We start from the raw sequence: 140,734 nt of genomic DNA on the forward strand, positions 1-140,734 counted from the left end.
TTGAGGGTAAGTAAATGATGACAGAATTTTCATTTTTGGGTGGAGTATCCATTTACTATTTAGAATTTTCAGTTTTAATTTTATTTAAATATTTTGAAAGTTTACGTTTTTAGAATGAGGTTTCCTTGGCAACTAGCTGAAATAAAAACGTTTTTAAATATAGATATTTTTTATTTCAGATAATGTTTATTTGAAGTAACAAACGTTTTGGTTTAGTTAAAAAATAACACTCTTCTGGTTTGCACATTTAATCAACATAAATAAAAAAATTAGGAGACTGTATTCATTTAATTTATTTTTCAAAAGGACCATACAATATAAAAGGAACATTTTTAATAAGGCAGTTGGTAAACTAGTTCATAATTTTCGCACGTAATCAAATGATTGAGTGGCGTGATGCAAACTCAACATTCACTTCGAGCCGCAAATGAACAAGTGGAGACTTCCTCAAGTTGTTAATGTATGGCTTGAAGTATGGAAAAGATAGACCACAGTGGAAGCAAAATTCTCCATTGCATCTTGAGTGCTTGCTGCTGTGTTTGGTGGAACTTGTGAGCGTACACAAACACTTGTGTGTCTCAGAGGTTAGCTATATCATCAGCACCTGACTAAGTCTTGAGTTCAAACTTGAGAAATTATGCTAATGATGTTCTAGATTGATAACAGTTCAACAAAATGATATGATCAAAATATACATAAGCTTAGACAATTTGAATAATACTCAGCGTTATAAAAAAATTTAATTCATTGTTTCTGTAAAGAGTACAAAAACGCACTACTAATAATCGACAATCATGACAATCAAAACCTTTTTGGCAACGTAAGAAAAGTTATTCCCTTTTTTCTGTTTCTTAAAATGTGATCCTGTTGTGATATGATGGAAACATGCATGAATTCATGAAGGGATTGTGGAGAAAAATAAGCACTCTGATCACATACAAAATGAGCTGGAAATCTCCCTCTTGAAAGCACCTGCATTCAAATAAGGCTAGATTTAACAACCGACTCTAGAACTAATACATTATGCGGTGCATGCAAGTAGGGAAAAAGCAAATACTGATGTTGGCATGTTCCATAGACCAGCTCTGATGAGGAAGAGTCTGTAAAGAGAACATCCTCTACAAACTAAAGCTTGATAAACTTCTTAACCCAACTATAAAAATGCTGTTAATTATTCACCCTCATTTTGGCTAAAACCTGTATGTGTTTCTCTCTTCTGTGGAACACAAAAGAAAACATCTTTGGAATGTTGTTTGGACTCAAAAATCATTTTTTTGTGTTCTACAGAAGACAGAAAGAACAGGTTTGGAGTGATATCAGAGTGGTGACAGAATTTTTATTTCTGGGTCAACATTTCCTTTAAGTGAAACAAAAAACAACTCACTCCAGAGTGCCATCATGCGTGATTGCAATAACATGACTGGGTAATGATTTAGTCATGTGCTTACATGTACTGTTTGTTCTTCTCTGTTGAGACTTTACATCGGGACAGGTATGAGAATGTGAAGAAGACGAGTAAAGAGACGTTTCCTTTGATGATAGCTAAAATGTCTGTGCTTAAGATCTACTGAGGTCAACAATAACATTTTCTCATCACCCTTCTGTTAACACAGATCCAAGGTGCTTATCTTCACTGCAACAAATCCAAATGGGACTGTAATGTTTGATCGTTTTTTTGTTTTGTTTTAAAAAAAGGTCAGAGGTGAGTGACTGGACATCCTCCACAGTTTGGCAGAAACCAGACCACGAGGGCTTGTGTTAGCCAGTCCCTCCGCCAACCCTGCCACGGCGCTGAGGTGCTGAACATTACACGGTCTTCCTGGCCGTGAGCACTCTGACGATAGAGCCCACTCCACCTGCTGAGAGAGCCTAAGCAGACAGACACGAGTCAATATATAGCCAGAACGATCATTTTTAGGTGAACTATTCCTTTAAAAAAAATGTGTTTACCTTTTCATGCCACTGAAGAAGGATTGCACTACTGTTGTCAGAGGGTTTTTCAAAGCCCTTGTAGATGTACTTCATGAGCAGATCGACTCCAGTCTTATCCAGAGACTGAACAGCCTTTTCTATATCGCTAGCCTTGAAAGAGCTGAGCACTTTAAGCACGAGGCCTTCAGCCCGGTCCTGCACGCACACATATATATAATGAACTACCCTTGACAATAGATGAGTCATTTGAGATGATTATACACCTCCAATCTTATTTGGCCATCCAAACAAGAGAATTTTAAGCGAATATATAGAAAAGCATGAAATGTGTATTTGACATACATAAAAAATATTATACAATACTTCATATTATGAGCTATATTTATTTATAAAACATAAAATATATAAAATAAATAGAATTCTTTGCTTTTATTATTATTTGTACTATCATTAATATACATTTACTAATGTTATTCATTATCATTATCTTTGCTTTTTTATTTATTGTTGTAAAGCACTGCACATTAGTCAAGGTCCAAAAGACAATTCATTAAACAATTCCAGACGATGAATAAGGGTCTTATTAAGCTTTAAGTTTAAGTTTTATAAGCTCAAATGCTTGCCTTGCTCTGTTCTCTGTAAGTGCATTATATGTCATTATATTAAATTTGTTTTGTTTTTTAAGTGAACTACTCCTTTAAGCTTTTGTCTGTGAAACCGGGCAAAATGATTTAAATAAGACAAAACAAGCATAAAGTAAAGAAATAAAATAAAAAAACAACAACTATTTCTTATACAGCTGTTTTTGTTGTTGTTGTTTGTGAAAAGCTTAATAAATGAGGTAACCTAAGTTTTGAAATATGATATTTTTCTAGACCTGGAAAACTGATCATGAATATATATTAGTGTGAATAACTCTTTGAGCATTTGTTGTAGATTTTTATAGTTAAACCCAGTTCTAAAATGGGAGTAAAAAAATATAGTTTAATCCTTATTCAGTAAATAATGAACAACTGGAAAAAATCACGGGAACTTTGAATAGTGTTGGGGAAACCATTGGTAGGGAATAATAATGTTAAAAGTTTAACAAAACCGACACTTTAAGTTACTTCAGAGTGATTTGACTTTTACTCACCTTTACATTCTGGTTCTTTGTATTGATGGGTGGATTCTTCAGTACTGCCTGCAAAGCCCCCATCAGGTTACCTGTATAAGGCACTAAGGAAAGCACAGCAGGATGCCTGAAATAACATCTTACTCACTAATAATAACATTCACTTTTAATCATCACTGATATGCATGCAACTATAATTGTCACTATGCTGCCATTATAAGCTGCAAGAAACTATATATTATAAAGTATAAAGAATTAAAAAGCCACTTCAGGATTCCAATCTTGCAACCGGAAGTCGATGGCATCCGGAAGTGTTTCTACAACAACACCATTCTAAGTAATTGCCACATCTATATAAGGCACAGCTTTATGTGTTACACTTTTTAAACATTATAGCCGCATTAAAAGACCTTAAAGACTTGAACCCACAATGCAAACTTGTGATGACAATGTGAAATATGTCTGTCTTAAATGAATGAAGCGACTGACAACCACACCCATGTCAGGACGACGAGTAAGTTACAGAAATAATTACATTTTAGAAACGTAAAACAACACATCAAGTGTATTAGAAAACGACAAGTCAAAACGCCATACTACAAGTAAGCAGGACATCTATGAAAAGTAACCATAAAAGTAAATGGACTGAAAGGATATGATCTGATGAGAGAATCCACCTCAGCCTCATCCGGACCTATTTGATTTTCTCCACCGTCCTCCTCATCGACGAACTTGTTTTCGTCGTACTCATCAATATCAACCTTTCTGAATCGATCAGACACTGTGTTCTTCGACATGGCTGGTTCGATCGATCAATCAATCAAAAAATGCCAGTTTACTCGGAATAGTCCCAGCACTGTCAGGAAGCAGCTTGGTGGTGCTTGTTGACTTCCGCATAGAAAGCCCTCTAGTGTCTGTGGGCGGAATCAACACCTACATGTCACTCAATCAATTCATGTAGTTTTTATTTTAATTAGTTATATTAGAACTTTTGCACCTTTAAAATAAAAATCTTTATAATTAACGGCTGAACTGAAACTATTATGTAGCCTAATTTAAAGCAATTGACTCCCAGTTTAGTAATATTTTACAATTTGGATGGGATGTTGAACCTCTCATTCTTTTTAGTTTCAATCAGTGAAATGGTGAATGTAGTTAACTTTTTTTTATTTAAATGTAGTCCAGCATTGCATATAGTGATGACATGTTACTACTGACCCCCAGTTTCACAGACAAGGCCTAAACTGGTTCCAGAGTAATGCATTATTGAGCTGTTTTAACTTAAAGCAACATGCACTAGATCTTAAAATATGTCGGTGTCATTGTTTTGTCTCAAGATGCACACACCACAGAAGTTTTTTGCTAAGGCACGTTTATAAAAGCTACTTTAAATGTCCTAATTGAACTACAAGGCCTAATCCTGGCTTAATTTAAGCTCTGTCTGTGTGTGAAACCGGGTCCTACTGTCCTTTAGTTATACACAAGCTAATACCAAGTCGTCTTTGGTAAATACTGAGTGGGCCTAAGTGGGATTTCTATTTTTCCAGCAGTCCAGCAGATGGCGATATAGGGGAGAGCTAGGCACAACGTAACGGCTTTTATTAACGGACTTTATTAGTTTGTGTAAATCTAGGGTTTAGAGTATTTATTTTCTCCCACATTAATTTCCCACATGTCTAGTACAATTAAGACCCTTATTCATCGTCTGGTATCCCCTTTGAAGCTGCACTGAAACTCTCATTTGGACCTTAAACCGTTTGGTTCCCAATGACGTCCATTATATGGAGAAATTCCTGGAATGGTTTCATTAAAAACCTTAATTACTTTTCAACTGAAGAAAGAAAGACGTGGACATCTTGGATGACATGGGGGTGAGTAAATTATTTTAATTTTAAAAAGTGAACTACTCCTTTAAGTTAAAAAAAAGTCTTTCCAACTTAACAGAGTAATATTTGACAAGTAGTAGTAGGCCTGTAGTTTGACTCAAGTAAGGAAGTTAGAAAGACATCTGACATTTTATTATTAACAACCATAAAAACCCATTATTTTATTTTCATTAACTTTGGCATAATATTTATCCATTTTTGAAATTCTTGCCTGGACATTGTGGGCAATAGCACTGTATCATTAAGCCAGGCCAGAGATTCTTATTTATAGGGAGATGAGAGGATCTCTTACCAATGGAAAAAAGCGCAATAGCTAAAAAAAAATAAAAAAAACCCTTGATTTTCACAGTAAAGTGTTTTGTTCTGTTTAAAGGACTGGCAAAAAAGTATTAACTATTAGTGAAAGCATAGTCCCCAGACCATTAATTGGTTTGAGATCCTTTAATTATGTTTATACACATTACACTACATGGGCTAGTAACATCACTTAAAGGTACATGGCACTCATAATTATGTTTTTTTTTTTTAATATACATGAACATACAAACATACAGTACATCTCCACTTTGAAAGGATCTGACAGTTGTGGTGTTCACAACATCATAAGTTGTTACAAATCCAACTGTACAGACCACAAACAGCAAGGAATGTGTTGATATTTATTTTAGAGTTAAAGTGCACTCTAACACCTAAGGTCTATTTTTTACCACACAACCAGTCTTTCAAGTATCTATACCTTCCACTTTTAGCCTACTGACCTCAGTTCAGTTTTATGAATGACCTTTACTACACCACTTTTCCCATTGACATTTATTTCAAATGTTTGATTTTGAGAAATTTAAAAACAACATAAAAAAACTACACAATAAGCATACAAATAAATAATCTTGTGTACACTTTCATCATAACGTATGTAAACCAGAGGAATGACTATGTGGAAAGTTGGATATTGTATGCGCCACAAATATCTGATACAAACAGGAAATGAGGACATTTTCACAACATGTTCCATCTTGTCCTTGTTCCAGACACCTCACAAAGAGGTGAAGTCCTGCGTGGGAAGTGTGAGATGACATTTCACCTTCTTCCTGTCACCCCTTGGGCAGGAGACAAGGAGACAGGAGACATTTGTAAGCAAAATAAATAAAAGCAGCTAAATCCAGTTCCTAAGTAATGAATCTGTCGCTAAAATATGAGATGAATCCTCCTGAAGGCAGGGCTTACCATCAACCATCTAGTGGTCATAGGTGCGTCACAGTAAATCCGAACAGAGAACAGAAATTGTTTTCTAATCACATCGGCAGAAACACATAAGGAACAGCGTGTCCTGAAGTTCAAGCCACCATTGAGACCATAAATTACTCTCAGAACATTATTAACTAAGTGAAAACAAAGCTGCCAGTATTTGACTCTTTAGAGAAGCACACAGCCAGAATCGAAAGCATGTTAACATTAAAGGTGTGGAGAATATGCCCACATAGTGACTTATAAATAATTTTGAAATAAAGTTGAAAATGGTCCACTGAATCACAGAATGGCTCTCATTTACAAAGTGTTTCATGTCCCCTGCCCATTGAGTGCTTGTTTATTAAATATTTTGGGTAATTTCAGTGACCGATAAGCGCAGTACTCTCAGCTCTCAGATCAGTTAACACATATTACCATATTTAAATCTATTCCACAGAATTTACCCCAAACTGAGTGCAGAACATTAAAAAAAAACAAATGTCTGTAGATTCGGTTTTCCTGATTCCACATTCCAGAGCTGGCATTACGTGAATTATAGTTCCTGTAAATATTTTGAATGAGATTTTATTTTTATTTTATTTTTTTGGTAATTTCTATTATTCTTAATTTAAAGTAAGAGGTGATATAATTCAAAGTCTTCTGGAATGCAACATAAAAACGACCCCGTAATAAGGCCAATCCAGTCTTTTCTGAGGAATCTGCTCACTGACTCCCATCAAGCACCAGTGGACCAATGGCATCTCACATGTCAAGGCTTTTGCGTATAGCTGTTTGCATAACTATCAGTTAGGTGTGTCATTTTGCAAAGCTGGTATCCCGTTTCAAGAACTTCTTGTTTTCAATTTCATTGAGGGAAAGGGAAACCGAATAGTTTGATGGGTTCTCTCGTCTCCGCAGAATGCTTTCTTTAATAGCCTCTTTTATGACCTACAAAACAAAACAGAGTCACATGGAATGAAGACCAAAGATGAACCGCAAAAAAAAACTGCTGTGAAGGTGTTTAAATCAGAGTTTCAAGGAGTAGAACTGACCTCAATGTTGTTGAGTGTGTTGAACTCCATTAGGTCATGAAGCCTTTTGAAGGCCTGGTTAGAGTATTTGAAGTTGAAAGTAGAGAAGGGAGAGGCTGGATCGTCAAATATGTCAAAGTCGCCAAACTCTATATCCTTGTCTGAATCTCTAGGAACTCCTTCATGAAAACAGAAAAGAGAACAATTAAATCTGACCTTTTCTACAAAGAATGTTCACATGATCTATAATACAAATTTTAATTAGTGAAATAGTATTGAAAAACAGTAATATTGTGAAATATTATTACAAATATTAAAAGAACTGTTATTATATATAATATATTCAGTGTTATTATAGTTAACTAAACCTCAATCCATAAAAAAACATTTACGTTGTTTGAAATAAAAAATAAACATTAACTGAAATAAAAAAGATTATTTGAGCTAGTTTTCACCATTTCTCTTTTTCATTTAGTTTAAATTGATGTGCTAAAAAAACTAAAACTAAAACTGAAAGACAAACTAAAATAAACACCCCAGCACAATCACACAAATTACAAAAACTTTAAATAAAATGAAAAAAAAAAAAAAAAACCAAAAAAAATCATTATAAATGTCTTTACTGTTATGACCAATTTAATGCAATCCTTGCTGAATTAAGGTATTAATTTCCTTAATAAGATTTACCAACCCCAAACTTCTAAACGGTTTTAGTCGAGTTATGTGCACTGACATTATATTGACACAACTTTCAACTGTGTTTTCCTTGTTGACCTCAAACAAAAACAAACAAACAACACAAATTCCAGCACAATTTGAAAACAAATCACTGTGGTTCTTGTTCAAGAATTAAGAGGACCAGATTGGTCAATCAGAGTAAATTTTAACTTCTGAGCCATAGTCAGAAAACTCGCTACTTGAATCAGCAGGAATGACTCGCTAACTCAGTTTATTACAGGTCGTGTCTGACTTGAAATGAGATGAGAACAGTTTCTGGTATTTAGACTTAAAATATGTTAAGAACATAAATTCTTTAAAAAAGTGCAATATGATAATGACACGCTCTCACCTGGGGCTTTAAAGTTCCGAAAGTCGATGTTGGCCAAGACGAAATGAATGACGGTGGGGCAGTTCTTTTCTCCCTTATTGGGTTTGAACACATAGCACTCTTTCAGACCCTCTCGGTCAAATACTTTCGAATCGATCTTAGGGAATGGCAGCTTATTCATACGGGCCCATTTTTCAGCCAGCAGTAATTCCTAACACAGACAAACAAGGACACGGTTAGATGACAGTCACAGCTCAGAGAAACATACACTACCTTTAAAAAGTTTGGAGTCACACTTAAAGCCCTGTTTTAAGATAGTTTCTGATGACATAGAACAGTTTTTGTGACAATAACTACAATAAAACCTGTTGGAAAGCATCTTTTGCAGCGATTTTTGTGTGAGCATATCAGTGAACACCCCAGACCACACTCGGTGAGTTTCACGTCTTTGTAAACTAAAGTTTAATGCGTTTTATGAATGATTGTTCCAGTGCACATAGACAACCATTCTTGTGTAGGTGCCAACACAAAAACCTAAAATTCTCGGGAGAGCAGCATTTGCCAAATTTCAATCTTAACCGTTCTATTTCATCAGAAACGATCTTAAAACAGGGATTTAAGTGTAAAATACCGAACTAACCCTTTAAAGGCAGAAACTGTTAAACCAATAAAAGTAGAGTTTCTCTGTCTACTTCCTATCTATCTACATTGTGTGACATTTCATACAAACTTGTCTGACGTAAATCCTCATTTGAATACATTCATATTATTCTTCATATGTACATGTAATGCAAGCCTCGGGCACACACTCACTTTAAATGGCGGGCTGGAGTCACTGGGCCTGGCTGAGAAGTCAAAGGAAATGATTAGGTCAACTCCTCTCTGAGGTCGCAGAATGAGAGGATAGGGAAGGTTAAAGGTCAACCCGCTGTCCACCACATGGATTTTTTTACTCTTCACATCTAGAGGCTCATAGATTCTCTCAAACTCATCAGGATCTGCAGGAAAGATTGATTGGAAAGTTAGTGTAGTGGTTTGGCAATGACCTGTAAATAAACCACAGGATGTCATCACTAACATTCACCTAGTTGTTTCAGAGTAAAGAATATTCTATGTTGAAAGTTTTGCAACAGTCATCATTTGTTCAGCATTACTGTACAAATTCTCACTCGAGCTTATCTTTTTTCTCACACCCAACTGTCAACAGGAAGTAGACTACTGCTGAGCCACAGACACATGCAGTGCTATTATTATCAGTAATTATCGGATGAGACCCTGCCTTCACTGATCAGCGAGCTAAACCGAATGACACATGAACTTGAGACTGCGCTCAAAATTTTCTCATTTTAACACAATCAGTGATCTTGTTCTGACGAGCCAAAGATGCTTCCTTTGTAATGTATTAAGGTATTTCTGTGTATTTGACCCGTGGGAAAAGGTTAATCTGCAGTGGGTGTGTTGGTATTTCTTAGATGTGAAGTTTTGAGCAGACTGACTTCCTCCCACTCAGGCACCAAATAATATTTGAAAGCCCATCATCAAGTCCTGTGGCACCTGACCAGATTTCAGCCTATTGTTCCACCTACAGTCCGTCACACCCATTTCTTTAAAACGCATACTTCAAATTCTGAACCAAAATGTTGAAGGTTTAAATCTTGCTTGAGTTTTCACTATTGTTACTGTTCATTGTGCTTTTAAAAAAAATCTAGATAAAATATATGAATGGTCAATGGGGGGATGGGGGTTAAATCAGTCTTTATAAAATAAGTATATAAATAAATTATGTTAGTACATCTAATATTATAAAAGATATAGTTTCCAGATTTTCTAGATAATATTTAACACCTTCTCTAAACAACTGTCTTTATAATATCACAGTTATAATTCATACAGTATAATGAGGTTTTTATGTATGAAAATAAGCGACTTTTCCTTTTGTAATAGTCTTTCTGTTTCAGGAAGGGGGTCCTCGCAAAGGAATATGTGGGCGTTCTTGGCTCAAATGTAAATTTGCATAAGCGCCAGATAAATGACTAATTAGTACCTGTAACAGCATCAACCTCCTCATCCACAGAGGACTGGCTCATCAGGTTGCTGAAGGGAGAGAAGGGCAGGGAAGAGTTCAGGTTGAGTCCCAGCATGAAATTGTGCACCTTGCCGGCACGGCCCTCGCGTGTGGTGAAAAGGGTGCTGTCCCCCATAATGGAGGTTAACATGCGCTGAACCCAGCTAGCCTGAGCATGACGCTGCCGCTCATCTTCTGCCTCTGCTGACTCCGTGCCTCCTGGAAGAAAGAGAGACAAACAATGATACTCTTGCTCCTTTTTAACAGATTTTTACCTACTATGCCAATATTTTCACTTAACCAAAAACAAAAAAATATTTGTGTAACATTTTATATCCATCAGAAAGATATACTTATATAGCTTTATATAACTGTATATATTTCTTTTTCAACTCTACAAATGTATTTGTTTTTTAGGGCAATAACAGCTGAAAATTATGCAACTAAAGTTATGAATACATACACACACTTTTACTGGAAATGATTGCATGATCGCATATAGTGCAAAACATTTGGACAGTTGGATAATGCTACCTTGGTAAGAAACAAACAAATAAATGAATAGACAAAACATTAAACAGTAAGATAAAGTTACCTTAATTAATGAATAATACCGTAGTAAAAAAATTTAATAAAAATAAATGAACAAATAGACAAACTGTTAAATAATATTACCTAGGTAACACAATAAATAAATAAATAAATAGACAACATTTCAGACTTAATGCTACCTTGATAGCAACAAATATATAAATAGATCGATAGATAGACAGATAGATAATGTTAGCATATCGAGACTGAATGAGTCTCCAGAGAGCAAACGGATCTGCGCGTTAAAGAGCGCAAGTAGACCATTTACAGGACAAGCCGGATTCCACCATATCTTTATATTTACAATAATAATCATTTACATTGTAATCCTTTTATTTTTAATATTTTGCTAGTTTGTATGCTGCTGCGCATCCCTGTATGTGTAATAAGCAGAGTGTACGAGCGCTGTAGACCCGCATATATTTAGGCAGACATTACTAACGCACTCTTAACAAAAAAAAATGTTGCATCATTGGCTTTAGACCAGGTTTCAACTGGTCAATGGCGCAATCTATTTCAGTTGCCTCAAAATAGCAACACGCCAACCATGCGCCTGAACACAGACTTTTTCAGACCAGCCGCCTATGGGTGCACAAATGGGCGCAAATGCATTTGCAATTTAAACAATGTGATGCAGGACGTGAAAATGATAATTGCGTCGGGCTGAAACAAGCAAAACGCACTTGCGTCGCGCCTGGCGCCGCATTGCACCGTATGTATGATAAGGCCCTAAATGACTGTCCTGTCAACTGGCCCAAAACTCTTACACACCCCGAACCAGCGAGTAATTATTGCTGTGCCTTGAATTGAACTAAGCATGTATGTGAGTTAAAAAAGTAAAAGAGAGTGAAAAGAGCTCTTTCTCACCTCTTTGAGTTTCCTCGTCATTATCTGCTGAATCATCACCCACAATATGCTCTGGCTTAATTTGCTCTGAAAAACAGAAGACACAAACAGAGTTGCAACCTATGGGTGGACCACACAAAAAGGCATTTCAATTTTGCATAGATGTATATATAAGGTTTTTGTTTTGCATTGTGATCTCCTGATTCTTAATAGCCAGCTACAAAAAAACCCCCCAAATTACACATTTGTAGACTAGTTGTTAATCTAAGGGTACGTTTACATGAAAACGATATGCTTAAAACAAAATTGTTTTCCGCATTCAGACGTCACCGTTGTCAAAACTATCTCACAGATCCGTGAAAAACAAATGAAACCCCTTGTATTCTGCTGCCAGGCCAATAGATGGCGATGAAACAGTATAGACTGAACACGTAATACACATGTGCATGATGTCATCATCTCCAGAGATGTGTTTCTGTTGTTTACACAGAGACTGTTTTCTAAAAACCCGTTTTCACAACCCAAAATGCCGTTGTCTTGTAAACGAATGGCAAAAAGTAGAAGTTTTTAGTTGAAAACGGTCCACGTAAACAGCCCCTTAGTGTACATCATGATAGTGTTTGTTGTGCTGAATTACTATCTTGACTGCAGTAATGGGAATGTGGTAGTGGTAAATAAAGTCTCAGAGAAGAAAATCTATAACAGTCCTAAAGTCTTAAAATGCTATTTTATCAAAGTTCAAAGCCTTTATGCAAAGTGCAACATAAACATGAACATGCCGAACAAACTCATCTGTTACTGTTATATGTTGCAGTACTTCAACTTTGAATATTTGCAGTGTGTTTGACTGAGGTCACACAGCCATAGCGAGTAGATCAGTGTGTTAATCTTATCTTTCTACACCAACACCGTGCACTCATGAGTGTCAACTGTACGTTTGCACTAGAAGAACTAGAAACGGCACATTTTAGTATATCACAAGGATAGAAACTCGATGATATGATATCAATCCAAATAGTCCTACATCCGTGTTCTCTTGAAAAAGGGTGCAATTTGTCCCTTTCATTGAGTTCTTTAGCTCTGATAGCTAGAAGAGTAAGAGAAACAATCTTACTCACCCAACTCCTCCTCCATTGTGCTACTGCTGGCTGTCTCCTTCACCCCCAGAACCCGGTTAAAGAGGATGGAGAAAGCACTCCCCCATACACCTGCAGCACACACACTTACATCAAACACTTTATACATACTACAGCAAACAATACCTGGAACCGGATTACAGGATTATGATGGATTATATATTCTGATGTAAAGCTCATATTCAAACTCAAAAGGGTGCAAGATGCTTGTGCAAGATGAGTGATTCAACATAAGATACATTTATATAAAGAGCTGTTCATACTAGTAAGAATAAAGCATGAAAAACATGATTATATCTCTAAATCTATTTTTCCATCCTGTTGATGACATATTTCAGTGCTCGCTTTGAATAGATTTTCTTTTTATTATCAGAGGAACCATCATTTCAACTAAACAGCTGCTGTTGCTAAGTAATTCAAAATCTTTCAAATACATTCAAAGATCGTACTTTGTCTTGTAAAAGATAAAATGTCATTCATCTTTGCGTTAATTTCCTGAAAGACATGAAATCTGAGAGCTTTCTGTCCCTCCATTGACAGCCACGCAACTGACACTTTAGCTCTTCAAAAAGAGATCCTAAACCTAATCCATATGAATTTGAATGTGAATTTTCCAAAGATGAACAAAACTCTTATTAGTTTGGAATGAAAGGAGGGTGAGTAATTTATGAAAGAAGTTTAATTTTTGGGTAAACTAACATATATCTGATGGGAAGTATGAGTAATTGTAAAGTACATGAGTGACTGTACTGTTGTCACTCCATGGGTTTTGAGGTAGTCTAAATGAGTAAACCCTTCTGTTGAAATTCAGAGCGATCCCAGTCTTACCCATGAGGAAATGTAAGGGGTTTTCCTCATATTTTTTCACAACACAGCCCATGAAGAACTTGCTCCCAAACAGTCCTGGAGACATGAAGGTGCCATATTTGGCCATGCCAATCTCATATGGGGTGAACTCCACCCAGTCTGATTGAAATAGGAAAAAATAGGGATGAAAATGACATGCAAAGACATTGTAAAATATTACATTGCACTACTAAAATAATACTAAATGACTCAAGTCCACTCAAAGAGTAATTTACAGTAAGTGACTCGCTTGACAAAAACTAACTTTCAATTACTTCTACTTCTGCCATCACCTGCTTAGTCACATGCGCTGATCCCATTCAACATAAAACAACCTACCCACACATTGACTGACTGGTACACTAGTCTCTAAAAATAGTGTCTGCACTAGTGCACTAGTGCGAGGAACTGTGTAATTTCAGACTGACTTCACGGTGGGTCAATCATTAGGCCCCATAACAAATATTTGCATGTTTTCCACAGTATTAAGCAAATATAAACAAATCGATAGTGTTCAGTCTTCTATGGAGGCTAGGAGGAGGTGCCATACAAATTCTGACTATTTTGTTTATCTTGACAAGTATTGACAGTCTTTTCTCATTCCATTTTGACAATAATTATACATTCATACAGCAATAAATAACGGGCAATGCAATAAAATGTACCATTCTAATGTTATTATTTGCAGCCTATTTAAAGTGAACTGTCTTCTTACCAGCAAACATGAGCTCAGAGACATCAGGTTTGACGTGCAGACAGGTGAAGAGAGGCATCGGGCACTGACCTTCATTAATTTTTCCCTGCAAGGCGCTCAGTTTAGTGTCCATTCTCTGTGCAAAACACACAAAAACACACAAAGTAAGCGTAATACTCAAACTTTTTTGCACAGCATTGGTCGAGGTTGAAGAAAATGGTAAATTATCAATGCTTTTTACATAGCGTTTTCTAAAAGGTTGGTACCAAGAAGTGTATTATAATACGTGTCTTGGTGTCTTGTATTATAATAAGTGTCACTTATAAGTGTCTTGGAATTTCATTTTACACTATCTGTCACACCTTGTAATAAAGACTTTTTAAAACCTTTCAAGAGCCAGAGAAACACTGATAATTTAAGGAACAGTGCATTTAGGTAAAATGCACATAAAAATAATTCAGATCTTTTGGAACATTATAAATGTCTTAACTGTCCCTTTTGATAAATTTTACATGTCCATGCTGAATGAAAGTATCAATTAATTTCTTTCTTTAATAAAAAAACACACCTTACTGATCCCAAACTTCTGAACGGTAATGTACAGGAGTGCTTTCTTTCATTGAGAAGTATCTTCCTGATTTACAGGGACCTTCCCCAAAAGAGAAGGGTCCATTTGCATTTGAATGCATAATAGAGAGACAACTGACAAAGGAGTCTTTGTACTTGACCAGTGTATAAATAGAGTACAGTGCAGCACAGTTCATGCCACTCTTGATGTCCTACTGCAGCACAAACTTTCAATAACCCAGTTTGTATTCTTGCACATGGTATCTCACCGCAGGAATGAGAGTCTCTCCTATCAACATCCCGAAGATGTCAGTGAAGGTGACAGGCTGTCCGGCCGATTTCTTCTTCCACAGTGCTTTGACGTACCGGTTGACATTTTGGGGCAGGAGCAGTTTGAGTGGGTTATTGCTGACCCTGGTCATCAGCTCCTTATTAATATCCGCTGGGCCTTTCGCAGGAAACTCAGGGTGCGAATACAGCATGGACATATACCTGTGGAAATATAGTCAAGATTTGTTCAAGTGTTGGTGGTTACAAATGTGTGTAAGCAAGTTTAAAGGAGTAGTTCACTTTTAAAAATACTTTTGCTGATAATTTACTCACCCCCATGTCATCCAAGATATCCATGTCATTCTTTTCTCAGTCGAAAAGAAATTAAGGTTTTTGATGAAAACATTCCAGGATTTTTCTCCATATAATGCACTTTACTGGTAACCAAACGGTTCAAGGTCCAAAAGACAGTTTCAGTGCAAACTGCAAACTGTTCAAAGGGCTTTAAAACGATTCCAGACGATGAATAAGGGTCTTATCAAGCGAAACGATCGCTCATTTTTTTTTAAATAACAAAGTTTAAGTTTTATAAGCTCAAATGGTTGCCTTGCTCTTTTCTGTGATGCGCGTTCGTGACTCTCCTGTTCGAACTCGTTTATCAAAATGAACGAATCTTTTTCGTGTCATTTGGTTCATTCAACAAACAAAATGAACGAATTGACTCCGAAAAAGATTTGTTCATTTTGACAAACGAGTTCGAACAGGAGAGTCACGAACACGCATCACAGAACAGAGCTAGGCGACCATTTGAGCTTATAAAACTTAAACTTTGTTATTTAAAAAAAAAAAATGAGCGATCGTTTCGCTTGATAAGACCCTTATTCATCGTCTGGAATCGTTTAAAGCCCTTTGAACAGTTTGCAGTTTGCACTGAAACTGTCTTTTGGACCTTGAACTGTTTGATTACCAGTAAAGGGCATTATATGGAGAAAATCCTGGAATGTTTTCATCAAAAACCTTAATTTCTTTTCGACTAAAAAAAAAGAAAGACATGGACATCTTGGATGACATGGGGGTGAGTAAATTATCAGCAAAAGTTTTTTCAAAAGTGAACTACTCCTTTAAATATCCGAATATTCTGCTTTTACTGACCACGTTGACCCAGAAAGTCCTGCCATATATGTTGCACAGTCAAGCACCCCCGATTCATACAGAGCCTTCATCACACCAGAGAAGCCCACCATCGCACGGAAACCCCCTCCAGAGCCCACAATGGCGATAGTAGGAACCTGAGCACACATAGAACTGAAATCAAACAGGATCTCTAACACTAGCCACACAATCCTTTTTTTAGTATAGCATGGTTCATAAGGCAGTTTGTGTGGTTTTTGACTTTACCTCTCTTGGTGAGGCTGGAAGGAAGCGTGGGTTCTCCATTTTGAGAAGCTTCTTGATGCTGAGCATAACTCTGTCTCTGCGTGTCTTCATGAAAAGCTTCTCCTGATCACACAGTGCCATGCTGAAGCGCAAGTCTGTGGACGAACTGTAAAAACATGACTCACTTTCAGTGCCTCATTCATTCTTATTTGATAAACCAACAAAACAAAATCAATATGAACCACCAAAAAGGGTCCACAAAAGGGAACTCAAATAGCCACTATGCGCAGAAGTAAAAATTTCTTTATACATACCACACTTCTAAGGACAAGTCAAGGAACACTTTGGTCGTCTAGCAAGAATCAGAGAATAATAGTAAACAACAAGACACTTAGAATTAGTAACCATGAAGCTCAAGTTAATTCACAACAGGCTCAAGGTGTAAACCAAAATGAGCTTTTACCTTGCCGATAGAGAGGGCCACTTGCTCTGTATGCCCCACTTTGAGCTTTGTGAGGGAATATTTAGCTGTGCCCAGAGTTTCATCCATTACATAATTAGCATCCATCAGTGTCATCTAAAAAAACAGCATTCAAACAGTATTATAACATAGTGCTGATGCATTTTCTAATACTTCTAAACTGCAATACAACACCTTTACAGTACTGTACATGCCAACAACAGCATGGGCAAACTTTTAAAGCAACACCTTTCACAAATATAACTCTGTTACGTTTTAAACTATAAAAAACAACAACTGACATGTGAGTGTAACAAACTCGTTATGAACCGATCTCAAAACTGAGGTACGTTCTGAAATTCTGTAAACCGTTACATCACTGTGTATATATTTTTATATATATATGAAGAGTTCAGATACAAAAGCCTCTAAATGCCATTTGAAATTTTCTTCTTTAATTATGTTTTTTTTTATTATCAAACTTGTATGTTTAAGTTCAGTAATTTCACTTAAATAACAATTAATAGGTAATTATCATTGCCATTTAAGTGAAATCACTGAAATTAAATATACAAGCTTGATAAAAATGATCATTCTAGAAGAAAATTTCAAATGGCACTTAGAGGCTTTTGCATCTGAACTCTTCATATATATATATAGGGATTGTCTGGGCTTGCTATGTATTTTAGTATTGAACTAGTTTTCAGTTAGTTGCTATTGTTTTTTATTGATCTGGTAATCCGTTACACCCATTGATAATTTAGGCTGCATTTACACTTGGCATTAACATGCAATGTGAAGCCAGTCAGGCGGGTTTACATCAAGTGGCTTCTGCATCTTGATAACAAGAAGCTTCTGCATCTTTCCGCCTAGAAACTCCAGGCCCGTAACTCCAGCTCGGTCTGTCGAGCAGTCCACCTCGGCTCCACCTGGGACCGTTGAATCCCTATGATTCCACTCAGCATCCTTGTCTCTCCAGCTCTGCCTTAATAATTCATAACTCTTCCTGTTTCATGGACTTCTGCTGCACTTCGTCTCTCCACCCCTTCGGCTTCTCCTTCCTTCCAGCTCAGCCTTGGTCCTCAGTCACTCTGCCTTGGTCTCAGTTCTCTGACATCCTGGCTCCACCTCGGTTGCGTCTCCACCCTTCCCTGAAGGACTTTTGTATCACCCGGTCCCTTCTGTTCATCATCTTCACCTAGGTCTCCACAGCCAGCAGCTCCATCTCAGTCAGTCGTCCCCTGGTCCCAGCTTCTAGGCCTCTACCATGGCTCGTCCCTCCCTCGACTCCGCCATGGGCCTGTGTTCTGGCCTACCTGCTGGGTATTCCACCCTGGCTCCTTCCACCTTCGTTTCAGCCCAGGCCCTGCCTGTCCTGTGTTCTTGCCCAACAACCACACCCTAAGACCCCTCCGGTCCTCCTCTAATGGACTTTGGTTTTGACATTGTTTATTGTTATAAGGCATGAATCTTAGTACTGATACTGCAGCAAATAGATCATTCTGACAACAGCCGGTATGCTCTACACATAAATCTGATCTCACCATCATCGAGTCAATCTGTGATTACATGAAGAAACGAAACGGAAAAAGTTTCTTAGAAATGTTGCCACAGTTCTTCTGGATTTAGTCTGTCTCATTTTTTTCTGTTTGTTAATTACCAGATGCCATTACAATGAATGGCAAAAATGAATGTTTGGAAATGTAAAGTGATATTTCCTGCTGACACACTACAGGAAAAGATATACAAAACTTTTTTAGAGAGAAAATACTAACGTGCCTAAGACTTTTGCGCAGTACTGTATACACATGAAGTAATTTAGAGTATGATTTTTTCACCTCCAAAACATTGGGTAGATTGGGATCCAATACAAAGTCAAAAGTTTCGTTCCACTTCGGGTTAATGTCATTATTTATGTGCCGTGTTCGTTTCCTTGACTCTGGTGTGGTTGGAATTGACAGTTCCACGTAAGGGTCCGGGGTGTCCACTGTGAACAAACACACAATCACTCAAGTATGAATGCTCCTTTGAGGGTTTCTTCAAATAGCAAGAAGACTGCACAAAAATATACTCACATAAATCACCAAATGCTCCTTTAGTCACATTTTCAGCTCTTACCACAATCACTTTCAATCTATGAGAATACTGATGCTCAACCTGCACATTTGAAAGATCCACAATTAGGGATTTAGAGTGGCAAAGGCATCTATGAAGGCTATAAAGGAAGCTCATTTAACTACTGAAGTAGGAAATAGACAACAGGTTATTCCCAAACAGAATTGTGGCTAAGCAGAAGATACAGTATGTCTCTAATGACATAATTTCAGCATGTTGTCACATGCAAATGAATCCAACCACTGAAGCTTTACTATAGTTTTCTAACTTTCTTAGAGTCTCAAAAAGGTAAAGCACATTGATAAAAAACACAAATAAATCATGACATAAATAAATGTGGTACCACTTTAAGGTTAATTAGTTAACATTAGTTAATGTACTAACAATGAGCAATACATATGTTACAGTATTTATTAATCTTTGTTAAAGTTAGTTAATAAAAATCCAGCTGTTCATTGTTTATTTATGGTGCATTAACTAATGTGAACAAATACAACCTTTGATTTTTATGTATTAGTAAATGTTAATGTATACATGTTGAAATTAATATTAACTTAGATTAATTAATGCTGTATAAGTATTGTTCATTCTTAGTTCATGTCAACTAGGTAGTTAACTAATGTTAACTAATGAACCTTAGTGTTACCATAAATGTTAACATTAGGGACCAATGAACCCTGACTCCTCTGTTATACATTCATGTTAATTAAACAAGCTCAACTTTCTAAAAAAAAAAAAAAAAAAAAACACACAAAAGCAAAAGCTAAACGTTTCTCATTGACATGATGCTTTAAAGTTAAAGTGTAACTTACTATGATGTACTGGTATGGGTCTATGGATGACATTCTGACAGCAATTAGGAGGTCGAGAAGGCACTTTCTTTCAAGACAGTCCGGAAAACAACTGTCAAATTAGACAATAAAAAAGAGAAAGAAAAAAACGCACAAGAGGTTGAAACTTGATACTTGTCGAATAACACAGTGTTCAACGTCTTGAGAGCTAAAAGTTCGCTCTCAGTTCAGAGGAACGTATGATAGAAACTGTTGAAGCAGGATTTTGTTGCTAAGTCATTTAGACGCGTGGATACTTTTTACGACTTTACAGAGAAATTAAACGTCCAATTACTTACCATAACTGGTGGTAGAGTGATGTTGGACCCTCTCCGACAAGAAATTCAATTCAGGAAGCCAGGAGGAGTACTCTACACTGGGCGGACTAAAGACATGTCATGAATATGAATCGTTCAGTTTAGACTGTTCATTGTAAGGATTCGATCGAACCGTTTCGCACAGCATTTTGAATCATTCGACTGAGAATGGTCGAATTTATCATAGGCCTAGGTGATGGTGAATATGAGGTAGGTGAAATGTTGGAACCATAAACATAGCACATTTTATTTGGATTTTCTGGTATAAAAACGGGCTATCGGGCCACCAACAGGGTTTACATTTCACACACTGCATCAAACTGGACATCACAAGTAGTAGCAACTATAGGCTAAAAACAATACAAAAACGTAACCGAAATCATCAGTAGTAATGTCAGCATTGAACAAAAATATGAATTAACCACAAACAAGAAAACGTCAAATGGGAACACTTGATCGATGATGACTCAAATGACTGGTGAATAGGTTACCTGAACTGGTTCAAAGAAATGAATCATTCAAACGAATCGATTCGCTAAAATCAGTTCCATTTTTGGGCGGACGCAAACTCTTCCCCCTCCCCGGTTCTTCATATTTCAACTCTGATGGACACATGCCTATTTTAGCGCTAGACTTTCTATATTGTCTTTCTATGTTTTTTTTCTTCTCATATTAGCCTACTGTGACACTCACAAAAATAGGTTTTGTTTAGATTTTTTTCTTTTGCTTTCTTTCCCGTGTCTCTAACTAAGAAATATATTTAATATTTCCAGAGCACTTCGACCAGGAGTATCAAAATATATCTGCTAACGGACTCCTGGCTGGGACCCGTTACACTACTGTAGGCTAAATGCAAAATGTCGTTACGTCCAATATTTAGGTTTTCATTTGATATTTATTTCATAATAAGAAATTCAATCATAACACCTAAAAATACACTCAGAAAGAATCCATGCAAAAAATACGACTGAATAGCGACATTTGCTCTAGGTGGCGCTCATGAGATGGAAAGGAATGACTGTGGATTATCAATGGAGTAGGTTACAATCTACATCTTGTGTCGCGTCTGATTTTGATCATGGTTTTCGTAGAAATGTTTCATTTTCTCCACCGATGCCATGTCTATAAAATAGTTACTTTACCCCAAACATATACAGCCTATTTTGGAAGTAGCCTACACAACCATGAAAATAATTAGGCCTATGTAAACATTTGAGTAGCCCATTCAGTTAAAAAAAATCCTGAATTGCCTGATCTGAAAATTATTATAGTTTTATTTTTATAACTATATTTGTCAACGGTTTTTACTAAAAGATATAATAGCTTCATTAACAAGTCACTTTTATTTTTGATAAGAAATGAATAGGCCTACATTTTCCCAAATATAAATCATTGATGAATGTGCCTTGTGGAAAAATACAGTCGGCTTGACGTTGCAAACCTTTTTTTCTAGTCATCTTGGAAATTGCGCAATAACTTCCTTCTAGCTTAAAAAGCGCAGGTTCGCTTCAAGGTGCACAGATTTACTCGAGCTGTTCCAGAGTGCGCGTCTCTGCTTGGGAGTAAACATAATAGATACAATCTCTGGAATGAATAGACTGGTTTGCCTGGTGGTACTTTCAAGCTTTTGGATCTTTCCCGGTGAAGGATGTAAGTTAGCTCAGCTTTAGCAATGTTTGCCTGCTTCTTTCACAGTTTTTCTAAATGAATGCAATAACCTAGAAACATTCTTTCTCTTTTTTTTTACGTTATGATTTTTTTCTTGCAGACGACCCTTGCTGTATACAGCCTTGCCAAAACCAGGGTGTGTGTTTATCCAAAGGCACTGATGCTTATGAATGTGACTGTACCAGGACAGGTTATTATGGTGAAAACTGCACTACACGTAAGTCTGGTAATGGATTGTATTTACAGATAAAAATTTACATAGAGAAAATGTGTGCACTCAAAATTATTATTTTTTCTTTCCTCACAGCTGAGCTTCTCACACGTATCAGATCAACTCTAAAACCAAGTCCAGACAACGTGCATTATATTTTAACACATTATAAATGGATCTGGGACATTATCAACAACATTTCTTACCTGAGAGATGCCATAATGAGCTATGTATTGACATGTAAGTTGAATGATGTTGCTTTTTAAGTGGATTTAGTAAAACTGAATGTTTTTAATAAACAAATAAATGCACAAAGTAATATTGCCTTTTTCTTGTTTTACAGCAAGGTCCCATTTGGTCGACAGTCCACCGACGTACAATGCAGATTATAACTACAAAAGCTGGGAAGCGTATTCAAACCTGTCCTATTACACCCGCACCCTCGCCCCATTGCCCCAGAACTGCCCTACGCCGGATCTCCCAAATGCAAAGCAGGTGGTGGAGAAGGTGCTGTTGAGGAAACAGTTCATCCCTGATCCACAGAGGTCCAGTCTCATGTTTGCTTTCTTCGCCCAGCATTTCACTCATCAGTTCTTCAAGACGGACTTTAAAAAAGGACCAGCCTTCACCAAAGCCTTGGGTCATGGAGTAAGTGGCACTCAAAGCTATTAACCATTTTACTTGGAGAGAACATTTTACTACTATCCAAAGTGTATATGGAACTATGTAATTTCTGTAATTTCTTGAATGAAATTTCTAAAGGTTCTGTAATGTTTTAGGTGGACTTGGGGCATATTTATGGAGAGACACTGGAGAGACAACACAAACTTCGTCTATTTAAAGATGGGAAGCTAAAGTATCAGGTTTGTGCTATACAAATTGACATTGAAACAGAACTTAAAAGGGATAGTTCACCCAAACAAGAAAATTCTGTCATCATTTACTCACCCTCAAATTTTTCCATTTTCATTTTAAAATTTCTCAATTTTTTTCCCATATTATTCAAAGAGGGCATTTTGAAGAACCGTTTTTGTCCATACAATGAAAGTCAGTAGGGACAAAAAACAAAACAACATTGGACCCCATTGACTTTTAATAAAGATATTTTAAGTTCCTAAGAAACAGTCATATAGTACAGGTTTGGAACGACATGAGAATTTCAAATCAAATTTAATAATAACCAAATTAAAATCTTAAGGGGAACTACAGCTTTTAAATGGATATAAGTGGTTAAATGTGAAAAAAGTATTTAATGAATTTTTTTTTTGACCCTTAGGTTGTGGGTGGTGAGGTGTACCCTCCGCTGGTGAAAGATGTCCAGGTGGAGATGCACTATCCTCCACATGTCCCGGAGGAACATAAATTTGCTGTGGGTCATGAGGCCTTCGGTCTGGTCCCAGGTTTGATGATGTATGCAACCATTTGGCTCCGTGAACACAACCGTGTATGTGTTATCATGAAGCAAGAGCATCCCGACTGGGATGACGAAAGAATCTTCCAAACCACTCGTCTCATCCTGATTGGTGAGTCAAGATTGCCCCATCTAAAACATGCCTAATCTTCACAATTTTGTGGAGAGATTAAATATTTCCTTAATTATTTTCTTCCAGGTGAGACCATCAAAATCGTGATTGAGGACTACGTTCAGCATCTGAGTGGCTACAACTTCAAGCTCAAGTTTGACCCAGAGCTTCTCTTCAATCAACGCTTCCAGTACCAGAACCGCATTTCTTCCGAATTCAACACTCTGTATCACTGGCACCCGCTGATGCCCGACCACTTTCAGATCCAGGATCAGGTTTACGGCTACCATCAGTTTGTGTTTAACAACTCAATAGTGACCGAACACGGCATCCGAAACATGGTGGAGTCTTTCACCAAACAGACGTCTGGAAGGGTGAGTTTCACTTGTAGATAGAAAGATTCTCATGTTGTTCAAAACCTGTATATCCAAAAGAAGATATTTTGTAACATTTTATTGTTATTTTCTTCATACAATGAAAGCGAGTGAGGTTCAGTGTTGATTTGGACCCCATTGACTTTCATAATATGGACTTGCTAAATATTCAGTTATTCAGAATATCGTCTTTTGTGCTCTGCCGAAGAAAAAAGTCGTAATGACATGAGTGTGCATAAATCACTTTACAGTCTTTGTAAATCTATCTCATGTTTTCGTGAACAGGTGGCTGGTGGACGCAACCTGCCGGCTTCAGTTCAGGGAGTTGCTGTTAAATCTTTGGAGCATTCAAGACAGATGCGCTACCAGTCTTTCAATGCCTACAGGAAACGCTTCAACATGAAGCCCTACTCGTCCTTTGAGGAGATGACAGGTAAGACAAACCGTGAACATCACTGGTGTCAATCCTAAAGGCCCGTTCACACCAAAGAGGATAACTGTAACTAAAAAGTTTTAATAATATGAACACATAAGTTCCGTATTTGACACAAGGATGCTCTTCAGTTTCCGGTTGGGGAGATTAAATTGGAGGAAAAGCGAGAAAAACCGAGAAAAGAAGCATAAACACAACGGGAGGTGTCTGTTTAGTTTGTTTTTGTGACTAACGTTTCTTTAGTATAACCATGGAGTATAAAATTCAATATAAATTCTCGGTATTGCATTGGACTCTGCGATCGGCGGAAGTTATCGAGCATCCTTACACCTTCATCGGAAATATCGCCGTGCATAGAGCCCATTCTACGAGAATACGGAAGTCCACACTACAACTATAATGATAATGACACAGAAGAACTAAATCGTTGGAATCACTCTCAGGACGATTTTTTTTCCCAGTTGATGAACAATAAATCAGAACCCGAAGAGTTTGAAGAGCTTGCACATTTAAAGCAACACCAAGTAACTTTTCCTCTGCGGTCACCCTACAGGTTGGAAGCGGAATTGTCCATTACTGCTGTCGTAAATAATTTAGCCTACTGCATCCTTCTGTTGCACCAGCACAAACGCACATGCTCTCAATTTATCCATGTCTCATTCGGACTATCTGATCCGATCTGGCAATCTTACGTAGCGTGGATATATCAGATAAAGGACCGCAAAGCGGTGGCATAAGTGCATTTCACCGTGTCACGACTTTATGAACCACTGAAACGATTTTGAAAACATTATTTTAAGGTAAAAAAACGTACTTAGTGTTGCTTTAAAACAGCTGGTGCCCTTATAAAACAGAATGCTATCATCTGTTGGTGTGTACACTAGTTATAGTTGAACAGGCCTAAAATATGGCAAAAATGGAAAACCAATTCTTTTATAAAGATTTAGAAATGAGAATATTAGGAAAAATACACCTCTTATTTAACTGCAACTTTTTTGTATGGCTAAACAGGAGACAAGGAGCTGGCAGACGAACTGAAGAAGCTGTACGGTCATGTAGATGCGGTTGAGCTGTATCCTGGCCTTCTTGTGGAGAAACCTAGACCCAACGCTGTATTTGGGGAGACTATTGTGGAGATGGGAGCCCCCTACTCTCTCAAAGGCCTCATGGGAAATGCTATTTGTTCTCCTGAATATTGGATGCCCAGCACATTTGGTGGGAAAGTTGGATTTGACATTGTTAACACAGCCTCACTCAAGAAGCTGGTGTGCTTGAATGTCAACGGACCCTGTCCGATGGTGTCCTTTCAGGTGCCTGATGTGAAATTTCAGAGTTCTGAAAACATCAATTCAAGCTCAGTGCACTCCACACAAAATAATATTAATCCAACGATTGTCTTGAACGAGCGGAGTTCAGAGCTCTAAAAGATTTTGAAGTTCTACGTTATATTTTAAATTGATATTTATTTGTTAATTTATTTATATTAATAATTTATTTCAATGATGTATTTATTGCTGATTTTTCACATTGTTGTTGACATGCTACAAGCATTTTATTGTTCTTTTTACACATACTTGAAAAAAAAATATCACAAGGTGGTGTTCTCAGATGCTTTTGTGTTACAAGTGCGGATTTTTTTTATAATAAATGTAGAGGTTTTTTTAGCATTCACATTTCAAATGGCAGTAAACTGTTGACAGTATTGGCCATTTCTTGAATAAAAAAAAATTAGTGTTAATATGTTTTGTGTCCCTTTTTTGGCAATTATTCTTACACAATGAAAATTAGATTTCTACAGATATGCATATACTGTAAAAAAATATTGTTGGTTTAAGTTAAGAAAATGAAGTAACTTGGTTGCCTTAAAATTTTAAGTTCATTGAATTGGGTCAAAATTGAGTTAATACAATGAAGGAGATTGATTGAATCATCAGAAACTCAAAATATTAAGTTATCTGAACCACATTAATTATTTAAGTTAATTTAACAAAAGAAAAAAAATGTGATTACAAATCATGAACATATTTTTTTTACAGTGTAGAAATATATACACTGCCTTTCAAACCAGACCAAACTAAAACAAAATAACAAATATATATTTGTATTTTACTTGGAGTCCAGTTTTCAAGAAAATATTATTTTTATACTTTTAGTGACATTTATAATTTTATAAAAGATTTCTATTTCAAATAAATGCTGTTGTGAACTTTCTATTAATCAGAACAGTAACAAATACAAAAAAATGCATCAGTGTCAACAAAATATTAACCAGCATAACTGTTTTCAACATTGATAATAATAATAAATGTTTCTTGAGCAGTAAATCAGCATTTTAGAATGATTTCTGAATTATCATATTATGACACTGAAGACTGGAATAATGATGCTGAAAATATCTTTACCATCACAGGAATAAATTACATTTTGAGAGAAAACAGCTATTATTAATTTCACAATTTTCTGTACCCAAAAACATTATACTGAACCAAACATTTAACAATAGTGTATTTAAAAATGTCCAGCATTTTTTTTTCTCTGTCCAATTTTTTTTTTTTTAAGTATTGGATGGATACTAGTCTTATATTCTGAGGAGTACAATTGTTTAACTGTTCTCTGAATGAATTGGATTGTGCTAAAGCTATGACGTTTCATCCACTGTGCTTGGCCCTGTAATTGCTGTAACTGCTAAATCTTTTCTTACATTACTTTTACTAAAAGTCTTTCAAAGGAAACTGCTGAACTCTCTGAACTTGCAATGCAGTTTGCCAAAAATGAGGCTGCATAATAAAAAAAAGCCCAAAGTGAATCAGTGATTCTCTTCAGCAGACCCAACTTCCCGACTGATTGCGCATGATGTGATGAATACTGACTGCAATGATAAAATAACACCACCATATTGACCAGAGCCAACATACACTGTCAAGCTCCATAACAATCAACTGAAACAACACACAGAAAACTGCACGCGGTGACGTGCGGGAATGCACTCGTTTAGAGCAGGAAAATGTTGCATGGCAACTCTTCTGGGAAAGGGCTTTGGTGCCTTAAACTGGAAGGAAAAAAAAATAGATTAGAAGACTAACAGAGTTTACTTTTCCCAGACGACAACCAGCACAAGACCGCAGGTTCTGTGTGAGGAGGAAAGATTTATTTTTATGATGCAGATAAAGGGAAGTGTGGAACAATAGTGGTTGAGCTTAAACATAATAAAATATTGAATATTGCATTTCTTCCTCAGGTAATTTTGAGGTTAGGGAAATTAAAGGGTGCAACATACATTAATGTGCTTGAAAGAAGCAAAGGCTCAGGGAGAAGCATATCAGCACAGGCCATAAACTAAACAGAATGAAACGTTCTATCAAAGAAATGAATTACAGAAACTTGGCTTCATTGTTGAGACAATTATTTGGGTGGTACTGGGAACTTTCAGGAAAGGCTCTGCAAGCACCAGCATGCCAAACAAAACCTGCTGAAAAATGTATCACTGGTGTGGTGAGCCAAATTACCGAAGTGACAGTGGAATGTGAAATGGATGTTAGGGAAAGGAAGACTAAAGTCACAAAGGCATGGCTTTATACAAGATCACTCACAAAGGCCAGCTGAGATTACAAATCGCTGATGCAATTCGGGTTACGAAACTGAAGGAATACAAATTTATTAAATGTTTCATAAAGGTTTAACAGTATTTTCAACTGAAAAATGTATACAGTGTTTACCATTTTGAGGCCAATAAGATTAAGCCAAGCATTACAGGTGTCACACATTAGCTTTTGTCTTTATGCGCTTCCTGGCCATTAAGTTCAAGATTCAGCTTTGCTTTTGTAATGGTAAAAGTGTGACCACGCTGGTCAGACTGAGCGTCTCCGGTAATCTGCTGAATCATTTACATTTGCTTTGTTTCAAGAGACTCCTCCTCAATTTAACTCCTCCAGATTAGCATTTCAAGGCACAGAAAACTGCTATGCTAAAGAACTGGGTGCCTGTTGAATCATATACATTTGCTTTTGTTTCAGTTTCTCCCCCCCTCAATGTAAACTCCTCCCCTCTAAATGCATAAATTGTAAGGGAACGTTTTCCCTTAGTCAGACTATCCTTGAGATGACTACAGCGGCGCAATAAAGAACTTCTGTGTGAAAGATACCTCAAAAGTCTCCTGGTCTCCTGAGTTTTCTACAAGGAAAGAAAAGTTTCTTACAAAACCCACATGCAGGACATGTGTGAGAATCAGAAAAGAGCTGGAAACTGGTTAGAAAAGAAAAGTTGACCAAGGATTGTGTAGCGTTGACTAGCCCTGATTCTTACAGACAGAACTTAGCTCAGGACTTGGCTTAGTAATGGTAACATCTAAATGAATTCATTTTATTCAAGGCAAAATATTTTTTAAAGCTACACTGTGTGATTTTTACCCCCATCTAGTGGTGAAAGGTATATAGTGACCATATGATTCACTATATTAGTTTCTGTTCCTCTCAATTCCGATTTCGTTTTAACTCCTACGGTGGCCAATGTAGTCCAAGATTAACATGGCTTCCAGTTCGACTTCGTCCATGAGTGTTAACTCAAACGTAAACGCGAAAGGCGAAGCTTGAATTAACGGGTATGTCCCTCTTTGGCTAATGTACTTTCAAGATAGAGGGGCAACATGGAGACCGACATTAGAACCCCTTACCCGTATGTATTTTCAATGGCATATTGAGAATACTTTATTACTTGAATGAAGTAAATATACATTAATGAGCACATATATTTTTGAAAGAACTAAGTGTTTTTAGCTAAGAATAAACTAAAAGAGTTACACGGTGTAGCTTTAACATAACTGAATAAACCTAAATACATTTATACAAAAAAATGAGTATGGGTTAGAAAGGGGACAACTGCAAGTTGTCATTTGTTACAGTGTTTTTGTTTGATTGAATAAGAATATCATTCAAAATTGATGTTCAGTCCAGACTGAATGAAAAGACTTAGACTACATGTCTTTTGTCCAGTTGTGAGGAACGTGTAGCCTACTGGTCATATTCAGAAAGTGATTCTAAACTCTCAACATCTACATACATTTTATATAGGCTAAAGCTCAAACTCAAGCAAAAAAAAATCTAGGAAGCTTTTTTTCGTCAAAAAATTTAAAAGGTAAATTGCGACTTTTTATCTCACAATTCAGACTTTTAATCAGATTATGTAAAAAGGTCAGAATTGTGAGATGTAAACTCACTTAGGTTCTTGTCTTTGATTTGTGTTGTGGTTTATTCTCCTGCGAGCTCCAATATATTTTGGTTTTGTGATGAAAGACTGTTCATTGTTTGTGCGGGTTGCTGTTCCCCGAGGTGAGGAACAGCCTAAGGTGAAGAACCACTTTAGCGTAATTTTATTGCTAAAAGATTTTCAAAATAACCTAAATCAGAATAACACAACAAACTATCCATTTAAATATATTTTTATAAACAATCATTGATTCGTTTTTAATACTAAAAAGTAAAGAATTTAGCACAGCATTTCAAATAAACTTTCCTGTTAGAATCAGGATAAACCATTTAAGGCATCTATAACTCATATCAAAAAGTTGAGAAACAGGTGAAACAGCCACAAATTTACACTGATTTACACATGATTTCTACTAATGTTAAATTATTATGCATTAAAAAAGATCGACAGATATCCATGGCAACACGGCAGATATACAACCCACTTGTATAGCCTACACATTCACAAATAAATGGGCAAGTAGTCAAAGGAAATAACTGCTTCTCTAGAGGTAATTAAAATAACTTCATGATCTATGTCTGTGTGAACATGTCTGATGCTCTTTGTGGTTTCAAATGATTAATTGCATATTACCGAGCCAGTAAATAAAGAGGGTGCAGAAGGAATGTGAATGACAGGTGTTGCGTGTCTGTGCATGCATGTTTGTGATTATACAGTAAAAGCGGCTCATATCAGAGCCAGCATGGCTTAGGATGATAGCTGTGCATTTCCATCAAATTTCCTGTTGCGTAAAACTCAGAAGCGAGGGAAATAGGATCCAGCTGCAGAGAAGGATTATTAAAGAAATAAAAATGCGTTTTTGTAATTTACATGGAAACAAGACCTATCGTTTTCAAAAACTTGCATTTTGAAACCTGTTTTCAGCCCCCTAAAACGTCATTAATGAACGGCCTTAAAGGGTTAGTTCACCCAAAAATGAAAATTCTGTCAGTATTTACTCACCCTCATGTTGTTCCAACCCCGTAAGACCTTCGTTCATCTTCGGAACACAAATTAAGATATTTAAGATATTAAGATCGCTCCTGAATACAGTCCATAGGCTTCTTGAGGGACTGGCTCTTGCTGTCCCCGAAAAGTCATTAAAGACCTCGTTAAAATAGTCCAAGTGACTACAGGGGCTCAATCTTAAGTTTATCAAACGACGAGAACACTTGTGTGCGCAAAAAAACCAACAAAAATAACGACTTTATTTCAACTATTCACTTCCTTCTCTATGCGCCTCTAGTCAGTTAACGTAGTGTGATTGCGTAGAACTACGTCACACATAGGCTCACTATTGGCTGACGCTGGTCATGTGTGTGTGATGCGTGTGACGTACAATAACAGAAGCTTACGCTATTAAACTAGTAACCTGACTCACGCAGAGGGAGAAATAAACGAATAGTTGAAATAAAGTCGTTATTTTTGTTGTTTTTTTGCGCACAAAAGTGTTCTCGTCGTTTGATAAACTTAAGATTGAGCCCCTGTAGTCACTTGGACTATTTTAACGATGTCTTTAATGACTTTTCGTGGACAGCAAGAGCCAGTCCCTCAAGAAGCCTATGGACTGTATGCAGGAGCGATCTTAATATCTTAAATATCTTAATTTGTGTTCCGAAGATGAAAGAAGGTCTTACGGGGTTGTAACAACATGGGGGTGAGTAAATACTGACAGAATTTTCATTTTTGGGTGAACTAACCCTTTAACGCATACAGCGGTTTCCGTTTTTAGTTCAAGACAGTGCAACTGCAAACAAGAGGAGACTTAAAAAGGGAACAAATCAAGAGGGGACATGTAGGAGAACTCAAACAATAATCAGGTAACAAGGGGGAGGCTCAGACAATGACAAGAGCACATGGGCCAAAATAACAAAACACAAGACAGGACAGGCATGTGACAGTGGTAACATGTTGTATAAAACTACATGTTGACACAGAAAACCATCAAATTCCATGAAGCATGACTAATCATGGACTATTTGGTTTAATATGTTTCATATAGTCCAAGTCACGCTGGTTCAGAAAAACAGAAAGAGCACAGACTCTTTGTCCTCATGAAGCTCTTTTGTGGATGTCTGAGATTAGCTCTAGGGTAAACCAGGGTGCTAGTTATGAAGACATCATGGCATTTACACATACCTGTAACACAAGAAAACAAAGAAACCGCAGACCAGCAGTCTTCATGCATGGACTACTTCTTTTACATTCGTCTGTTGATTGAATAGTGGTTTTACATCTAACCGTATTAAATGAAATATGGTGATCATAGTTTTTTTTCTTAACATAGTCTTAAATAATTTGACATATGGACCAGTAAGGTGGGGATAAAACTACTGCTTTTGCTTTAAAGCTTATGAATAAGCATCCTGCCACTCTTTTAGGGCACTTAATTTTTTCCCCTCTGTGTTTATGTTAAAGAATACTGCTGCAATCATTAGGAAAATTGTCTTTTTCCCAAGTGGCCAGTTTTCCCAAGTTAGTTTGCATAGTGTCATTAGACCATGTTAGATATATGAAGGACTATGCATTTATACTCTGATCAAACCACATGCGGACCAGTGGTCCCTTACCATCTAGCACCTTCTCTGGGGTGTTCCACTGTATACTGCAGATGACTGACAAAACCTTTCAGTGTACTCATCCTGAACCTCAACATCCTCCAGTTGACTGGTCGGCAGTGATGACCAGTCACTGTTTATCTTTTCCTGGCTTCCAGCTTAACTCCTCCCGCCTGCTCTAGAGCCAAAAAGAGGGTCTTTCCGCTACCTCCCCCAACCTGCGAGCAGCTGTCTTCTCCCTTCCCGCTATTCCCAGGGCTGTAAACATCTTCCACACAGACCGTGCCGGGAAACTCCTGCAGTCATCCTCAACTGGAAATAGCCATACCTGCCACCCTTTGTCCTTGGATTGTTGGACCAGATCCTGGTACTTATCTGTCTTCCCACGGTTCCATCAGTTCAATCAGGGTGACCCTCTTCACCTCCTCAGACTATATGACCATATCAGGCCTCAGGACGTTTGGACAACCTGGGGAGGGTGTAGTATCCTTCCCAAGTTCCCCTTATCTCCTAAGATTGTGCCGCCTGCAGGAGGCTCTTCTTGTTCTTCTTCTGTCTCTCAAGATGTCAGCAAGTACTCTGAGGACCTTCTAATGACGCCATCTATATCTCCCCTGGCTAAGTGCAGTCTTGTACCCCGCCAATATGTGCACCAACGTACCTCTTCCTCCACATAACTTGCACAGTGAGTCCTCCCTCATTCCCCACCTGTGCAGGTTTGTTGGCGTTGGAAGAGTGTCGTACACTGATCGGAGCAGGAAAGAGATGCGAAAGAGCTCTAGTCTTAAAAGTTCAGACCTGATTTTCTGCTTTGCTAGGTCCCATTTTGTCCAAGCTCCTTGTGATATAAGTTCCACAGCCCTTGACCTTCACCGAATTCTTCCAGGTGTCGGACCTGGGATCTTGCTTATCATGCTTATGCTTGGATCGTGCTCATCCTCTGCCTTGGGTCTGCTTTCACCCATTGCTAGAAGTGGTTGTTCCCAAGTCAATATCTCAATTTCCAGTCACGGGTTCCCAATGATGTCCTTCAAAATCAGCACGCTTTCGGCCTGTGCCACTGATGTAGTAGCTGCCCATTTGCTTCCTGACTGACAGCGTTGTGCACTCGAGACTCGGACTCGGTCTCGAGACCATATTTTAATGGACTCGGTCTTGTCATGGACTCGTGTGCATTTTGACTCGGAATTGACTCGTACTCGAACATATTGGGAGTCGGGACTCGGACTTATTCCCGAGTCCACTCGAGTCCCATTCAAAATATGTCATGATTATTACTGTATGTTAATATTTCTTTAAATTATTGTTTGATTGAAATGTCCAATGATTGCTGACTTTCTTGTGCGCAACTGCGGATGACTTGAGACTATAACGTTCGCGGCACGCAAATGCAGCAGGACCCAGGTCAGATGTGTTGTGGAGCCTCTAGCTCAACTATTTATCGAAAATGTCTGCCTTATCATCCATAATTCAGTTTGCATATAAGAGCCACACAGAATTCATGTGCAGTAATGTTATGTGAAAGAGCACTTACTAATTGTAAAAATTGTAAGTCATATAATAAAATTACCTTTACACCACTATGTGGCCTTTTTACCATTACAGTGTACATGATTCCATGCTATATTTGGTTTACTGTTTGAGTATGGTGCCAATTTTATTGTTACCAGCAAATATTTTACATATTCTTGAAGATATCTTTAAGTTTGGTTTGAGACCCAACCTCTCTGGTCTCGTTCTCGGCTTGGACTCGACTGTCTTTGGTCTCGGTCTCGACTCGGACTCGAGTGAGCTGGTCTCGACTACAACACTGCTTCCTTATCTTGTGGTGATGCTTGCACCTCTGAAATTTTAATTGCTGGAGTCTCTGTACATCATCACTGCCCTACACGTTTCCACCTTGAACTTCTCATCCACTGATGATATCTATTCACTGTATTCAGAGTTATAACTTTATTATTCATATTTACATGTATATATTCAGGCTTATAAAAATATTCAGGCTTATCATATTTGTATCTTTATAATCAGATTACATTTATATATTCACAATTTACATATAGTTATTTCCTGTTTGGCTCCTCAGTATTATAATATATACATTATAACATTATAAAATACAATACAGATATTACTATACCCAACAGATCAACACCTAAGAAATGAGGTGGGTATTTTCTTTTTTACAAGTATTTTTTTACAAGACTGTCCATAATCATCCCCTCAATACAGGTGGTCTGAACTCTCATTTGTTATCTCTTTTATTCACGGGCATTTCCAGTCCCATTTTATGCCAGATGTCTGTTGCACATCCAAGCCAAGTTCCAACCCCAAAATGCGTAGACTGAGACAAAACAGAAATTCCAGCTTCACACGCACAGACCACCAGGAGGTTTATTGAATCATTCAGTCTTCAGCAGCTTTTTTCAGTATGGCTTTACAAAATTGACAAGTACAGCTATAGCTATACCATTCAGCAAACCATGAGTCACTGCATGGGATAAATGTGTTAGAGGTTGATTCTCTTTGTTTCCTTTACAGGGAAGTAAAGAAAGCAGCCTTTAAAGTAAATATGTGCATTCCTAGACACCCCATTCATACTTTTCAAAACTGTAGAGAGAAGTTGAGTAACAATATTCCTCTTGAATGTTTGTAAGTGTCTTTGACATCACTTTGAGCTAAGTAGTGACAGTATGAGGTGAAATCATTAGCGGAAGTCATCTGGAGTCTTACACCCCGCTCAAAACAAATACACAACCCTGTATCCTTAGCAACAGGCCTTACCTAAGAGATTTAAAAAAATGTGTGGTTCTGAGCTGAAGGATTCTGAGAGTATATTAACTTTACCCTTACAAGTACAACACATCCGGTCAATACACATCCACTCACCCGTCCACTGAGCCTACTTTACTTCAGATGTTTAAGAATCTCAAATATTTAAAATATACAGAGAGACATTTTACATTTTACTGAATCAGATCAGAAATGCCCATTATTAACTGAGAATTAATATATATATATATATATATATAGTGACAAAGTAACCGAAATTTGGAAAAGATTCTGTCCACTATCTTAATCTGGTGACTATGATGATTATATGAGATTCGAACTGTTTTCAGTTTCTTAAGAGGATGTATATAAACAGATAGGAGATGCGTACACAGGTGCAGAGGTTTTGCGTCACTCTGTATATTTGGTATATAAACAGTGTGGTGCTGATACTAATGCATTTCCTGTGTTTGTTCAATTCAGATGTCAAGGCTTATATAACAATATTGAGCTTAAATAAACACCAAACAGCAAGTTTGTGATTTTTTTTAGAACAAAAAGTTATTTTGAGTGTCTTGAATGTCAAGTATTAACATAAGAGAGCAATATAAACTCAGTTGTAAATAAAAAACTCTCAAATGATCTCATTCAGCTGACCTTAATATAGAATAAGAAATTTTTCTTTTTCCAAAAAAAAAAAAAAATTATCTATAAAATGTTATAATTGATAAAATATATTATCAATATAACAATAAGAGCAAATTGTTTTTATAAAAAATGTGAATGTCAGAATTTTAATATTTAGAATTTTTACTTTTTTATTTGTTTATTCTTTTAAGGTTTAAATTTTTAAGGTTTAAATCTCTTAGACATTTGGAGACCACTGAACATCTGTATTATTTGACTAAAATTCAATAATGTTGAATTTTACATTTTTCTTTTTGATTTTTTGCTTTTATTTGTTTATTTATTATTATTATTATTTTTTTTTTTACATTTTTTGTGTCAAATATAAACCATCATGATCAAACATGATTTTTTTCACAAAACATGAATTATTGTGTCATGTAGGCTAATTGAGAAAACTGTCTAGTCCGCTGTCATCATCCGACCTCATACAATCAGTGAAACTCATCTCATTATCAGATGACACCTGCTGGTGACCAGAAACCGATACGTTTACAAGATACTGTGATATCGAAGACTACGTATTAACTAACATTTCCAAAAAATAAAATAAATTGTATGTCTAGACAATGGAAAATATGTTAATATCATCCCACACCTTATAAAACAAATCGATTTATGCCAGAATTGTCAATGCTTGTCTTGTATTGACAGATTTATATAGCATTAATCATGAGTTGGTCATAGTTGTGGTCCCGTGAAGCCAGTACAAAACTAAATGACATGCACCTGTTCACCTGTTATACTTTTCACAATGCCAGCGGTGTGCAATGGATATGTAAAAATCAACATTATCTAGAGATGATCTGAAGCGTTAATGACAGCTCCATCACCGCTTGTCATGTTGTATCAGTTCTATGGTGTATTAATCATCAATTTGTCATGCTGTAGCCTCATATCAGTGTCTTCACACAAAACAGAATGACATACACTTTTATGCAATCAGGCTAATATTTATACAAAGTATTAGCAGTATTGAGTGGGTTTCAGGTGAAATTGTCTAGTTTGGCATCTGTACCATGCTAATAATAATAATTAAAAAATGTTTGACTTCTGGTCTGAAGATCCTAGTGTGCTGAATTTCATAACATAAGCAATAAGCATATTTCTTGGTCATATCCAATTAAAAACAATTTACGTACAGGGAATATCAGATTTAGTCAGAGTGGTTCACTTAAGGTAAGCATTCCTGAACTTCCAGGACTGAGTTATGTTTGTTTTAGAGCGTCATTTCCACTGCAGGTTATGATAAAACCATGAGGTCATCAAGGGAAACAGACATACTTCTGTGGTAGAAAAGTAGAGCAAGTTTCCTGCTGGGTCTGTCGTAAATGTGGAAATTCATGCTTCCTCAAAACTTTCACTTCTTACACAACAGACTGTCTGACTCCTTTATATGCACAGTGCCAGGCACTGCGGTTACTTTCAGGAAGGTCAGTTGGAATGAGTTAGAAAGCATGAACTTATGAACTGCCACTTAAACGTCCAGGCATTATTGTCACAGGATCCTTCAGAAATCATTTTAAGATGCTGATTTGGTGCTCAAAAAACCATTTATCAATGTTGGAAAAAGTTGTGCTGCTTAACATTTATTTATTTTTCAGGCTTCTGAATACATTATACACATGTCTTTACTGTCATTGTGAATCAACTGCATCTCTGCTGAGTAAAAGTAGGAAACGTTCTGCAATTTAAGCAGCTTACGCACTGTACAAATAATTTACATCAGAAAAAAGGGTAAACACCTAATTGATGCATAACCAGCTTCGGAAAAAACCCCCGATAATGATTTAATAGGGCTTTAAAAACAGATTTAACAAGACAATAGATTTCTTATTATTTCATGGTATCTCATTATTATGGTTGTAAGTTTTGAGGTAAAGCTGGGTTTTTATCTTCACGTTTGTTATAACATTAAATCATATAATGATATGAATTCACAAGGCTGTTAGATGTGGCTAATTTTCATACACATTTCTTCATGGTCCTGAAAACCTTTTCAAGCAACGTTCTAACACGTATGCTTGAAATTTATTTAGTATTTCCTAGGATTTTAAGGATGAGCACATCTTTGACTGCCAAAAAGCAGAAGAAGTTAACTGCTCATCATTCATGTCAACTACTTCAGCACAGTTTTTAAAAAAAATGACCCCATGCACCTCTTGAAGTTGAGGAAGAGAGGGAATAAAGAGTGAGTTGTTATTCAGATGATGAAAGAGACTAGGTATTTGTTTAGTGAATAATGGACTTCGTCAAAAGAAAAAGTAAAACAGTTAGTGTAATGCTATAGTCTACAGTTCCCACCCCTTAACAATGTATGTCATCAAAGGGTGTGTTAACGGCTCAGAAATATGTAAAAGAAATGTGCAAAGCAAACTTATTGGCAGATTGCTCTGCACAGATAAATTCAATAACATAACAAAAGGGGAGGTGTCTCTGAATCCACTAATACAGCTCGAGCATAGAGTCTTTCAAACCTTCAAAACTTTTCAGTGGATTTTACCACCATCTAGTGATGGATAAAAACTAATTTCTTTGCTAAATATAGTGTTTCCGTTTTCTTGAATATTGAACTTGTCCCGTTGCAGAATGTGAGGGAATGTAGCCAAGAGAAATGGACATGAAACAACATGTTGGAATCGTCTTGGAAGTCATGTGCAGACAAGAGGGGATATCAGTCAGTACATCAAGTCTTTTTCACCTAAACATAGTTGTCATAACACTTAAGTGTCATAAGGCAACACTAGCTATTATGTATTCACCAGCAACTGCAATAAAATAGTGAGGTAGGCCTATATTAAGATTACCATTAAAAACACATTAAATTACACAAACACAAATTCCACACCATTCCATTAATTTACAATTGCTGGATAAGGAAAATAAATGAACAATTTTAAATGAATAATTCTTTATTAATAATTAATAATACAATTTGCGTTATTAAAAATTATATATATATATATATATATATATATATATATATATTTCTGGAAACATTTCTATTCAATATATTTTTATAATTTAATATTTTTTTCAGGCCTGGAAGAAGTAAATCCTTTTTGGAATTGAAATTAGCTGAACCGAGTATGTATTAAGAGATCATTGAATATACCTCTGAGGCAGAATGGGGCTTTTTGAGAAATATTGCGCCTTTAATGATTCATTAAAATAATATGGTAAGACATGAGAGTGATCCTCACTGTAAAAATGAATGAGCTAACTTAAAAAAAATAAATAAAGCAAACAGTCAGCTACAAACTAATATTTGAGTTAGACTGGTTGTTCACCCAAACTTACATTTTTAAGTTAAATCAACCCTTTTCATGGGCAAGTACAGTAAGAAATGATGCATTTGTTGAATGTTAATAGGGGGCTGAATAAACTAGAAACAAGTCAAGTACTTAAGAAACATGGTTCTGAAATTCACTAAACTCAAATCTGTTTAGTTGGTAAATACATTCAAAAAGTCAACAAACCAAAAGACACTAATCAAACTATAAATACAAACAAACATTTTTTTTATTTAGTTTTATTTAGGTCTCATTGAGATCAAAAATCTCCCAAGAGAGACTTGGCCAAGGTAGCAGCCATATCTCTTTAAAAGCAAACTCAAACTTTGAAAAAATAAATATATTAGAAGTTCGATGATTTACAATGTAGAAAGTGCCAGGAGGTTATTGTAATAATTAGGGACCTGTATTTTGTCAGTTTATCTCTCTCCGTGACGTGCTGGTTTAATCCCTCTGCTGTAATCCTATTAGACCACACCAAATTATTACTGAGATGTAATCATGATGCCCATGCAGACAGAGGCATTATTATCCGAGACAGAGCACAGTAAAGAAAGGCAATCACAGCAAACGGTCAGGTAAGAATGACATTTCTCTAACTCTTCCTCTGGTTAATGAGCACAGTAAACATGGTTCTCTGGGATAGTTTTCCTTGTGGAATAGTTCTGTATATAGGATGCACAAAAAAATCCATATATTCCATTTTTTTTTACATCAAGGCCAGGTTCAGACAGGACACATTTCTAAATATAATAAAATAAATAAAAATAACTTGGTGAACACTATTTCTAATAATGTTTTATTAAAATGCAATGATTTAAATGCTCTGGTCAATAATACTGCAATAACAACTCTTAGAAAAAAGGGTTCATTGGTGTTCTATTTATGAAGCATATAGGGTTCTTTACTCAACTCCAAAGAACCTTTTATGCTAATAAAGGTTCCATAATGACAAGAAAGAACCCTTTTAGCACAAAGGTTCTTCATAGGCTATTATTTATTCATATATTACATTATTCTGAAACATTTTGTAGTTTTAATAAAATTATTAAACTGTTACTTAATATCACATTTTAATCATGCTGATTTTTGGAGGAGATAAACTGAAATGGCACTCTTCACGTGATTTTGATTAACTACATAGAATGACATACAATTTCTAACCCCCATATCTTGAACTTTGTGATCATTCACAAATACATTTTAGGGTCATGATGTTTGTCATTAATATGAAATATTTAATCTGGAAAGGACAAAACAAATGATAAAGAATGAACCCAAAAGGTTCCATATAGAACCTTTTTCCTAGTTACATAGAACGCTAGTGTTCTTATAATTGAACTTAAAGGGTTCTGTATAGAACCTTTTAGGGGTTCCAAATACGTAGCGCTGATAGAACCTTTTCTTCTAAGAGTGTAGGCCTTAGACTTGCTTGCATGAATCCTGCAACGGGCACATTTGGTAATGGAATTTGTTCATGAGAGTGAAAATATGTAAAATAGAGCCAATTAGTTTTAGGATTGAACAAGATTATTTCTGACGTATTTCAGAGTGCGTCTTGTTCACAGCATCCAGAGTAGTAACGAATCAGCAGATTTCTTTAAGCCAGCTGCTCACATACACATTGGAGGCACGCAGAGAAGGCCATAAATATTTAGTTTTCAAATTTATTCAGATGTATGTTTGTGAAGCATTGCTACAACTGCCGTGCAATCAATCTCAGAATGTATTGTTATTTGTACGAAAACAGAAAGACTGGGCACTTGTGCAACAAACACATTACTCACATCAATATAATCTGATTGTAATAATCCATCACCTATAAGAGAGTAATCTGCTAATTCCACCTCAACCTGGATAATTGCAACAGACCCTGACAGTGTCAAAAACTCAAATAAAATCTGCAACATCAGACTGACTACACCAGTAAACGATGGTAAACATAAAACTTCCCATCTCGTCTCATATGGTCTGGAAATAAAAAAAGAAGTGAGGAAATGTCATTTTCAAGTCATTTTGTTAGAGGATGTTGCACAAAATGGGCATAAGATCTGTAATATCTATCATCAGGTCTCTAGAAGATTCATCATGTCAGGTTCACCTGAGATTGAGGAAGTACCAGCAACACAAACAGGTAAAAACATCTATTGATTATACAGTAATGATGAGATAATACTGGAGATTTTCATCATTGTGCTGTGATAAATCTGATTATCTGTAATATAGAGGCTAAATTATACTATAGACCTGATTTAAACTAGATTCATCCATCAATCCATTGCAATTCAGGGCCCAAAGGTGTGATCCATGACTGGAGGAAATTCAAACTTGAGAGTGAGGACCATGAAAGCATCCCTCCCAACAAGAGGGAGCTCCTCAGACAGATGTCCAACCCCAAATCCAATAATGACGACACCCATGGAAAGATAGGCCGCAAGGTTGTGAAAAAACCCCTACTGATATCTACACAACACAATCAGGAAATCATTTTAATTCCAAGAATCCAGTACACATGGCTACTCATTCTATGAATTACACTTTTTACATTTTAAAATGATAGTAGATGTGATAAAATAACATGAAAACATGCAGTGATACAAAATATGAAATAAATCTTCATGATGGAGTCATAGTGCTTTATAAATGCAATGCTACGTTTTAAAGAATATTTGAAGAGTTCAGATGCAAAAGCCTCTAAATGCCATTTGAAATTTTCTTCTAAAATGATCATTTTTATCAAGCTTGTATATTTAAGTTCAGTACTTTCACTTAAATGGCAATGAAGATTACCTATTAATTGTCGTTTAAGTGAAATTACTGAACTTAAATATACAAGCTTGATAAAAATGGTCATTTTAGAAGAAAATTTCAAATGGCATTTAGAGGCTTTTGCATCTGAACTCTTCATTTTTAAAGAAGACTTGTATGCTCACCAAAGGCTCCATTTATTTGATCAAAAATACACAAAAAGTAGTCATATTGTTAAATATTAATACAACTTAATTTTTTTTTTTCAATTTTAATATTTTTTAAAATGCACTCTAAAAATTGCTGGGTTGTTTTAACCCAACTTTGGGTCAAATATGGACAAACCAAGCCATTGGGTTACATTTTTTAATTACATTTTAACACAAGTTTGGGTTTGTCCATTTGACCCAAAGTTGGGTTAAAACAACCCAGCATTTTTAGAGTGTGTCACATGATTCTTCAGAAATCAATCTAATATGATGATTTTCTGCTCAAGAAACATTTCTTATTATTATCAATCATGAAAACAGCTTTTTTTTTTGTTTTAATATAACAGCATTTTTTTCAGGAATATTTGATCAATAGAAAGTTCAAAAGAACAGTATTTATGAGAAATAGAAATCTATAATTTTTTAAAAAACAATTTAATAGATCCTTGCTAAATACACTTTTTTTTCGCCTTCAATATTTGGTTTAATTCATTAATAAAACAAAATGCCAATTTTGTTTCGTAAAAAAAGAAAAAAAAAATCATACATAAAAATAATTTATGAATAAAAATTATTATTAATTTACAGTGTAAATTAAATGGTTTTTAATTCAAGCGTGTCCAGATAATTGACTGACAGTGTGAGTGTTTTGTAATGTTTATTAACACGTTGCTTTGTCTGACCACACGCAGATGAGCGTTCAGGAATACGAGATGATACAAGAAGAGGACGAAGCGTGTCTGCGTAAGTATCGCAAGCAGTGCATGCAAGAGATGCACGGACGGCTGAGTTTCGGGCCTAAGTTTGATGCCGTGTTTGAGTTGGATAGCGGGGAGGCCTTCCTGGATGTCATCGAGAAAGAGCACCGCCTGACAGTAGTGGTGGTGCACATCTATGATGACGGGATCGGAGGTTGTGTCGAACTCAACAACTGCTTGACCTGCCTGGCAGCAGAATATCCCACCGTCAAATTCTGCCGAATCCGAGCCTCTGCCACCGGGGCGGGCGAGCGTTTTCCAGACGACGTTCTGCCCACCCTGCTGGTGTACAAGGCTGGAGAGCTGCTGGGCAACTTCCTGTGCTTAACAAAGCACCTGAATGAGGAGTTCTTTGCCACGGATGTGGAGAACTTCCTAAATGAATACGGGCTGTTGCCAGAGAAAGAGATGGCAGCCTGTCCCGATGAGGAAGAGAACACGGATGTGGTTGACTAAAGGAAAATTTAAAGGGTGGAAGTGAATTATATTAGTCAACCTGTCAGACTTGTTACTGAGATAGATCGAGTATGACTCTGTGACTACTGGGCCATGACTCCAAAAAACACGCTTACCTAAAGGCATTTACTAACACGTCATTTACAGCAGTTAAATTCTTCGTAGGGTTATAAAAGTCATACAGTCATGCTTGTTTCATTGCCAATGAGTTTCCATGACTTTTTGACCTTTCCAGTAGCTTTTGATTACTGAAAAGTAGAAGAAAGTGAAACAACTGATTGATTTGTCAGAGCCATATAAGACAAGTTTGAGTCCCAAACTGAGGTCCTTTCCTGATCCTGTTTTTCCTCAGACTATTTATCTCAAAGGCAAAATTGCCCCACAAATATAATCTTCAGGGGAAACAAATATTTACTCACAAATTGCACATTGGTATGGTTTGTGAAGAAGCTGATGGAATATTTTATATTGAATGTAATTAATTTTAACATGAACCATTCAAAAGTTTGAGATCATTAAGATTTTCTTCGAAAGAATACTTTAATTCATCAAGGATGCATTATATTGATCAAAAGTGACATTAAAGATATTATAATGTTACAAACATTCCTATTTCAAATAAAGTTTCAATTCATCAAAGAATCCTGAAAAAAAATGATAGTTTCCACAAAAAATTAAGCACAACCGTTTTCAACATTTAAATGATCAATGTCATCGCTCCCGATGTTTAATATTATTTTAAAATTTCTTGAGATCCAAAACAGCATATTATAAAGATTTCTGAAGGATCATGTGACACCGAAGACTGGAGTGATGATGCTGAAAATTCAGCTTTAATTGAATTTTTAGGAACAAATTACATTTTAAAAGAGACTTATCAAAAACATAAAAAGAGAAATCTAACTAAACCCAAACATTTTGACCGGTAGTGTATATTCATCACAGAAATAAAACTCTCCTGAAATGTCCTGGTTTTCAATGGGAGAATCCATCTTTTTTTTTTTTTAAATTAAGGCTTGTCACACGGAGCAGTTTGGTATGAAAGTCAAATTGCCACACAATGACACACTGTACTTGTCATCTATTTTGTATTGAGCCGCTATCCGCTTAAATAATAAATTTTTATCAGAAAAAGTGTGATTTCATGTTGTCACGCAACACTAAATGAATCGGGTGACTTCAATGAACGCAGAGAGGCCAAGAACCATCCTCTGTCTTTTATGTCTTCATGACTATACAACTAAAACTTCAGGTAAAACACGTCCAGACATGTAGCCAGCTAACTCAAAGATCACAGGATTACTGAGGAGGGTTTGAGAGAGTATTCATATGCAAGTGCTTGTTTGGAGGTGCAGATGAATGTGGGTTTCGGTCAGCGTATCATTGTGAAAACTAATTGACTATGTTAAGGATACACATGACGAATTTGGTACACTGTAAAAATGAATATGTTTTATCTAATCAATAAAATTGTGGCAACAGATAACAAGCAATATTATTTATTAAATTGAACAAATTAGAATTGAGTAATAGTTCATAAAATTAATATTCTAATTAATTCTAATTTGTACAATTTAATTAATAATATTGCTTGTAATATGTTGCCACAATTTTATTGATTAGATAAAGCATATTATTTTTTTTCAGTGTACTTTAGAACGGGGGTACAACCATTATGCTCTGATCTTAAACTGAGAGGGAAAAAAAGTAAACAAAAATGAAATCTAAACTAAAGTTCACCTAAATGTTTCACTGTCCTTGCCACTTTTTTTTTACATGGATTTATCTTAATGGATTTGCAATGTAAAAATCATAAGTATTCATTACCAGGGGGTCCTTCGTCTGTAAAGGTTGAAGATGGCTGATCATCCCACACTCTCACACACAAAAAATGTTTCCGGCAATTATATTTAATTACATTAATTTAATACGTCAGTTCCTGTATGCCTTTCATGGTAAGTGGTTACACAAGCCAGAAGAAACCCGTTTGATAATGACATGACAAATGGCACACTGGCAATACAGGAAAATACTGCCACAATCCACAAAACTGCAATCATTCTACAAAGACATCTAGGACAATGACAGTTAACGCTTTTCTTTTGATCTATTATTAAGGTTGCACAAGTGAAACATGTTACCTTTAAGAAATCTTAATCCACTCTCAAGGGAAAAAAATGATAAAAACAAAACAAAACATGATGGTGTAATTTGCCTTCTAGTTAACTGCCACTAGTATGTTATTACCCAATTAACTTATTTAAAAATATATATTTCGAGCTACACTATGAAAAATATGTGAACGGTTTCAAATGAACGGATTTGTCATTCTGTTATTAAAGTATAAATCCCAATCACAGTACTTCATCACAAAAATAACTCTTTTTACAACTTTGTGGTAACAGTTAGAAGAGAAATGGTTTGACTGGCCTGAAAAAAGCCCATCGTCAAACATCAGACCTGATTGATGCTCATGTGTATAATTTCAGAACAACTACAAAAGAATAAACCCATCAATGAGCATCAGTAAGGTTAGACAGTGTGTTCGGCACAGAATTATCTAGATTGTCATTCTATAGCGCAATATTAAAGGAGTAGTTCACTTTTAAAAAAAACTTTTGCTGATAATTTACTCACCCCCATGTCATCCAAGATGTCCATGTCATTCTTTCCTCAGTCGAAAAGAAATTAAGGTTTTTGATGAAAACATTCCAGGATTTTTCTCCATATAATGCACTTTACTGGTAACCAAACGGTCGCCTTGCTCTGTTCTGTGATGCACGTTCGTGACTCCCCAGTTCAAACTCGTTTATCAAAATGAACGAATCTTTTTTCGTGTCATTTGGTTCATTCAATGAACGAAATGAACGAATTGACTCGGGAAAAGATTAGTTCACTTTGATGAACGAGTTTGAACAGGAGAGACATGAACACGCATCACAGAACAGAGCAAGGTGACCATTTGAGCTTATAAAACTTAAAAAAAGCGATCGTTTCGCTTAATAAGACCCTTATTCATCGTTTGGAATCGTTTAAAGCCCTTTGAACAGTTTGCACTGAAACTGTCTTTTGGACCTTGAACCATTCAGTTACCAGTAAAGTGCATTATATGGAGAAAAATCCTGGAAAGTTTTCATCAAAAACCTTAATTTCTTTTCGACTGAAGAAAGAATGACATGGACATCTTGGATGACATGGGGGTGAGTAAATTATCAGCAAAAGTTTTTTTTAAAGTGAACTACTCTTTTAAGATATGTCTTCACTCGATTAGCCAAACCTGTTTATTAGAAAGGAGTCTCCACATACTTTTGCGATATAGTGTATTTTACATTACAATAATACTATAATAGACTTATAATCTATTAGTATATTGAAAGATTATATAGTATATTATACAAATATACACACTCACTTGTAAATTCATACAGACTTATTTGCTATTTCCATCATCACTCACTAAAATACAGCAGAGATGTGGCTGTGGCAAGGAGAGCAATGGTTGCTGCTACTGCCACACCTGTGTGTTTGAGAGAGAGAGAGAGAGAGAGAGAGAGAGAGAGAGAGGGTCACACTGCCCAACTAACAAGAACACGGAGTCACTCACACTGTATCATTAGATAATGGATGATTATAATTAACAATATTGTCAAGCCCCATTTAATACCACGATACAACGAGAATGATTTATTGTAGTAAGAAATAGAGAGTGATTTAATATTTATACTAATAATTATGAATAATAGGCACTTACCAGCATAGTATTGAGGGGCTTTGTGAATCTGGGGATTTTCAACTTGAACTTCTGACATGACACGTTTACTAGAATCATCAACGTGGCAGTCATTCATCTCCAATTCAGGCGAGAATACTGGGGGAGAAAACATGCAGAAACATGTAAAAAATCTAGGTATTGTAGGCTTAGATTTTTTTCAAAAATGTAGGTATTGTAGGACCGAAGAGAGAAAAATGCAACAAGAAGGGGGAAAAAACCAAGAGTAAAATAATCTCATCTTTCCAAGGAGGAGGCCAAGTTGTGCTGTCATAAAGATGATGATCCAAAATTCCCGAAGGGCCAGAAATTACAAGGGATCAGACATTCTATAGCCTCCGGTTAAACATTTCTCTTACGTTTTTCCTTTTAACCTTACACTGAGAAAATATTTGTGGGCTTAAACTGGTTTGAACAAGATGCGAGGTGTAGCTGGCTATTATTTTAGAGGGGAACAAGGCAGGGTGTGTCTGTATGTGCTCATTTTGAAAAGACTTATCACTTAGCATTCTGTAAATCACACACACCTACACAGTATACACATTCTTGACCATTTAACCATAACGTCCCTACAATGTGTTCAGTCATCCAGTCAATCAAAGACTTTGCAAGGACTTGCTCTACATTGCACAATACCCTAGTAACAGATCTGAGGTCCACTTGAAAAAGCCTTGAGGTGATTCAAACCAATACAATAGTGAAATTTCACGAGACACTCAAATAAAGTGAGAGAATTAACTAATCACCAAAGCAAGGGCTCTTAAAGGAGTAGTTCACTTTTTAAAAAAACTTTTGCTGATAATTTACTCTCCCCCATGTCATCCAAGATGTCCATGTCTTTCTTTCTTCAGTCAAAAAGAAATTGAGGTTTTTGATGAAAACATTCCAGGATTTTTCTCCATTGGTTACCAAACGGTTCAAGGTCCAAAAGACAGTTTCAGTGCAAACTGCAAACTGTTCAAAGGGCTTTAAACGATTCCAGACGATGAATAAGGGTCTTATCAAGCGAAACGATCGCTCATTTAAAAAAAATAACAAAGTTTAAGTTTTATAAGCTCAAATGGTTGCCATGGTCTGTTCTGTGATGCGCGTTCGTGACTCTCCAGTTCAAACTTGTTCATCAAAATGAACAAATATTTTTTTTGTGTCATTTGGTTCATTCATTCATTTTTATCAAAAACCTTAATTTCTTTTCGACTGAAGAAAGGATGACATGGACATCTTGGATGACATGGGGGTGAGTAAAGAGTTTTGCTCCAACCCTAATCAAACACACCTGAACAAGGAAACTATGGAAACTATGTATAAACCTTAATTAAACAATGTAATAATCAATTAAAAAATGAATTTATGCCCGTATGATATTTGGCTGTAGCCACAATCGACCAGTGATTTGGAAAATGGATGGATGAATGATTCAGCTGTGAGCGCCATTAATTTGGTGTGCGACTTTCACTGTGCATTATGGGTATTATGTAGCTGTTGAGCACGATCAGTTGTAAAGTCATTGTGGTAGTGCATTGTGGGATTGAATGATTGCACTAGACAACGTCCTCTATGGTTTCGGACCCCACTACAAATGTCTGTCCCCTCCAATTGTGCCTATTAAAGGTATAGGGGCGTTTTCGGACACAGTCTTCGGAAATACTAAAAGGTTAAAGGCAGGTGAGTTTGATCAAGTAAGATTAGAGCTGAACTCTGTTAAAAGTTGAGAACCCTTTCTTTAAAGTCTCATATTGAAATATGGGAAACATACACTGATTGCTCTCCATACTAATATCTATGTCCTCTTCTGGTGTTTCCCAGTCCAGCATCTCTTTAAGACGATCGGCCACATCAGCTGTACTTTCATCTGGGAACATGTAGTCACACACAGACAGGCCGGAGAAGGGCATTGGGGCAAACACACGCCGAGGAAGAGCCTGTTGCCCAGTGCACAGACCTAGAGAAACAATATGGGAACTCATGTCTTGAATTGGGAATACATTTATTTCTGTACCTTGTAAAAAGACAAAAGGTGGCACCCTACTGCCATCTAGTGCTCAGTCTGATGTTTGCAAATGTTTGTTGAACTTCAATGTATAGGTTACCTTAAAAATGAAAAATTCTGAGATTTACTCTAAATGTTTAGTTCCCAAATTTCTTAAAAAATATCTTCTTTTATGTTACACAAAAGAAAGAAAGTCATACAGGGTTGGAACGACCTAGGGATGAGTAAATGATTATTGAATGTTCATTTTTGTGTTGACTTTCCTTTCAATGACAATATGTTTGACATGATGGACCACTTTACCTTTGCGACTCCCTTCACTTATTAAAAGATCTTCCAGAAACATCTCCACTCTAGAGGAAACCGTGTTTATGATGTCTCTCTTAATGGCCTACCAGTGCAAAGGACAAATTAAATCAGTATCAAAAAATAACAGCCAAATACAAAAGTGTATTTAAAAAGGTTTTTGACCATGAAAACATTGTGTGAAATAATTTTCGTGGTATGGCTTATTTTATCTAAATAAATGAATAATAACCCAGTAAGAAATAACAGAAATTGTTTTTAAATGCTAGTTGAAATTAATTCAGGCATCACGACTATATGAAAAATGTACATTGAGATTTGCTTAAAGGACAACTCAAGCAAAATGAACCTTTAGTCTAATTACACATTGTTACCTAGTGAACCGTTATCAGAGATTTGTTTTCATGATTGCCGAATGTAAATAGTTTTATCTCTAAAAACAGTTTAGCCTATAACGCTAGTATAATGCTAGTATATGGGCATAGAGTAATGACAAATAAAAATCGCTTGTTATTACCACGAACAAGGCTCAAAATAGCCCCACACTAACACGACAGCATGACAAGGGTCCCTACATTCAAACCGAAGCATTGAGAACTTTGTCAGTGTCCATACAGTTTAATAAGAAGATATTTTATACACACAGTAAACTTCACGAATACAGGAAGAAGCCATCTCGGAAAAATAGTCTCTACCAGTCGATCTACGAACGCCGATCCAAGTGCGCTGGTGAGATGTGAATAAGGTGATAAAGTGAGCGCGAACAGTAGGCTACGTGTACATATGAAGAGAAGAAAACGGTTTGTGTTTGTGTTTCTTCTGGAAACAACGGACCATATGAGATTCTGCACAGTTCAGCGCACATGGATCGGCGTTCGTAGATCGACTGGTAGAGACTTTTTTTCAAAGATGGCTTCTTCCTGTGTTCGCGAAGTTGACTGTTGCTGCGTCCCAATCAAAGAACGTATATTGACAAGAAGTGAAAGCCAATAGAACGTTCCATTGCAACACCAGCGCCCAGCAGCAGCAGCCCTACGCTTCCGCCATTTCGGGGTGAAAGCGACTCGCAGTCATATAATATACATATATTTTATTTAGTCCAGTGCAGAGATCATTTTTAGGTTGAAATAATTAGGCTAGGTGATTATTTAACTCTCAACAGTTAACTTTATAGCAGTTAAAAAAGAAGTTGCTACTTAACCGGGCTTTTACCCCCATATCACTTGAGACAGGGAACTTTGAGGATTTAATTCATTATATTACTCTCCACATTAAGTCTGATAGGTAAGAATAAAATGATATCAGTTTATAAAGTTATAATAACATAGACCCTTTCCCGGGAGGTACACATAACGTTACTTACAAAAATAAGTTATCAATGAAATAAATTCAGCAAATAAATGTTGTACTAAAATGTAAATGTTTGACAATAAATATATAACAGCAATAGAATAGCTTTACAGTAAACAGTTTTTTTTTTTTTTTGCAGTATTAGCCTATCTTATATTAATGACGCAAGACCATGTAAACAAACAAAAAAAACACAGCCAATGTCCAAAGTTGCAATTAGTTATACGGACACAGCGCATCAATGATCATCATGTTTGTAGCATGATCTAGGGGATTAAAACGTCCAAAATATATTTCAGGCCTAGTGGAGTTGGTAACTAATAATAGTAGTAAAAGTGTAAAGTTGCATACAATGGAAAAACTCACTAATGCAAGAAAAAACTACCTCAAAAACTGTTATCTGTGCTGTTGTCCAGTCACTCCAGTTGGAATTTTCACCCCGATATGGCGGCCGCGCTACCGAAGCGCCATCTAGTGGCTGTTACCAAAAAAGCATCAGAGTTTCGCCTCTTGTTCTTCTATACTCTTGTCCAATTCGCTTACTTATACTACGCCCTAAAAGTATGTACTCTTTTTGTGAGGAAAAAGTACATACTTTTGAGTGTGTAGCAAAAGAGTAGGCAAGCTTTGGGACATACTATCACGTCATCTTTAACGGACAGCTCTGTCGCGTGCTGCGTGCATCCTGTCACCGTAAACTGTCCTGTCAATCATCTTGTCACAGTTAAAATTCTCCATTCTATCTAATTTTATTTCCTACCGTTTTGGAGAGCACGTTCATCTGCCAGTTGTGGGTCTTTCATGCTCTCCTCGTGTTTGCAATTTGAATATAATGATGTATTTAAAACGTAATGGCTAAACATGTCTTTACAAAAGTTCAATGCTGCTGCAAATGCAATATAATGTGGACAACATTGAATAAATTCATTTTCGTCAGGTTAGATACTGATAATTAACCACTCAAAGCTCTTTATCTAAACCTCTCTACACAACCGCGGGGACTCGCGCGTCCTCCGTATTGACTACGTGTCTTTAGTTTTTTTAACACTTTTTACTCGTGTTTGTGGTTCTAACCGAATCCTCGTCCAACGCGCAATGGTTTGTGGGCAATATCAGCCGTTAGAGTGTGCATCAATCTACACTTCGGATTCTGACCGGAAAAAGTAAACCATCCGGGTATCTTTGAAACACTCAACATACTACGCTTTGGGACGTACTAATTCTATTTTCGAATACTATTTAGGACGGATAGTATGCGAATTGGGACGCAGGGACTGTGTATAAAATATCTTTTTATTAAACTGTATGGACACTAACAACGTTCTCAATGCTTCGGTTTGAATGTAGGGACCCTTGTTATGCTGTCGTGTTGGTGTGGGGCTATTTTGAGCCTTGTTAGTGGTAATAACAAGCGATTTTTATTTGTCATTACTCTATGCCCTATATACTAGCATTATACTAGCGTTATAGGCTAAACTGTTTTAGAGATAAAACTATTTACATTCGGCAATCATGAAAACAAATCTCTGATAACGGTTGACTAGGTAGCAATGTGTAATTAGACCAAAGGTTCATTTTGCGCCAGAGATGTCCTTTAAGATTTTAAGTTATTTAAGTTTTAGTGTTCAAAAGATTTTGTTACTGCAGATAACGCTAAGGTAATTTAAATGTAAAATGAGAGGAAATAAGCATTAACAGTCAATTAAATATCTAATATCGATATATTATAACTGATGTGGTACCAAAATATTACTTATGCCTAAGCATAAAGCATTGAGAATAGGCTTTAATGACCTGTACTGCATGTCTGGCTTTGGGTTTGTTGTTGTGGATGTAGGCCCTGCAGTGAACCACCCCTCGAACCCTCATGGAGCCACTGCACAGCTGAACTAGAGCACTGGACCGCTCATCCAACTCTGGCTGCTCCTGTCACAACAATATTCTCATTATACCTTTGACGACACACAAATATATCCAATAGATAATGTTCATTATTAAGAGATTAAAATGAGCTCACATCTGAGACAAGGATCCGTGCTGGGAAAGTCTGACGATGGGTTGTCTTTAGGTTCTTTTTCTGAAAGAAAAAATATTTACTTCATCTTAAATTATACGTTTACATTTAATCATTTAGCTGACGCTTATATCCAAAGCGACTTACAATTGCTATATTTGTCAGAGGTCGCACGCCTCTGGAGCAACTAGGGGTTAAGTGTCTTGCTCAGGGACACATTGGTGTCTCACAGTGGATTCGTACCCGTGTCTTATCCACTGTGCCATCACCACCCCAAATTTGAAATAAACATGACAGAGAAATGACAGAATTATGTTTTTACCTGTCCTGAGATGAGTTCAGAGTCATCTAATGCCTGTCTGCCACTTATGAGACAGTTACCAGCCTCAATCTGTTTGGCCCACCTCGTAAGAGAATCCTGGACATGGGGGCAAAGAAAGATACATTCCCATACTGTCTGACAGGGTTCCTGCACACTTTTTAAAGTAAAATTTAAGGCTTTTTAAGACCTTTTTAAGACCTGAAGAAATCAAAATTAATACCATACATTAGGGGTGTGCGATATTGAAAAAAATATATCTCGATATTTTCAACGTTTTTTTGATAAGCACAAAACAAAAACACAATCAGTAAAATATCAACTAATTATTATTAACAATAATTAGTTGATATTTTACTGATTGTGTTTTTGTGCTGGTGCCATGGCTGGTTTAAGCCTGTTGTTGACAGCAGACTCGCAGAGATATTTATATTTTTCATATTCTATGCAGTGGTCAATTCACAGCAGTGACAGAAATTATTAATTAATGTGCAATATTTGCCACCTTAAATTGATTTCCAGGGGCATTTTCAACTATTTATGGAGATTTTTTTTTCTATACTTATTTAGAGTTATGCATCACGTATATACAGTAATTATACTTATTTAAACAATAATATTCAATTACACAATAATTATACAGTACCACTCTTAGTCAAATTAAATCAAAAATCCATCTTTGCAGTGCAGAGGTGACGCAGAAGCAGCTTTAGAAGTGGCATTAATATATACACTCCATTTACAATTGCATAAATCAAGCTATAAGGTTGTTGTTTTTTAAATCAATATTCAATATTTAAATGTGAAATGATTTAATTTTAACGTTTTACTTTTAATATGAAACTAAAACCGCCAGTAGGCGGCGGTAAATCGCTGTCTTAATAAGCGAGATGAGGGAGTCATTCACTCAACCGATTTGTTCAAACGGGAAAGAAGCCATAGGAAAGAAGCAAGTGATTGAATCGTTAAAATGACTCGTTCAAAACGCGGATTTCATCGCTGTCTGTTGCATTGAGACTATGCTACGGTTTCATTTAGAAATTCTAGTCGGCGAAATAAAGGGAAAACAAACAATATTGATAATGTTATGTCTAAAAACTAACTCACAATGTCAATTTATTTTTAATTTAATTATTGTATAACATAAATATCACACTTGTGCACGGGAAAACGGCACTTAGCCTACAACATGATATAAATATAAGGCCAAAACTAATTTGGGGACATACCTATAACCATAGACATAATAAATACATGTCTATGCCTACAACTGCACACATCACGCAGTGAAAAAATGACCAACACAAATGCGATGTCAGCTCACACTCACAGTGCCTCGTCCATCGTTAAAACAATAGAATATCATGACAGACAATACATATCGCACACCTCTACGCACATAAAGAATTAACTTAGGACTTAACTGACATTTGCCAACTTTCTTCTCTCCTCCTCTCCTGTCTCGCGTGCAGGAGACGGACGTTATTCTACCGCGGCGCGAATGTGACGCGAATTGTCACGTGAACAAGCAAATCCACAAAGATAGATAAAAATTAATACGTACGCAAATTAGATGGTTTTAATTTGGAAAACAAGATATGACTAAGTCGAAGTGTCATCTAAAATGTAAGACCTTTTATACCTAATAATAAGACTTTATACGACTTTTAATGGCCTTAAATTTTAAATATCTAATTTAAGACTTTTTAAGACTTTTTAAGGACCCGCGGGAACCCTGTCTGACAAACACTGTCTTGTCTTCATATACCCCATCTGACTTCTGTCTCACCTTTATGCACTTGTCTGTGTTATCGGAGGAAGATCCTGTCACAGGGATCTGCAAATCCACCTCAAGAGAGCAGGTCAACATGGGCCATGATGACGAGACACATGTCTGATACTTCCAGTCTGCTGGCTTGGCCGAACTCTATAAATCAGTATAGGGTTGTCACGATACCATACACATATCACACGATAATATACCAGCTACAGCATCACAATATGCAACATAACTTCACAACATAACTTAAAGTACTACCGTATTGACGATACTACTGTAGTACCCAAAATGTCTCTCACCTTTGGATCTTTTACATCAAGCGTTTTGCAGACAGTTCTGTACATTTTAAGGTCAAGGATCATGCAGACTTTTGAGGTTATTTATAGTGGGTGATGCTTGTAGATCACAGAGGAAATTATGTAGGGATGTAGTGTGCAGGATACTTCTTTGTTTTGGAGCAGATGTGCAGGGTGACTCGATCGGTCACATCCTCCTCGGTCAGTTGCCACAATCTTCCCTTACTTATGCATTTATCCATGGCAAATATAAGCTATAAAAAGAGATCACCACAAAATAAGCAATGAAGTTATGATAGCCAGCAAAATCATCTTTAATAAAAGCTCAAATGTGGTCCAGTCAAATTTTTAATTATTAATATTATTTAATTAAAATGTATTTTAAAATAACCTAAAATAAAACTCATAATTAGTAAATTGATGTTTTTTTTGTATTAAATACATTTCATTTTAAAAAAAACAAACAGTACCCTTTTTAATGTGTTTTGTGCATCTTTGGAGAGTTCAGGTGGGGTCACTAAAAACAAGCCAAGAATACAAAGACCTCCTGGTAACATGCGAGACACCTAGAATAGAGAAAGTCAAAATCCTTACCTGTACAACTAGAGTGTGAAATCATTTCAAAACCATTGAGAGTGAATGGCAAGACATCAGGATACCCACCTGCCTGGCATGTTCTGTGACCCACTCCACATCAATGTCATCCAGTGGGCTGCTTCCTCTAGAAGACTTCAGCTGCCCCTCACTCTCCCTCTGAGGAGTCTGCACGGCCAGCACCACAAAATCTCGTTGAGGAGAGGACTGTAAAAAGAAAATGTTATGATAAATTGTTCTGTGAACTGACACGACAAAATATAGGTTTGTTTAGTTTCCTCACCTGACCAGCCAGGAGTCCAGTCACACATGATCCGGGATCTGCCAGAAGACCACCAAGATATTTTTCCACAGCTTCATCAACAAAGTAACTCCTACCCATGATTCTGCCCATACACATAAACAATACTACATATCAATATGTAAAACAACTACAAAACATATATTACACTTCCCAAACAGATGCCAAATAATGTTAAATATCTTTATACAGAGTTTCACTGAGGTATTGCAGTTATTAAGGGACAAATTATTTGAACTATTATCATTATAGAGCAAATGAATCATTAAATAAGTGTCAATCTTCTCAATGACAGTAAATAAACAAACAAACAAACGGGAAAAAGGTGTATTTAATCAGCCTTTTGATCGTGAAAAATATGTGATTTATGACAGATAACCAATAAAGTGCCAGTATTAAAATTAAAATAGCATTTATGCATCACACAATATAATGTATACAGTATGAAAGATTATATTATTATCCCAGAAAAATTCCAAAATATAGAAGAGAAACAGTAGAACGTCTTGAATGAAAACTAAAAGAAATACATTTGCAAGAGTAAACGTCTTTATAAAAATCAATGAGAATAATGACGTTTTACGAAACATACAATGTAACAACGATGTTTCTGAAATAATTGCAAAGAAAGAAAATCCTTTAAACGTACTTTCAGAGACCCTTCTCCAAACAGCTGATGAGTTCTCACCACCAGAGGTATGACGTGACGCGTCGGCGCATCAATCTGACGCAACTCAATTCAAACGACCTGATTGGACAATATGCTCGTAGGTCCGTGGTGCTTTGCGACTTTAGTTTGCATCGCTCACATATGACGTAGAGGCAGTAGCTAATGCTAACTTTCGCAGGGAGCCGGAGAGATGGCGGCACTTAGAAGTGAGATTAACAAATTGCCGAAAGCCATTCAGAACAAGCTCGAGAAGGTTCTATCAGAGCAGCAGACGGAAATAGACTCACTGAAATCTCAGAACGAGCGGTATAAAGCAGACTGCGGTGAGTAACGGTACCAGATAGTCATTCAACAGCTGTGTGTCTTATAAAGTAGTGTACTGCATGACTAGACAGCATGTTTAGGCATCATAAACGCAGTTAATGCAGTTGTTTGGGTGATTATTCTGGAGAGGCTTCTATCTTCTGCATAAATTATCTACCACTACCAAGATGAGTGTACATAAGTTTTTGGTATAAATACTTAGCTAGTTAATACTGAGATGCAGTGACAGACCAAAGAACATGTTTGTCTTTTTCATTTAAAGAATATGTGTAAAGTTATGAGAGATAAATCTATAAAGCATAATTCACTTCTGGTGGTATTTTATTCCGAAATCAGCTGTCTTAATAATCAAGTGTCAAAAGAGCCATTGGTATCAATTGTCCCAGTGAAACACGTTACAGATGTTTGTTTTTAATCAACAGAGCAACAATACTTTAACCTTGAGAAGAAGCTAGCTGAGAGTCAGGAGCAATTCTTGTCCCAAAGTAAAGAGTATCATAGTATTAAAGAGGAGAACATCCGTCTAAGTAAGTATTATGCTTTATTCGATTTTTATATGTGGATTGTTTTGACACAGAGCTCCTGTATAACATGGGTGTGCTTGTGCTTCTTTTTTTTTTTTTTAAAGCCAAGGAACTAAAGAAGTTGAAAGATATCGAGGAAGAGCAGGGAACAACGCAAGAGGTAAGGATTTGAGTTTCTCACCTGCCATGCTTTGTATGGGCCTTAATATTTGAGCAGTTAAAGATGATGTTAATATCCCATTCCCAATGTTTTTGCATTTCAGAGTACGCCACAAAGAGCCAAGTATGAAATTGAGGCAGAAAACCGAGAGCTCTCACGGTTGCTTGAGAAGAGATCTCAAGAGGTGGAAAACCTCAGTGGTATGGCACTGTTTTTTACATTATTGGTCAAGGTTGTCATTGACATTGGATTTTTATGTCAAGATTGTTTTCATTATTGAGTAATTAGAGGGATTTTTTATTTGCACGTTGTGTTATTGCTATACAGAAATGTGGAAATTCTTCATACTTGATACTGTTGCAAAAACCAGTTAAGTATTTATTTGTTGTTCAACTAAACTGTCAATCAGAAATAATGGAAAAGGCCACACTTGTATTTCAAACAGAAATCTGTGCACTATGTATATTATATACTGCGTGTATTGTAGTAGTATTCTTCTCTGAACATATCCATTGTTTTGTGCCGATTTTTTTTTTCTTTAACCAAAGTACCAGTATTTTGACGTGTAATTGCTAACATGTTTCTTGTCTCTATGGTCAATATACAGAGGATCTCAAACGTCTCAATGACAAACTCGCAGAAACCAGCACAATTAAGATGGAGCTCCAGCTTAAACTAGATGAACTTCAGTCATCTGAAATTTCTATCCAGGTAACCAGTGACTCTCATTTAGCTGTTATGTGGTCTCTAATATGATGAATTAATACATCTGACCCTTGATTACATATTTTTATTTGAACATTTAAATGGTCTACTGTGTTTCTTCTCATCAGCATCGTGAGAAGCGAATGGACCAAGAAAAGGAGCTTCTCCAGAACCAGAACACATGGCTGAATTCAGAGCTGAAGAGCAAGACAGACGAGCTGTACACAGTATTCAGAGACAAGGGCAAACAGATCCTGGAGCTCACATCCTCTCTTGAGACAAAGAAGGAAGAGGTTTGAGGAATTGTTGAGGCGTTTATTTTAAATATTGGGCTGTAGTCTTATTAGATCACCTGTCTGTATCAATCACATATGTCATAATCAGGTGACCAGACTTCAGGACCAAGTGAACACGCTCAAGAAAAACAACGACAACATGCAGAAGAGTACTGAGAATCTGATGAACAAACTCAAAGAGGTTCACTATCCCCTTATTCTTGTTTGCTCCACCACTTGACATAGAAGATAAGTTTAATCAAGGTGCATTGTTTGCCTTATATTTTTAGGCTAAAGAACAACGGGCCTCGATGGAGGAGAAGTACCGCAATGAGCTGAATGCTAACCTTAAACTCTGTAATTTGTACAAGGTCAGTAAATGTTGATATTTGTTATGCAGCATCCAACGTTAATGTGTGGTATCAAAGCTGAATCCTTTTTTTGTTCACAGAATGCAGCAGCAGACTCCGAAGCCAAGAATGCTGAATTGAACAGAGCAGTTGAAGAGCTCAACAAACTTTTGAAGGAGACGATGGAAGGTTTGAACAATTCTTTATAATGGTGTTTTTTTTCTGATTCATTCATTACACTGAAACAGGAAGGTTGAGAACATTACATTGTGGGTTATAATAGTACACATAGTGTGTTCAATTGTATACTGCACATTTTGGGACATATTGAAGGCCATCCTGGTATTGCATGCACAAAATCTGTGCAAGGTATGCAAATACTGCAGATGTCAAAATGTTTTTCTGAACATATCTATTGTCTGTTTTGTTTTGGGTGGTTTTAAAAATTCTCTCATTGCCTCACTGTGAATGTTTTAAATGTGCCAAATTGAAATGCCTCTTATCAACAGCCTATAAAGGTACAGAGAAGAAGCTGTCAGAGCTGCAGGGTGTGAGGGAGAAAGCAGAGTCTGATCTACATGAGAAAGTCAGGAATCTGGAGAAAGAGCTGGAGAACTCCAACACACGCCTTGCAGACTTTAAGAGAAGAGGTAATGCACAGACAAAAAACCTGCCTAAGTTTGTGTCAGTTTGGCTAAAGAATCTTTTCAGATTCTTGAATCATGTAATTGTGCAAGATTTCAGTCTGAATTTGTAAACTTCAAAAGGTGTTCCAGCTCTCACAGAAGAAGAGCTGACAAACCTCTCGCCAACTGCAGCTGCTGTGGCCAAGATTGTTAAGCCAGGCATGAAGCTAATGGAGGTATAAAATGTTTATCATAAAATAATTCAAAAAAAATGTTTTTGGCCCATTAGCATGATTGATTATGTTTTGTCATTATAAGTAACTTGTCTGTATTTGCTCTCAGCTGTATAATGCCTTTGTGGAGGCACAAGACCAGCTGCACCTGGAGAAACTGGAGAGCAAGCGTGTCAACAAGGTTCTAGATGAGATAGTTCTGGAGGTGGAGAACAAAGCTCCTATCCTGAAACGCCAGAGAGAGGAATACGAGAACATGCAGAAGTCCATGTCTAGCCTCTGTGCCAAACTGGAGCAAGCCATGAAGGTTTGCACATATATGAGAGTCGGCAAAAGAGAAAAAAAAAACATGATGGTCAATCAGTTGATACTACTCTTTGTCTCTTCTCTTGAATATCAGGAGGTCCATCGACTGCAGAAGGTGGCCGATGAAGCGAATAAAAGGGCTTTAGGGCTAGAGAGAGATAATCAGAGATCAAAGAGACAGTTAGCAGACATGTCTGAACAGGTAAACCTCTTACAATAAATATTGAGGTGAAACACCTATTTTCAGGCTCAGACATCACAGTAAATCTGATCACAAAATCAACATTTTTATTTTTCATGATTCAGGTAAGTGTGCTGCTGGTGGAGGTGGAGGAGGCACGCGGTAATCAGGTGGTGCGTGAGGACTTAACCTCAGCTGTGAGCAGCAGCTCTGAGGTTCAGGGGTCACGGCAGGTGGCCTTCCGAAGCGTCCAAGAGCTTCAGCAGCAGAACCAGAGCCTTCTGGCCCAGATCAGAGACCTGGAGGAGCAGAGAGAGAGGGACCAGAACCAGGCTAAGACTGCCAGGTACTGAACTTGTGATCTTGGAGATCACAAGGCATATAGACCACATGAATAAGTACACATATTTCATACATTGCCCTGCTATGCTTCAGTTGCACTATGAATATAAAAAACCAGTATCGGCTCTTTCAGACAAACAGAGATGGATCAGAGTCTAGAGAAGGTTCAGAAGGAACTGGAGCAAATAAAAGATCAGCAAAACCACCAGAAACAGCTGGCTGACTCTGCCATCCGACAAAGAGACATGTATCGTATCCTGTTGCAGACAGCCGGAGTCGAGCTCCCACCACAGGGTGAAAATTTTCCCTTTACGCCAAAAGGCCTCTCCTTTGTATTGGTATTTGATGAAATGTTAAATGAAGTCCTGTGCTTGTGTTCAGGTTCAGAGGCTGGATCTCAGTCCACCACTCCCAGCAGGCCAGGACCCATGTCCACAAGATCTACACCCCTGAGATCTGCAGCTTCAGAATCTGCCCAGGCAACTCAGGCTAAAGCAGCACTTAAACAGGTTAGACAGATTGACTCACCTTGGTTCTCTACTTTAAAGAGAGAATTCTTCCAAACCTGTATGCTTTTGTTGAATGGAAAAGAGCAGCATACGCATTTTGCCAGACATAAAATTGAGTAAATTTGAACAATTTTCATATTTGGGTGAGTTTAATTTTATCCATTAAACTGTGTGTTTTCACCCCTCAGCTTAATGATGCCTTCACAACATATAAAAAAGAGAAGGCAGAAAATGACAAGCTTCTGAATGAACAGATTGAGAGGCTTCGTGGTCAAGTGTCTGACCTGCTCTCACAAAAGGCTAAACTTTCCTCTCAGCTGGAGTTCGCCTTTAAACGGTGAGGACAACTTGTCTGAAATATCTTTTAGCGTGGAATCTGTATTTCATTTGGATGTTTAATGTTCCACAATGGTCCGAAAATTTAAAAGTTTGTAATTTATCCTGAATTTTGGATTTTTTTATTAAATTAAAATCTGAAAATTTGGTGGAATGTTCGTAATGGTTTATAAAAACTGAATTGACAAAGTGAACATTTTTAAAAAGCTTTAATTCAAATTCCAACTAATGATTTGAAAAGTGATGATTTTGAAAAAATAACATTTGAATTGGTCCATGGTAGGTACGAGATGCTTCAGGAGAATGTGAATGGTTTTCAACGAGAGATTGAAGCCTTGCGGGTGAAGAATCAAAAGATGAATGCCACTCATCAGAGACATGAGCAAATCATTTACACAATGACTCAAGATCTGAGGGAGGCCAATGAGAAACTAACCATGGCTGAGGTGAGGGGAAAGTTAATGGACCACCAGCAATCTAATATTCTATATTCAGTTTTATTTTGTAAACTTTTAAAAAATTTTATCTTACCAGTTGCGCGTTGAGAATATCCGCAAGGAACGAGACATTCTGAAGCAGGTGGAGAACAGACTTTCCCAGGAGAAAGAGTCTGTCCTAACTGAGCAGCGGGGCCAGAATCTCCTGCTCACCAACCTCAAATCCATTCAGGTACAGCTTCTCTACATATCCCAACAAATTTTGTCAAAGCACTCTTATCTTTGGCCTTATTCTTAATTTCTTCATATCACAGCTTTTTATGGAGCGCTCTGAGACTGAGACCAAGCAGCGCTACAACAACCAGACCCAGCGCCTGGAGAAAGAGATTATCCAGTTAAAGAAGAAACTGGAACAGGAGGTGGAACAGAGACACTCACTGGAACGCAACCAAGATGTAAGCTTGTTAATTCGCTCCCTTTTTTGTAGATTAACAATGTTCAACTTGTTTATCAAACATCTTGTTTCTCTAACCTATACAACCCCACAAGTGGACCTGTCTACACCTAAAAGATTAATATGTCTCAATTCTATTGGCTAGGCTCAGCTACTCGAGGTTAAGAAACAGCTGGAGGCACAGACAGCACTTCATCAGAAAACTAAAGACCTGCTAAGAACTGCTGAACAGCAGGTCACCTCCATGAGACAGCAACTGAACAGCGAGAACCTTGGCACAGCTCCTAAACAGCCTGTCAGGACATTACCCAAAGGTAAACAGAAATTAGAGGATGGAGTTGTGAGTGTCATAATTTCCAGTGGTGTAAATATTTTTCCTGTTATGTGCAGTTTCAGCTCCTGGCGTTCCTCAGCAGGAGGTAGATGAGCTCCAAGCACGTCTACAGCAGGCGGAAGAACAGAACTCTGACCTGAAGGAGCGTTTGAAGAACACCACCACCAACGTAGAGCAGTACAGATCCATGGTGCTCAGCTTGGAGGAGTCTGTAAACAAACAGAAGCAGGTGATAATCTGCTTTAACCTGTTTTCATATGATTTTGAGTGAAGGCCAAGTATGGTCACTCATATTTGGAATTTGTCCAATCCAAGTTCACACACATTAGGAGTAGTGACTCTCTTACCATTAGGCCATGACTGCCCCATTTTAACTTGAGTCTCAAGTAGCCAGAGTACTAAAATGTGTCCTATGTTTTACTTCTAGTTGGCTGAGCAGGCACGAACTTCCATTGACAGCCAGCTGAAGACTGCACGGGAGTTGAACCAGCAGCTCGAAGCCCGGTTGCTAGAAGCAGAGAAGGAAAAGTTGGAGCTCCAAGAGGAGAAGATGAAAGCTGTAGATAGCGTTGAAGAACGGGTAAGGAAGGAACACACCCGGATGGCACGTCGATGTTTGTTGTAGCTGTTCTGTAAAGTTATAAAGATTGAAACCTCTTCTTTTGGCTGCACAACAGGTGAAGGAACTGAAGAGGAGTCTGACAGACATGCAGACGGAGCTGCAGGATGCCCTACAGAGAGCTGTGGCGGCAGTGGCCCAAGAGCAGAGAGCCACGCAGGACAGCAAACTTCAGGTAGGCGTCACACTCCTGGAACAAATCAGAGTTTTTTTTTACACAGCTACCCACTGATTCTCTTGGATGTTTACTCACCTGTGTCTTATTTCTGACCCAAGGCTAAGCTGGCTGCAGAGGCTCAGAGTAAATATGAGCGAGAGCTCATGCTGCATGCTGCGGATGTGGAAGCCCTACAGGCTGCCAAGAAACAGGGGCAGTTGTCAGTGCAGAACCTGAAGCAGCTGGAGGAGAAGGCTCAGAAAGCTGCATCTGAACTGCATCAGGGTCGGACGGGCTGGGAACAGCAAGAGAAGAGACTGAAGGTGAGATCTTGTGGCAGAAGTATGTTTGAAAAGAAAAAGGAACTGGCTGATGCGAAACTTTGTGGGCAACTCATTTCACTCTTCCGTAAACCACTAAAGTGAATTCTTGGTCAATATCAAGTGATAGTCAATGCAAAAAAGAAAATTGTCATTTAGTCCCCCTTGTATCATTCTGAACTGATAACCAAAAAGTTTCTGTTCCCATTGATTTCCATTGTATTTGTCCATCTATACAATAGGAAGTCAATGGGAACCGAAATTGTTTACCGGTAGTTATCAACATGCTTCAAAATGTATTCTTTTCTGTTACACAGAAGAAACTAAGTCATACAGGTTTGGAAAGACTTGAGTAAATGATGATAGAATTAAATTTTTGGAGTGGACTACCTCAATAACGCTATCCTTTGTAGAGCTTTTACTTGGGTTAAGTCATCTATATTTTTCTCCTCAGGAAGAACTTTCTAAAGAGCAGAAGAAAGCTGTGGAGCTGCAGAAGCAAAACACCATGCTCCACGAGCAGATGGAGAACCTGAGCAGCAAGATAACCGCCTGCACCCAGCAGCAGAGCGCTAAAGAGAGCAGTCTGGACATCTCTTTGAATGAGGAGGGCAAGTCTCATGAGCAGATCCTGGACATTCTCCGGTAAAAACTCCTTGGCAATGTGACCCTTTTGAAGGCATGCTGTCAAAATGCTTTGCTGTACTATAGATGAAAGGGATTATGATGTGGCCTGTGATTCCCAACAGGTTTGTACGGCGGGAGAAAGAGATTACTGAGACCCGGTTGGAAGTGGCGGAGGTGGAGACCCTGCGCTATAAACAGCGCATGGAGTACCTAGAGGGAGAGCTGAAGGAGCTACAGGACAGCCTGAATGCAGAGAGAGAAAAGCTACAGGTCCTAAACACAGTTTTCTTAAATGTTCTCTACATCTGCAATTGGTTGGCTTAACCAGTGGCATGAGTGTCTAAATTAAATCTTTTTGTCCATTATTATTGTATACTAGTTGTTGCTAAATGTTTAGTTGGCACAAGAGAAAACATTTAACATAGAAGAAAGTTAACACTTCACCTAACTTGATCTGATTTTCAAAAAAAAAAAAAAAAAGTTAACATCAGTTAACATCTCTATCTACAGGTGACAACAAAGACCTTGACACAGCAGGAAGACATGATGAAGCGGATGGATAGTATGAGTGCTCTGACCGAGACCAACAAGATGCTGAAGAATGAAAAGAACAGACTGGAGCATGAACTACAGCAGACTAAGGCCAAGGCACGACTTTACTGTGTACCTCACTCATTAAGACCATTTCCTGTCTTATTTGTTAAAGTGATCAACAGTCGATGTCCCTCACAGGCACTGTTTTAGATAGATAATTAGAAATAATGTTATTTCAAGGAACAAGTTAGTTGGTTATAGGTAATTAGAGACTTTACAACAGATCACTACGATGCCCAACTTGGTAGACTCTTGTACCCAAACAGTGGGCTGTGGGATAACTAAAATGTGTTTAAATTGGTAAATTAGGGGGTTTAAGTCTAAAAAGTTGAGTGTCCTATAGCTGTCATAAACCAAATAAATTGTTCATAAAATATCACTACTTCATTAGTAATAGTGAAGTCAGATTGATGAATAGTGAACTCGATTGACGTGCAAGTACAGAGTTTAATAGTTTTAGTTTAAGTACAAGTTTAACATTTGCTTAAACATTTCTAATCGGATTTTGATTGTATGCCATTTTGTAGATACGGAAGCTGGAAGCAGACATCAAGCCCCTGCTGGACTCCAACGCTGAGCTGAGTGAGAAGAGTGGCATGTTACAGGCTGAGAAGAAACTCCTGGAGGATGATGTCAAGCGATTAAAGGCCCGCACTCAGGTCTCTGGATCTCACTGCTCATGCATGAACTTGTACATTTGATGAAACATGTAGAATATTAAATACTAGTATGTTAGGTTTGTTTTTAGCATAATCAAACTTGACTAGTAGTGTGGTTCTCAGTATCTAACTCTGTAATTTTATTGGTCATGCAGCAACTGCTGAGTCAGCAGAAGGACAGCGATCAGGAGGAAAGTAAGAAGCTGAATTCTGAGAGAGAGGCCAATCTCAAACGCATCCAGCAGCTCACAGAGGAGACGGGGAAACTCAAGAATGAGGTGGCCAGGTCAGATTGTGCAGTTTGATTAAATCATCACTTTTTAAATTGGGATTTTTATTATATTTTATTAACAGAGCAGTCTTTCTACCTACCAAACAGGAGCCAAGCTTCAATCACTACAGCTCAGAGCCAGGTGCAGAACCTGCAGGAGAGCCTTGGGAAGGTCACCACTGAAAGGGATAATATGAAGAAGGAGCTGGAGGCAAAGACACTGGACATCCAGGAGAAACTCAAAACCATCACACAGGTCAAGAAGATAGGTCGTCGCTACAAAATGCAGTACGAAGAGCTCAAAGATCAGCATGATAAGGTATGCCAGAACAGCTCGTTATCATTTAGAATTTTTTTTTTTTAACCATTGATGTGGTCTGAGAATCTGACTCCGTCATATCTCTCTCACAGATGGTGGCAGAGGCTGCTTCTAAACCAGCACAGGAGCAGGAAGACCGTCAGGCCTCGGTGCAGGAGATTCAGAACCTGAAGAGCTCATTGAGTCAGGCACAGAACAGATCCTCAGAGCTGGAAACTCAACTGGACAGCATTCAGAAGGTACTCATTTAAGGCTTAGTGTGCTGCTCTGAGAATCATTTCTAAAAAAGTTTGTAAAGACATTGTAGTAGTAATCCACATGAATCATGCGGTTTGGTCAATGTCTTCAGGAGAGACATTTAATATAGGAAAATTAACTTAGAATTGTATGCACATATACACATTTAATGCACATAGAGCACAAAAAAAATGTAAATGGAAGCTCAGCCATACTTTACCTCAAGAGCAAACTCATTGATTCTTACATCTCAAACAAGCATATTTGAGCTTCTGTTTACCATTTTGTATGTGTATTGATCAATGAATGTTTATGTGGATGGTGAATAACAGCCTAAATAAAATGTTTCATTTTGGGGTGAACTAACCTTTTATGTCTGCATTAGATTAATCTTTATTGAAACCCTCCAAAGTACAAATCCAACAATTAAAGCTTCCTGATAACTTTTACAGAACCACATTGTATAATCCCTCAGTCCTCTGGGACGTCCGGCTTCTCTGGTTTGGCTCATGTTATTTAATGCTAATAAAGCATTTATTCCAGGAAGTGAAACCGTAATGAAGTGTTTGTTCATTAAAGGGATACTTCAGGATTTAGCATTAAGCTTTGTATTAGTAGAAAACCAGTAGCATTTTCAAATTACCATGCTTTCCACCCTCATATCCCTCTGAGATGAGAGATTTATCTATGTATTTTTTTTTTTTTGTCTGTCCTTCGATGATGCAAAATGACTATTTTGGACAGAGGCTAAAGACTACAGCCAGTAGTAGAAAGCTCCAAATTAAAAAATAATTTCACATTTCTTCTACATAAATGACCCATTTTAAGTACATGTTCATCTTTCCAGAGGTGAAGTATCCCTTTAACTTCTGAGATGATGAAGGGTGAAGTTAGTTTGGAGTTAGACAAAAGTTATTGTTGGGCTTTAGTGGTCTTTGTCGAAAAGAGTTTGAATAAGAAGGTGTTTTTGCATCCTCCGTCATTGTTGCTTATGAAGGGCATAACTCAATGAGTCTGCCAGCAGCGTATTCAAAACATATGTGGGGATGTTTGGGTGCAGACGGTGCAGGAGCGTGAAGCTGAGCTGAAGAGCCTTCAGGAGCAGCTGGCACAGGTGCAGCCTGAGCTCAACCGTATAAAAGCAGAGCTACAGGAGAAGGGGAACCTGGAGGAGCAGCTCCGACAGCAGATCGCTGATAAAGAGGAGAAGACCAAAAAAGCTTTCATGGGAGCCAAACAGAAGATCAACCAGCTTATCTGTTAGTAAACGCATGCAAAGCACATTATTCCTGCAGTTATTCTTAGTGTCCAAAGCAGTTTAGTCCATCTATCTAAGAATGACCATTATTTACAAGACAAAGATCCAAATACTTTTTAGCAGTATGTGACAGTTTAAATTGAAATAATGCTTTTTTGGGGGAAAATAAATCAACAATTACACAATAAATAAAAATAACTACTTTAGTTTAAAGGCTATTGGCCCTTTGATCTATACTATTTCAACATCCTGTTTTGGATGGCACACTACCATTCAAAAGGTTGGGGTCAGTAAGATTATTTATTTTTAAGTTTCTGCTTTAAATAAATGCTGTTCTTTTTTTAACTTTCTATTTGTCAGAGAATCTTGAAAAACTTCAAATTCATGGTTTCAACAAATATATTAGCAGCACTACTGCTTTCAACACGCATTGATAATAAGAATTGTTACTTGAGTACCAAATCATTATATTGAAATACTTTCTGAAGGATCATGTGCAACTTCATTCATTACAGACCTTTTAAAAACATAAAATCATTCTGACCCCAAACGTTTGCACAAGATAAAGACACCATGGTTTTACAAGCATATTTTTAAGATTTATTTAAAATCTAAATGTGTGTGTTTAGCTGCAAAGGAGCAGCTGGCGAAAGCGAACGAGGAGCTGAAACAGCAGAGAGAGGAGCTTGATGTGAGGATGAATGCGCTCAAGTCACAGTATGAAGGCCGGTTGAGCCGGCAGGAGAGAGAGCTGAGGGAACTCCGTGAGCAACAGGAGAGACATGGAGAACAGAGAGATGAAGCTCAGGAGCCTGGCCAGAGCAAGGTACCACAAACTATATGTATAAATACTGTGTATGGGTTTTTAACTGTTACATTTTATATATCTGGTTGGAGACATCTGACTTTAAAGGATTTAGGTAAATATTTAAGCGTTTGTCCTTTTTGTTGATCAAGGTACTGTGGTCTTTTCAGGTTCAGGAGGCACAGAGGTCATCAGATGCCCGACAGATCACTCTCAAACCCACACCTGCGGCTGACAGAGGAAGGTAATTCAAATCAAATCAAATCACATTTATTTATTTAGCACGTTTAAAAACAACACGTTGGCCAAAGTGCTTTATACTGTATATTACACAGCACATATAATCTGACATCATAAAACAACGTATAATACAAATTACAAAAAGTTTAAAATTAGTCAAAAGCTAGAGAGAAGAGAGAATTCTCCATTTAGAGCTGAAATTCAAAAGGATGAATATTTTATTCCAGCAGTGTTCAATATTGTCTTTTCATATTTCATCTATTACCAGTGCCAGTACATCCGAGCCGCCCACCGCTAACATCAAGCCCACACCAGTCGCTGCCACCCCCAGCAAGCCTTCACCGATTCCGGGGAGCAAGTCCACCCCTAGGGCAAGCATCCGCCCAATGGTAACACCCGCTCCTGTAACCACGCCCACAGCCACAGTCATGCCCACCACACAGGTCGAAACGCAGGAAGGTATGGCTGGAGATCAGGCTTCATGAAATCTTATGATTTATTTGAGTGCATAAGTGTTAAAATTGTCATTGTTTTATCCCATCAGCTCTGCCATCCATAGAGGGTCCACTCGAGCATGTGACCGTCTATGGCAGCACCAGCGGCTCAGTGCGCTCCACCAGCCCTAACATACAGACAACACAGCCTATCCTCAGCCTGCAGCAGAGTCAAGCCACTGCTTTTGTCCAGCCCACTCAGCAGCAGTCTAGTCAGGAACCAGCAACGACCATTATGGAGGCAGTACATAGCTCACAGATGGAGAGGCCGTCCACTTCCACTGCTGTCTTTGGTACAGGTACAAAGATATTTCAAGTCAAATTTTATTTACGCTTATACAAGTTGCCAATCTTACTCTACATGATTTATCTGCATGTTATGACAAATAAAAAAATTATTGCAGCAACATTGATTGATCCCCTAGAAACCCCTTGCCTCCACGCCATTCTTCTTTCAGTGTCAGCGACAGCAGGCTCATCTGTGCCCAAACGAGTGCGAGAGGAAGAGCAGGAGAGCTCCACCGAGGTGAGCGACTCCACACAGGACGACCCCACCCACCCACCCATCACTAAGAAGCTCCGCATCATAAGAAGAGTGGGCCTGGAGGTGAGCAGAGTACATTTTAAATGGATATCCATAGTTTTTAGCAGGGAAACAATACTTTGGAAATGGGTTAAGATGTTTTTTTAAAGATATGATCATTTAAAAAAAATTATACATTGCATCACTTATTGTGTCATGGGCTAATTTTGACCTGAATTTCAACCGAGGCTTTGCACATAATGTTATGGGCATTTTTGTAGTTTAAAAATTAAGTTATTAGAAGATTACACCATGCAATCACACTAAGATGTATACGTCATTCCACAATGCCCTTTTTGCAGGATGCTTCAGGTACTGAGGAGAGTAATGATGCTATGGGTGAAGCTCCAGGAGAAGTCCAGCAGCCCTCTGATGCCAGTGAGGTAACAGCATTTAACTAACTATTCATCCCAGCAATGAACAACCAGTACACTATTCATGTCTGTTCATCGCTCACAGGAAGCATATCCCGTGTTGGGAGAGGGAGATGAAGAATCTTTGTCTCAGTCTGTCCCAATGGATCAAGTGAGTGAGTCCCAACCATCCGAGACTCAGATCAGCGGTCACGACTCATCCGAGGAGTATAAGCATGACGTCATCATCATAGAGACAGATAGTGGCACTGAGGAGGAGGAAGAGGAGGAGGAACAGGAGGAACCTGGACAGGTCAGTGTGTTTCTCAGAGAAGCAATGTAATTACCAACATGCATTAATCTTTCTTCTTTGTGCAGTATGAAGATGATGATGATGATGCTGAAGATGAAGATGATGAAGATGGTGATGGAGGGATGGCAGAAGCAGCTGAGGAAAGTAATGAAGGCAGTGGGAGTGCAGATGCCAATGAGGCCTATGAGGGGAATGAGGCAGAGGTGACGCCTACTTTTATAACACTCAACGTCTTTTATTCTTCTAGTGAGTTTGACAGTTTAACATATTATGGTGGTTTTGGTGTGTTGGCAGGGTGATGGGGCAGATGATCCAGGCATTGACAATGAAGAGAGTCAAGAAGCATCTGAGTCGATCCAGAAGCAAGCAGACTCTCAGAGCAGTGGTACAAAAACACACACACAACATCATTCCCTTCTTCAATGCTGTGGAGATTGTCTTTGAAATGTCTCTTATGCTCACCAAGGTGGAATTTAAAAAATCGAAATGGTAAAAACAGTAATATTGGGAAACATTTAAATTTAAATGAGCTATTTTATTTTATTTTAATCTGTAATTTTTTCCTGATTTGCTGCTCAAAAAACATTTCTTAATGTTTTATTGTTGAAATCAGTTGTGCTGCTTAATATTTTTGTGTAAACCATGATGCATTTTATTTTCATGATTCTTTGATCACCATCATAGAAAAAAGTTTTATCCAGTGAATAGGTTATGAAAGTGTAGAATATAGCTCTTTATAAAGAATACGTTTATCGGATCTAGCAATAGTAATTAACTCTGTGTTCACAGGTGAAGCTAGTGTCAGCACCTTGGAGTCCTTCCCTGCTGAGCCCGTGAGAGAGCACCAGCCAGTCCCCAGCACCACCACCACCTCCCTGGGCCTACGCTTGCCCCAATCCCCCCGGAGACCACATCACACCCCACCCCCACGTCTCAACATCCACCCCATTCCTGAGCTTGGACCCCCCATCATGCAGGTATGCACGACAAACCATACCCTCAAGCATAAGAGTTTTGATTTGGTCACTACATAATTCTCATGCTTCATTTCTTCATTAAATCATTTTGATGACACTATTATATTCCACAGAGGCAGCCAGGGCAGAGCAGACGGCCCTCAATGAGTCGTGCGCCCCAGCTCACGCCTGGAATCGGAAGCATGGTGAGTGAACTTTGTGTGTAATACCAATGCAAACATCCCGTGTCTTTAGGTCTTCAGAGTTTCTGACCATATTGTTGGTTCCTACAGCAACACTTCTTTGATGATGATGACCGAATGGTTCCCAGCACTCCCACCCTTGTGGTGCCACACCGCACAGACGGCTTTGCGGAGGCCATTCAGTGAGTCACAGAAGCTTTTTACTATTTTATAGCAAAAAGGGACACCTCATTGAACACCTCTGTTAATGATGCGTCTCTCCATCTCAGTTCTCCTCAGGTGGCTGGCGTTCCTCGCTTCCGTTTCGGCCCTCCTGAGGACATGATGCCTCAGGCCAGCTCCTCTCATTCTGACTTGAGCCATCTGGCCACACATGGAGGTAAGAACCAGCATGACACACTTAATGATGCTTTAACTTTGTTTTGAGATTACAAGATAACCCAGAGTTTGTTTTAGGTCAGTTCACGTCCTTTTGGTTCAAACATTAGTTTCTGTGGAAACTCTGAACTATATTTTTTTACAGCATTTATTATTATATTATTTTCTATTTATTTATACACTATCGTTCAAAAAGTTTGACGCATTTAAAAAAAAAAAACTTTCGCTCACCAAGGCTGTATTTATTTAATTAAAAATAGAGTTAAGAGAAATGTTATTACAATTTAATATCGGTTTTCATTTTTAATATATTTTAAAATGTATACATTTTTAATTATTTAACATTTCAAATTGTATAATTTAATTTGATGTTTTGATGGTGTTTGGCATGTTTTGGTAATGAAATATGTATTGATCTGCAAGTGAGAAAGTTTTAAGTGCTGGCTACTTGGCAATTCATGATGTCAGACCCAGCTACCCCACCACCCCAACATCTGCAAGGTTACAACGTTCAAAGCAAAGAGATTTTCTTTTACAGAAATAACATTTTTAAGGAATACAGCAGGGATAGGCAACTTCGGTCCTGGAGGGCCACTTTCCTGCAGAGTTTAGCTCCAACCCTAATTAAACACACCTGAACAAGGCAATCAAGGTTTTCAGGATTACTAAATGGATACAGGCAGGTGAGTTTTTATCAAGGCTGGAACTAAACTCAGCAGGATTGTGGCCCTCCATGACTGAAGTTGCCTATCCCTGGACTAAAACAATTCACTGATAGGGACATCGCAAACCCTAAAATTTACATAAACCCTGCCCCTGGGAACACCCAACAAAGGGGCTGAGTCCTTGAGTAGAGGAAGAGTTGTTGTATAGAGCAAAGCTTGAATCATTTCAAATTGGTTTCTTGAACATGACAATGAGTTCACTGTATTAAAATGGCCCCCACAGTCACCAGATTTCAACCCAATGGGCTCTATGCACGGCGTTATTTCCGGTGAAGGATTAAGGATGCTCGATAACTTCCGCCGATCATAGAGTCCAATGCAATACCGAGAATTTATATTGAATTTTATACTCCATGGTTATACTAATGAAACGTTAGTCACAAAAACAGATACAACAGACACCCCTCGTTGTGTTTATGCTTCTTTTTAAAATTATATTAAATAAACATAACTATATATAAAATTACATCTAAACGTATGTACGTTTTGTTTCAAAGACGGGAGGACAGTAAATATTGAAGACTGCCATAATCCCGTTTTCTCCGGTTTTCCTCCGCTTTAATCTACACAACCGGAAATGGACGAGCATCCTTACGTCAAATGCGGAACTTATGCGTGCATATAGCCCATAGACCATCTTTGGGATGTGGTGGAACGGTAGCTTCAGAACTTTACATACCTTTTTATTGGTTTTTGTTAATCGTGATCATTCTGGTGAGTAGTATAATTAATGTGAATGTTGCACATGACCGGCATTCTTCCTGTTATGTGGGTCGCATAAAAGTAAGAGGCTGTTTGTCTTCGGCAGGGTTGGGCATGTATGAAAGCCCTCTCTTCCTGCCCACTCACGATGAAGAATCTGGAGGGAGGAGTGTCCCCACCACCCCTCTACAAGTGGCTGCTCCAGGTGAGCAGCTGGTGGAAGTCGGGTTATGTTCATTTGGTCGATATAGATGACTGTTAGTCAAACCTAACTGTTCTCCTACCACTTTGATCTGTCTGGACAGTGACCGTATTCACAGAGAGTCACCCCTCTGATGTGTCAGAGACAGCCTCTCAGTCGGTTCCCATGGTGAGCACGTCCACCGCCAGTCTGACCGCCCCAGGCGAAGCTGTCCCGGGAGATGATGGAGATGATGTCTTTGTGGCTGAGGCTGAGAGTGAAGGGTGGGTGCTCACTCAGCTTATTAGTTCACCTCTCTTTCAGTTTTTTCAGTGGAGATGTAGTAATTGTGCTATCTGTGTATAGGGCGAGTAGTGAGGCGTGTCTAGAGGGCCAGTCGGAGATGGAATCCACTCAGCCGCTCGACGATGCCAGCATGCCCTCCACTAGTCAAGAGCCCACATCCAGCTCTGCAGGTACACAGTACACCATTTCATACTAGATTCTTTGTTCATTAAAAAAAAAAAATCTATTGGTAATGTAATTGTCGTAGGCCAGTAAGAGCTGTGCGTGTAAACCTCCCTCCCCTGATCTCAAGAGCGACTAACGCTAGAGGCTGTGGTCTTTAGCGTCCATGTTAGAGCGCCGTCTCTCACGCCTGGAGAACACGGTTCAAATCCCTCTCTGAGTGGGTCAGTAGGACCGGTTAAAGTAACACTAATTCCTCCCTTTTTTTGCTAATGTAATTACTTTAAATTTTTCATAATTACATGTAACTAACCCTAAGTATGTACATGTAGTGCTGAAATGTATTATGACACTGTAACAAAAATCTGAAAAAGCCTCAGTAAAGAATGAAATTCTTGTAAAGAAATGGTAGTTTAGTAAAGTTAGTTGTACTTGTTAAGTAAAGCATATTGTTATCATGATCATTCTATCACACAAGCCAAGGCTATATTAATAAAAATAATAGTAATAAATTCAACTAAATCATGGTATTTATGAATTATGTGAATACGGACTATTTGTACAAGAAAAATGCTTTTATTTTTAAATCTTGACGTGTTTGCACACATGTATTACACATGTATTTAAGGTGTAATGAACATGTTTTTACTTTACATTATTTGACAAAAACATGATGATTTTTTTGTCATTTGAGAGATTGTTTAAACTTTTCTTGAAAATGTGAAACTATATAACAAAACTATATGAAACCACCCTGCTTCTCGATGTCTTTAGATACCAGCACTAGCAGCAGTACTGGTCAGGCCAAGCCTGCAAGCCGACTCCTCCTTCAGCACCAGCTGCCCCGGAGGAACCAGCTCATCAGGAGAGGTCAGGATCCCAGTACTCACTCATGTCACTCATCCTCATTACTCACACTCTCTCAAGTACTGTATAGTAACACCACACAGACTGGATTTTTAAAGCTTTTATTTTATTGAAGCAAAGGTTAATTGAAATGTATGCAGAAGCTTTTTATTTGTCAGGACATTAATCAACAGTTTGTATTAAATTGGATGTTTGTTCTATAGATTTTTTGTTTTTATTGTAGAAACTTAATCTACAAAAATCTTCAATTTGTTTAGAGTGAGATTCAATATGGTATCTCAATGTTATCCTATAGGTATTGATTTTCCTCGTGGAGGCCGGGGTCGAGGACTCAACAGAGGCACTCCCTTCTAAATCCACCTGCCTTCGCAGCGTCTGCCCAGCAGAAACACTGATCACACGCCCATGATCTACATCATTCAAAGGCCCCGGAATCAGCCTACTGCTTTTTTTACTTTGGTTAATGTTTCTTTTCAATGTTGGTTCGATTTGTTGTTTTATATTTTAAGAGTAATCATCCTGATGCTATGTTCAAAGGTTTTGCTAATAAAAGAAGAATATTTCTCGCCATGCAGCTGCTTGACCCTGTTTGTTTAGTGCGGGTCTTTCAGGCACAGTTGAGCCACTTCCTGATGTCATTCTGCTGAGAGGAATGGCTGACAGGGGCTGCCAAAGCAGGCAGCTCACCGCTAATCTTGACATTGAAGACTTTAGCTGTAAATGACACAGATTGTGTTATTGCATATATACCAATTTTACTGAACCGATTCAAAGAAACTGAGATGTGACTTAAAATTTAAGTAAAACTTTTTATCTGTTGCGAGACAAAATATTGTTACTTACGCCATGAGAAAACAAAGTAATCAAAACCATCGGACTTCCTGGGGTTGGGCATGGACATGGCTGATGTCACAGGGGTCGGGAAGCCGTTCATTTTGAGTTTGATGTTGATCTCCCCTGACAACTGGACCTCTGAAAAATGAGATGTATTAAATTAACTTTGAGGTTGTATTTATTTGTTTGCAGTGTTGTCTTCATTAACTAATAGTATTAAAAATAATGAATTCATTCACTCATTGAGTTTAGGCTGAAGTGCTCAAATTTCTAAAAGCTTTTTTTAAACAGAAATGTGTATATATACACTATTACAAAGGGTACATAACATGATTAAAGGATTAGTTCACTTCAAAATGAGAACTGTCAATTAAAATGAAAAGTGAAAAAGTTTGTTCAACTCAAAACTAATTCGATAGTGGCATATAAACAACTATTCTGTTGCTATTATTTTAAAAGCACTAGTTGAGACCATTATCTTCAAGTACCTCAATTTAGCATTCAGTACTTTGTTCATTTAGTACCTGCTTGTCTGGCACGGCGGATCTTGGCGTAGACTGAATTTTTGGATTTCTTTCCATTGCAAGTTGGTCCACTTCCAGGGGGATAAGAGACTTTCTGAATTGTGCCTCCTGATTAGAAAATGCTAATAATGATTAATATTCTCATTTTAGTTATTTCTAATGATGCTTATCAGACATAGGGGGCCGAGAGCACCTTTCTTGAAGAAGTACACAGACTCTGGCCTCTTTCTGGTGGCTGGGATTGGCAGAGCTGCAGTGATCTCCCCAGTGACCCCACCAAAGTCCTGGGACACCGATCTGGGATATCCAGGCTCCTTAACACCATTCTCAAAACTCCAGTAGTTGTCACCCTTAGTGAAGGAATATGTACAATTCTTTGTTTTTTATGTGTTGCAAACACACAGTTGGTTTGTGGCCTTTTGAATGTTCTTCAGTACCTTAATGATGTAGGTCTTGCCCTGGCAGTTGCACCGTGTGAAGGCCGTGTCGATGGGAGACGGGATGCCCAGTTCTTCAGTGATTCTACGAGCAGGACCAGCCCTTTTGGTCTTGGGGTTCAGCTGCCAGAAGAAGTGACCTGAGAAGGAAAGCACATTTCTGAGTGTCCTAAAAAAAAACAGCACAATATGCAACAACATATTCTATAACAGAAGTATTACCTCTGAAAACTAAGACGGTACCGTTGAAGAGAGTTACCATTCCATCGATGGCAAGGCCACTGCAGAGATCAGGGTCTGAGTTTGCATCTTAAAAAAAAACAAAAAACAATAGTTCAAATATATTCAGATTTTATTTATTTTAATTAACTGATTAACCAGCAGTATATACCATGAAATATTGACAGTACGTTAAATTAAGCCCTAATAAAGTTAAAATACCAATTTTTGCCCCATCATTCCAGGGGACAATCATTCTTCCTCATTTTTTTTTTATACTGAATTCAAATCATTTAAAATATTTTCATATACATGAGAAATTCAAAAGTTTTGCATACCAGCTCCCGCAGGGCTGTTGGTTGGCATGGCCTGGGCGATCTCTGTAGGAGTGCTGCTGGATCGACCCGAACCAGAGTCAGGTCCGCTGGACGGTCCGTCACCTTGTCCGCTGACAGAGAGAGAGACCTGCACAGGGATGGTTAGGGGATTCCCAAAGGAAGGTCCCATTGCCTGTAGTGGCCCAGAAGAAGGTCCCCCTGCCTGTAGTGCCCCAGAGGAAGGTCCCATTGTCTGTAGTGGCCCAGCTGCAGGAGCAGGACCGGATTCAGGTAGCGGGAACCCGGATGGGTTGGAGCCAATACCTGTGAAGGCATGTATGTAGTTTGGTTAACATTTTGACTATCAAATCTGGTAACATTGCATACTTCTGAACTTGGACATTTGTGTGAATTGTGAAAATAGCTTATTTTAAAATATCAGAACTTTATAAAAGCACAAAATTATATATATTTAATACTGACTTTTAAAATGACTCTTTTCTTGCTCAAGACACATTATAAAGACATGAATAAAAATAATTCTAAATTTGCACAAATTGCTTTTTAATTCAGCCAAAACCCTATGAATCATGAATTGAATCAAGTCTAACCAACCATTGCATAATGTGCTTCCCCACCAAGTTTCTGAAATTCTTCCCTAAGCTGTGCAATCCCAGAACAAGGCCTGATGTAAATTTATACAGATTTGAATTGGCTGTCTCTTACCCATTAAAAGTATATATATTTTTATTTTCAATAGGTTAATTATTTTAACGTAAGCACACAAAGCTGTTATCTGGTGTGTCCGAGGAGCAAAGCGGATGATCTCCAGTCCATTTTAGTTATTTAGTTGCACAAAAAATATATAATTATATTTTTATTAAATATATATATATTAACATGGATAATATTAAGAAATGTTTCTTGACCAACAAATCAGGGATCATGTGACTGAAGACTGGACTAATGATGCTGAAAAATCAGCTTTATTATCAAAGGAATAAATTACATTTTAGAACATATTTAAATCGAAACCAACTCTTTTAAATAGTAATATCTCATAATACTACTGTTTTTTAACTATGTTTGACCAAATTAATTAATTTCTCCTTGGTGAACACTAGAGACTTATAATATATATATATATATATATATATATATATATATATATATATTATATATATTATAAAAGATATACAAATATCTTACCAAATAAATCTTAGTGTGCAGTATAAAATTTATGTAAAGGCACTGAAGACATCTTACCATCTCTCATGAGATCTGGGCTTTGCTGGGCTGCAACTGCGAGACATGCTGCCATACACTCCTCAGTATAATCTAACAAAAAAACATAAAAATACACTTTGTTATTATCCAAACTGAAGAGCTACAGGTCGTCCAGTCAGACAACTATCCACTGTATGTCCTGTTTTATCTTCTGGTCCCAACTTTTGTGCGAGTGAACAAATCTCAATGACCCATTAGATTGGGTTGGTCTGTATATCCAGTTATCACTATCAGTAATCTTTAAAATACAGTCTATCTTTGCAATTAATCTCCACAGATTAAATACACCTGTAATACCTTCTTCCTCACTCTCACTGTCTGAAGGCTGTTTGGATTTTCTGATGGGCTTCAGATCAGCCTTTTTTTTTTTTTTTTTTTTTGGTGTTTTGGTCTTTGGAGGGACTAAAGACAATTTTGTCTTTGTCTAACGTTGTCTAATGTTGTAGCTTAAGGGAACGAACTTTACCTGAATTTACAGTATCTACAGCCAATCAGCACTAAAGGGGTCCCTCAAGCTGTCACCAAAATTAAACATTTTATTAAAGTAAAAGTGTAGTACCGGTAACTATGTTTTTTTTTTGGTGGATAGAATAGAACTATAACTATGGATACCATGGTTTCAGTACAATAATGTTATTTAATTATAAGGTTTAAGGTTTAATATAAGGTTTTATATTAGTTATTTATAATATTTGTAGTAAAATCATGCTTAACTTTCCAAAGCGAAAGGTCATAGTCATAAAAAAAAAGGATTAAATATACATTAAAATAATACCTGTTGGTTTGTTCTGTTTTGAGCTTCTTGCAGCTTGCAATTGGGAGAAAGCATCTGATGAAAACAAGAATAAAGTCAAAACTAAAATAAAACTGGTATCTGATCAAATCAGTATACATTTTCAAAATATTCATGTAATTTATAACAATTCGAATCAATGCTATATAAATAGTATTTAGTTATAGTAGTATTTTTATACTGTAAATCCCCGCCGTAGTGTAAAGCTTCTGTCCTACCACACTGTGGGCTGTAGTCCGGGCAGCAGGTGTTGTGCTTCACACAGTCAGAGTCGCACTCACACTGTCTCCCACGCTGGAACGGCTCACCACAGCGACCCCTGCACGAGTCCCCTGCCAATCACACACACAACACTTTTAACCCTGTCAAAACCTACCCATGACACATGCATTTCTAAGGAGTCTAAATTATCAACATGATCAAAATTTTGCTAAAAACTGTTTACACAATCGTACACGTACAAGTGTCTTTTTGCTGAAAAATCTTTCATGATCTCTATAAAGTAAATGTGAGAATAACTTAATTTTGTTATTAATATTTCAAGAACATTTACTAGACTGAAGCCTACTTGATTATCAAAAAAAAGTTTAAATATCAAATGATACATCAGACTACAGGGCTTTTAATGCATTTAAATGCATATAAAACTAAGCTTATAAATATCGTCTTATTAAGACAGAGCTGATATTTATATGAATTTTGTGCAATCTGCTGTACTGATTTTGTATTACAAGCTATTTTTTGGTCATGTGAATAACAACTACATATTTTTTTTCTTAGTTTGGGCCTCAGAAAAAAACTGTGGTGTTTTTTCACTCCTCAAGTATGGGCTCCATATTGTCCCTGTGTCATATTGGCCATAAAACATTGTTTTTTCTAAACAATCAATAAACTGTTAAATTAAAAAAATCTGACTATTATTTCATGACAGGATTTAAATCAATTATTTACAAGAAAATATTGGGTGAAGGTTTAAAAATGGAGAAACTCTTAATAAAACTAAAATAAAATAAAATAAAATGGACAATGAAGAAAAACCAAAAGCAAAAACAAGTATCCAGCATACATAAAGGGATAGTCCACCCAAAAATGACCATTTTGTTCACCAAATATTTTCTTGTAATTAATTGAATCATTTAATCTAGTATCAATTGTACTATCCATTTGAATGTGTTAAAAAGGCTTCCATTTGAATATTTTACGATTATTCAACTTTTAAATATAAATAAATTATTAGCCTGATAAAAAAAATAACGAGTGGCAACTTTATTGTGAGGTGGTGAGGGTCTTACTGACGGTGCAGACGTCATCGAAATCCTTGCAGCATTCGCCGTGGACAAAACAGTTGTAGTCACAGTTACAGGCCTGTCCGCGGGCGAACGGTTCGCCACATCTGCCCACACAGCTGCCTGCACACAACAACACATGCTGGCTGCATTCGATCAGAACTCACCGGAACCACGACGGACCTCATTAGAAAGTAACCGACTCACCTTGAGCAGAACACAGCGGCAGGAGAACACAGGCCAGCGCCAGGAGAGACGAAACCAGAGCGGATCCAGTCATGGTAACAGTGCACTCTGATAAACAACACCTGTGTCAAAAGATGGGGAACTTTGAAATGTTTTTGATAGACGTCTTATGCTCACCGAGGCATTTAATCAATAAAAAAACTGTAATATTGTGAAATATTATTACAAATAAAAATAACTTTTCTATTTGAATGTTTTAAAATGTAATTTAATTTATTACTGTGATGGTAAAGCTGCATTTTAATAATCATAACTCCAGTCTTCAGTGTCACGCGATCCTTCAGAAATCATTCTAATATGCTGATTTGGTGCTCAAGAAACATTTATTTTTGCTATCAACGTTTAAAATAGTTTGTGAAAATGGTGATTCTTTTTTTTTCTGGATTCTTTGATTAATATAAAGTTGATGAACAGCATTTATTAAATTTACGAAAGCAGTTAAATTGAAAATTTTTGTAACATTATAAATGTCTTTACTGTCAATACATTAATATCTCTCTCTTTTTTAATCTTTCCACAGACATGTTAAGCAGCAAAATCTGTTTTCAACATTGATAATAATACATGTTTCTTTGAGCAGTAAATCAGCATATTAGAATGATTTCTGAAGGATTACGTGAGACTGGAGACTGGAGTAATGATGCTGCAAATTCAGTTTTACATACATTTTTAAAAAATGTAATCACATTTCACAATATGATTGTCTTTACTGTGTTTTAATTAAATAAATGCAGCCTTGGTGAGTAAAAGCGACTTATTTCAAAAACATTGAAAACATTTGAATGTTTCAACTTTTGACAGGCTAAGAAAGATGTGATATGATCACAAAAACATTCAACATTTTTATAGTTTTGCGCTGAAAAGCAGTGATTGAAGTCATCTTTGATTGAGCTACTTGATTGAAACTTTCTTTCAAGCATTAGTTAAGCAAAAAATTAACTGTTTTTAAGACAATTTAGCATGAAGAAATCATGTTTGAATGAGAAACAATGGTGTTAAATTAAAATGAATTGTTTAAATAAAGTGAACTGCATCAAAAATATTTTTTTTGAGTGTATGCGGAGAAAGACTTACCGAAAAGAAGCGTCTTTGTGAACTCACCTTGTTCTGTCCTTGGGCTCTTCTGTCTCTTTTATATTGTATGGCAGCTGGATTTCTCCAGTTGGCCAGAAACTTTAATTAACCACTGCAGCCCAATTAAAGCATGATGTACAGACTAGAGGATCAAACCTCCCACACACACACACACACACACATACGTTGTGTCTTCATGTTTTGTGAGGACCTTCCATAGACATAATGATTCTATCCCCTCACACTATCCATAACCTATACATCCATAAAAGCTTTCTGCATTTTTACATTTTCAAAAAAAAAAACTCACTATGATTTATAAGCTGTTTCTTATGGGGACCAAAAAATGTCCCCACAAAGGACAAGGATTTCAGAGACTGGCATCTTTGTGGGGACATTTTGTCCCCATAATGTAGGGTTTACCAGGAACATACTGTCTCTAGTACTGACAGAAGAGTTAGTGACCCTTGTTAAAATGTCCTTGGATATCAATGTTGCACAAATGGGATGAGCGGTTAATTAGCAATTTTATTTTTTATTATGGCTTTAAAATGTCAGTGTCGAGTGGTTCGGATACTAGATTTTAGTGCATAAATGTTCCTAAAGCGGTCAGCTTATGGGTCAAAATGAAACTTTTTAATCAAATTCAGAAACACCAAACCATGTCATTGCAGAGGTCCTGCACTTTTCCCAGACTTTCTTTAGTTGTCACAGATAGTGTTTGACCTTTCTAATGTGGTCATGAAAATTAAACTATGTAACTATCAACAAAAAGCATTTATATAAACATATTTCTCTTATTTCACTCTCATGAGTCACTCAATGTGGTCCAAAATTTGGTTTTATGTAGGAGGTCGAGGCCATTTGAGTTTTTGGTGATTGTTTGGGTGGTTGATAAGGTATGCAAGGTTGTTTCATAAGCCGAACTGAGAAGAATGGTGGCGTAATGACTTCTTAATACCCAAAATCAAACCAAATCCAACAATGTAGTCATTAAAAACATTTATTGTGCTATGTAATAAATGTTTCGGCTTTTCTCTCAGCTCCTGACGCAATAAAATGACCATGTGCTGCGAAGAAACTTAAGCGAGAGAGAGAGAAAACATCCTCTTTGAGGGAAGTGGTTTTTGTTCTGAAGTAATGTCTTTCAGATGTTAAAGCAGTGTACCACACCTCCAAACACACTGCAGTGATTATTTCAATCCCCTGGTTTGGTCATGTGCTTCAAAAAGTCAACATTGCCTCAGGGACGCCCACTATTCATGTCCCCAACAATCAAAGCCAATACAGTCAGACTCTGTTCAGACATTGTTGTTAATAGTCTGAACAAAGTTTGAGAAAATGAAAAAAAGCAAAACCAGCTTAGATCATGTTCTTAGTATGGGTTTCGTTTTTTTTTTTTTTTTTTTTTTTTAGAAAGAGACAATTTAAGGGCAGTTTAGACCACATTATTGAGTGTCACATCACAAAGTTCCTTTGTTGAGTTTCCCGCCACTCCTTTGTTTCGGTCACTATCACTGAGTTAATTTGTTTCAGCTGTGTTTGATTAATTATCTAGTTTCAGTTTGTTATTTAAACCCTGTGTTGCTTTCAGTTCTCTGTCTGTCTGTCCATAGTGTTTTATAAAGTTTTGAGTTTGTTTAAAGTGGTGTAAAGTATGATTTCACTTTTCTAACTTTAGTTTGTGTACAATGTTGCTGTTTGAGCAAAAACAACATTATCAAAGCTACAACACTTAAAGGGTTAGTTCACCCAAAAATGAAAATTAAGTCATTAATTACCAGTGTTGGGAGTAACGCATTACAAAAGTAATACATTACAGTAACATATTACTTTTTGCTGTAACGCAGTAGTGTAAGGCATTACTAATCAATTTTCAGTAATATTTTACTCGTTTCATGTTCAGTGAGGCTTGTATTACAGTTGTATTACAGTGTATTGTCTGCTTTTACTTCTTAAAGGCAACAGACTATGTGAACGTTTTAAAGCAGTCTTTTAGTGCCAGTTCAGAGCGGTCGCGTCTGTAACATTGTTTTTTCCTCATAAACGAACACAAAAACTGAAATAAAATGAATATTTTAAGTTCTATGGAGACTGGAGAGCCAACCCTTCCTCATCCGATTTGCGCAGTGTAATTAACAGAATTACAAAAAATATATTTTACCTCCTATTTTTTTTGTTACGCATGAATGTGTGTCTTTTCCCTAATATTAAAAATAAAACATAGACTGATATTTGTCTAATGTCTGGAGTCCTTTAAGGAAGTAGCCTATATACGTTTCAATACATGTATTTTCTGAGAATTTTTATTTCAAGTTTTGACTGCAAATGTCATGTCCATAAAGCTGGACTTCCCCAATTTTAAATAATTTATCCTCAACTAGTTTTGTGGTGTAGGTCTACGTATTTTATAATGTTAACTTCAAATAATACTAATAGCCTAATTAACGCTGGAGTTGGAAGAGGTGTGTCGCGATTCTGTAGGTTCGTGGATCTGAGTCGTGTGGCGAATCGCGATTTCGGTTTCATATTGCATATCGTTACAGCCCAAAAGTTAAGTTCTACTTAGTTATTTTGGTGAAAGTAACTCAAAAGTAATACATGAGTAATGTAACGCATTACAATTCTGGGACAGTAATATTGTAAGGTAATGAATTACTTTTAAATAACAGTAACAAGTAATACCCAATGTATTACAGTTTGGAAGTAACTTGCACAACACTGTTAATTACTCACCCCCATGCTGTACCAACCCCGTAAGACCTTCGTTCGTCTTCGGAACACAAATGAAGATATTTTTGATTAAATTTGAGAGCTGTATAACTACCACATTGGCTCCTAAGGGACTGCCTCTTGACGGCCCAGAAAGTCAATGAAGAAAATGTTTAAATATCCCAAGTGACTACCGTGGCTCAACTATATGTTTATCAAGCGACGCGAATACTTTTTGTGCGAAAAAACAAACAAAAATAACGAGTTTATTCGACTATTTCTTTTCTTCCTTGTAGGCCAGAACGAAAAAGTGAATTTTTTTTTAATTATTCAAAGTACAGTAAAAAACTGAAATATTGTGAAATATCATTACAATTTAAGTATTCATTTAAAAAAAAAAAATCTTACTGGGTCTAAACCTTTGTATATGCTGAATGTGTTAGAAATAGCTGTAAATAGACAAAATAGCCAGTATTAAATATGTTGGGTTTATAGTTATATATACTCTGTTATATCTGTAATGTTCCCGTATAATGGCAAGATAAAGAGCTTGGTTTAGCTAAAGTAATCTAGATATAGGGGTATAAAAGTGATATAATTTCAATGTTTCTCATTCGCTAATTGTGAACATACAGAGATGGATTGTGGATTAAATTCATATAACAAATGTTAGATTTGGTAGAATCTGTAAAAATGTATTTTTTTTATTTTATCCAGTGTTTATGCGTGTTATATCCACCGCCATTAATTTGCACCATTGATGTGAATGAGTAGGACATGTTACTGATGGCACTGAAACATACAATTTTGATGCAGCCATTTCACAGGTGAGACTAAATAGTTTGCTGTTTTGTTACATTTGTCTTATGTCTATGGTTATTCAAGAAATCACGTATTGTTATGGCATTGTTATCATGGACACATAAAGTGCATTTTCACTTCCATAAATACCATCAGTCTAGACACTCAAAAGGGACAGACATTTTACAAGTGCTTTTTAATTTTAGGAGAAGAAAGTAGTTTCCCAAGCAGTGAGTCACAAAATAATTGATTTAGAACAATCAGACAGACCCGAACAACACTATGACACCTCACTTATATAAAGTTACAGCACTGGGGCTCATTTTATAATTAAATGAATGTTTTTTTTTTTACTTGGAATGTAACATTGTCTCATTAAATTCATATTATAGTTGGTTTAGTAAAGAGTTTTAATCACTAAATGAATATTTTTATAATTAGAATTAGTTATAAATTAAAAATATAAGTATATAAAATATAAATATAATTTCACAGACAAGGCTTAGATTAAGCCAGGAGGCTTTAGTTTTAAGTTTTAATTTGGACATTTAAGTAGCTTTTATAAACATGCCTTAGAAAAAACATTACTGATGTTCATCTTGAGAGAAAACAATAGCAGTGACATATTTTAACACCAAAGACCTAAGTAACATGATTCATAAAACAAGAAAACTGGTTGTGAATGTGTTTCTGAGACAGAGGAAGGAGCTTGTTTGTTAAAGGTTAAAGGTGGAAATATGCATCACATTTCATCCACTGAAGATTATTTTCAAATGAGGCAAGAACAAAACATTTTAAAAGACTTTTTTTATTTTCTCATAATTCTAAACTCATTGCTGGTGACTGTTTATACAGTGTTGCTTTGAATTAAATATTTTCACATTTAGTTGTTGCAGCTATCACAGTTGGTAAAATCTATGTACAAAATAAAGGTTTACAGTACTCTTACATTTGACAGTGTCTCTTTCTTTAAAAATACCAATACAAATCTTTTGTGTTTGTTTTTTTCTTCACATTGTGCAACTTCTTTTTGTTAAAATGGGGTTAAGTGTGCGCTGGGGGATATTTACATGAAGCAAGACTTTTGTCATGTGATTTGATGCGGTGCTTCCAACATCTCCATGAGGAAAGTGTCTATAGGTGTGTCTCCGATGAGTTTGAAGAAGAACAGGTGCTCCAGGCACTTCAGTCCTATGGAGCGCAGAGCGGGCAGACGCAGGAGCAGCTTGGCAAACCTGAAAAGAGAAAAAAACACTATGTATTAACACGAATAAGAGCCAAAGTCTGTCTTAAAATACAGAAGTACAGCAGTGCTGTTGCATCAATAATATATCAAGGTGGCAGTGCAGGGACTACCTGCCGGGCTGATCGGGGTAATTGTGTTTGGTATAGGCCTCCAGTGAGGCGTACACCTTTTCCCGTAATGCCTCGACCTCTGATGGGTTTGACAATCCTTTCGCATCTATAAATGGGACAGTTGCATAAAACATAAGAACACATGCATTTCATCATCCTGACTTAAAACTGAATGTTGCTGCCTGAACAAGAAATTTCTTTATTCAATCATTCTACACTTTTAGAGAAAAAGGGTAGCGCTTTATTTTACAGTCCTGTTTCGCATGTATGTACATACTATGTACTTATTATAGAAATTATAATAACTGGCTTGAACCTACCCCTAAACCTAACCTTAACCCAAGTAGTTACCCTATAATATCAGTACTTTCTTCTTGGGTAAGTAAGTACACGTACTGTTAAATAAAGTGTAACCAAAAAGAAGTGTTAGGGGTACAACAGCTTGTCCCCAAAAAATGTCTAACAAAGGTACTAACATTTACACTTTAGAGGGGAGAAATGGTAGAAAAAAAAAATACTGCCCCATTGACAAGCTGTTGTAAAAGCACTAAATCATCAAACAGTAACCTTAGTGACCAAAATATGATTATGGTAAATGGACTGCGTTTATGGTAAATGTTGGTTGTTCTCAAAAATATGATTATATTATGCTAATAAAATATAAGAATATATTAATCAATAATATTAATATAATATATTAATATATATTAATATAATATATATATTAATATATTTTGGTAACACTTTATAAGGTTTGTTAACATTAATTAACTACATAACATTAAATAACATTGAACAATACTTCTACAGCATTTATTAATCTTTGTTAATGGCAATTTAAACATTTACTACTACATTTAAAAAAACATATTTGTTAACATTAGTTAATGCACTGAAACTAAATAACTAAATATATTGCTTTATACTAAATATATTGCTTTTCATGTTAGCTAACATATTAACTAATGTTAATAAACTAGACCTTATTACCATCATTTCTGATAAAATATATTCTCATAAACTATATTGGAACATTTATTTGTATTTGTATCCATCTTTTTTCAACGCCCCATGACGCTTTACACGAACTATGGGAGTAAAATCTGTTAAACGGTAAACATATAGCGAAATTAACGCAAAAAGCATTTTCACAAGTTAACTTTACACAGTTTTTCACAATTGTAAGAGCAAAATTTTATTCTGTTTACATCATTTAATCACTGTTTTCCTTTTTATCCATGTAAAGTTGCTTTGAAACAATGTATACATGCTGTATAAATAAAGGTGACTTGACTTTAGGCAGATCTGTCTGTCTGAAATTGTCTGGGCCTTGTGTGTTTCTGTGAATTGAAGGCTCGGGACAGGTCTTTACCTGGGTTAAAGAGGACGATAGCTCTTAGACAGCCCAGCTCTGTCTTGTCCATCTGCATGTCCTTCATCTTAGACACCAGTTCTGTTAATACCCTGTAAACATTATTATGTATTTAGATAAGCATATTGGATATACAAGGATTGAATAATATAAAGAAATATCAAATCTAAGTGATGATAAAAATAGTGGAAAATGTCATATGGAAGTCATATGGAATGTCATTTTTTAGGTGTGGTGATTCTGTGTTGCGACCTGACCTGTCAAATATCGAGCCCACCCCGGCGCTGTGAGCACTGCTGCGGTGGACATGTAGGCCGGTGGCCAGAAGGATCCCGTCTTTAACCGTCACTGAACGGTGTGAGAATGAAGCGATGAGCAGCTCGTTCCAACCTAAACACAAACACACACACACACACACACACACTGAGAGCGTGTGGTACATTCTACAGACACATTTAACATCTGAATAAAGGGATACTGACCTGCTCGAAGCAGGATGACCTGGTCATCCAGAGGGAGGTCAGAGAAGTGCGGGATTCTTTTAGCCCACTCAACAAGAGTGAAGAGCTGCTTGTCTGCGGCCTGGCAGATGTTGGTCACTGGGTCATTTGTCTGAGAATCAGAGACAGAAATACGTATGGATTAAAGAATTGATCATATGAAAGAAAAATACGATTAAAATTGATAAAGACCCTAATCTTGCACAGAAAAATATCTTGTTACCCCATCCTTAAAACAAGATGCATAGTGAATAATAGTGAAAAAAAACAAAAACGAAACTAACATGAAATATATTATATAATATATAATAGCAAAAGATAAGATCAATTAAAATACAATATAATAAGAAAAATAATACTTTTTTTCCAAGATATATTTTTTGCAAAAGAAAAGGTCTTTTCTACACATTTTTGTTTCTGAAATTGATCTTGTTTTAAGGATTTCTAGATATTTTTTCCTGGAAAAACAAGATAAAAAATAGGTCTGCGATTAAAGGTCAGAAAGTTTAAAAAATATATACATTTAGCATCACTTTCATGGTTAATGTGACACTTTATAAGTGAGCTATTATTTATCTTGGCTGGATGAGTAATCATAATAGATATCTGTTTGAAAAAGTTATTTTTTTCGTTTTATTGACAAAATAAATTGATCAAACGTGACTGTAAAGACATTTATAATGTTAGGAGAGACATCTATTTAAAATTAATGCTGTTCTTTTGAACGTTCTATTCATCAAAATAATGTATCAGTTTCAAAAAAAGACATAAAATTTAAGCAGCACAACTTTTTTCAACACTGATAATATTAAGAAACGTTTCTTGAGCAGCAAATCAGCATATTATAATGATTTCTGAAGGATCATGTGACACTGTAATGATGCTGAAAATTCAGCTTTACCATCACATGATTTAATTCCATTCTAAAACATATTAAAATAGAAAACACTTATTTAAACTGATATAATATTTCATAATATTACTGTGTATGTTATATAAATGCAGCCTTGGTGAGCATAAGAGACTCGAACAGTATTGCACCTTTCAAAGCTTTTTATAATATCTTTAATATTTATAAGAATTCCACAGGGACATCATATTGCTTTCTAAAAGACTTCATGAGGTGTCTGACCGAGTTGCCCGTGCTGGACTCCATGTAAGCGTCGGTCTTGGGTTCCACTGCAAGCTCAGCGTCCAGAATCTTCTCCACTGGCATTTCCTCATTAAAGCTGCAACTGGACTCCACCTCATTATCACTCTTTTCCCGACCTCGCTGTCTCTCTTCTTGCACCGCTTTACACACAAAAAAAACTTCATAATAAACAATAATCGCATAACACACAAGCAAATGACCTGCACAAATCATTGATGAAGGTCTCTTTCATTTGTGTCACTCACCTTCTCTCTTCATGCCCATGGCCAGACACTTCTGATAGCGGCAGTACTGGCAGCGGTTCCGCTGGCGCTTGTCTATCAGACACTCCTTAATTTCTCGACACGTGTATGTGAGGTCTTTCCGGATGGTTCTCTTGAAGAAGCCCTTGCACCCCTCACAGCTGTAAACACCATAATGTTTCCCTGTAGGTAGAGAAATGTATCTGTCAATAAACACATCCAATTTCAGTCAAAGAGAATATCAGCATGGCTAAAAAGGCACTAGTGTGCAGTGTGAGGGTCATTACCTGAAGATCGGTCTCCACAGATGGCACATATGTGTTTGGAGAGGGACCCCGGGCTGCCGCAGGAGTAACTGCCCAGTCCCGCCAGTCCTGGAGGAGGTTTAATGTCTTCTGAGCTGCTAACACTGTTCAGAGAGTTCATCTGTAAGGAAAGACAGATAAACAAACAATCGAGTGTGCTTGTGTTTGTGTGTGTGGTTTCCCACTCCTCTTTGAATCACGTGATTGGCTGAATGGGAATGTTCATTTTACACCTTTTGCATTCACTCTCTGTGGCTTTGAGTCTTATTAGACATGATCGAAATGTGAAATATTGCAACAATGGAATAGAGTGCTTCAGAGTGTTTTAGAGTGCTTCAGCTAAATGTTGTAAATAAAAGTAATTAATTGCAATCAAATTTGGGCTAAGTGTAAAATGAACTTTGTCTTCACCAGTAGAGGGCAGCAAAGACTTAGCATGGCAAGTTTTATGAGCGAAACAAGATGATGGTCAAGATCAGATCAGAGGGCTGTTATAGAATTAAACACGCATGCCCAGAGAGAGATAGAAAGGTCAAGGAATGGAAATTGAAAACAAACCAACTAAACCCCAATGGGTTAATAGACCAATAATAGCTTAAAAAGTGGATCATGAACTACCATGTCAGGATATGCATGTTTAATGAAACTTTGAAAGAGCTGTACAATTGTTAATGCATATTTCATAAAATGTTGTCTTTCCCCAAACTCAACAATGCACTAGTCTCAAACTACAAGCAGTAAAGCAATAATAAACCAACTCCTGCTGCACAAATGCTGTTTAATTCATGTATTTTTGACAATTCGACTTTATTGAATTTACTTGATAGCTCCATACCAGAATAGTGTCTGACCTGAATATGAGCTTGTTTACCCTTGTGAAAAAGAAGTGTGCGGAAGTATATCTAAAATAACTGTACTTGGAGATACAGTAATATTGTTTCTTAAAACTCACACTTTGCAATGATGTCAAATTAAACATTTTATTTTAAAGTACATGGTAAATCAATGTTTTAATACTCTTTTGAAGAACACTTATTTTGACGTGTTGACTAAAGCACATGTAAAGTACTTGATTATAATTTGAACTGTTGTGTGTTATTTGATTGAAGTTAATATATTTTAAATCTATTAAATCCCAACCTCATCATTACAAGCGTGTAAATATATTTAAATACAATAAATACTTGTCAGTATATTCGGCTGAAGACTCCGGCAGACTCCGGTAGTATATTCGACAGTAAAAAAAACAAAACAACAACAACAACAAAAAACAATAGGCTTTTTATGATCTTAACCACAAATTATTGGTCAGAAAAGAGTTAAATTTAAGCAAATGCACTCTTGCTGTCTCAGATAAACATCAAATGACAGAATGACGTTTTTGGCAGAATATGGGAAGTTGTGTGTGGAGTGATGAATCACAATTAAATGATGCTCCAGAAAATCTACTGAGAAATATAATAATAAATGCATCTCTGCTACAGTGAGGAAGAGTGTCATTGTGTGGGAAGCCTTTTTAGTGGGTATTGGTGAGCTACTTAACTGTGAAATGTCATTTGCTCTGGAGTACAGGAGAGCATTTCAGAATTGCTTGCACTCATGCATTCACACTCACACAAACATGTTTATTTTTGAGAGCGCTATCCTGACACGGTGAGCCATTCAGCGAGGCAGAAAGACGCCGGGAAAGTGATGCACAGCAGCCACCAGCACATTCACTCTCTTTAATCTGCTGCCTATAGCCCATATATTATTCAGAGCTCTTGGCCCTCGCTCACGAGAAGCATTCCTCTACTCTCAGGCAAGACATTCACACATGACACTATTTACAGCTAATAGAATGGCAGGTTTCCACAGCTTTCTTGAAGTGTTGCATATTGCGCCCACTGTAGCGCAGCCTCAATGTAATGATATCTCTCTCCATGTGAGCCAAGGTTATACTAGGGCTGTCCGTCACGCTACATTAGCTCTTTTTAGGCTAGACTAAACTGAATGGGCTGTTCTCCCTCGGGCTGGAGGGAGGCCCTGCAGAGGAAAGGAGAGATGCATTAAAAGAGCATTCTGCATTTGCCTCGCTGTCTCTTGCAGTGAAAGTTTCTCTGATCAGAAGCTTGGATGTTCCGCTAACTCTTCCATGAAACAGCACAAATTATCCGAGGCAAAGAAAAGAGGTTGTGCTCTTTTAGAGAGGATATCGTGGAGAATTTGCAATAGTATGCTGCTATAGTACATGAATCACTAAATGTCATGTTTGTCATTTCTGATGTTAAAAGCTGACTTTATGCTCCATGATATAAACATTACAATCTTTCATAGACTAGTGTTTCTCAACCTTTTTGACTCCAAGGCGCTCAACTGTCCACAACAATATTCAAAGGCTCCCTGGTCCTAGTTTTTCTTTCTTTCTCAACGTCTTATAAGGAGAACACCTTTCTGTAAATTTAAAAAGTAACTACAACAAGAATAATTATTTAAACCTCAAAGCGTATTCACTTTATGGCTCTTAATCCTGTAATTGTGGACAAATATGGGCACAGAGGATTCAGGTGTGATCCTAATTTTTATTTATTATAAATGTTATATCACTGTCTTCGATAAAGTTTTGTCTAGCCATTTATGGTGTTTTTTTTTTATTTTGGGGGTATTTTTGAATTTATTTACTTCAAAAAGTACCATATTTTCTATGTAAATTATGCTTATTTTTATGTTTTATTTTTTACATTTTTTAACTACATTAAAATATCATTCCAATAAGTTCTTAGAGCTAAAACCTAAAGATGAAGTGACTTTGCTGTCACCTGGTGTCTTATAGCTCAGAATGCTCTAAATTACAGTTTTTCCCATTCATTTCTATGGGTGCCCATTTTTGACCCAAATACAAGATTAAGGAGTTTTTTTTTTCTTCACCCACTTAACATTGTAGAATTGAGTCAAAAAAATAAATAAATTGTGTGTGTTCAGGAGGCAAACTTAGGAAAAGTAGCCAAGTCTTGTACCGCTCAGATCAAGGGAAGTATTTTTAAAAAAAAATAAATCATAACTATTTTGCCCACATTTGTCCAGAATACAGTTTTAGGGTTAAAAATTAAAATATTAAATTTCAGGATTCCAAAAGTTTTAGTAGCTGAATGTTCTTCAGTGTTCCCAATGTTTTTAACCAATGAATTTACATGACGTGCTCATGATTTACTAGCTTGCCATAACTAGTAAAATATTCATAATAAAAATGCCCATCGAGTTTTAAGATTTTATCCATTTAAATGACCTTTCTAGGTTTCACTTTTAAAATTAGGCTACCTTTCAGTTTTTTCTAGACAGTGGTAACCGATTTATTAGTTTTGTCTCATTTTAAAGGTGCAGAAAGTGATTTCTGAGAATCATTGCTGAATACTGTTGATTTAAGAAATCAACCCCAAAAAACACAGCCCTCTCTTCATTGCTCCACCCCCCAAAATACACGCAATGCGTGAGTGGATGTCTCTTTAGAAGCGAAGCAGAAGCGAAGCATAATAAAGCTTTGTACCCAGGGGGTAAAAGGGGGTTTATCAGACATGAGCTGCTGTAAAAGGTTGTCATATAAAAATGAAATCTATGATGTCTGAAGATCACAACCTGGGTGGACAACTCGGTCAACAAGCTGCTAGAAACTTGTAATTAGGGTCAAAACAATGCTACCTCAAATTCTGCTTTAACTTTCTCCTTTAACTGAGCACACCTTTCAACAGAGTGGAAGATCATCTGATGCCTTGATTGTACATGTAATTACAATGTAAGGGTTAACCCTTGTGCATTTTTCAAATTCACTATACCCTTTCGTTATGTTCGTGGCAGAAAACAGCCACTATTTTAAACTGCTGTAAAAATGTACCAGATAAATTTTTCAAATTTCACAAATTTTTCATGTACGCACTGATCAAAGCTACTAAATGTTTTAAAAAATTTTGAATTTATTTACTTCAAAAAGTACCATATTTTCTATGTAAATATGCTTATTTTTATGTTTTGGATTGTGTCCAATGTTAGGATTTGAATTCTTTAAATGCCAAAATCATAAATGATTTGGGGGAAAAAACACACAAAATGACTTATTTTCAATATAAAATGTGATTGCGGACTGTGGATTATTTTTTTCTCCCTTTTATCACAGTCTTGGACATCAAAGATAGTTGCTTCCACAACTCCCTGGCTGAGAACCACTGTCATAGACACTGTCTTTCTCTGGACTGTATACCTGTGGACTGTTGAGTGCTCCATAACCCATGCTGGAGGTGGTGGGCATGGACGCCGAAGGCGAACCCAGGGAGGAGGAAGTGATGACTGAGTATGGCGACCCTAGACCGTTGATGATGGAGGGGTGATGGTGGGACACCATAGAGCTGAGAGGAGGCTGGGACGGAGGAGAGCTCAGATGACCATGTGTTACCTGCAAAGAAGAACCTGAGAACAGACAAAGGTGATTAGTCTCCAGCAAACAGGAAACATTCTCAGAACTTTGACTAACAATGTTGGAAGGTTCTTTCGAAGTTATGCATTCATTCTTCCAGTAACGTTAATAGAATATGTGATTATATTCTTCTGCAAGAAAGATATTCATACTTGAGGGTGACTAAATGATGATAGAGTAATTTTTGGGTTTCTGTTATTGGGAACTGTTCCTTTAATGTTCATAGAAACAAGAAAAAACTGTTTTTAAAACATTTAATAAACTGGAAATGTTTCACATTCAGATAACATTCAGAAATAACACTTTAATTTCTTAATGGGAACATTAGCAAAACATTCTTAGAATATATTTTTATTAGCTAGTTCTGTGTCCGCCATCAACAGTAAATAGAACTGAAAATTTATGTAACGTTTTTTCATCATTATTATGTTAGAAAACATATATTTTTTAACCATTAATATTAAAAATATAAAATATTAAACTAAAATAATGAATTAACAATGATTAATAATGTGAATAATAATTACTAACCATGAAAAAGCTTTGAATACATGGCTGACCTGTTCATATTTCCCTGTTTTCTCTATTCATCCACTATATAAATGCAGAAGATGTTTTATGACAGTTTGACATTTTCATGCTAGAAATGCTGTGAGACATCTGGGGGCCGTGTCAGTGATGGGGTAATGGTTGGTGGCATTTGCACAGTATAGGGGTCAAAAAAGTGACTAGCAATGACTGCGAGCACTCATGGATCATCACACATCAAATTTCAGACACATCAAATTTCAAATCACTCACTCTTTGGTGCAAAATGTACACATATTCATTATTTATTCATTATATAAATTAATTGTCAGTAAATTAACCAACGACAGGCCAAAATCAGCCAGATAATTAATCAGCTAATGTTTGGAGATTAACATTACAGTATGTCAATATCTAGAATTTTGAGTAAATATTGTGTAAAATAGGAGTCTACATCTCATTTGACATAATTGAATCGTAAAATGTATACTGTGTTTATGGGCATTATATCATCTCTCTGGATGTCGACATTGGTCACTGAAAAACCTGATTGGTCGACTAATAGAGTTACACTCACCTTTTTTAGAGAGATTAAATAGTTTGAACCCATAAGCAAAGTTTATTTTAAGATAAGTTAAATACCTTAAAATTGAAACTTCTGTTTAAATAATAACACCAAAAAACAAGGGCTTTAAAATCATAAAGAGTCTATCATGCAATATGGAGACTGGATGCAAACCCTCACCAAACCTTCACAACACACATGCTGTATGTTAAATCAACCACATGCACAAACTTAATTCAAAGGCAGTCAAATCATTCCAGCAAGGTATTTTCACTCACTCTCACTGTATTTTAAAGGCATGGATAGATCGGCTGTTTTCCAAGTGTATCTTTGTTGTGATGCCTACTGCTGCTCACACAGAAATGTCTCGGCCACCGTGACATGCCCTGAATGGAAAAGCTATCCTCAGCACCCACAAGCCTGTTACTCAAGTCTCCGTCTCCTGGCTAGATTCTGGTGGTATTAATGACTTTTAAATGTCACATTCTGATCTGAAGGAACAGCTACCCTTGGAATGACTGGGTGTGCATATGTTCAAAGGGCACATACAAGTTCCCTTTCGTTGTCACTCCGAGTTCTGTCGGATGATGATGAATGGGGTTTCGCCTAGAAAGCGTATCAACTTGAGGGGGCCCTATCTTGCACCTGGCGCAAATAACTTTGTACACTGACGCATGTATCATTCCTATTTTGCACCCGTGCAAAGCGGGCTTTTGCCTCAACAGACGCACGTCGGTAAACTAGGAAATGAACTTGCGCTCCCTGGGCGGGTCGGCAAAAAAAGGAGGCATGTTTCGGCGCAAACATTCCCTAGTGCTATTTTGCAGTTCTACAAAACAATTCCAATTCAATTGGTGTCTGATTGGTGCTTGGGCCCAAAAAATCAAAGATCAGGGAGGACGAGGAGCAGGTCATTCTGGTTGCGCCACACTAGTCTCACGACAGGGATCTCGGATTTACTCAGGGCACTGGAAGACAGAACTCGGAGTGACAACGAAAGGGAACGTCTCGGTTACGTATGTAACCCTCGTTTCCTGAGTAGGGAATGGAGAAGATCCATCTTCCTGCCACCTCCGCTGTACCGCAGGGATCGACTGAGCTCAGTCTTAGCTCCTCAGCGAAGAAACATATCTGCATATTGCCCGCGTTCTCCTTTTATAGAGTTGCGCCATGCAAATTCCTTTCTTTGCCATTGGCGCGAAGTTGATAGGCTTTCTAAGTGAAACCCCATTCGTCGCCATCTGACGGAACGTCTCCGTTCCCTACTCAGGGAACGAGGGTTACATACGTAACCGAGACGTTTCTTTCACTCTTGCTGGAGACCAGATGAAACATGATATTAAAACAGATTCCACTGTAAAACATATTTAGAGCCAGATTTAAAAAAAGGAAACCGGAAGTAGATACTCAAACACACAAGTTCAGCAGGTCAGCAGAGTTCGTGTCACTGTTCTGTGTCACTGTAATCAGAGCGTAGATTAGCCATTACTGTGTTTTTAGCCTCAGACAACTGCTAGAAAGCAGGAGAGGGTTAGGGTTAGAATGATTTCATGAGGGATGCGTCTGGACACCCCGGTGTTTTCCTCCTTCGGGTCATATGTGTATTCTGTAAGTCTCTAAACCCCCCCACCCTCTACCCCTCTCGGGTTGGCATTAAATGCATATTTCTCTGGAGTAGACTGGAGTAATGGATGCTGGAGTAATGGATGCTGAACATTCAGCTTTGCCATCAAACAATAATTTACATTTTTAAATATATTAAAAGAATATGATATATTTTAAGAGACAATATTTTCGATCAAATAAATGCAGCCATGGTTTCGTTCAAAAAATCTTATTAACCCCATACGGAGTACAATTCTCCAATGAAATCCTAGCATCCATATGGTCCAGGATCCTAAGAAGTGATCATGTGTTGTTGATTTTTCACCAAATCTCTGTGACAAAATGATAAGCAACAATTAGCTTTCTAGTTGAGAAGATTATGAAAGATCAATACCGACACTCATTCTTTCAAACATTTAATAAGCTTGCTTTTGCAAAGCAGAACACCATATGGCCACCATATATATTGTATATATATATATAGTATAAGGATGCAAAATATAAAACAGAATTCAATGAACAAGTTTTTTTTTTTATTATTATTATAACCTGAGATGACCCAGTTTAATTGTATAGTATTTTAACAATGCTATTAACACAGAAACAAAGATGTCTAGCTTGGAAAAATAAAAAAGAAGAAACCTTGACTCTATAAAAGAGAACATTGTGTTTTCTAAGCGTTTAGTAAGACCTTGTAAGAACATCTTTGTTATTTGATTGTACTTGCTTTGTACATATTGCAAGACTGGCACTGGTTTTCAAACAGAGAACACCATGCCATCATGCAAATGTGGACAACTTTTCCCAACCCAATCTATTGAGAAAATGTGAGGTGGGGATTTTGTATGAATTCATATAATGTGATTCGTAAAATGTGGAAACGTAAAAAAAGGGGGTAGGTGAAGGATGAAGTCCACCCCAAACCTAATAACTGTCAATCGGGTGTGAGCAGAAATGAGGTTGTACGAATTCATTCAAATTAGCCACCAATTTGTCAAAGCGTAAAATAGTTACAAATCGCCATGAGAGTGTTGACTTTTTCTGTTTTGCCATCGCCATGACCTACTCTGCAAATTTGACAACCTGCAGTTATCTTTCAGGAACATATACATGCTGGATCCCTAAAGTATCCATGAATAAGGGGGTGAGGCTGGATGGAAGAATTCCCCTGGGGATGTGTGACGGACTGATGCTGGATTACTCAGATTAAAGAGATTATCATCCTGTGGCTCACAAGGGAACTGGTTTATTGATGCAAGCCCAAAATCTGATAATAAGGTTTAGTTCTAAATGTCAGGGAAGGAATGTGTGCTGGTGTAGCTTTGTGGTAGTGTGTTTAATAAAACTATTTGATAGGCAGTCTATCAATCACTGTTTCAAAGACAAACATTTTCAAATTCTTGAAGTCGGCATGAGAAAAAAAAGTTCTTCCCTACTGTGGCGTATATCAAAGTGAAATGGATTCTCGAGTCAAACAAGAAAAACGTGGGGCGGGATTTGCTTTTAATTCAATATGATATATCACAGAAAGCGATGCAGATGAGTAAGTAAAGAAGCTACTGAATTAGATTTCTATCTAGGAATTGACCTTGGAATATGTGTGACAAAACCAAGAGCAATCTGGAACATGTTTTTTTCTCTGAGACTGTCCTTGGGAGAGACTGTCATAACTAGGGCAGAAAATTTGCCAATTAGATTAGCAAGCTGAATAACAGCCCAGTTGAAGGTACTCACTATTGGTGGTGGGGGCTTTTTCAACTGAATGTTATCTAATGGATCAGGCATTGTGTTCCAGTGTTTTTGTGTTGGTCTAGAATAGCTACAATCTACATTTAATGCAAGCAAATGTACACAGAGCCTGATCCCAACAGATTTGGTAAACAGTGTCATATGATTGTAGTAAAATTCTATAAAATGTTGAATCATCAACAGCAAGCATCCACAGATGAGAGGTCAGTCTTAGCAATAGTTGCCAGGTTACTTTTTAGAACATGAGAAGGGCAACACTTGCTATCAGTTGCAACAGTGAAGGTAGGAATAGGATATGGCGGTCTTTATCAAACACAAGGAAGAAAAGGGTCTTTAAACACCCAAGACACAACACTGGCCTTGTACGTGTTCATCATGCCCTCTATTCACTGTTTACTGGAACATGAGCAAAACACACGACTACAACACTGCTGAAGGGCCGGCCAAGGCCTCTCTCTTTCAAAATACACAAAGTCATGAATCATCAGATGCATATGATTTATCCAATCCATGCCGTGTGCGTGCGAAAATTCTCCGTGCGTGAAATGACACGAGCGTAATATTACGCAGCTCGAGGCAGCGACTGACATTCTAAAAGAGCGCGCAACTCATCGAGAGCCTGGGAAAATCTTAAAATAGACTTCATAGTCCACAGTTTGCCTCCGAATAACAACGGTCTCCGGGGTGAGATTAATAAACACAACAAGGAGGGTGTTAATGAAGGCATATAATATCTCCAGGCTGGATGTGCTGTGACAAGCAGTTCGGGCCCTTTGTGAGAAATGTCCACACACTTTCACCCCAGAGACCTGAATGATTGACTGTACAGGTGATAAATAATATTTCAGCAGTTTAATTCACACTAATGAGATGAGAATTCAATTCACACAAATGAGTTAGCCAGTCATTCACTAGCTGAGAGCAGCCTATAGCTAAAAAACATTCTCAGGAGGATTTGCTAGCTAAAATAAACAAATCATTCGTGGTGGTTAAAACGTCATCTTAGTCATTTAAATGATAATAAATAAAGAAAATGTTAATAATGTCACACAATAATGATTTTCATTCACAACTCGATACTGCACATGTTAGATTGTGAAGTCTTTACGATGAAAAACATCGATTTCATCACTTCATGACACAACCCGAGCGTGTGAAGTGACGTAGAGATTCGTTCTGCATGAGATGAGGAAAAATTGATGTTTTCCACATAGTTGATTTTCTGAATTCTGATATTCTATAGGTTACCCGTGAATGGTTGATCCTATCTGGGTATTTTTTTAGCCTACACCTTCTAAGATTCAAACTGTTGCTAAATTAATAAATAAACAAATAACTCACGACACACTGCTGCCCAGATACCAACTGAGAGCCATTAATAACCACCCGACAGCAAACAGTTTAACAAGAGGCACTCTGGAAAGCTATAAATTACATAACCGCAATTAAAGTGCCAACCCCTGACCCTGACTGAGAGGCACAATCTTTATCACCTGATTTTAACATTGGCACTGGTTCCAAGTCAATACACATGACACGACTGCGCCGATAACTCACGCACGTACAATTTATGAGCATATCAAAGTCCGTCTGAAGAATCCGTACTTCAGATAACATACGGCACGGGGGGGACACTGAAACACAGAGGCTTGAAAAGAAAACAGAATAGACTTCCGGGAATAAAATAAGACATAAAACTACAAAGCACTTACTAAGATGCAGATATGTGTCGTTATTATCCATGTTTTGGCGAGTATGAAAGAACTGTCCAGTTTTCCCGTAAAGTGTCTTGTTTTGCCGTTGTGGACGGCAGCATCTCCCCGCCGCTGTCCGCGATCTGACTGAGGATTCGCTGCGCACACTTGGGGCCCCACCGAGGGGGTGGCGAAGCCAATACCTCTCCCAATGACAGCCTACTCAAACTGTGCAATTCACAACATGAAAATTATGCGAAATGCATTTTCTTCTTATGATAACGTAAGAAATAAACGTGGAATAGCCTACTTTTACTAGTATTTTTGAAACCATCACACACAAATTATTTTTGTAATATGCAATGCTAGCTTGTAGCCTACACCATGCACATGCTATACTTTTTGGGTTTTGTGTGAATGTGCTTTAAGAGTAGCATCATTCTTTCCAACGTTTTAAAGCCTGATCTATCAAATGTGATACAAAAAATATATCATAAACAAAATGACTTGGCAACATTTTTTTTGATTTTGTTTCAAGGCTTAATAAACATCAAATTTCCAAAATATATAATTTTATGCCATTTTTTAATGTGTCAGGTTTTAAAGGGTTAAAACATGTTAAAATTTCAGCTTCATTATTACGTTTCTTCTTTTTATAATCTTAGACTCAGACTATAGTGCTGGCGAATCAAGACTTTGGCACACTGCAACACATGTGTAATAGTCTCACAATCAATAAAGCGATTTTGATATTGGAATTAATGCTTATTTAAAAAAAGATAATTCAGCTAAATATATGGACTGAAATCAAGAAGATGACATGGGTTGTCAAATTAAAAAATATATAATTTCTAAACAATAAAATGTTTAATACAAAAAAAAAAAAAGACTAGCGTATAGGTTAATGACCAGAACAGGCTTCATTAAACCTGTATCAACACCAAGTAATTATTTTAGATTAGCATTCTTGTATGGAGTTTTGGGTCGGGGGATTATCATATTCTTTGTCCACAAACTGCTTAGTGTAAGATCTGCTGACCATGGCCTTTGCGATTTTGGAGAGGGGAAAAAATTCTACAAATTCCAAGCACTCAGTAGTCCCCACAAGGCTACCAGAGGGTCTGAAGACCCCTCGACGCCCCCCAAGATCTCTTCAGAGTGAGGGGTCATCTAAGGGTGAGCTCCCACTACCTCAGGAGGTTATTCAGAAGTCACCGGCATTCAAAGTGTTGAACTCCTGTTCAAGGGGGACACTGAGAGAGAGAGAGAGAGAGAGAGAGAGAGAGAGAGAGGGAGGGAGAGCGTTAGTGATGACCACTCTGTCAGTCCATGAGCTGGGCTGTCGAATGGAAAAAGCACACTGGCTCCCATCCTTGTAAAAACACAACATAAAAGAACACAGGGGGATGCTAACAAAGATGAATGGCTTCTCTTCCAACTCATTCCACACTAATCAGGGCCTTTTCATTTGTTCCCTGTTAGATAATGTAAATTTGTGGAGTCAAAGAAAGGGACTAAAAGGACAATTTATCAACCACCCTTTTATCCCTCTAATGGAGCCACATGTTCCAGAGCATTACAATCGCCCTGATCTGCAAAGTATATTAGAGCTGAAAAGGGGGTAACAAGAATGAGGTTTAGATTTCAGTGCGAACATGAGCGACGTAACGATTCCTGGTGATGTATTCAATCATGTTGCTTTCATTAATGAGGAGAATCACCGTGCAAGGTGTAATTGCTTTTTACATGGCTAAAATATTATGAAATTAAAGGAGATCAGGTGGTCAAGAGATCCAGAAAAACCCTAAATCACAGCAGATTTGAGGGAGATTATCCTGCTGTTTGTCCACAACAATGGCTACCAATGGACCATTCAGTTGCAGAGTGTCGGAGACCTCACCCTTGCAACCATCTATCACCAGTTAAAAGCAGAGCGGCCCACCCCTTAACCTAACAGTCACTGTTCTGAGACCAGCCGAGACAAACAAGCAGTCTGGTCATCTCTCCCTCAGACAACAGCCCGTGTCTGAGGGCACCATGTGGCAAATGCACACATAGCCAGACAAATGTGCCACAAATTTATGAAATGTGCATATTCAAGCTAGTTTTCCAAGCTAGACTCTCACGCCCTATAACTTGCCCTTATTGACTGATAAAGAGATTTGCACTCAGTTTTTTTGTCAAACATTTTTATTATTAAAGCAATATTAAAGGTTTGATAGTATAGTTAAGCTCAATCAACAGCATTGTGGTTGATATCCCTCATTGGAAAAAAAAGCAAAAATGGCACTTACGGTGAGACACTTACAATGAAAGTGAGCATGGTTAATGTTTGAATTGAACTTTTTAAGCTTAGAATATTATAAAAACACTTAAAGGTATAATCTGTCATCATTTATATATTTTGAAGAATGTTGGAGATAAACAGTTTTATTTCCATTGACCTGTATAAGCAAAACTGTTTGCCTTTTTTTCTTTTGGGGTTCAGCAAAAGAACAAAATGCATACAGATTTGGAATGACATTGGGTATTTTATGAGTTTATATGAATTTGATTCATACGGCTTTTTTTTTTGGGGGGGGGGGGGGGGGGGCACCCCTAACTCAACTCTAAACTTAACCCTCAGTGGGGAGTAAGCAGACTGCACAAAATCAATGATAGATGTAATTTTTTTTTTTTTTTTGGTGTTACAATGTTACGACAACAAAGCTGTAAAACTAGACGAAACTTACAAAGAAAATGTGTCATTTGGGCTTCATGTGCTTCATTTTAACACATATTAATGTTTTAACACATTATGTTCATCTTCTGGCTATACTTTTAAAACCGTGAGAATTTTAACGGTGAGCATTACTTTTTAAGGTAAAGTAAAAACATACTTATGGTAATCAACATTATGCCACAATTCCTGTCAGTTGAGCTTGTATCAAACCATAGACTAAACTATAGACTATTGCCAGTTTGTAATAATATTCAGCTTTTTTATCTGATCAAGTGAATTCAAAACCTGTTTGAGAAACAACCTTCCTCTTTGCTCAACTGATCGTATCGAATAGATTGTGTGTGTTTGGGGGGTGGTTCTCCATCTGTCAAACACTCATTAACAGAGCCCCACCATGTTTTAATCAGTCCCTATACACAAACCACGGCCATTCACACACACACTGGCCACACTGGCTTCAACAACGACATATATCATTAATCTCACAGGTCATTAATCTCTGAGCACAAAGGCGAAACATGCTGCAATTTTGGGGTGTGAAACCTCTTTTTGATGCAGACCAATTCGACAAATCACAAAATACAGCATGTTGATCTGTTTTCAATTTGTGTGCTGTACTGTATAAAAACCATGATTGCAAAATTCTTGAATTTTATACTTAGTAATTTGGTTCACAGCCATAAAAAATATTAATCACTATATTTTATTGCTTTTACTGGTTAACTCTCAGATGACGCCCTTAATGAGGGACCTCATTGTTGTTGCACACTAACAAATTTGTGTACATGATAGTAGCTAATTATCACATTCAGCCACTCAAGAATGTGTAAGACAAGAAAAGCCACTTCAAAGGAGTTATAGATGATGCATTTGACTTTCTCGAAAACCGTGTTAAACTTTATCGGAAGTTAATCCACAGTATCACATTGGAACGTCATATTATCAAATTTGCTTTGTGACCGAGCGATCGAGAAAGACTTAAGCAAGAGAGCTGGAGCTGACCTCCAGAAAAGACTGCCAGCATTACCTCACAAGAGGCGTCTTGCTAGCCTACTCTTTCGCCACAGGATGTGCGTCATAAATCTTACTCAAGCTCAATGACAGAGGAGCTCATGGGACGTGACCCGTGACATACTGGTCAACACATTGGTGCTAAACTTAAGCCAACATGCAGGACCACAAAAGAGGAGTAACTATAAAATATTGTAAAACCGGCAAATGAATAGGTATTTTAAAATAGAGGTTAAAGGTTTGTAAAGAGTGCATGTCCAAATCTGATGACTCGGATGTGTTTCTCAAGTCTTGATTTTGATTTTGGTTTCTTGATTGGCTTTAATTTATTGGTTTAAAATGAACTTGAATTGAAATGGATTGATTGATTGATTCTAACATAACCAATAGAGATACAGATTTTTTTTCCCCCAAACTATGGAAAACATTGGAATAAATGTGAAATAAATGTGAAGTGAAAGTTCTCAGCATGATCATGGGACACTTTCTCCAGTCGTGTTCAAAAATGCATATAAATAGAAAAGAGGAAAGAACAGCGATCAAAAAATATATTACACAATGGTTAAATGAATCAACATAGGCAAATGCAGGAACACACTTGGCAATGAAAGCTCCCGTTTCTTAAAGCACCGAAATAGAAACAGCTGAAGTAGGGCTACCCTGAGTGAACTTTAAAGAGGAAGCAACAGGGCAAAATCAATTGTGCCTCAAGAACACACACGTCTTGGGCTGCCAGCTGAGGAGAACTAATGTTCTGATGCGTTCTGCTTCAGCTCTGCTAGAGTCATTTGAATGAATAACAATCACAAGCACTGCAGGGAGGATTCAAGTACGCTGCCAAGGCCAGGTGCATCTGAGGAAAGGTATAGGCTAGAGGAAGTTTTATTGTGCATACAGTTACCACAAAAAAACACCTCAGGACACTTCAGCCACAAATCTTTGCATTATATAACATTGTTTAACTGTAATTTATTTGAAATAAACATAGCACACTTTTTAAGCTAAACATTATGTTTGAAATGATTGAACAATTGACTACCTTTCCTTTTTGCTGGAAAAAAAATACACACACACACACACATCACAGGAATCACTGGAATAATTAGGCTATATTTTTTATACCATCACAGGAATAATTAGGCTATATTTTAAATATATATTTTAACCAAAAATTGTTCATTTAAATTGTAATAACATTTTAATTTTTAATAAGAGAGAGAGAGACTTAGAAATGTTAGTTCTGAGAATGGTCTTACACCATTTGTTTGCAGACTTGTTTTTAATAACTGTTTTTTCAAATTTTGTATTAAAAATAAAACGAACAACTGACAAGAAAGCCTATTGTAAGAAAGACCAAGAGACCAGCTACAACACAGAGAAGCAGATCTTTGTCTGCAATGAGAAATAGTCCAGATTTCAGTCTTTCCAATTCTTCACAGAATTGGTTTTCTCTGAGAAAAAGAAAACCAGTTCTGACAAAGGACAAAATGTGACAAAACTAAAGCTGGTCTCTTGGCCTAGCTATGATCATGAATGAGAAATATAGCAGTCATATAACCCTGTAGCCCAAGACTGATTGCCCACTGAAGCTAAGCAGGGCTGAGTTGGTCAGTACCTGGATGGGAGACCTCCTTAGAAAACCAGGTTGCTGCTGGAAGAGGTGTTAATGAGGCCAGTAGGGGGCGCTCACCCTGTGGTCTGTGGGTCCTATCGCCCCAGTAAAGTGACAGGGATACTGTCAAAGAGCACTGTTCTTCGGATGAGACGTTAAACCGAGGTTTTGACTCTCCATGGTCATTAAAAATCCTTGGAGGATGTTCTTCAAAAAAAGAGTAGGGGTGTAACCTCGGCATCCTGGCCAAATTTGCCCGTTGGCCTCTGTCCATTATGGCCTCCTAATCATCCCTATATACTAATTGGGTTTATCTGTCTCCTCTCCACCAATAATATGGCTGCTGTCGCATCATCCAGGTGGATGTGGTTGTTGAGGAGATTCGCTTTGAGGTCCCAGAAAAAGCTCAATATAAATGTAATAAATTATTAAATATAATTTTAACATTAAATGCATATTTATGTAAAGCCAATATGCCTTTTTGCATGTGCCTTTTTGAAGAATCATTGAGTGTAAATGACATGTCATGGAAAATTTTGAGTCAAAGAGGAACTTTTGACAATGATCTATAATCATTTCCTATCAATGTCCTGTTGCAAGAGCAAAGGAAGAACTCTTAATGTCTCAAGCCATCACAAAGAGTGTAGGAGTAGAGTCCACACAGATGTGAAGCATCAGTCCTTGCATTGCTTATAAGCTCTTAATCCTAAATCTGCCTTTGTGGGTCTAGACAAAGAGAAGATTCTGGTACAAACTTCTTATCAAAATCAATAACCCTAATCATCCCATGACAGTTGCTTACTAAAGAAAAAAGAGAACAATGTGTGTGTTTCTGCTGATTGGGGATAATGTACAAATGCTGTGCATCCCAAGAAAGACATACGTGCAACAGGTTGGATAGGGATTCTGGGGAACTATATGAGGCTAAGTTGGACTTGTCCTGAGAAGACCAGTCAGATTAAAGCACAGGCATCTGCTCTGTATGGGACAGTAACTTGTTTTTGTGTCCATCAAGATCATATATGCCATAGAGAATACTCCACTTCATGCTCACCGAATACTTCTAATTTCACTGTCAATATCTCAGTAAATTTCTGAGAAAATACGCAATTTTCATGAATGACTAAGACTATATGCTATAGGCTAGAATAGATGAACAGCCATTGATGTAATTGAAATGACAGCATGTGTCATAAGGTGCAGTGGACTGAACTCCTTCACTCCTGTTTAAATGCCACAGTGTTGGCTTTCATTAACACATGCTGGACAGCCAAAAGCCTTCCAAAAGGGCAGAAATAGAACACACTATGGGAACTCGATAGGATGCAAAAAAGATTTAAGGCTCAAATAAAATCTAATACAGCAGTTCCCAGAGTTGGTAATATTGTACGGTACAGCTCTATAAATTCTGTTTTAAACTGCTTTGGTACTAATGGTTCTACAATAAAACATATGCTCTCAAGAAACTTCTGGCTGAACTTTTTTTTTCTTTCTTTCTAAAAACATAGCAGACTGTAGATCAATGTTAAGTTTGTATAGAGTTTCTGACTTAGGATTCCTTTTTTTCTTTAATTTTATTTGCTAATGCCAATTATATTTGCCAATGTTTAAACTATAGTTTTAAAAAAAATGTCCCCAGAAGCTACTGTGGCATTTTAGAAGTAGGCTACATCACCACACTACCTTAATGATTACAAACTCAACGGAAGTCCACAAATGGAAAAAAATAACATGAATAAATTTTTGTAATGGTTTTAAAAAACGTTTTTAACAGAATAAATCGCATAGAAAGGAATGCCACGACTTAAATCACACCACGTTTTTCAATATTGCAATGTCAACGAAGTATTCATTTCCTATTAACGCCATCTAGAGGCATCGTGAAGCCATAACATTACAGAGTTCTGTGCGGAACTAATAAGTGCTTTTTGTTTCTCACGGACTTTTTTATTTCACTGGACCTCAATCTTGACAGCAACCTGCAAGTAACCATGCAAGTAACATTTGAATTCAGTAGCGTTGATGTTTATATTTGTGGCGGTAATGCGCACTTAAAAGTTGTTTGCCAACCGCCATTAAAAGACAAAAGAAGAAGATGTTTATATTATAGTCATCCTTTAAAAGAGCTGCGGGCGAAATCCATTTAAATTAATAAAGGCTATTATAGTCTCTTATGAATTTATAGAAGTTAAATAATAACCATCGGAATGTAGCAGTAACAGACATGTAACGTTAACGTTAGTTTCAAAGTTATACTTATTGATATAAGCTTTGTTGTGTTTACCCAGTAAACAATGATAGGAGTGGAGGCTGGACTCTACATCGGATCTTTGTCTGATGTGAAGGATCCTCAGAGCCTGACAGACGCCGGTGTAACACACATACTCAGCGTCGACTCAGAGGAACCTGCAGTGTCTGGATTCCACACGAAATTTGTCCGAGCTCTGGATGATGCGTCCACAGATCTCCTGAGCAGACTGGATGACTGTGTCAGCTTTATATGTGATGCTCTCAGCACACAAGATGAGTCCAAATCACCAGCAGTTCTTGTGCATTGGTAGGTTAAGTTTAATAATTTATACAAACTTTAATGATTCAGATGCAGTATATAATACATAACAGTGCATTAGTTAGTGATATTCACAAATGTAATAAATTGTTGACGTTAATAAAGTTAACATGTGTTATATTAAATACACTCATCTAAACTATTATTAGGAGGAACACCCGTTTAAGTTTTCATTAATTAAAGGAAACTGGAATTCAACTTTTTTTCCTTAATTTTTTTTATTTGTTTGTTTGTCTGTTTGCAGCCATGTTGGACAAAGTAGAAGTGCGGCAGTGGTGACTGCTTACCTGATGAAAACACAACACCTGAATCTACATGATGCATATTCTAAACTCCAAAACTTGAAACCAGACGTTAAGTGGGTGTTTTTCATTATTTATCCTGTGATGACTCGTTTGTTAAGAGCATTATTTTTGAAGAGCGTTCCACTCATTTTCTCAGAATGAATGAAGAATTTCTGGACCAGCTGGCAATCTATGAATTAATGGACTGTAAAGTAGATACCACAAATCCCTTATACAAACAGTTTAGATTGAAGAAAATTACAGAGAAATATCCAGGTATTGACATACTTAAACTTGCTAATTGGTCTATATATATATATTAAATACAGTAATGAAAGACACTTACCAGGGCCTATATTAAAGTCATATTTTGATAAATTCAGAGCTCCAAAATGTGCCAAAAGAAGTCTTCGCTGCTGACCCTGCACAAACCCAGAATGCAGAAGCTGTATACAGATGTAGAAAGTGCAGGTAAATTTGTATTTCTTTTTATGCGCAACATATTTTGTTGATCCTGGAACAACATTCCTGTCTGAAAATGTAGTCTTAACCCTAAACCTATCCCTAATACCAGAGGGAAATGATACAGTAGGTGAATAACACTGATGTAGAAGCACCTAACCCTGGTTATAAGCCTAAACTTGACATAAACTGTAGACCTCAAATCTAATCGGCTGATTGGAATGTTGTTCCAGGATCAACAAAGTTGTACTTTTGTGAAAGCACGTTCACCAACTATCAGTGTCGTAAGATGCTGTTTTCTTCCGTTCCCAACAGACGCACACTTTTCCGTCACTCCAGCATTCTCAGTCACTGTGTGGGAGAAGGAGCCTCTTCGTTTTCTCATAAGAAGACGAGGATAGTGAGCCTTACAGCTGAAGATCAGAGACAGTGCACATCCTTCTTTATAGAGCCAGTGCAATGGATGGAGCAGGCCTTACTTGGTGTTATGGATGGACAGGTAGTAGCTGACTGCTTCACACATCTGGACACACAATTAAATAGAATGATCAAAATGTTGTTCCTGTATGTCCATTTACTTTTTTACAAGTATGTTTTTTTTTAACTATTGGCTAGAGATTGTAGTGGCTATGCCATTTTGTTTCTTTGTTGGTGTTTTTTTTAATATATTTCAAAGTAAAAGCTTTTGTAATATCTCTCTTGTAGCTATTGTGTCCCAAGTGCAGCTCAAAGCTGGGCTCGTTCAACTGGTACGGTGAACAGTGTTCGTGTGGGCGCTGGGTGACACCGGCCTTCCAGATGCACAAGAACCGAGTGGATGAAATCAAACACATCAGTATATCTGCACTCAAATGACCAACAAATAAACATATGTATTGTATGCTCTGAAGTTTTTGTCATTGTTAGTGTTTTAAATTGCAATAAATATTTCATATATCAGAAATAACCTGTAAAAAGCACTGTGCTTTACTTTTATTCAAATTTTGATTCTAACTAGGGCTGTGCAAAAGTTAATTGCGATTAATCGCATCCAAAATAAAAGTCTGTGTTTACATAATATATTTGTGTGTGCTGTATATAATTATTTTGTATATATAAATACCTGTGCATGCATGTATATATTTAAGAATTATTTGCGCTTAAATTCTGTATATATTTATTAATACATAATCTATATTATATAAATATAAATATTTTATATATGAATAACATATTTTCTTAAATATATACATGCATGTGTGTGTATTTATATATACAAAATAATTATATACAGCACACACAAATATATTACGTTAACACAGACTTTTATTTTGGATGCGATTAATCGCAATTAATTTTTGCACAGCCCTAATTCTAACTAAGTTTTATTTTATCTACCTTACCATTCAAAAGTTTGGGGCCTTAAAGGGATACTCCACTTTTTTTGGAAATAGGCTCATTTTATAACTCCCCCAGAGTTAAACTGTTTAGTTTTTCCGTTTTCGAAACCATTCAGCCGATTTTCTGATATTTAGAAGAATATCAGTAACCAGACAGTTTCTGGTTTCATTGACTACCATAGTATATATTTTTTCCTACTATGGAAGTCAATGAGACCAGAAACTGTCTGGTTACTGATATTCTTCTAAATATCAGAAAATCGGTTGAATGGATTTGAAAATGGTAAAACCCAACTGTTTAACTCTGGGGGAGTTGTAGAATGAGCCTATTTCCAAAAAAAAGTGGAGTATCCCTTTAAAAGCTATGCTCACCAGTGCTACATATTTGATCAACAGCAGTGTTGGGTAACTTACTCTAAAATAACTCAAAAGTGTAATTAGATTACTGTACTAATTACTCTCTTTAAAAAGTATTTAATTACTTTCTAAATCCCATATCAACCTCAAAAGGATAGACATGAATAAATAAATACTATAAAATTGCATGAATTATTCTTAAACTGACCAAACAATTTAAAGGGAGAAGGTTACATAATACTCATACTTTTTAACATCATAATATACAATTTGGTGTTAAACCCACTATAGTTTTATATAGAATTGTTCTAGTTAATACCAGTGGTTCTAAACTCCAGTCCTCTGGACTGCAGTGGGCTCTGCACATTTTGTGTGTCTCCCTTATTTAACACACCTGATTCAGATCATCAGCTCATTTGGACTGGAGAGACTCCATGAACAGAACGTATCAGATAAGAGGCATACAAAATTTATGGAGCAGCGGGTGAGGGCTAAATTATAGAAATTAAATTATAGTAACTAATTACTTTTAAGTAATTAGTTACTCCCAACACTGATCAACAGTAATAATCAAAATATTGTGAAATTCAAATTGTTAATATGTAAAAAAAAACAAAAAAAAAAACTAATACGCTTCCTGTCTTGACTTTATCCAGGCTTTAGTGTCAAGTATCATTATTATCATTTGTCCAGGATTCTTTGATTGATATTAAGTTCAAAACAGCTGCATTTATTAGAAATTATAAATGCCTTTACTGTCACTTTTGACCAGTTTAATGCATCCTTGGTAAATTGAAGTACAAATTTCATAAAAAATGCATGTGTAAATTAAATATATATATATATATATATATATATATATATATATATATATATATATATATATATATATATATGGATGAACTTGTATTGCAAAGTTGTATCCAGTAGGTGGCGACAAATAACTAGTACTGTGCAATTGCATTGGACTGTATTCTGCATGCTATTCAAAATAGTGGAGACTAAGGAGTTCTTGGTTACACCTGCACTATAGATGACAGATGATCATCATTTGTCAAAGTGAGACACTTTGACTTGGTTGAGAAGTACTAGATGTATGAGGACGATATAACAAACTTGGCTCCTGACTTGCTAAATCTGCTTCTAACAAAATGAGAAAAAAAAAATAAAAATAAAAAAGATCTATAAATTGATCCATAAATTGTCATCTTATACTTTGTATTTGTATGATATGTAGCACTAATTCAGATTCATGGGCATATAGTTTCCTCTTGACCCCCAGCACATGGTTGTATGATGTTTATTGAGAGAGTCTGCATTTCACTGTGGGTGGTTATGGCATTGAGTTGTGAAATCCTGTTGTGTTTATGAGGGTCATATCCGTAATGACCTGAACTCTTTCTGTGAAGTGTGAAGAGTCACCTGCTGTGTATTTGCGCAACATAGATGACATCAGTTGAGAGAGGAGCAGGGTTTCAGGAATAGAGGAGCTAAGAAGTAAACTTAATGTAGGCTATCTCCTCAAAATGATACTCACTAACATGATATATGCTGTTGTTTTTGCGTTTTCAGGAACATTAAATATCAATGTAATGCTAAAGAAAACGTTTGGCTGGAGTAGGCTATATATGGTACACAGATCATATAAAGGAGAAACCAGGAAAGTGTGCTTGGTCAACCCAATCCTGATGTTGCAGACTTGCTGTCATGGTCTTGGTTAGAGCTGAGATGGAGGTGTGGAAAAGCTAGACATCTGATTGGTTCAGAGACCCACTTAAGCTGTGTGGAACAGTCTTGACCTTTTCAATAGTAGCAATTTGGCCTTAAATACACAGTTTTTGTTTATTCTTTCCTTTCAAGAGTAGTTAGTGTAAATAACTGTTTTTACAGACATGCCATACATCTGGAAATGAGAAAAGATGCTGTTTTTACATATGGAATAACAGGCTGTGTTGCCTAAACTGTGAAATTGCTATCAGTTGGGTGTGTAAGACTGAACAGAAAAAGTGTAGTTTGCCTTTTATTACTTTGTGTATCAGTGGTGAGACTCTTTTTAAACAGGTTTAAAATCAATAGATCAGTAAACAATAGTTGTTTTTTTTTAGATGTCAGCATTTTCAAAGTAATCACAGACAAAATGTTCATTTACCTTGTCTTGCAAATGCAATGACTTAAAATAAAATGCTATGATACCAATATTGTAACATATGTTAAATAATTAACATGCAAGACAAGTATTTATTCTTCTCAGATTAGATGAGTCTGTGTAGCAACACAAACAAGCAGTAGACAGTTTCCCTGCTATTTCCTGCAGATCTATGTAGTGAATGCATTTGTGTAACAGCAGTAGCAAAGCACAGATGTGTATGGATCAGATGTTGAGCACATGGATGGACTTTCTTCACTGCTAAATTGGTCTTCTTCAGAGATCTAGATGGTTTTACATCAGTTTTTGGTTATTATTATTATTTTTTTTTTTGAATTCTGTCATCATTTACTTACATTCAAGTTGTTCTAAACCTGTATGAGTTTATTTCTTCACTAGGCTATAACACACACACACACACAATTTCAAGAATGTTGGTAACCAAACAGTTTCTATTTCCCATTGACTAGTATGATGTTTATACTTTGGAAGTCAGTGGGGACCAGAAAATGTTTGGTTACCAACATTCTTCAAAATATCATCACCAAAAACTCTTAAGGGTGTATAAATTACTGAATTTTCATTTTTGGTTGAATTATTCCTTTGAGCCAATATTGCACTCTGAATTAGCAGTTTAAAGCTACACTCTGTTTTTACCCCCATCTAGTGGTGAAAAGCAAATAGTTTCCGATTTCGTTTTAACTCCTGCGGTGGCCAATGTAGTCCAAGATTATCATGTCTTCCAGTTCGACCTCGCCCATGAGTGTTAAAGGGGTGATGAACTGAGAAATCAAATTTTCCTTGAGCTTTTGACATCTAAGAGGTCATCATATTATATATCCTGTAAGTTTCAGAACTGAAAACGTCCTTGTTAGTCCAATAAAAGCTTTTATTGACACAGCCTCTAAAAACGACTTGTTTTTAAAAGTGGGGAACTATGACGACAAAGAGGATAAAACACCACCCCCACAGAAGATGATCAACGCCTGCTTCACCACGGCAGGTTTAGCCCCGCCCACCGATTCGCGCATTACACATAAGCATCATACATGTACATGCTTACCTCGTGATGACAAACTGGATCGCTACCGAGCAATACAGAATATTGTGCAGTGCCTGGTTGTGCAAGACAGTCGCTGCATAAGCTTCCTCTGGATTCCAATAGGACTGCATGGATAAAATTTATTTTTAAAGTCCCTGTGAAATCAAAATTGAACCTATTTACTTTGTTAGCGTATATTACTAGTCTTGTGGTGAACAATTAATCCGTGCAAGTGAATATATATATAAAAAAAATGTTTTACCCTAGTAATCTTTAATCAAAATCTGAAAAGTTACTTCCGGTCTGGAACGGTTTCTTTTTCTGATGACGTAGGTTTCACAGTTTGGGTGGGGAAACGCTTAACCACTCCCCTCAAACCGTTAGTTTGCTATGGGCGAGAGATGGAGAGGAGGAGCGCTAGAGTAAAACCCTGCCCTCTGTTCAATATTCCGTTTCACTTGGAAATACGTCACAGCACTGGAGAAAAATCGTTTGCAACTTCCGGTTCACGGGGACTTTAATGACGTTCCAGCTGATGAGGTAAAACATCGTCGTCTGTTCGCTTCATTTCACTGAGGATTGTTTTGTCAACAAGACTGGATTAGCAGACCGATTAAGAGTAAAGAACGGTGCTGTGCCGTCTATATTGGATCTGACAGGAATATTGTGCAACACACAGACTCTGGGTTGAACATGTATGGGCGAATCCGGTTGCCATTTGACAACATAGGACGTTTTCCCCCACGTACACCGACGGGTGAGTTAAACTCATTATAATATGCAAAACTGTTCTCCACTCGCAGCAGTGGGTGTTTACTTCCAAGTCTTCAGTGCGACACGCCCATAAAAACCGACTGTTTTCACAACCAGGGTACAAAATAGCCTATTACTTGTTCATTTTGATGTTTTTGAATGCAAAAACCAAGCGAACGTTATAAGTTGACCTCAGACAACAATATAATAACATTTAAAAAGCCAGTTCATGACCCCTTTAACTCAAACGTAAACGCGAAAGGCGAAGCTTGAATTAACGGGTATGTCCCTCTTTGGCTAATGTACTTTCAAGATGGAGGGGCAACATGGCGACCTACATTAGAACCCCTTGGTATGTATTTTCAATGGCATATTATACACTCACGAGAATACTTTATTACTTGAACGAAGTAAATATACATTAATGAGCACATATATTTTTGAAAGAAGTAAGTGTTTTTAGCCAAGAATAAACTAAAACAGCTTTACACAGCTTTAACATGTTACATGTTATGCTGTTGATTGTCTAATCCGATTATCCAACTGAACTAGAGAAGAGATCTGATTCTCAAATATGTCTAGCAGAGTAAATATTGCTCATGTGTCTCGAGCCAGCTCTCCTTTGAGGTCTGAATCAAAACATGGCATGTCTATGATTGACACGTCTTAACTGAAACAACCTTGGACTAGTTTTAATTGATTTCAGGGGGATTGACCTCTTCATGCCACGTCTCCAAATGATCCCTTTAAGATGTGTCACTAACTCTTTCATCCCAAAACACATACTGTAAGTGGCCACATAGCAGCTGCAGAAAATTGAATCAAAGCACATATTTCACAAATGATCCATTGCCTCTATCTTTAGCAGGATCTGCAACGAGAAGCTTCTTTTTAAACTGCCTGCCTGTTGTATTATTTTCAGCTCATCACTGTGAAGCTGCTTTGATGCAATCTATATTGTAAAAAGCGTTATATAAATAAAGGTGACTTGACTTGACTTAAGTCACCAATACTAACTATTAGTAGTATTGATTCCTTCTTTGTCTTTTCTTGTGAATGAGCAGTTATGCAATGTAGTTGTATCACAAGCAAGCCAGTAATGTCATTAATTCATATCGTTTTTGGATTCTTTGAGGAAGAGAACATTCAAAAGAACAGCATTTTTTTTTTATATATTATATGAAAATTCACCAGTTACAAACTAATACTCATTCATGTCATTTGAGTGAAACTTGCAAGCTTTGCGTATTTTTGCCTTTTCCATTGGATGGCTTATTAATCTTATAGTCCAGTCCGGTTTTTCTTAAGGACTGTTTGATCTGTAATGGAGGATGTGGTCAATGGAAACACTCTCAGATCCCCCTGTCCTCCCGAAATTTACTGCATTTTAGTCTTTGAAAGCCAGATTTGTTGCTGTGGTTATGGAGGAGGTAGAAGTCAAAGCCCAGAATGAAATCTCTATTCTAAAAAAAGGATTTTCTTCTGACACAAATCTTGACTCTTGTGGCCATGACATTTCTATTGGTTTAGTTAGATATTGTGCTAACAGTATATTAATAATGATTCAGTATTCAAATCATTCTGAGAGTGTGTGTGTGTGTGTGTGTGTGTGTGTGTGTGTGTGTGTGTGTAAAAAGTGATTCTTTAGGGGGGTCTTTAAAACTCTTTCACCCCTTTTTAAAGTGCAGTTATGTCTAAATATTTAGCTATCTGGCATTTTGTTTAAATGGCTAAAGAGAGATCCCGTAAAAAATATCTTCTTTCATTGGTCATTTCGGGTCAGCCTCAGAATTCCCAGAAGAGGATATTTGAGAGCTTTTGCAAAGTGTGTTCAATTGAGGATTGGTTGTTTAAAAAGTTTTGCTCCAGTAAGCAGAGCAAAGAAGAAACTGAAACTAATAGAGCCGCAATCTTGCACAACCTCAAATTAGCATTTAAAAATGCAATTATGATTTGGACAAAATAGGTTTATAGTTTTGTTAATCTCTGTGTTTACAAAAGCAAGCAGAATATGGTTCTCAATATGGCAAAAATCAAGACAGGAAGCGTATTAGTTTTTTTTTTTTTTTTTTGCTGAGCATGATCGCTCAAGGTTTTTCCTCATACATATCAGTCCTTTATTCCAATTCCAGAAAAGTTTTTTTCCTACAGACCTCACAGATGGCTGTGCTCCCAGATTTAAAAAGGTTTCTTTGGAAACCAAATACAACATTGTGGTTGGAACCTAAACTGCTATAAAGCGAAAGCTATTAGATGGCCTACACAAACTGACCCAAGAGCAGGTCTGAAGATGAGCTGACTGAGGGTTTTCTGCTGCACGAGGACATTCTCTTGTGACTTTTTGTTTATGGACAGGAGAGTGGGGACCACTAAAGCGCTAGTCAGTCATATGGTTTATTCTATAGACAAATGCTTGGACAGAATTTAATGCTTAAGTCCTTTTCTTTTTCAAATGGATAGAGCACCGGCAATTTATCCACCCCTCCCAAAGTGTTGTGTAACCTCTCCGCTTTAGGTTTTCCATTTCCCGTTCCTTTGTTGCTCCCCATTCACTATTGAGAGAAACCCCTCTAATGGACTATTGAAAACCTTACGGACCCCAAACTTATAAATGGTAAACACATTTTATTTCCAATATTTTCTATATAGAGTCATATAGTTGTTTTAATATGCGGAAGGAACACTGTCATTTTTCCACTTTCACAATGCTCCCATACTCTGCCCCCCATCTAGTGATTTCGCTTTACCTTACATGACCGTATAACCAGTTAATCAAATTACCTATTTTTTCCACAGTTTATATGACAGCTATAATGCTTTTTGTATCAAATTATTTTTTGACAGGCTCTGGTAATTAGCTATAGCCTATATTTAATGTTTGCATGTCATTCTTTCCATTGCCGCAGCTGCACCTGTTTGCTAGGTGTTGTTTTTCTCAGCTGTGCGGTAAGTGGATGGCAGCAGCTGGAACGTGAATCACTGCACATGTGTTGGCCTTTATTATAAAACAGTTCCCATTCCTTGATTCCCACATATACAGCACTGCTGGATGTGACGTGTTTCATAGAATAGAACCCTGGAACTTGTCATACCAGGATGATAGCACAGTTTGCCGATTAACAAAATTTCTGGTTTCACTGCATTCGGACACTTATTCTGCAAAGTAAAGACATTGCAAATTATAGACAGTTGCAGTAGACATTAAGCTGTCTGGCCACAGTTTTCAGGGTCAGTTTTGAGAATGAAAAATGATAACATAAAATCCATGACATCATGACTTTTCCAACCCACGTTCAGTGCAAACCCCTTGGTTTTTTCTTAATGCAAATGATTATTCATTTAAGTCTCTCACATCACATCACATTGGATTGTTGTGAGTTGAGTCCACTGCCACACATCATATCATGCAGGAGTCTCAGATTCTGGAATCAGTGAAATCGTCGAAACTGCCTGTCAGACACACTTGCTGTGCATTTTCCTGGGGTACAAGGCAAGCCAGTTATCAGGAGTCTTTTGCATCAAGCACAGATCCCTAACTGAAAACAATGACCACATGAAACGGACCTTAAATGACCTTTGAGATTCTATCAGCAATGACCAATGAATGAACCTTCCTGGATATATAGCTATCCAGGAAGGTTTAATGCAACCTGAATGTTGTAATGAGGCTTGACAAACCAGATGGCATAGAGAACATTGTGGAACATTTAGAGCTGGTGTTACATTGCCTCCTTTCACAAGCCGGCGTTGAGCTTCTTTTCCCAAAGTAAAGGGTGCAGTAATGCAGTTTTACATTCATGGAAAATGATAAAATTACTGAAATATCCACAAAAAAGCCATGTTTTATTAAATTATAATATATAATTATACACAATAAAAAAACTTCAGAGCTGTGATCTTGTGACTTGGAATAACTATTTTGTCTAACCATGTCTGCCTTCCATGCCTTTGATGTCACATCTCAGGAAATTAGTTATTGTGTGTTATTATGATGCCACCATCCACCAGTTAACATTATCATGATGTCATTTTCATGATGCTCCAGAGTGATGGTCACATGGCAGCTCATAAATATCTTAGTTCCATGAGCAAATATGTCAGATTTCAAATGGCAAATTTCAAATTTTCGGGGGTCCTGTGCCAGAAGTGTTAATGCTAATGGAATGAAAGAGTGAAACCCTGAGAGAAGGCCGAGCAAGTCTGACTTTGGTTTCTTGCTAGTCTGCTCCAGTCGTGATGTGAAAAATTAGAGATGCTCAATGCTGCATGTCGTCCGGTTGTTCCGTGAACAAACTGCTTGAGTTAAGTCATATTTTCATTTATTTCTTCTCAGAAATGTGTGGAAAAGCCACCTTTGAAGCAGCACTTTTTGATGGATGCTCTGGAAAGTTGGCCCACCGGTGCTGTGGGCTGCTTGGACTTTCCATGCGATGAGGCTTTCTGGAACGCTGAGACGTCAAGCAGGGGCGGCTCAGTGAAACGCACTTATATTTAGAACCAAAGAGCTCAATCTAACCCAAGTTGCCACTTCCATTCTAATCCATCTCCAATGTTTGTTAAATAAACTACAATGAGAGAACGAATATACTGTAAGCTTTTCCTGGCTGTGCTGCTGATTGGCAAGTGCTGTTGTTTGGCTCTCTTCGCTGACTGCCAAGTATTTGCTTATTAACAAAACCTTGCAGAGTTTACCATTACACGTTTTATTAAGTACCCCAGTCAAATAGAAGAGTGTTTTTGATTACTTCTAAGCCAAAGGTCAGTCATTTGACTTATGTCCATAATGTACATAGTCTAAGCAGATTTCATGCCCACGGACCGTTGGCTGAACGTCTGAGATTTTCAAAGTCATCACCTGAATTGAATTCTGCAGGATTTCTGGAAGACATGTCATTTTCTTTATCGGCCCTCCTGGAAACAAAGCCATTGTAACACCAAACTCGCTTATGGGAGAAGAAAGCCGTTGTGTTTACAACTGTGACAATGAGCGCTTCTGATCTAAACGCTGGATTTTCAAAAGTGTGTGAAGTTTATGGCATAGACTCTTTAAAATACATCGAAGAGTTTTACACTTTAGTCTGTTATTTTAGGGACGTATGCTGTGTCCGTACTGTCTAGGAACTACATTTAAATTTACTTTGCGACTGTAAAAAGTATACTCTATATAGTATGAACATGGGTAGTATGAATGAAATTCGGAAGTACTACTCTTTTGGCTTACTACTATATAGTCGGGAAGTATTTAAAAATAATAATAATAATTCGTTACATTTATATAGCGCTTTTCTGGACACTCAAAGCGCTTCACATAGAAGGGGGGGATCTCCTCAACCACCACCAATGTGCAGCATCCACCTGGATGATACGACGGCAGCCATATTGCGCCAGAACGCTCACCACACACCAGCTTACTGGTGGAGAGGAGACAGTGATGAAGCCAATTGGTGTAAATGGGGATGATTAGGAGGCCATGATGGACAGAGGCTACTGGGCAAATTTGGCCAGGATGCCGGGGTCACACCCCTACTCTTACGAAAGACATCCTGGGATTTTTTATGACCACAGAGAGTCAGGACCTCGGTTTAACGTCTCATCCGAAGGACGGTGCTCTTTTTGACAGCATAGTGTCCCCATCACTTTGCTGGGGCGTTAGGACCCACACAGACCACAGGGTGAGCACCCCCTGCTGGCCACACTAACACCTCTACCAGCAGCAACCTGGCTTTCTCAGAAGGTCTCCCATCCAGGTACTAACCAGGCTCAGCCCTTAGCTTTAATGGGCAACCAGTCTTGGGCTACAGGGTGATATGGCTGCTATTTGATTTCGGACGCAGCAATAGACTTTATATTTTCACGCCCCTAAACATGATGCTGAACATAATTATCTGTGAATGGTTGCTTTATGTCAGCCCTGGGTGGTCCTTGGCCAATGAAGGCAGCTATGGAGTTTAGACCTTCTGCCATCAGTCTGAAGGTTTGGCTGCGCAAGACTAAAATTACAGCTAGAGAAGATGTTGTGCTCTAGTGTTGTGTAGCTCTGTCACTGTGAGTAAAGCAAACCTAGCATCTTGACTTTTAGAGTCTTTCAAAGTTGCTGAAAGTTGACAATAGTCTAGTTTTCCAGATGACCATAATTGTCAAGCTTACTTATGTTTTAGATTAACTGAATAGTTAATGCATCAACTATCGTTAACAAAGGGGATCTTTTTGTACAATGTTGGTGATAATTGTGATGTAACTGATATTATAATATTGATATACTGTTGCTTACCACTCATCTGTTGGCTTTATCTTAACAAACTAGACAAGGACGCAAACTGTATTTTTCCACAGGATATGTGGAATTTTACTCGAATAAGTTGAAGGTCGTTGTCTGTACATTCATTTCCCTGGTGGGTTTTCTCTGCAACTTCACCCCTCACTACATTGGAGAGCAACTGTTCCTCAAATTCTCAGGACACAGTCTGGATAACAGCAGACATATGCTGGACCTCATGCTCCTAAAACAGAGCAGGAAACACCAGACCGTCCTGACTTATGGTACCCCTGTATAGACAGCTTACACATCTCCAAATACACTTTTTGCTCATATGATCAAAATGTAAGATAGATAGATGGATAGATTAGGTAAGTCTCTGTGTGTTAATTGTCAGTGGTGCATTTGGTGAGCATCGAGATGACATATGAAGATTGTAATGTCTGTGTTGTTAGTCTGTGTGAACGCGGGTGATGGAGAAGTGGAGTGTGCAGAAAACATTAAGAGTAGGACCTGCTTATATAACCAATGTGAGTCTCTCACTGAGTTATGACCCAGCTTTCTAGTTTTGGCAGCCCTTCTTCTGTAGAGCTGCCCCCTGACGGCACAAAATTACTCCACAGCCACCGCAGACCATTATACATACTATACAGGAATCTCAATGATAGCAATTTTTAAGTCACAAGTTCACCTTGTTGCTTTTCTCTCTCTTTTTTCATCCCCAAACTCCTTCAGTTAAACGTAATAGTGATTTTTTTTTTTGCTAAACAGTTCAAGTTTATTCATTATAACAATGAGATCTGTTGTTCAAAGCCACACTTGTTTGATTTGTCAACAGTGGAGCTAAATTTAACAGTGGAAATGGCTGCAAGAGGTCTCGGTGTACATTCTTCCCTGTTAACTGTATTGTTCAAGAAACCTCACACTGAAGTGTGGTTATACTGGTCCACTTACTTTTGGACCTATTTTTCGTAGGAACCCTTTATTATTTTGATGTGTTTTTGTGGGGCTGTTCAGGGCATGTAGGCAGCTGTCTGCACACCAGAGAATATATAAGCATGCTGTCAAGCAGCAGTAAACAGATCACTCTGTTGTGTAATGACATCATCTGTCAGTCTCATTTCAGCACGTAATGTTCTCAGAACATACAGCAAAGCCTTTTGGCCTGGTTTTATGATTCTTTTTCTTCCTTATATACAAATCAAAAGTATATCACATTAGTTCCTTTCAAATCAGAACACCTTGTTGCCTATTGTTTATGCCAAGCAAAAGAAAAAAAGATTACCAGTGTAAATGTTAATTTGTGATAAATAGACAGATAAATAGGCAGAGCTGATCTGTCAAAACCACTTATTAACTTATGTGAAAATCCCTAAAAAATCTTTTAACTGTAATAATTTAACTGTAATCGACTTTTAATTAGACTTTGGTCCAAGTAAGTCCAGTTGCATAAACAGCCACTGTCTTATTTTGCATTAAAATACATTTTATGTACATGGTAGATTCATTTGGTAAAAATTATGTATGTGAATGGATACCCTGAGTGTTGTAAGTTCTTGTTTAAGCTATTCAAGCAACAGTCACAGGCATGGTTTTATTTTTTTTTTTTGCAAACTGTATGAAATGTCAACTTTGTTGTGTGAATTACACATCTGACATTTATTGCATAACTCATCCAAGGCTTTCCACTAATTTGTTGGAAATGAATCTGTGTCATTTGAATTCACTGTAGTTTACAGGTGTGCAGTTTACCCTGTAAATTATTTTAATGAATATTTTATAGCTATTAGTTTTATTTGTCCTCAACTGTAACACATGAGCTCAATTAAATGCTCTGTAAAGCACAGGCTTGGAGAGTTTCTCTTGTTTCTTACTTAAGGAGTTTTGTAAATCAGCATAAACATTGCTTTTTGGATGAGGGCAGGAGCAGAGAGAAAGAAAAATTCTTATGCACATGTGTTTCTTCATATCACAGACAAGCTTGAAAAACAGTCCATGCTAAACATTCTAATGTGCCCCAGCAGGAACATAACCGTAATATATAGCAAAATCATGCATTTAGGCGGTAAATACCATTGACGTGTCACACAGCTGGCCAGCAGAATGTTAACCCTACTCAGGGAACGTAGACATTACGTTGTAATGACGAATGGGGTTCGCATAGAACCCTATCATCTTCGAAAGAAATAAAATGAGCCAATGGCAAGAAAATGCCATGGGTCTGCGGAATTTGCATGGCGTAACTACGCCCCACCTTGTGGGTATAAAAGGAGATGCCGGTAATATGCAGATATGTTTCTTCGCTGAGGAGCCAAGACTGAACTCGGTTGTTCCAGCGGTACAGTGGTAGTGGCAGCGAGATGTAAAATTACATTCAAGGGTTGCATCTGAAAAAGAGGCATTCCCTTTCATAGTCACTACGAGTTACGTTGTGACTACGAATGGGGTTTCTAGTCCAATCATACTACCTCGGCTGTCTTCCAGTGCCCTGCATAAGTCTGAGCTCCCTGTCGTGAGACTAGCACGGACGAAGGACTCCTACTTAGCACAGTAATACCAAAGTACACTGGGAAGCATGTCTCAGTGGAAATATGCAATCAGTGCCTGCCCGAAGGGAGGACTTACAGAATACACATATGACCTGGAAGGGGGGTGCATATGGGAAATACTGGGGTGTCCAGCCCGAAGGGTGTAATATTTCAACCCCAGGGGTGGCAGAGTGGCTTGCCAAGGCACCTAGCCAATCGCGAAAGCTGCTGGAGGCATAGCTCTGGCTTTCACGTCAACAGCGCTGGTGGAATTCAGGGCTTGTGAGGCTCTCCTGAGGAGAATATCGCACAGATCCAGTCCGTGGAGTGGAATGGCGAGCAAGCAAAGACACCTGGGCATGTCCTAGTACCGTCTGGTTGAAGCGAGTACACAAGAGGACACTAGCACCACTCAGAATCTGGTGAAGGTGTTGAGTGTCGCCCAGCCTGCAGCTCTGCAGATGTCTGTTAGCGAGCCGCCACGCGTTAGAGCCCAAGAGGAAGCCACACTCTGGGTGGAGTGTGCTGTCACACCAAGGGGGCATGGTCGACCTTGCTGCTGATAAGCCAAAGGTAAGCCAAAGCAATGGTGTCCACTATCCAATGAGACAAACTTTGCTTGGAGAGAGCCTTTCCCTTCAGCTTCCCACCATAACAGACAAAGAGCTGGTCAGAGGTCCTGAAACATTGCGTTCTGTCTACATAAGCACTGGTACTGGACAGAGCAATGCCAAGGCTTGGTCTTAATGCATCATGATGTGCGGTGATAGTGGCAACATAGATTTTCAGGGTGGAGGGAGACAGCCTTCACTTCAACCCCTCTTGCAGGATAGAAAACCCGACACTGATCGAGCATTTTCTGGGGTCTTCTCAGTGCGAAGAGCACCAAGAGACGAAGAGGTTCCACTTCAACGCATAGGCATGTCTGGTGGACAACTCTCTAGCGCAGGGGTGCCCAACCCTGCTCCTGGCGATCGACTGTCCTGCACAGTTCATCTCCAACCCCAATTAAACACACCTGAATGTGATCCTAAAGACCTTAATTGGCTACTTCAGGTGTGTTTGATTAGGGTTTGAGATGAACTGTGCAGGACAGTCGATCGCCAGGAGCAGGATTGGGCACCCTTGCTCTAGCGGAAGTCATGGTAGCCACTAGCCAACACCGCTGGTGGTAGGGTACTCAAACCTACCTCAACAATGGTCTGTTTCGAGGAAGAATGGAGACATGGAAGTAGGCGTCCTTCATGTCGATCACTGCAAACCAATCCTGTAGCTGCACACATTCACACCGCTGTCATGGCAGGGGCATTGCCACCGACCATAGTGAAGCGGACTCCCCTGAAGCAGGGAGGAGACCGTGCAAACTGTATCGCATAGCCGAGCCTTGGGTGACTCAGCGGAGAAACAGGCTCCCAAGGACTGTACCAGTGGGGTCATGTGAACCACAGACGTCCCCTCGGTGGTTCAGTGAGGAGGAATGACCAGCCCGAAGGTGGGTAGCATAGCGGCCTGTTGTGGGGGCATGCTCATTAGCCGCATCCTGACAAAGGAGGTCAGGGAAGGACCAGCGTTCCACGGGGGCTTACTCTGCCAGGGGTTGTGCCTGCAAGGATTGTGCCCATCAGAGTCAGACAGGAGTCGACCGCAACCAGAAGTGCACGGGCGATGCATTTTTTAAGAGAGGATTAAATCTCCACAGAGTGTGTTGAAGCGACCAGGGAGAACACTCACAAACAGGCAGATTACCGCCAGATCGCAGGGAATGTGCACTCGCTGGAAATCGCCGTCACACCAACACCTGCAGAGAAGCTCATCTCGAAGAGGAAGAGAAGATCTCAGGATGGCTTTGGGAGTGAAGCATATACTTGGCTCCGAAGCAAAAAACTATCTGCATATTGCCCGCGTTCTCCTTTTACACTGAGGCAGTGGGGTGGAGTTACGCCATGCACATTCAGCAGAACCATGGCATTTCCTTGCCATTGGCTCGTTTTCATTTCTTTCGAAGATGATAGGCTTCTAAGCGAACCCCATTCGTCGTCACGACTTAACTCATAGTGACTAAGAAAAGGAATTCTTTCACTTCTATCAGATAGATTGTGCCTCATTTTAAACAGACTGTTTGAGCTTTCTATGTCAGACAGTCATCAGACTGGAGAATTCCCACTCTTCCTCTACATGGGAGTCCTTTCCTCCACCTGCCGTGACTTCATTAATCACCACACACACACACTGTAGTTCTCACTTCACATCATTCTCCAGTGGCTGTAGACGGAAGAATCTCCCTCTTCTGTGTAATGGGAGAGTCCTGAGAGGGTCATGGAATGTCAGTGGAATTCCTGGATGTGATGAGGCCTGATTTCTGCAGATCAGTGTCCATGTGTTGATTCAGCTGCACCCGGATGTGCCCTGACTGACTTAAAATGAGTTTTACATATAATAATATAAAAATAATTGTATTTAGAGACTTGAGTATCTTTATTGTCGGACAGTAACGTCTCAGGTTGCAAATGCAACACAGTTGGATGTGAAGGCGAATGAGACGTCACGTCATCAGCGTGACCGATGTCTGAGCATGTGTAAACAAACGCCAATAATCATTGGCAGACGGCAGCCCAAGAGTATAAAAGGGCGCCTGAGTTGCATGTCATCAACTTTTTTTGCCTGAAGGAGATATAGGTGTTTCCACAAAGGGGGGTGCAATCCCAACGACGCCACGGTGAAGAAATACATGCCCATGCTGTGAGTATGCACAAAGAGAGTGAAAAAAGCTCTGAGTATGCATATTTGGTGTGCCCAGAGCTCTGTATTTTGGCCCAAACCCTGAGTTCTCCCCCCTTATCTTTGGCTAGGATAGTAACCAAGCAAGTTTGAGGAGATGGGCTTTTAGAGGGATGCTGAAAACTGTCGAGGAACATAGGTGATTCGACTGCATATATATAGGCCTCCTCTCATGCTGATTGAATAGATCATTTGAAAGTGTTCCTCCCAAACTTTGTTAATAAGACCAACTCTTTGTTAATAAAACCAAATCATGACTCGTGCTACAACCCAAAGGGAGAACGTACTGTACATCCTTACTTGAAGCCCATCCATGGGAATGGAGATAAAGGCATGGAAGGATTCTCTGTGGGATTCTCATGGAAGGATTCTCCGCTCTGATTAATCTCAGAGGATGTGTTGTCATGACAATATGAACACATTTTTTAGGGTGCAATATCAAATTTTTTTCATTAATGTGAAAATAAATCAAATAAAATTCCTGAAATATGTCAGAAATGTTCTAATATTTCACAATAAAGTTCACAGTTTGAAAAGGAAAAATAAAACTTTTTGGCTAGCTTTTTTTTGGCTTTTATAACCTGCAGGGCTTAGTGCTGGTAAAAGCATGCCTTCCTTTCAGCCCAAATGAGCATAATTGTGTTCACTTCAAAGAATGATCTGTAATGCCTGATCTAATACAGATACAGTGTGTTGAGTTCCCCTCTGAAAGGTCTCCAGGAATGCCATGTGTTTGATGGCTGCATAAACAGTCCAATGAGGTTTGGTAAAAGCATTCTCTTGATGCTAATCTGATAAATCAGCATTGAGTCTCACTGTGAAAGGAGTCCTAATGCCATGCAGGGATAACACTCCCACAATTAGCCCTATTCAGACAGCTCCTCTGAAGTTTCAGGCCTGATTTTCAGCATTATTTCAAGCCGATGACTACTAGATGAGCAGACAAATGTGTTTTAGATGATATGCCAGAATGGGGCTCATGGGAACATGAGAGAGAAAAGCACCATGCTTGATATCGGTCTCTGGACTTTTTAAGTCTCCAGGAGTGGCAGTTCCTCTATGAGGTGTAGATACTTGTGTTTTGTTTCATGCTCTTAACTTACAGTTACATCTTTTTATGGAATATCAATGTTAATGTAAATGATTAATCAGTGCACATCAATTAAAATATATATGTTCCCTTGTAATCTTTATTGAAAATTACCTCCCCTCATCTCGTCACTGATGACGTGTTTTTCTGGCATAAGGACGGGACAACCTGTCACTCAAATGAGATCACATGCAATAGGAAACCACAACCATTCAATCAACGACTTTGAACTGGTAACTAAGTAAACCATTTGTAGATTGATATTTCTACAAAGTGTAAACATGGTGGCACCAAAGCCTAAACAGAATAAACTTGTCCAGTTGTGTTTTATCTTTGAGTCAGAGTATTAGGAGACAAGATACAGTTCCTCTTGGGTCAAAGCTAAAGAAAAGAAGCTCTGTTCCCAGAACCTTCACTGGCTGATTGAATGGCCAGAGCACATACACATATACAACAGACGCAGTGATAGAAAGCACAGACTGGGGCCGCACTGGCTTGGTAATAACCCAGCTGCTGTGGGAAAGAAAAGCTGGACCTAAAGGCTTTGTTGGAGAGCATTTGTGAAAAACATCCAGCTAATGCGACCCTGTTTTCCATAATGTCTGAGTGTAATTTGCTCAGATTTTCTCCCAAGTCTTGTGACATGTACTAAATGTCTTTGCTGTAACTCCTTGTAGTTGGAGGCATATTGATTTAGTAGAGGACTGAATTGTTCTGCTACTGTCTTTTTTCACTTAAATTATTCGGAATAGTCTTTTTATATTTTGTCTAAATGTTCCATAAACCAACACATAAACTATTCCATTTAAAAAAAAATGTTTAATGTCAGGCCTTACAGGGTTAAATAAACGAGCCCATTTGATATAGTATGCCCTGCCCCGTCATCCTATTTCAATTGGAAATGCATCAACACAGGAAAGGACATTGTAAAGCCATTTCACACAGTCTATAAAGTCTATACACTTTTTGTAATTCTAAAACTATTAGTGGTCCATGAAAACCACCTGGTAAGTTTGAGTTTGAAGAGGCCCACAGTCCTAACCAGTCAAAACCCCAAAAGTATTTCCAGTAGTTCTTGACAATATGGGGAAATTTATGACCTTCCCTCTCTCATCTTACCTTGTTTTTCTGTGTGACATTTTTAACCTCATTCGTTTGGAGTTCATTTGAAGTGCGTTTGGGAATTATAGCTGAATTTGACCTATGGGTTACTGTCTTTGTCCCATTATATGTTTTGTTTGCTCCAGAGGATTACCCAGGCAAGTTCAATGGTCCCCATTACTGTGAAGACATGTCTTTTTAAGAGGGAGCATGTATGATGGGCTTAGATACGCCCAGCGGGAGCATTTCTCACTCTGGCTCATTGCACGACAACAACATCCTCTCTCCATCCTCTCATATGTTAAGGGTCAGCTCTCTGAGGAGCTTCTCAATGTTCTCTGTCTTTCAGCTTGCTTTTTCCTCTACTTTTTGTTGAGATATACAAGGCAAAAAGCCTATTCAATTGGATGGTCCAATTCAAGTCGCATAAACCTTTAATATTAAATATTAAAATGTGGGAAAAGATGCATAAGTCATGACAGTCACTGATGATTTCTTTAATCACGCACATGCACGCACTACAAACATTTAGGATCAATGCTCTATGACAGGCTGTTAACAAGTCATAATGATCATCAAATCCTTAATGTAAGTGCAGACCTAAGATTGATCTTTTTAAAGACAACACTAGAAGTAATGGCACTGAAAGTGTAGTTTTAGTAGTAACTTTAAGTTTTAGGGAACTATTTTTGATTTTAAACAAAATATGTATTTTACGAAAGAATTTGGACTCTCAAATTTATAGAAAATCAGTATGTCTAACCTAATTGTGAACCAAAAGTTCACCACACAAATTTAGCACACTAAAGGGATTTTAAGGACAGTATCCATAGTATCGCAATTTCTAGTGAGGGGATTTCACAGGAAGAATTTTTAGCGTTTCAAATGATTTTCAAATGACCTAATTATAAGTGATAAGGAAAAAAGGCAATAAAACAGTGGGCCAAGTATCTCACTATATAAGACACATTTAACAGGGTAAATCACATAATGGTGAAGTTCTGGCCAACTGGCGGGTAACTCTATTTTCTTTACTTGGGAAAGCCAAATTTTACTCTTATTTGGCATTTGATGAGTGTTAATTTTGGACTTTGGTTGACGTAAGTCTTGTGTCTGGGGTTTATGCTAAAATAATTCTGAGTTATCCAACCGAAAGCCTGAACCAGCTGAAGGAAGTCAGGCCAATATTAACTAACTCAAAAGAATAAGAGCAGGGAACCTCGTCATCAACGTTAAAGCATGAATGAATGACTGCGTTGGCTGACATTGGAGTGAGTGAACATATGATCTCGTTTGAGTATAGAGTGACACAGTCAGCTCGCCCAGACAGACGGTGGGCCTGGCCAAAGTAAAGCCTTTGTGGAGACCTCAGGGGTTTCAAATCCCACTTCTCCAAAGCTCTGCAGATGTGGCCGCCATTCAGGGCCCAGTTAATATGCAGTTGTCTGAATGATTCTCGCTGGACAGCCAATTTGTTTTCTACCATTCTCATGCTCCCATGCTTTAAGGCCAGTTAAACCACCAGGGGCATTTGTGTTTCTTGTCTTTCAGTTGTCATATGTGGCGTGAGTGTCGATAGCATATCAGAGCTGTCACTTCAGGTTGTCTAACACTCAAACGCTGTCAGGTATTGAGTGACTTTTGTCTTTTTCACTCAGAAAGGCATATCTCAAATCAGACATTAATGGAGCAGCTTTAACTTTCACAGGAAGGTTTCCAAAAAGGAAACTGATTGCACATGTTTTATAAAGAGAAAGACTGAGCATGCTGTTTTCATTCAGACCGTAGTTTTCAATGAGTCTGCAAAGTATTAATATCCTACACTCTAAAAAAATGCTGGGTTGTTTCAACCCAAATTTGGGTCAAATATGGACAAACCCAAATGTTGGGTTAAAAATGTCATTTAAAATGGTAACCCAACTTCAACTTCCACCTGTATTTTTTTAAATTACATTTTTAACCCAACATTTGGGTTTTTCCATAGTTGACCCAAATTTGGGTTGAAACAACCCAGCATTTTTAGAGTGTATAGTTTATAGTATTTTTAAATTATTAATAGCCTTTTATTATAACTGATATTCACATCACAGATCTCCTTTTGCGTTATCACACAGCTGAGGGACTTAAATGTTTAAAGCAATGAAAAGAGACCAGCAAATAAATAAATAAATATGTTTGTTTGCTTGCATATATAACAAAAATATTCCCACATTTTTTTGAAGCATTGAGCTTTTTAGGTCTGTTTAGTGCAAGATGTAATGGGCGATCAGATGTTTAAAAAAAAAATCAAAGTTCAGTGCGAGCTGTTATGTAGTGTTATTTACTACTAATAATTATTATCTTTATTGATTAACTAATTTAATTTAGTTAATGTATTTTATTTTAAAATTGTAAGATAAAACTAAGTAGTTCCAATATTTTTGCTATGGTACTGAAATCCGTACAGAGAACTGTGACATACGGCTATTGGTAACTGTTGAAATGTTGGTAGTGTGCCAACACTAGTAATTTGTTATGGTGATATTTATCATTTCCACAAGGTGCTGTTTAGCCTCTTCCTCTTTCTCAGCTGGTTTTCCAAGGAATTTCTCAGAGGAAAGGGGAGATTACAGTAGTGCTTGCGGACTCTGATAACATGCAGATGTAGCCTGTACTAAAGTAGTATCAGCCAATCCTTGAGATCAATGTGAAATCAAAATCTGTATTTAATGCACATCCCTAGTCTTTTAGTGCAAAATTAATCAGTGCATGTTATTCAAAGATAAAAATGTTTGATTAATAATGTCATATTCTTTCATCAAATTTCTCCTCCTTTTCAGCCACCTGCTAAACAAAAACCTCTTTTGACGATCCAATTTCAAATGAGTGTTTCACTCAAAAATACACCATATTATGGAAGTTGGGTTGCTTGAGAATGACGTTTCATGTTGACCTTAAAATAACTTTAGACTGAGGTAATGACACTTCACAAGTTTAGAAGAGCTTGCTATAAAGTTTATTTAAATTACATTATATACAACATACATCTACACTTCAAGAAAGCAGTGAGAACCTTGTCATGAACAGCTCAATAACATTTGTGTACCCCTTTGAGAATAAGAAACATCCTTTAAAAAGCAAATTCAAAAGACATGGAACAGACAAAAAAAAAGATACAATGAAATATTCATAAAACTATTTGTCATGTAGACTGATCTACAACCCACTTAAGACACAATCATTTGACTATTTTACACAGAAAGTGCTGCACGCAGTACCTTAATAAAGTGCTAAATTACTGTTAATAAGCAAATATTACATTGTAAGTCACTTGATGGCCGTTGTCCCATGCATAAAGCATACGTTCCTTAGGGTTGTAGTCGATTTGTGTGGTGTAGCTGTAATTGTTTATAAAAGGGAGACGGGGAATCATCTGTGTGTGTGTGTGCGTGTCGAAAGCATATGAAATATTGGCGTGCGTGCGCTCAAAACTGTCAACGGCGTACAGAACGCCGCAGATGACGAAGCAGTTTCCAAAGTAGTTCCTCCTCAGGCCCGTCCTCCAACTCTTTACTTTCTGTAAGTCAGAGGGTTGAAGCTTGCTTAGGATGATCACTTCCTGGTGAAACCCCTCTTCGTCCAGAGCTGGGTACACTAACCATAACCCGCTCTCGTCCACACTAAAGTTAATGTCTGAATGTCCTCCCCAACCCCAGGGGGCCTCTTCCTCCTCTAATACTGCATCATGAAGAGTGGTCCAGGCAGCTACGTACCGGAGACGAAGATCAAACCTGATTATATCACGAGAAAAAGCTCTATTGTAGAAGAAAGAGCCACCATAGACGACATGGCCGGTGCCAATCCAGTTATAAGGGAGTTTGTAGGAGTTGCTAAACTGCCCTGTGAGAGAAAGAAGAAAAACAAATGTCATGTATCTTGCAAGGGTCAATCATGATCCTGTTGCAAGGGACCCCCTTAATAACATCTCAAGGACAGATCTCATGAAATGGCGTATGTATGACACGGCAATTCGTATTTCCATTTTTGGCATGCTATCAACACACATAATCGTTAATGAAACATCACATTACTTTATATATAAATATATGATCTAACCCAACCCACGTCCCTAAACCTACCCGTCACTGGGGTTAATAGCATCTATGAGTCTTCCCCTACCATCCTAGGAAAAAAATATCGCTCCCCAGATGTAGATCTACATTTTGCTTTGTTTCGCTCGGACATTTAATGGCGTGTACATACACGCGGAACACTCGGACATTTAACTTTAACATTTAATTATTCATTTCTGAATAAAAGTATTAATCTATTTAAAAAATGAAGAGATGCACTGATTACAATTTTCTAGGCCGATTCCGATTTCCATTGAGTTTGACCTGCCGATACCGATTTGAGCCGATTCTGATTTTATTTTTCTAACCACAATAACACAACTATTTATTTTCTATATACTGTATATATTTTTATAAAACACCATACTTTTCCTCAAACTTAAACTCAACTTTTTTCCCCCACTTTAATCGAGCGTGAGCAGACACGGCGCAGAAACCGCTTCACTGCTGCTCACGCACTGCTCCTGCTCCCAGTGTGAATGCACTCATTGATTAACATGCAAGCCGAAAGGGGTAAAACGGCCGTAATTCACAAGGTTACCTACATGTGCTTTTCCATGTGCACGTGTGATACTGATGTTACGCGACGTTAATCATGCGGCTCCTGAGTGCATTTGACCGACATAAAATCGCCATATGTCAGACTGACCGGCCGGTCATGGCCAATCACGTGAAAATCGGTTCCAACCACGCGCCGGTCAATCGGTGCATCTCTATAAAAATGGTCTAACCTAAAGCTTTTAAACAGTAGTCTAGGCTAAATGCAAATTTGTTATTATTTTGTACAGTTATGGTTCCAACCAGTCCAGTTCCAATCAAACCGTAAAACTAATCTTTTTTATGTACACTGTCCGAAAGTATGCAGTACAGTATGTTTCAAATGGCCATTTTAAAGTCAGATGTACCTTGTTTAAAGGTGTCCAAATCACGGAATTCCAGAAGCTGGTTCCCAGAGTAGTAGTCAGTCACATAAATAACTTTTCCATTGCCTTTTGGGTCTTTCATCCAGGCACCTTCATTTTTACCATATGTGTTGTGTGTAACAGGATCAGCAATGCTTGCTAATGTGTCCTTGCAGATCCCTGTCAACGATAAAAACAGATGGGAAGAATCTATATATCTCATCATACAGCCCCTCTAAACTCTTTTAGTTAATCATCAAAGTGGGATCTAGATTCAAGCTTACCTTGTTCTTTGGTCTTCTTTGGGGGTTGTGTGCTTGTCTGAGTCGTAGCTTCATCCCAGCTAAGTTTGGACTTCTTTGTGGGTGCTGTAACACTGGCCAGCTGTTTTGGAACTGCAAGAGGAGTTGCAATGCTTGTTGAATTAGTGCTTGGTGTCGTTGTGGTAGTTAAAGTCACTGAGGTTGGCAGGATTGCCCTTGCTGTTGTAATTGTGCCTGACTTCTTGGCTTTTACAGTCTCTCCTTTAGTTTGTTTTGTCACGTTTGGCATGTTTGCGGCAGAAGGGTCTCTGTTCTGTGGGTTGAGGTTCATTGAGGGTGTCTGGGTCACTGCTGCAGGAGTTCCAGGCCTTGTCACAGATGCAGATGGCTCTTTCTTATGGAGCTCGTCCTCAATTATTAAATCCACAGAGCCATCGCCACTTACAACCTCATGTGGTGCTGTGGCAACTACTGAGAGAAGAAACATAAAATACTTAAGTTGAACTTGTTAGTAAAATTTCACCTGTAGTCTGAAAATAATGGGTCTTAGTGCCTAAAATCCAATGCTGACTCAGTCTCTCACATCACCATATAATGCACTTGTTTAATGGATCGGTTAAAAACAAGGAATGCAAAAATCCTAAATCTGACACTTTCCGAAACAGGATCTGTATTCGTATTTGAGTAATACAAAATTCAGTTCAAATTCAGTTCACATGTCACTGCCCTCACTTCACTGTTATAAGAAAAAATATTCTAATAAATTAATAGTTGTATATTGTTTTAATTTGATTACATCATTTGCAATAGTTCATTGCCTCAAAGAAGACATTGAGTACACATTAAGTTTTTTTTTTCGGATTTTCATATACCTTTCATATACCTCGGATTGTTTTACACTGAATCTTCTAATGATGTGATTCATTTCAAAACTGGCTGGTTTAGTTTGTGGTTTAGAACTCATTACTGAAGTGTTTTTTTTGAAAACCCTATGGATAAAATAAATAGAAAAGTTTCATTTAGCTTCTTGTTGAAACACAAGAACTTCTTGTTGTAAAAACCTTGGGAACCTCGAACTGTGTCAAGCGCTATGGGGAAATGCCTCAGCGTTTGACGCAGTGTCTCGTTCCCTGTTCTCAGGGAACATAGGTTACAGTCGTAACCCGAGATGTTCCCTTTCGAAGGGAACTTCGAACTGCGTCAAAGACAGGCGTTTCCCCATAGCGTTTGGCGCAGTGTCTCGTTCCCTGTTCTCAGGGAACAGGTTACAGTCGTAACCTGAGACGTTCCTTCTTAGTTTTTTCCTCAGTTGCTAACATCTTTGATCAACATACATTTTTAAAATGGATTAAGTTATAAAATCTGGTGAGTAAAATGAGATGTTGGACACTCACTGTGCTCTTCCCCCTCACTCTCCATAGTGTTGGCTTTGTAGAAGGTCATGCTTCTAATGGCCATGCCATTGGGACCTGCTTTGGTCTTCACAGGTTTATGTGGATCCTCCTGATCCCCAGAGTTGCTTCTCTTCAGCACAGGCTTGCTGGGGCCCTGATTCCCAACAAACTTCTCCTCATATTGCCTCTGCTCAGGAACAGTGAAATTGTCAGTTAAAGAATTCTCTTCACAAATGTATGCAAGTATCCCTGAATGAAATAAGCAGCATTAATTGTCTCTTTCCAAGCCGCCCATTTTTATGTGGCTGCATAAATGTCGTGGATGAGATGGGGGAATTTGTGGTGTATTAATGACTTGAGCATGCTGTGGGAATGCTCAGTGACTTGAGTATGGCTGTAATTTTCTCTACTGACATGCCTTCAAGCTCACAGCAAATTCAACCACTGTTTCCACTGGGAAGGGTTTTGTACTGGTGGCTTTGCCCTTTGCATGAATTTTATTTTAGTGTGTATTCGTTATATGTTGGCAGTTGCCATCTTTGTGAAGAGAGACAAATATGAAGGCATTTTTAATGGATTGTGCGAGTGTGTTCTGTATCTGTACCACGGTGTGAGCAAACGCAGCGGCCACATTCTTCTGCAGCGAGGGCTCCAGCACACTGAGACGCTTCTTCTTCTCTTGCCGCTGGTTGGAGCGAAGCCCCTTCCCTTGCGCTTTTTCACTTTTCACGCTCACTTTATCTTTTGTCAAGTTTCCGGAAAACGACTGTAGGGAGAATGTAAACACAATAGTCCATGGGTGGCAGTTCCGCCGAAACCACCTGAACTCAATTCCCCTTTGTCCAGTGTCCACATTTGAAAGGACACAGTGATTTATGTTGCCATGGTAATACTGAATAGTGCCCAGAAGCAACATTGTTGTATTAGGGAAGAGTATAATTGAAAATAAATAATGTGACAACCTGTTTTTGTTCTTAATGTACTGTGACTGGATTGGTCTGCTAATGTGATAAAGGAAATTTAACTTTTTTTTCTTTTACTAACAAAAAACTTTTTTACAAATACATTTTTTTTTTGTTATGCCCACATAGGTAATTAATTTACTGATTTATATATGATATATATAACTCACTTACTTTCTCTATATTATCAACCCGTTCCAGAAGTTTTGTTGTGATGGAGTTAAGCTTTAATAAGTCCATCCCATAAAATGCTCCCTCTAGCAGGTCCATTATGGTTGAAAGCTGAAACATACAAAAGAAGATTTTAGAGGGTTAATATAAGTTATTTATAATACTCGATTTATTTAAGTCTAAAACAAGTCATCAGAAGAAATAGCTATCCAGTATTAATAGGGACCATCTATTAAAAGCGTTGTAATGATTCCCTTTACCTTGATATCATCCCGCCCGGCGTCTTGCAGCTTCTTAAATCTGAAGTCTCCCTCACAGGGGTTCAGGGCGGACGGAGGGGCGATGCAGGCACACTTCTGACAGCTGGGTCCTGCAGTGACTGTCTCCACTGTGTAGAAGTCCTCAGCCTTGGCATGACCTTCTTCAATGCGTTTGCATGCGCTCCTGCTCAGAGGCCTTACTACACACTTACACCGACAGTCTGAGCCCTCAGAGAGAGTCTTCACCTTATCATAGTCCCCAATGAGCTATTAGAGTCAAGAATGGAATCATTATTATTTACAAAGTATAAATAAAAACAAAATTATTAACCGTAATTAATGTTTTAAAATATTAAAAAATAGTGCTTTATAGATTATGTACATATGACTTGGCATACAGTATATATTATATTGATACATAAAATGCTAGTGAAAATTATTTAACAATACAATTATTGTTAATATTATTATTAATGTAAAATACACTCACTAACAATCATACAGTATGTTCGTGTAATCATTTGATTTTTTTTAAAATGTAGATAACCAAGAAAAATTACCTGTGTTAAGATGTTTTCCTGATTGTCCATTTCATCTTCTAGAGTTGCACGGTTTTCTATATCGTCAGCAGTCTGTTGCTCCGTCACACTTGCACGTGTAAAACAAAACGTGCCACAGCAAAAAATCAAAAACAATAATTCCATTATAAAAATTCTTCAGACAAGAAGAGCTGCTAAATCAATTTTAGTAAGATGTTACGGTGACGAATTTTCTTTGTCTGTTCGTCCAAGAAAAAAATCAATTATTCTTCATGTAATCTATGCATCAATGGTCCATTAATTAATGAAGATGTAAAAAGTGCCCCTGGTGACGCCCCTGGTGGGTCCTTGGTTTGGTGAAAGCGGATGCTTATGGTTTTTACAGACAGAAAGAAGACCTTCAGTGTGTTGGATAGCCAGTGATGAATGGATATTTGAAAGGTTTGCTGTATGAACAGAAGTCAGTGGGCAGGAACCTAAAGCAGTGTTTGAAGACAGGGAGGAGTTCTGCCATTGGATCAATGAATGACACAAACTTTTTTACTGCTCTACAATAAATAAACACAATAAAAAAGCAAAAGAAGAAAACAAAACAAAACGGTACAGATATATACATAATTTAAAATGCCCAATAGCATGTTCATGGTAAAAGTATTCAAAATACTCTGCGGAATAAGTATAAGAATTAACTTTAGTGAATAAGTAGCACTGCGGAAATGAATTATATCTTAATTATGAAATAATTCTCTAGAGGTTTTAGATATATTGTTCACTTGTTTATGAGTCAAAAAACATCTATTTTTGCAAGACATCATGATTTACAGAAAGAAACTCCAAATACCAATGAAAAGCTGCATCTGAAGTAGAGCGTTTACGCCATCTACTGCCATTTAGACGAATCGCAAGGTATCAAAACAAATGGGAAAATGGTATTGAGCAAATTACGTGTGACAATATTATTATTAAACTACTTGGTTATTTTAACTTTGGAAAATGTTAAAATATTAAGCAAAAATCCATTTGATATATTAATAATCCTATCAAAAAAGATGCGGTATCCCTCCTCATCCAATGAATGACTATAAAATAGTATACTGTATGCATCTAATGATTTATTTTTAATGTCCCCTCCATATCACTCTGCCTCTTCCTCTCTCACTCATTTACTCATTCTCACACACACATACAATGCACAGACTTGAATTACGGGGATATGGACTGTCCTAAAGTGAACTGTCCTGAATCACCAAAAGCAAACAACATTTATTTTGACCAAAGTTATGTATATAAATTTTGACAATTTCAAAGAGATGCAAATTGTTTGTACAGTACCGTATAAGGAGTTGGGTTGAAGTCAATTCACCCTATACTATACTAAAGCACTGTTAACAATGTTTTGTAGAGACCTCAGATTTTACATTTATGTTCTTAGCAGAACCATTCTTGCCAAAAAGTGCATGTAAATTTGTTCGTATTTACTATTTGAGAGCAGCTACGAATAAAAACTCACAACTTCTGAAAGACAAAACATTACAAAATAAACAGTACTTCCAAGTGGGTTCTAACTAATATTAAGAAAAAGACAATGTTTCATAGGTTTCAGATAATAAACCAAAAGATATAGTTCAGAATGGATAGAAAAAAATGAAGTATTTACACTTTCTATAAACATGCAGTTAACTACAGTTATGTACTTGTCTATACCTGTAAACTTGAGGCAAATCTATAGGCCACTTGGATATTTTGTATCGAATGCAACAAAAGTGTCCAAATACATTTTGGGGGACACTATGTTGAATTTGTAGAAAAAAAATTCAAAAAAATTTTGGCTACCATGATAAATATCATAACTCCTTATACATAATTGCATCAGATTAAATAAATGTACAAATACCAATCCAATACCGTCATAACTGCTAGCATTAAATCAGCACAATGATAATGTCGTTGATTTTAGGGTGTCTCAGATACTCTAAAATGGCTGACAGATAGCTCTTTGTGTTTGGTAATGCTTGATCTACGTTTCATTTTATATTACTGGGAATGTCCATATGTCAATGAGAAAAAGATTCCTTTAGTTTGGCAGCTCCGAACAAAAGTCTATTGTGTAGGCACAATGCCCTTCAGCAGTGTGAAGCAGCACCGAAGCTGTTCTTGACATTGACTCACACCTACAAGTATGCTGCTATAGGTCTTTAATCAAAAGTCATGGGATTTTTTTTTTTATCAAAGGTGTCTATTATTTCATATATCAAGTATTTGCAACAACCTGGCATTGTTCCAGTGTGGAGTTTTTATTCTCTTTATGTAATGAATGATGGAGTCTTAATTGATGGAGTCTAAAAATACATGCGCGCACACATACACACATGGGGTTTTCATGTTCTATGGGGACATTCCATAGACGTAATGATTTTTATTCTGTAACCGTATATTATATCCCCTATACCCCTAAACCAACCCATCACAGAAAACTTTCTGCATTTTTACATTTTCAAAAACCGTATTTTTGTTGATGATTTTGTTGATTTATAAGCTGTTTTCCTCATGGGGACCAAAAAATGTCTCCACAAGGGCAAGAATTTTGGACATTGCCATATCTGTTGGGACATTTAGTCCCCATAACGTACCAGGAAAACACACACACACACACACACACACACACACACACACACACACACACACACACACACACATGTGTGACATAAATACTTCAATGTTAACTGACTCCAAATTATGCTAGATGGATTGCTTTGATGTTTTATTTAGCAAATATAATATAATGGAATTAATAGCAACAGAATGGGAGGTTTACTTTAGTTATCCAGCTGTTATTTTTAAGTGGAAAGCACAATCAGTGAAATCAGTGGAAGGACACAAGGCTCTTTGGCGGAACGTCTG

At 37.5% G+C, this 140,734-nt stretch overlaps 10 protein-coding genes across 19 annotated transcripts; 4 read left to right on the forward strand and 6 right to left on the reverse strand.

Moving 5' to 3' along the window:
* Positions 1-275: 275 nt before the first annotated feature.
* arpc5a (actin related protein 2/3 complex, subunit 5A) lies at positions 276-3,956 on the reverse strand. Its single transcript, XM_089131349.1, has 4 exons — positions 3,703-3,956; positions 3,068-3,139; positions 1,951-2,127; positions 276-1,869 (listed from the first exon to the last, which is right to left on the reverse strand). Exons 1-4 carry the CDS (start codon positions 3,841-3,843, stop codon positions 1,807-1,809), a joined length of 453 nt encoding a protein of 150 aa, XP_088987475.1. The 5' UTR covers positions 3,844-3,956; the 3' UTR covers positions 276-1,806.
* Positions 3,957-5,423: 1,467 nt separating this feature from the next.
* Positions 5,424-20,142, reverse strand: pla2g4aa (phospholipase A2, group IVAa (cytosolic, calcium-dependent)). Its single transcript, XM_039677872.2, has 17 exons — positions 20,018-20,142; positions 19,166-19,247; positions 18,929-19,077; positions 17,094-17,207; positions 16,945-16,982; positions 16,652-16,796; positions 16,406-16,542; positions 15,253-15,475; positions 14,438-14,552; positions 13,705-13,842; positions 12,859-12,948; positions 11,762-11,827; positions 10,283-10,522; positions 9,052-9,236; positions 8,260-8,449; positions 7,212-7,369; positions 5,424-7,107 (listed from the first exon to the last, which is right to left on the reverse strand). The coding sequence occupies exons 1-17, from the start codon at positions 20,048-20,050 to the stop codon at positions 6,976-6,978; spliced, it is 2,235 nt and encodes a 744-aa protein (XP_039533806.2). The 5' UTR covers positions 20,051-20,142; the 3' UTR covers positions 5,424-6,975.
* A 1,700-nt stretch (positions 20,143-21,842) lies between these two features.
* On the forward strand, positions 21,843-26,299 carry ptgs2a (prostaglandin-endoperoxide synthase 2a). The gene is made up of 9 exons (XM_039677873.2): positions 21,843-22,002; positions 22,121-22,237; positions 22,328-22,471; positions 22,575-22,879; positions 23,011-23,094; positions 23,508-23,754; positions 23,842-24,128; positions 24,414-24,561; positions 25,573-26,299. Exons 1-9 carry the CDS (start codon positions 21,942-21,944, stop codon positions 25,983-25,985), a joined length of 1,806 nt encoding a protein of 601 aa, XP_039533807.2. The 5' UTR covers positions 21,843-21,941; the 3' UTR covers positions 25,986-26,299.
* On the reverse strand, positions 25,987-56,740 carry odr4 (odr-4 GPCR localization factor homolog). Of its 4 annotated transcripts, none has more exons than XM_089131347.1 (15): positions 56,652-56,740; positions 55,985-56,087; positions 55,771-55,908; positions 55,578-55,673; positions 55,255-55,361; positions 55,111-55,147; positions 54,821-54,958; positions 53,035-53,130; positions 52,716-52,775; positions 52,493-52,624; positions 49,346-49,433; positions 48,809-48,994; positions 47,035-47,151; positions 46,696-46,800; positions 25,987-27,610 (listed from the first exon to the last, which is right to left on the reverse strand). In XM_089131347.1, the coding sequence occupies exons 2-14, from the start codon at positions 56,081-56,083 to the stop codon at positions 46,733-46,735; spliced, it is 1,362 nt and encodes a 453-aa protein (XP_088987473.1). In that variant the 5' UTR covers positions 56,084-56,087; positions 56,652-56,740; the 3' UTR covers positions 25,987-27,610; positions 46,696-46,732. The 4 variants fall into 4 exon arrangements, with proteins under 4 accessions (XP_088987473.1, XP_088987472.1, XP_039533808.2 ...); XM_089131346.1 differs by lacking the exon at positions 25,987-27,610 and adding an exon at positions 40,766-41,575; XM_039677874.2 differs by lacking the exon at positions 25,987-27,610 and adding an exon at positions 45,176-45,344.
* On the forward strand, positions 39,605-43,817 carry pdca (phosducin a). Its single transcript, XM_039677875.2, has 4 exons — positions 39,605-39,690; positions 41,183-41,246; positions 41,402-41,550; positions 42,762-43,817. Exons 2-4 carry the CDS (start codon positions 41,201-41,203, stop codon positions 43,281-43,283), a joined length of 717 nt encoding a protein of 238 aa, XP_039533809.1. The 5' UTR covers positions 39,605-39,690; positions 41,183-41,200; the 3' UTR covers positions 43,284-43,817.
* Positions 56,741-56,810: 70 nt separating the features above from the next.
* LOC120482296 (nucleoprotein TPR) lies at positions 56,811-75,671 on the forward strand. Its single transcript, XM_039676466.2, has 51 exons — positions 56,811-56,995; positions 57,419-57,523; positions 57,625-57,680; positions 57,784-57,880; positions 58,288-58,391; positions 58,514-58,678; positions 58,770-58,862; positions 58,951-59,031; positions 59,112-59,199; positions 59,520-59,660; positions 59,778-59,872; positions 59,979-60,176; positions 60,270-60,377; positions 60,482-60,702; positions 60,832-60,992; positions 61,080-61,207; positions 61,396-61,544; positions 61,827-61,989; positions 62,078-62,212; positions 62,295-62,435; positions 62,580-62,748; positions 62,825-62,997; positions 63,196-63,348; positions 63,446-63,562; positions 63,664-63,867; positions 64,319-64,509; positions 64,614-64,761; positions 65,002-65,139; positions 65,613-65,744; positions 65,900-66,030; positions 66,124-66,334; positions 66,427-66,573; positions 67,632-67,830; positions 68,459-68,655; positions 68,805-68,878; positions 69,143-69,333; positions 69,419-69,667; positions 69,827-69,975; positions 70,254-70,334; positions 70,411-70,617; positions 70,683-70,820; positions 70,912-71,002; positions 71,407-71,594; positions 71,708-71,779; positions 71,867-71,958; positions 72,046-72,155; positions 73,688-73,786; positions 73,887-74,046; positions 74,129-74,238; positions 75,005-75,100; positions 75,393-75,671. The coding sequence occupies exons 1-51, from the start codon at positions 56,863-56,865 to the stop codon at positions 75,449-75,451; spliced, it is 7,038 nt and encodes a 2,345-aa protein (XP_039532400.2). The 5' UTR covers positions 56,811-56,862; the 3' UTR covers positions 75,452-75,671.
* prg4a (proteoglycan 4a) lies at positions 75,414-81,096 on the reverse strand. Its single transcript, XM_039676467.2, has 12 exons — positions 81,002-81,096; positions 80,801-80,917; positions 79,727-79,840; positions 79,491-79,544; positions 78,695-78,766; positions 77,450-77,752; positions 77,115-77,201; positions 76,893-77,032; positions 76,649-76,805; positions 76,456-76,563; positions 75,941-76,069; positions 75,414-75,811 (listed from the first exon to the last, which is right to left on the reverse strand). Exons 1-12 carry the CDS (start codon positions 81,072-81,074, stop codon positions 75,705-75,707), a joined length of 1,461 nt encoding a protein of 486 aa, XP_039532401.2. The 5' UTR covers positions 81,075-81,096; the 3' UTR covers positions 75,414-75,704.
* A 5,320-nt stretch (positions 81,097-86,416) lies between these two features.
* Positions 86,417-101,316, reverse strand: rxrga (retinoid x receptor, gamma a). Of its 4 annotated transcripts, none has more exons than XM_039677714.2 (10): positions 101,159-101,316; positions 94,787-94,992; positions 90,538-90,676; positions 90,254-90,433; positions 89,988-90,148; positions 88,838-88,967; positions 88,613-88,745; positions 88,356-88,447; positions 86,984-87,089; positions 86,417-86,862 (listed from the first exon to the last, which is right to left on the reverse strand). In XM_039677714.2, the coding sequence occupies exons 1-10, from the start codon at positions 101,187-101,189 to the stop codon at positions 86,715-86,717; spliced, it is 1,326 nt and encodes a 441-aa protein (XP_039533648.1). In that variant the 5' UTR covers positions 101,190-101,316; the 3' UTR covers positions 86,417-86,714. The 4 variants fall into 4 exon arrangements, with proteins under 4 accessions (XP_039533648.1, XP_039533651.1, XP_039533649.1 ...); XM_039677717.2 differs by lacking the exon at positions 101,159-101,316 and adding an exon at positions 100,788-100,890; XM_039677715.2 differs by lacking the exon at positions 101,159-101,316 and adding an exon at positions 96,371-96,736.
* Positions 101,317-108,399: 7,083 nt separating this feature from the next.
* Positions 108,400-110,728, forward strand: dusp12 (dual specificity phosphatase 12). 4 transcript variants are annotated; one of them, XM_039675729.2, is made up of 7 exons: positions 108,400-108,482; positions 108,774-109,042; positions 109,299-109,412; positions 109,496-109,614; positions 109,722-109,809; positions 110,116-110,299; positions 110,506-110,728. In XM_039675729.2, exons 2-7 carry the CDS (start codon positions 108,780-108,782, stop codon positions 110,653-110,655), a joined length of 918 nt encoding a protein of 305 aa, XP_039531663.2. In that variant the 5' UTR covers positions 108,400-108,482; positions 108,774-108,779; the 3' UTR covers positions 110,656-110,728. The 4 variants fall into 4 exon arrangements, with proteins under 4 accessions (XP_039531663.2, XP_039531664.2, XP_039531666.2 ...); XM_039675730.2 differs by having other exon boundaries at positions 108,425-108,478; XM_039675732.2 differs by having other exon boundaries at positions 108,452-108,470.
* Positions 110,729-132,208: 21,480 nt separating this feature from the next.
* olfml2bb (olfactomedin-like 2Bb) lies at positions 132,209-140,489 on the reverse strand. Its single transcript, XM_039675884.2, has 8 exons — positions 137,855-140,489; positions 137,295-137,561; positions 137,038-137,145; positions 136,506-136,667; positions 135,902-136,088; positions 134,529-134,978; positions 134,248-134,424; positions 132,209-133,109 (listed from the first exon to the last, which is right to left on the reverse strand). The coding sequence occupies exons 1-8, from the start codon at positions 137,996-137,998 to the stop codon at positions 132,511-132,513; spliced, it is 2,094 nt and encodes a 697-aa protein (XP_039531818.2). The 5' UTR covers positions 137,999-140,489; the 3' UTR covers positions 132,209-132,510.
* Positions 140,490-140,734: the final 245 nt, after the last annotated feature.

This window comes from Pimephales promelas, chromosome 5 (assembly GCF_988280905.1).
Source record: "Pimephales promelas chromosome 5, fPimPro1.hap1.1, whole genome shotgun sequence".
Taxonomy (NCBI): Eukaryota; Metazoa; Chordata; class Actinopteri; order Cypriniformes; family Leuciscidae; genus Pimephales; species Pimephales promelas.

Coding starts and splice junctions, on each gene's coding strand:
- arpc5a (XM_089131349.1), bottom strand. CDS start 3,843: ATGTCGAAGAACACAGTGTCTGATCGATTCAGAAAGGTTGATATTGAT. Junction 3,140..3,702: donor TGGATTCTCTCATCAGATCA/TATCCTTTCAGT, acceptor GTGCCTTATACA/GGTAACCTGATGGGGGCTTT. Junction 1,870..1,950: donor TTCTTCAGTGGCATGAAAAG/GTAAACACATTT, acceptor CTGTCTGCTTAG/GCTCTCTCAGCAGGTGGAGT.
- pla2g4aa (XM_039677872.2), bottom strand. CDS start 20,050: ATGTCATCCATAGACCCATACCAGTACATCATA. Junction 9,237..10,282: donor GGAGGTTGATGCTGTTACAG/GTACTAATTAGT, acceptor TCTTTCCTGCAG/ATCCTGATGAGTTTGAGAGA. Junction 8,450..9,051: donor ACTCCAGCCCGCCATTTAAA/GTGAGTGTGTGC, acceptor TGTCTGTGTTAG/GAATTACTGCTGGCTGAAAA.
- ptgs2a (XM_039677873.2), top strand. CDS start 21,942: ATGAATAGACTGGTTTGCCTGGTGGTACTTTCAAGCTTTTGGATCTTT. Junction 22,238..22,327: donor TGGTGAAAACTGCACTACAC/GTAAGTCTGGTA, acceptor CTTTCCTCACAG/CTGAGCTTCTCACACGTATC. Junction 24,129..24,413: donor CCAAACAGACGTCTGGAAGG/GTGAGTTTCACT, acceptor TTTCGTGAACAG/GTGGCTGGTGGACGCAACCT.
- pdca (XM_039677875.2), top strand. CDS start 41,201: ATGTCAGGTTCACCTGAGATTGAGGAAGTACCAGCAACACAAACAG. Junction 41,247..41,401: donor AGTACCAGCAACACAAACAG/GTAAAAACATCT, acceptor ATTGCAATTCAG/GGCCCAAAGGTGTGATCCAT. Junction 41,551..42,761: donor ATGGAAAGATAGGCCGCAAG/GTTGTGAAAAAA, acceptor GACCACACGCAG/ATGAGCGTTCAGGAATACGA.
- odr4 (XM_089131347.1), bottom strand. CDS start 56,083: ATGGGTAGGAGTTACTTTGTTGATGAAGCTGTGGAAAAATATCTTGGT. Junction 55,362..55,577: donor CACAAAACACATTAAAAAGG/GTACTGTTTGTT, acceptor CTCTTTTTATAG/CTTATATTTGCCATGGATAA. Junction 53,131..54,820: donor ACACAGACAAGTGCATAAAG/GTGAGACAGAAG, acceptor CCCCATGTCCAG/GATTCTCTTACGAGGTGGGC.
- LOC120482296 (XM_039676466.2), top strand. CDS start 56,863: ATGGCGGCACTTAGAAGTGAGATTAACAAATTGCCGAAAGCCATTCAG. Junction 71,003..71,406: donor AGCAGACTCTCAGAGCAGTG/GTACAAAAACAC, acceptor CTGTGTTCACAG/GTGAAGCTAGTGTCAGCACC. Junction 71,959..72,045: donor GGCTTTGCGGAGGCCATTCA/GTGAGTCACAGA, acceptor TCTCCATCTCAG/TTCTCCTCAGGTGGCTGGCG.
- prg4a (XM_039676467.2), bottom strand. CDS start 81,074: ATGACTGGATCCGCTCTGGTTTCGTCTCTCCTGGCGCTGGCCTGTGTT. Junction 80,918..81,001: donor GCCGCTGTGTTCTGCTCAAG/GTGAGTCGGTTA, acceptor TGTTGTGTGCAG/GCAGCTGTGTGGGCAGATGT. Junction 76,070..76,455: donor CCGCCGTGCCAGACAAGCAG/GTACTAAATGAA, acceptor CTCATTTTTCAG/AGGTCCAGTTGTCAGGGGAG.
- rxrga (XM_039677714.2), bottom strand. CDS start 101,189: ATGGATAATAACGACACATATCTGCATCTTA. Junction 88,746..88,837: donor GGTCATCCTGCTTCGAGCAG/GTCAGTATCCCT, acceptor GTTTGTGTTTAG/GTTGGAACGAGCTGCTCATC. Junction 88,448..88,612: donor GTGGGCTCGATATTTGACAG/GTCAGGTCGCAA, acceptor TAATGTTTACAG/GGTATTAACAGAACTGGTGT.
- dusp12 (XM_039675729.2), top strand. CDS start 108,780: ATGATAGGAGTGGAGGCTGGACTCTACATCGGATCTTTGTCTGATGTG. Junction 109,413..109,495: donor AACTTGAAACCAGACGTTAA/GTGGGTGTTTTT, acceptor TCATTTTCTCAG/AATGAATGAAGAATTTCTGG. Junction 110,300..110,505: donor TTGGTGTTATGGATGGACAG/GTAGTAGCTGAC, acceptor TCTCTCTTGTAG/CTATTGTGTCCCAAGTGCAG.
- olfml2bb (XM_039675884.2), bottom strand. CDS start 137,998: ATGGAATTATTGTTTTTGATTTTTTGCTGTGGCACGTTTTGTTTTACA. Junction 136,668..137,037: donor GGGTTGATAATATAGAGAAA/GTAAGTGAGTTA, acceptor TTCTCCCTACAG/TCGTTTTCCGGAAACTTGAC. Junction 134,979..135,901: donor GAGTGAGGGGGAAGAGCACA/GTGAGTGTCCAA, acceptor TTCTTCTCTCAG/TAGTTGCCACAGCACCACAT.